The sequence below is a fragment of the Paramacrobiotus metropolitanus genome, unplaced genomic scaffold (assembly GCF_019649055.1).
Source record: "Paramacrobiotus metropolitanus isolate TYO unplaced genomic scaffold, Prichtersi_v1.0 Parri_scaffold0000073, whole genome shotgun sequence".
NCBI classification, from domain to species: domain Eukaryota; kingdom Metazoa; phylum Tardigrada; class Eutardigrada; order Parachela; family Macrobiotidae; genus Paramacrobiotus; species Paramacrobiotus metropolitanus.
In genome coordinates this window covers 431,282-533,576 of record NW_026570293.1, presented here as the reverse complement: position 1 = coordinate 533,576, position 102,295 = coordinate 431,282, and the positions used below count along the sequence as shown (strand labels likewise).

General features: G+C 43.3%; 11 protein-coding genes and 2 long non-coding RNA genes across 19 annotated transcripts; 9 read left to right on the top strand and 4 right to left on the bottom strand.

Annotated features, from left to right (window-relative positions):
• The first annotated feature begins 18,578 nt into the window (after positions 1-18,578).
• Positions 18,579-19,065, top strand: LOC129595057 (uncharacterized). The gene is made up of 3 exons (XR_008691259.1): positions 18,579-18,621; positions 18,878-18,920; positions 18,982-19,065. It is a non-coding gene; the product is annotated as an uncharacterized LOC129595057 (long non-coding RNA).
• Positions 19,066-24,572: 5,507 nt separating this feature from the next.
• On the bottom strand, positions 24,573-26,541 carry LOC129595027 (nuclear hormone receptor FTZ-F1-like). The gene is made up of 5 exons (XM_055491931.1): positions 26,532-26,541; positions 26,008-26,292; positions 25,708-25,943; positions 25,371-25,629; positions 24,573-24,823 (listed from the first exon to the last, which is right to left on the bottom strand). The coding sequence occupies exons 1-5, from the start codon at positions 26,539-26,541 to the stop codon at positions 24,573-24,575; spliced, it is 1,041 nt and encodes a 346-aa protein (XP_055347906.1).
• A 4,479-nt stretch (positions 26,542-31,020) lies between these two features.
• LOC129595051 (uncharacterized) lies at positions 31,021-31,888 on the bottom strand. Its single transcript, XR_008691257.1, has 3 exons — positions 31,868-31,888; positions 31,619-31,763; positions 31,021-31,254 (listed from the first exon to the last, which is right to left on the bottom strand). It is a non-coding gene; the product is annotated as an uncharacterized LOC129595051 (long non-coding RNA).
• Positions 31,889-35,685: 3,797 nt separating this feature from the next.
• LOC129595047 (uncharacterized) lies at positions 35,686-38,118 on the top strand. The gene is made up of 4 exons (XM_055491955.1): positions 35,686-35,918; positions 36,108-36,512; positions 37,094-37,585; positions 37,844-38,118. The coding sequence occupies exons 1-4, from the start codon at positions 35,718-35,720 to the stop codon at positions 37,961-37,963; spliced, it is 1,218 nt and encodes a 405-aa protein (XP_055347930.1). The 5' UTR covers positions 35,686-35,717; the 3' UTR covers positions 37,964-38,118.
• A 5,675-nt stretch (positions 38,119-43,793) lies between these two features.
• Positions 43,794-50,220, top strand: LOC129594964 (uncharacterized). 2 transcript variants are annotated; one of them, XM_055491834.1, is made up of 9 exons: positions 43,794-44,410; positions 44,885-45,199; positions 45,306-45,376; positions 45,442-45,567; positions 45,699-46,106; positions 46,841-47,338; positions 47,612-47,927; positions 48,432-49,256; positions 49,584-50,220. In XM_055491834.1, exons 1-7 carry the CDS (start codon positions 44,143-44,145, stop codon positions 47,888-47,890), a joined length of 1,965 nt encoding a protein of 654 aa, XP_055347809.1. In that variant the 5' UTR covers positions 43,794-44,142; the 3' UTR covers positions 47,891-47,927; positions 48,432-49,256; positions 49,584-50,220. The 2 variants fall into 2 exon arrangements, with proteins under 2 accessions (XP_055347809.1, XP_055347808.1); XM_055491833.1 differs by having other exon boundaries at positions 43,800-44,512.
• On the top strand, positions 48,973-49,941 carry LOC129595026 (uncharacterized). The gene is made up of 2 exons (XM_055491930.1): positions 48,973-49,256; positions 49,584-49,941. The coding sequence occupies exons 1-2, from the start codon at positions 48,973-48,975 to the stop codon at positions 49,939-49,941; spliced, it is 642 nt and encodes a 213-aa protein (XP_055347905.1).
• A 10,989-nt stretch (positions 50,221-61,209) lies between the features above and the next one.
• On the top strand, positions 61,210-63,034 carry LOC129595053 (mucin-5AC-like). The gene is made up of 5 exons (XM_055491960.1): positions 61,210-61,301; positions 61,519-61,738; positions 61,816-61,890; positions 61,953-62,297; positions 62,433-63,034. The coding sequence occupies exons 2-5, from the start codon at positions 61,523-61,525 to the stop codon at positions 62,907-62,909; spliced, it is 1,113 nt and encodes a 370-aa protein (XP_055347935.1). The 5' UTR covers positions 61,210-61,301; positions 61,519-61,522; the 3' UTR covers positions 62,910-63,034.
• A 2,552-nt stretch (positions 63,035-65,586) lies between these two features.
• Positions 65,587-67,079, top strand: LOC129595046 (uncharacterized). The gene is made up of 2 exons (XM_055491954.1): positions 65,587-65,948; positions 66,324-67,079. Exons 1-2 carry the CDS (start codon positions 65,743-65,745, stop codon positions 66,700-66,702), a joined length of 585 nt encoding a protein of 194 aa, XP_055347929.1. The 5' UTR covers positions 65,587-65,742; the 3' UTR covers positions 66,703-67,079.
• Positions 67,080-68,131: 1,052 nt separating this feature from the next.
• On the top strand, positions 68,132-70,885 carry LOC129595025 (uncharacterized). Its single transcript, XM_055491929.1, has 3 exons — positions 68,132-68,588; positions 69,444-70,009; positions 70,873-70,885. Exons 1-3 carry the CDS (start codon positions 68,349-68,351, stop codon positions 70,883-70,885), a joined length of 819 nt encoding a protein of 272 aa, XP_055347904.1. The 5' UTR covers positions 68,132-68,348.
• A 7,883-nt stretch (positions 70,886-78,768) lies between these two features.
• On the bottom strand, positions 78,769-84,156 carry LOC129594975 (uncharacterized). 4 transcript variants are annotated; one of them, XR_008691248.1, is made up of 8 exons: positions 83,767-84,156; positions 83,293-83,472; positions 82,532-82,903; positions 81,930-82,199; positions 81,543-81,698; positions 79,994-81,072; positions 79,641-79,917; positions 79,166-79,304 (listed from the first exon to the last, which is right to left on the bottom strand). XR_008691248.1 is itself a non-coding variant. In XM_055491849.1 (7 exons), exons 1-7 carry the CDS (start codon positions 83,984-83,986, stop codon positions 78,921-78,923), a joined length of 2,661 nt encoding a protein of 886 aa, XP_055347824.1. In that variant the 5' UTR covers positions 83,987-84,156; the 3' UTR covers positions 78,769-78,920. The 4 variants fall into 4 exon arrangements, 3 of the variants coding, with proteins under 3 accessions (XP_055347824.1, XP_055347826.1, XP_055347827.1); XM_055491849.1 differs by lacking the exon at positions 79,641-79,917 and having other exon boundaries at positions 78,769-79,304; XM_055491851.1 differs by lacking the exon at positions 79,641-79,917 and having other exon boundaries at positions 78,769-79,304; positions 80,024-81,072.
• Positions 84,157-84,721: 565 nt separating this feature from the next.
• On the top strand, positions 84,722-88,623 carry LOC129595024 (uncharacterized). The gene is given in 7 exon segments (XM_055491928.1): positions 84,722-84,935; positions 85,230-85,409; positions 85,591-85,662; positions 85,665-85,958; positions 86,108-86,515; positions 86,635-87,683; positions 88,036-88,623. Coding segments are annotated over 7 exon segments (2,625 nt in total). The 3' UTR covers positions 88,444-88,623.
• Positions 88,624-90,259: 1,636 nt separating this feature from the next.
• LOC129594982 (uncharacterized) lies at positions 90,260-92,537 on the bottom strand. The gene is made up of 4 exons (XM_055491867.1): positions 92,107-92,537; positions 91,488-92,002; positions 91,090-91,299; positions 90,260-91,028 (listed from the first exon to the last, which is right to left on the bottom strand). Exons 1-4 carry the CDS (start codon positions 92,399-92,401, stop codon positions 90,438-90,440), a joined length of 1,611 nt encoding a protein of 536 aa, XP_055347842.1. The 5' UTR covers positions 92,402-92,537; the 3' UTR covers positions 90,260-90,437.
• Positions 92,538-92,809: 272 nt separating this feature from the next.
• LOC129594976 (uncharacterized) lies at positions 92,810-99,551 on the top strand. 3 transcript variants are annotated; one of them, XM_055491854.1, is made up of 8 exons: positions 92,810-93,069; positions 94,289-94,366; positions 94,598-94,820; positions 95,035-95,214; positions 95,478-95,849; positions 96,057-96,386; positions 96,882-97,960; positions 98,904-99,551. In XM_055491854.1, exons 3-8 carry the CDS (start codon positions 94,667-94,669, stop codon positions 99,324-99,326), a joined length of 2,538 nt encoding a protein of 845 aa, XP_055347829.1. In that variant the 5' UTR covers positions 92,810-93,069; positions 94,289-94,366; positions 94,598-94,666; the 3' UTR covers positions 99,327-99,551. The 3 variants fall into 3 exon arrangements, with proteins under 3 accessions (XP_055347829.1, XP_055347830.1, XP_055347828.1); XM_055491855.1 differs by lacking the exons at positions 92,810-93,069; positions 94,289-94,366 and having other exon boundaries at positions 94,384-94,805; XM_055491853.1 differs by lacking the exons at positions 92,810-93,069; positions 94,289-94,366 and having other exon boundaries at positions 94,384-94,820.
• The last annotated feature ends 2,744 nt before the right edge of the window (positions 99,552-102,295 follow it).

The following is a 102,295-nucleotide window of genomic DNA, read 5'->3' as shown; positions in this document are numbered from 1 at the left end:
ACACTGATGACATCGGCACCATCATGGTGAGTAACAGGTGTAGCATAGTCTTTGCTGTATTTAACGCTCTAACGGTCTATTTTTCTGATAGCCATATTGTAGTATTACCCAAAGCATCGCAATGTTTGTAGGTACACCTCTGTACAATGGGTCGATACTGTAGTTCCGCCGCTTTTTATCGGCGAACCTTAGTGCTGGAGTTTTAGAGCCATTCCATGGCCATTTATTTCAACTGCCTTCTTTTCTGTCAGTCCAAGCTGCAACTGCATATTAAATTTTATAATTTAAAAATTAAACCTGCTCCCGTTGAGCTAGCGTCCGCTGTTTACGCACGCAAAGTGGAAAACATACGGAAAATGAATTAAAACATACGTAAACGCGAGATAACGTACTAAGGACTTTCGCGGTTGCATTTAATTACGTCGACTCCGTTCAACAAAGCCGGCGTGCGTGCGACGTTCGCTTGATGGAACACATTTGGCGGATTTAAAATAACCAGCAAAACGGTTTCAAAAAATAAGCCGCTCATTTTGCGCATTTCAGTTACTTGAAATACACTGTTCATCTTGCTCGCAGTTACAATGAACAGCGAGTTTATATCGGTATAGTCATGCTGCTGTATAAAAAAAGTTGTTAGGAACTCAATATTTCGAAAAACTTCAACTAAAAATGGAAACATGGATGTACACCTCCTGCATGCGCATAAAGGAACACTAACAATCAGATAAAGAAGATGCCCAAGAAACCAAAGGTGCAGCCGAAATGGAAAAGTCCGATAACAAAGTCGATTCCACTTCATTATTGGGCATTTGTTATTTCAGATTCAGCGCGTCTCGGAGAGGCCATCCAAACCTGAACGGGATTCGCGTGTATTTATAACAGGGACACAGATAGCCAGCAAATTCTTGACTGATTTCAGCAAACGCAACCGTTTGCGTTCTCCGAAATGGGTCATGATTTGGCTGATTCTACGCCGTACACGCCACTACCTAAAGTGTGGAAAAGTGGACCGCCGTTCTGCAACTACATACTATTACATTAAAATGAAAGGGATGAATTCTGTTACAGCATAGACACAAGTGCGGATACTTCCAGTGGAAAGCAGAGGATATAATATGATATGTCTCCGTTCGACCTTTCAAATCATGCTTTATGGTGGCCATAACAAAAATGCTGCCATTCACACTGTACGTTGCAAGGCGTTTTAATCGCTGTACGCTGCAGATATCAGACTGGACTGGCAAATGATCGACCTACACCAGATGACAGAGTTGTAATGCGGATTAATGTCAACGAACGGAAGCGGTTGGGTGCTTTCTGAGCATACCGTGCTGTTGGGGTTACCAATCCAGTGAAAGAACGCATTTAAACAAATATTTAAGTAATTATGGGTAGAGGACGTATTTGATACACATCTAAGGCTGAGGCATATCAACGGTCCTGCCGAAGTCCAGGCACAGGGCTTCCTGAACCACATAGAATTCAACTGCAAAACTTGCAACGCATCACGTAAAGGTGTAACTAATACGATTTCACTGTGTAAATGCATATGCTTAGTGAAAAGCTATAGCTCCCAGACAATTTGCGTCTACAAACGGTCAAAATTTGTGCTTTCACTGGCACAGCTGCACATGCCGGCGCTGCCTTTCCGACACCAAATTGTTGCCAAGCTTATCTGGAATCATAAATATTCGAGGCTCCATAATAATGGTAAAACCGGTCGCTTTGCGCGGTCTTCTGACCTGGGCAACCCTCTTATAACAAGAAGGTCATCCAACTCAGACGCCGTGCATTGACCCTTCCAACCTCCGGTCCGCTTCCCCTTAGATCGCAGGCGTCTGTCGAATATCGTGTGTCGAATGTCGTGTGTCGCAGTCGTGTGTGTGTGTGTGTCCCTGACGTTTCTGACATTAATACTGCAATAATTTGGTTTAAAAATTGTTTGAGTGGTAAATATTATAGCGGTACTGCGCGCAGACTGTTACGCTCCGCGACATCATCTCCCTACGTTTTGGAAAAGAAGCGTATCCACAAACTTTAACGTAAAGCCGATTGATGCATCTTAATTTTTAGACTATTTGGTCCACAATTAATACTACTATCAGCCGTGTGGTGTGAGCCCCAAAAAACAGGCGCACCAAAAGATAGGTTCCGTTGTATCAAATCGTTTTCGGAAAACTGCTGTTGTTTGTGACCACCTACAGTGTTTCTTGAGCTTTCTTCACTATTTGAACGCATACGCAACCCTTCACATCTGGTATTCTTCTCGGTGACTTGCTAAAAATGAAGACACAATGGTCGAACCAGATCGAGTTTAATTTTCGCTTTTTTATTTCAACTGCGTCTTATGTTCTTCGGGAATACTCTGTGATCTGTTTATTTATGCTGCCCGTCGATCTTGAACCCCCGCTTACCCCTCCGTCGATCGCTGGCTATTTAAACTTGAAGACCTCTGACAAACTATGACAAAACCTTAAAGAACGGTAATAAACCTATAATCGCTGACCTATGACAAAACTTAAAAGAACTTCGTCGTGCAACAAAACGCCAATTACATTAAAGCAGGAAAGATGGATTTTCCTACCTGAAAACTAGAAATGCGCTTCAAATGTTTGTGCCAGTGATAATGAAGAGCATCAGACTATCAAGTACGTAATACGTATCAACGTCTTGCCGACTGATACGTAGCGCTGCATTGTGGCAGAGCTGTGTATCAACTGCTATAAAATCTACGCACGGTCCTTGAACGCAATAGGTACATTGCTGCAACATCAGCATTCCAACATGACGAGTTTCAAGTGTTTTCAATTAATAATGCCGCTTCGGCAACCTCCGGCAACGAAGTGCACGGGTTCAGACGGTTTCTGGGCAATCAACGTACAGCTGCAAAATAGCGTTTTATGCACTTGCCGTGAAGTGGCTCTTTATGCTGCCGGTGATTATGTTAGCAATGATTTCGCAACGTAAGTAGGAAAAAGCCGGAACATACGAGTAATACGCCGACTCACTCTATTAGTGAGTCGGCGATGTCCGCCTGGGGAAGCAACCGGGCGCCGTAAAACGCGTTTAATCAAGGGAGCAGACAGAAATTCGTTAGACACACACTGTCTAACTCTGTACTTTTGATTAAAAGCGGTGCCCGTTTTACGGTTTACGGCAGATATCGCCGACTCACTAACATAAATAAAGCGCATCGGAAATTATTTCGATGCCGTTCTTATTCATTTAAGCCGTCATTATTCATTTTTATTCATTTGACTTCTTGCCGTTTTGTCCTTCTGGTTTGTCATATTAGGGATAAAACGTTAAATGCAGTGTAGGATGTATTGAATACTCAATCGTATTGAAGGACGGCGACCGTGTGCTGCACCCTTCCTGGTTGTTGCCGTAAGAACCGCAAGAATCTCATATCCAATAGCATACTGCGACTGATGTTGCACCCGGATCACTGCCTTTTGACTAGATGCCTTTGAGGTTTTTAGGTGGTACTATCTGTGCCGTGCTACCCACGAAAGGTTGTAATAAAGGGACACCGTGCCGCTTTAGACTGGACAGGCTCCACGTGGTAAGACAGATAACGGGCCCAGCCGAAGCTGATTGTACCGTCATTTCATGCGTGAGTTGTGGCCAGCTAAATTGAGTGCTGGCCAAATCGGTTAATAACCGAATCGCGTTTTTCTTCACCAACAGACAACGGCGGCGAAAGCTACTACCAATGAGCAAACACATGCGGTCTTCGATTTGCGACACGAGCAGTGACGAGCACAGACTCATTGTTCGTGTCGCAAATCGAAGACCGCATGTGTTTGCTTAGCTAATATTCAAGTCAATCCCGATGCTGGAAACCAAGTTGATGTGGAAGCTCTTCAATATTGCTCAGCTAATATACAAGTCAATCCCGATGCTGGAAACCATAGATACTAGAAAGTAATCTGCGCACCACGAATACGGACCCTAATACTAATCTCCGCCTCTTTTGCGTGAGTCATAGCCCCATTCGTTTCGTACGATTCCGTAAAATACGGAATTTATGCTTTGAATCGTGTGTCTGTTGCGAAATGTTGCTGTGGAAGATGTAGTGGACCAATTTCCGTTTTGTTTTTGCAGAATGATAGAAAAAAGTATTTCCTACTTTCTGATATGTTTGTCGGGCGATAAAAGCCAAAATAAACAATGAAAATATGAATCCCAGGAGCGCACCGAAACAGGCTGTAAAATCTAATTTGGCCGCGGTATATTGCAATAATACACATAGGTTGCCTTGTGTGCACTGGCTCGTGTCAGTCGTGCGTTTATTTTCAAATTATACGTAATATTTTATTTTAATTTTTAACTTGTTGCTTCGCGAACGTTCATAATGGAAAAAACTCTAGTTAAAAAAACTTATAATCGATTCTACGCGAAAGCTGATTTGGCCTTGTTGGGTGAAGTCCAACATTTTAATCCCTATGCGGCTGAAAACAAGGAGAAAGCTTGGATGGATGTGGTAAAAAGTCTGAACGATGCTGCTCTGTTTTCAAAGTCTCTGGACGTCCGAGCTGTGAAAGAAAGACTTAGCGTGCTCATCACGGCATTCCAGGCGAACGACCTGCAAAAGAAATTCCGAAGTGGAACGGAGGAGGATTACAACAAGATGGAGCAGCTACTCCAGGAAATTTTGACTCTTGTAAAGAGCGCCGATGAAACGCGTCAGCAGAAATCTAAGGCCCATGCTGAGCAAATGGCCATGCGCAAGCGGACAACGACCTTCATGGTTTCTGTAGGAGAGCACGGGCGAAAGAAGGGCGAGCAGGAAGCTCCTGACGACGTCTCCGTTTTATCCGGTAAGAAGCTTAACAAGCAAAATAATTTAAAAAAATTACGTAAATGGATGTTAATGTACGGTATATACAAATGCACCTTTAAGTTCTTCTTGTAGATATCCAGTATTTCTGATTTTTTGAGAAAATATCGCTGATTTAGTTTGTGTTAGATTTCGAAGATTTTCAGTTTTAAATTTTCTATTTTTTCTGACAGTTCCTGTAAGTACGTCACGTCAAACTTGATTGCTGGATTACGTAATTTCGTAGAAATTTTATTACTTTTTGGACATTTACTAGTACTTGCTCGTCTTGATGCACAAAATTTCAAACTACCAGGTTCACCGCCGTACAGGTTGCAAATTAATCCTAAAGCAAAATGTCAGAACTTTAATAAATGTAACATCCAAAAATTATTGAAATGTACTAAATCTCAGTGAAAGAAGTTTAAAAAAACAATTACACATTTACAGTAATTTAGTAATTGAGAAAAAATATGAATTTACCGTTTGGTAGTAGAATAGACTGCCACTTGGTGCAGTGGAGACGTTTATGGCCGCTGTACATGATCTTCTGGTTATATGTTGGTCGGCAAATGGGGCGCGCCGTCCCGTCGATAAAGGCAAAAACATCAGGGAAGACCCCTCCTTTCTGTGAGATAGCCGACGCGTACCCCGCGAGATCTTCTGACAACCAGGGATGATCCAGGCGGGAAAGATGCTTCGACCACAAGCAATCCAGTATTGACAAGACCGCGTAGAAAATTCTCGACATGGAGCCTTGGGAACGGCCAAAAAATTTACGCAGTTCCATCCATCGATTTGGATAACACAGGCGGCGCAACAAAATGCACAAGACCTCCACAGCATTTACACAGTCTCCTTCTGCAGTCCACACCAAATCCGGAATTTTAAGCGCCGTCGCCAACATTGGAAGATCATGCTTCTTAAAGCGGAAAAAATCCCAGCATTCCTTCTCGCTTAAAGCATTCAGGCTAAATGATGCTGCACGCCATTCGTCATGAAAATATGTTTTTCGTCTCCGTCGAAGTATCTTACGTCGCAAAATTAAAAACAGCCGTCGAGAGATATTTTTCCGGAGATACAACTTCATTAACGTAGCCAGTTTCATTTTTAAATAAACTAAAGCGAATCTGAATCATAAATATTTAAATTCACAATGTCAAGCTTTTTTTGGAACTGAAATGCGACAGATAGTTGTGGTGATTTTGACATTTGTGGCAAGTGGTAAAACTGCTTCGAGGGCAGTTACGTTGCTCGCGTTTCGTACTTCCGCCGCTAGCGGCCGAATACTCAAAAGCAGGCCGAATACCAATACAAACACGATTTTAATTTTGATCGGTATTGGGGTCCGTATTCGTGGTCAGCAGATTGCTTTCTACTAACACAAAAACAAGGACACGTGAACGTATGCTACCTGAACGTTGAAACACGAATAAACCGTCTCAAATGGATACAAAATCCAGTAGAATGCTGTGTGCAGCAGACACCGCATCATCAAGAAAATAACCATGATCGAACCCACCAACGTCCAACCAGTGTTCGACCCTCCGGGGTATCAGGGCCATTCAGAGGGCATTATTACCTAAGCGTAAAGCATCCCGGTTAAGGCCGTCCTCCGTCAGGAAGGACCGCGTATCCTCTCTGTTCGAGATCGATAGGTGAGGTGATGCTTCAGAGTAATTATCGGGATTTCTGGGAGTGGCACTTGTGGGCCTTTGGCCACAGAGAATACTACAGTAATTTCTATACCGTTCACGTTGTGCGCTGCCAGCCATTCAATACGAGGCAAGTGTCCCTTAAATTAATAGACGCGTTTTGCCTTACCATAAATTGACAACCTAAACCGCAATGTGCGAACCAGGCAGCCACCATGGGTTGGCAGCATGTAATACAAATGGTGACTGCATTGCTCCCATTGACTTCGACGTTAAACTGAATCGGCATTTGCTCATCTAAACTTTAATCCCAACTACAACCTAACATTCCAAATGATGGAGAAAAAAATCTGGGAATTTTTTGGTACCTATCGAGTAAGTTTTCATGGCAAGCAAAGAAAGTTATGAACATTTGTAGTTTCTCGTAGGCACAGTATAAGATTCGTGCGAGGAGCCGTTGAAGAGGGTCCTATGCTATGTCTACGAAAACCCATAAACGTTCATAACTTTCTTTGCTTGCCATGAACACTTACTTGCTAGGTACCAAAAAATTCCCAGACTTTTTCTCCATCATTTGGAATGTTAGGTTGTAGTTGGGATTAAAGTTTAGATGAGCAAATGCCGATTCAGTTTAACGTCGAAGTCAATGGGAGAAATGCAGTCAGCCGTTTGTATTACACGATGCCAGCCCATGGTGGCTGCCAGGTTCGCACATTGCGGTCTAGGTTGTCAATTTATGGTAAGGCAAAACGCGTCTATTAATTTAAGGGACACTTGCCTCGTAGTCATACGCTGCAAATGGCGTACTGGACCGGCAAATACCCTGCATCCGAATTATTGGCAGTGGAGCACTATGCACTTCCGTTAGCGAAAGGGGTTCGGTCCGTTAAGAGTTATAAAATCAATCGCGTCGAGAATAAAAAACGCGTTCGAATAAATACTTGCCTAGAGGTGCAATAAATACTTACTTACTCATGAGCAGGGACTACACGAGACCCCTATCGATCATGTACTATTTTTTTAAGCCAAATCTGACCACGTACTAATAATCAGCGAATTTTTCTGATCTAGAAACCATTTTTTAAATTTTTTTTCGGAAGAAAAAATTTTTGACTGCCGGTCCCCCAGGTGCCCTACCGATTCTGTGGGCGGCAGCTAATGAGTTCAGGACGAAAAAATTTTTTCTGCGTTCTAAATATTGCTTTTAGGTAAATTGATAGCGCTGAGCTTGAATTTAGTGTTTAAAAAACCATCTAAGGCATGTGGAGGGAGTTTGCACCGATGTTGCATTGATCGCGTAAAATACGGGTGCGTCATGTAGCCAAGAATCTAGAGACTGTATCATCTTCCACAGACCTCAAACCTTTTTTTAAATATCATAATCGAACTCAGCGTTATTAATTTACTAAGAAACTATATTTAGAACGCAGAAAAAAACTTTTCGTCTTTAACTCGGTTGCTGCCGCCCACAGGATCGGTGGGGCACCTGGGGCACCGGCAGTCAAAATTCTTTTCTTCCGAACAAAATTTTAAAAAATGGTTTCTAGATCAGAAAACTTTGCTTACTATTAATACGTGGTCAGATTTGGCTTAAAAAAATAGTACATGGTCGATAGGGGTCTCGTGTAGCCCCTGCTCATCAGTAAGTCAATATTTATTGCACCTCTAGGCATATGATGCTCCTGCTGATGCTGAATCCCAGGCAGAGAGAATCTTTTGCAAACATGGTAGAATTTGGTTGCAAAACTTACAAAGCATTTTGTAGAGGTGTTATGATTTCACTGCGCGATCCTGTTTGAATATTAAATATATATATATATGCTTATGGAATATTATGAAAACTAAAACAAAGATTGTAAATTCTTGCAACTTTGACTTATCAGCAATACAGATAATGAAACACCAGGTAACTAGCAGATCAAAAACAAACCATCGAGCTGATGCTGCTTCTCGACCGTTCCTAATACACAAGCAGCATTACCACGCTGAATTTCAATGCTCAACCGTTGCAACAGAAATATATGTACGTTTGAATATTTGTACGTGGCACCCAGTGCAAAACTATCAATTCCCATCATCCACTGACAAGTTGTGTCGACAATCGACTGAACAACTTCCGCTAGCACTAGTGAGCATTACAGCGGGGCCTCTCGGGTGGCCGATTTATGTCCATGCAGTCTCGAATCCGCAGCAGATTGATGGCTCCATAATAACGATAAAACCAAACCTTTTTCACGAAGAATGAGAAATACATCTTATTACAAGAATCATTGCTGCAAGACCGGCAACAGCTGCAAAACCATGTTTTTAAGCAGCCGGAAATCGGAGCAGCCGGTGTGGGGCATGTTAGCCACCATGTACTCCGTACTTCCTGGCTACTGGTACTTTCTTACTTAGCTAACCAGTGGCATGTATTGTTCTTTTGGACGTTGCCAGCTTATATATTCGTGGCGCTGCTGAGTAGTGCAAGTAAATACAGGAAACGGAAAAAGCAACAAGCCGAACAAAATTCGTACTTCAAAAAATTCGCACCAGAACCCGTATTACGGCATACTCCGTCTCCCACAACACAGGTGGTTAATACAATAAGCGCCAGAGCTGATTTTACAGCTAAATCTGATTTGAGATGGCACGGCCATAAGCGGTAATTTTGGGGGGAAATACCGAATCTACCGTCATACGGAATCGGGCTTAACAACTGATTTCCACGAGGTATACTGCGACTTCACGTCACCCGGCCAAAACCATTTCCCGCCTGTTTATCATGTTGACGGTGTCGGTCTAATTCTTTAGCTCCTGTTGCTCGTTTCCTGAGAATGTCCCGCAGGCGTCGCATGTTCACATGCGATTTCTGGATGTCTTTGTAAATCTCGGAAAAAGATTTGTACCATGTAGACAAAAGGAGCGAACCACTGCCTGACAGCTTCCGCGAAACTCGTGGTTGCTTTGTTTTAATACATGCCAGCAAGCGCTCCTCTGCTCTAATTCATGCTCCTTGGATGGGTTAATGTTGCGCATACATACTCTAGTTAGTGCGATTAAACAGTATTATTGCCTTTTAAAACCACTGACCGACAGCCGAATTTATAATTTTTTAGAATTAATTTATTTTTTGCTTGGAAGCGAAGCTGGTTGCAATACACTTAATCCACAGCTGTGGGCGCGACCACCGCATACAGTCGGTTGAGCTGCCGTAGCAAGGCGGGCAAGAGGTAATAGCCCAGCGTTAAATCTGAACACCAGACGCACCACATTATTGTACGCATGGCTTTAGCAAACGCTCAACAATATGTACGAGTTAGGCAAATTGTGTAAGCAAACACTCCGGCAGCCGGTATTCGGGTATTGGTCGACTCTTGTTGACTAGACCGGGATCGTTTTTCTTCGGTGATGCTTCAAGCTGCAGCGCCAGCTCACAATCACGACTACCTGTAGAAAAACGATTCCAGTCTTCTCCACTTTCCTGCAATGTTATCTAGCTTGGTTAGCCCACATTTTTTCTTCTACCTCTACTTTGGGCCTTCTTTGCGTTCTAAGGATGACCGTCTGTGGAGCAGGTCTCCGTTATCAACTCAGCGAGACTACCCAGAATTGCTATGCGACGGAGCAGAATCGGTGTTGCCTTCCTCACCTCACTAATTGCTTTGTACAGCATCTGTAAGTGAAGGATTGACTGGGGAAATTAGCTAATTTATCTTATCAGAATTTGTTTACGGCTGACAGACTTACACATTTTACGTCGCGGATTGGTTATCAATACGATTACTGATTGTTAACAGTTTGTGCCCATATCCAGTGCTCATAATCGTTAGCATTGGATATCGAACAGTGAAGCGGCTGCTTGCGCTACATGCAGTAAAAAGAGGCTGCTAGGTAGGCAGATAGTTCCCTGTTTTCTAAATGAATTGTCTATTTCAGCCGGTGGACCGCTTTTTGTCGCCTATCCCGGTACACCCATCACTCCGGCGGTGTCCAACACGCTGGCAGTCTTGGCTGCCGTTGCCAGGAATCCGGATTCTTCTCTCGCCGGTGTCCGAAGCATCTGACATCCCGGGATTTGTTGGTGCTGCGCAGCATCTTCGCATTACTGGTCACGTTCTGCCTGGTTCGTTTGATACGCACCATAGAGTACGCCTGGAATAGTCCCAGTGGTCGGCCCTCGATCTTCGATCCGCTGCAAGAAATCGTGGTCATCGTGGATAGCATCATCAGCCAACGCCCCGAAAACCACACGCAAGACGCCAACGATACCCTGACACAAGTGTCAGACCAAGCGAAAACTTTTACCAGCCGGCATTACGAATCGGTAGCAGGGCGATGCCCAGTGTCCCTGCACCATCTCCTCCTGGCCCTGTATGGCGTAAATGCCGCGTTTATCCTGTGGCAGACCTTCGGTGTCGGGCGGTTTTGGGCTCTCTGGAATCGGCATGATGCGGTCTCCGAAAAAATGGCAGTGGAATCGGCATCGGCAAGTGAAAGGTGTGTAATGTGCCTCGATGATTGGGCCAATATAATCGGTAACATTGTGATGCATATCGTGACCAGTGGGCTCATCCTGTTTCTCATTGGTAATGTGCTATACTTGGGCGATATACTGGACAGAATTATGCTGGCACCTGGAAGTAACTACTTAGAGAAGGCGAAGGAGTTGGTTATGCTAATTAAAAATATCAGTACATCAGAGCCTTAATACTGTAGTCTGCAGTGCACGCCGGTTGCCGAACATTTTGCTTCCATAGTTTCGCCGATCCGTGCAGCTACATGGTCATGGTATAATTTTACCTCATGCGATCCTTATACCCAGTTCAATGGCTTATACGATGCTTTACATGTATAAGCAGGTCTTCTTAATGCGAATTATCTATTTTGCCGCGATGTTGAGAGTGTTTGGATCGACAGTAAGGGAGTTCATGCGTTTGTGGGCGGATAAATGCGGGAATAACAGGAGAAGCGTGATCTGTCGCTTTGCACGCGCAGTGATCTAATCTGGTGGCGTTTGAGGAAATACTACGGCTGTTTCAAGTATGACTTTGCCCTTAACCCGAGAGAAGATGGAGATTTTGCTTGATCTTCAGCAATGTTATAATTATTATTTTACGTAGGGGGTGCACGGGTACCGTGCCGTCCCTAATATAAGATATGGAAGACGTAGTCTTCCTATATATTATATTAGTATAGGATCCAGCGTGTAACTGTAAGGTCATTTTGATTTTGCTTGGTAGTGTGTGTTGTAACCTATAAGACGTGATACGGAGTAGAAGAAAAGGTCACGAGATACCCAGAATATAGAAAGCTGTATGAAAGACGTGTTGCTAACGAATGGGAGTGGTAGTTCTGATGTGGGTTGGGATGGACGGGTCAGGTGGGCTGGTGCAGTTTGAGAAAGGGAGATTGAGAAAATCATGCCTGACATGGTAGTGTTGGGGGCGGCATTGCAAAATAGGGAGCCAATGACAAAGTTTGACTACTAGTGAGGCAGGCAGGGTAAACGAGTGAGGTATCATCATATAAAAGGAGATTCCGTGCTAGTTGCTGTTTCAATTGGATTGAAGTGCTGCGGATCGTTCGTTTTGCTTCAGCTTAATTGTGCAGTGGATTACTGTGTAGCTATTTGGGAAGGGTTTTTTTCTATTCTGTGGAGCTATTGCGTGGTGAGTGGCGACAGTAAATTTTGAAAATAAGTAAATGAACTATCAAATTGTGAAAATAATTAGTTAAAAGGTATTAGCATAAGGCAGAGATATATGCATAACATTTGAAAGATATAAGAGGTTAGAATTGTTGTTAGTGTGTTTTACGATTAGAAAAGGTATGGGTAAGCTCGATGAGTTGTTAAAGAAAAAAACAGTTAATAGCCTGGAATGGAAAAATGTTGTGTGTGTAAGGAAACAGAAAAAGACCAAAACTGGTGAAGATAAAAGTTTTCGGAACAGCAAGGAAAGGATAAAATGCATTGAAAATTCAACGAAAAAAAGTGGAGATTCAGGTGTAAGACGGAGTTTAAAAGTGGAAAAGAAGGAAAGTGAAGTGAATAAAATTATTGTTAAAAAACGGGCGGTCAAATCAGTTCGTAAAATATTCATAAAAAAAAGTGTGCGTGGTGATATTGCTGAAATCGGCGGGAAGAAATCAGATGGTTTAGGTAAGGATAGGCGTTCAAATAGGAGTAGGAAAATATCATGTTTTTCTAGAAACGCACGAGAAGCTGACATTCAAGGGTTGAATGAATTGGGTAACTCTGGCAAAATCTTAAAACGAAATAAATTGCAGCAAAAAAAACAACGAATCACAGGGCAGCATGCGACGTACCGTGATAAGCGCAAAATATATATGAAAAATTATCGTGCGAAAAAAAAGGTTTTTGGAAAGAGTTACATTGATGCCACTAGAACTGAATATGTCGCATGTAGTTGCTGTTTTATTTTGGAAAGGGAAAACCGCTGTGGCAGAAGCGACGGCATAGGTCATCCTGAAATTCCCGTAGGGGAAATTCTCTGCCATGATTGCGCGCGATTTAGAATAGACATCGATAAAAAATTTTGTTCGAGAAGTTACCGGCTAAACAATCTTGATCCAGGGAATTCGGTATGTTGTTTGCAGCTGGGATACATGGAACTTCAGTGTATAAGGACTGTATTCCCGTTTACTACCATTATTTTCAATCCCGGTAGGATGGTACATTGTGTTGGACAGTTCTTGCATATAGCTTCCAATGTAGAAACTTGTATGAGTAGCTTGCTCCCGAGGCCGATACATGATTTGTTACTAGCTGTTAATCAAAAAAAGGGGGAAAATGCTGTAACAGCGCGATACTCGGTGAACTACGATTGTGTATATAACGCATTAGAGTTTCTGTTAAAAGAAAATAGATTTTATCGGAATATTGATGTAGTTCCCCGGAATGAACCGGAAATATGTGATTCAGGAGATTTGGTTAAAATTGATGTGTATGATAGCCATGCACTTATAAATTTTGGAGATGTAATTCCAACTGAATATTCGGTTGGCTTGGAAAGAACTCTTCCGTACCAAACCACACCCGTGTTTAAGATAAGTGATTCGTTTGGAGTTGAAGAAAAATGCTACCCAAATTTGTTTGCATATGGTTCTGGTGGAATCGAAGATAATAGACAATATCGGGTTGAGTATGGAAAATATTTTGAGTTGCGTCTGCTAAGCAGTGATGGGAGGTTTCAGAAAGACTGTTCGTATGTTTTCAGGTGTTTAAATATTTATCAGCGATATCTTATGTGTCGTGAAATAAATTATGTTTTAAAAGAAGCTAAAAAGTTTTTAAGGGGAAAAGATTTTTTAAAGGATATTCCAAAATATTTGTATCCAAAAGTTGGATGTGTTTTACGCGGTACACAGGCGTATTATGACAAAGCAAGGTGGCAAATGAAAAATATGTTCAAGTGTAAAGGGCCACCGCAGCTTTTCGTTAGCATTAACTTGCGACACTGTCCCGAATTGCTATGTTTTGCACGTCCGGAAATATATGGATCTGTTAATAATCCAAATACGGATAAAATAGATTCGGCTACAGATGATGAAATCTTGAGAATCATCAATGAAAATTGTGGCATTGCTGCAAAAATGTTTCAGCGGAGAGCTGAAAGTTTTGTAACTTTTCTGCGGTCAAAAACGTCTTCCGCTTTTCCAGATGGCGTATATGCAACGGATGTGTTTACGAAAGTTGAGTTTCAAAGAGCGGGATATCCGCACCTACATTGCTTGGTGTGGCTGAATACAAAATTTAATTACGAGACTGAGTCAGGAAAACACAAAATTGTGCGTTTCCTTGACAGTTTTCTCACGACTGATATTCCAATTGAAGAGAAAGAGAGAGACTTGGTTTTGAAGTTTCAGAAGCATGTTCATACGTTCACGTGCAGGAAGGGCAGGAAGCGTTTTAGGAAATGGGGCGATAAAGATAAAACTGCAGGTCAAAAATGTTCTGAAAGTGATAACAAAAATGAGGATTCTATGGAAAACTTTATATGCAGTGACAACGATGCCGATGAGGTCGCCAAAGATGATAGTGACGGAAAAGTACGTAATACAAAACTTGAGCGAATGCTATGTAGATTTGGATATCCGCACATCAGGTCTGATACCACAAGGTTTTTAACATCAAAAGAGTGGAAAAATAGAGTAAAGGGAGATAAGGAGATTACCCTGCGAAGATTAACAGATGTGTCTTGTGACATTGTTCCGTATAATATTGCATGGCTGAATCTTTTCAAATGCAACATGGATGTGCAAGTGGTATGCGATGTCTGGGCGGCTATGGAATATTTGTTTAGCTATGTCGCAAAGCCTGAACAGAAGGACAAGGAAGTGTTAGCGAAAGTTTTTGAAAATTGTGGAGATAATAGTGAGGAGTCAATAAGGTCAACACTTTTCAAAGCTGCTAATTCAGTATTGTCACATCGTCAGGTCGGTAAAATAGAAGCTGCAATGATATTACTGGGATGTCCTCTGTATTATTCGACAACGTCGTCTGTGTTCGTTGACCTTAAAACAGTTGATGAGAGGTCTGAATTATTGAAAAACGGTGCAGACCTAAACAATGATTTATGTGATGAAGATTTTGTTCCAAGCATGTTGCAAAAATACAAAAAGCGAATGAGTTTGCAGGATGAAGAAGAAATCATTGAATGCCTCGACAAAATGAATTTATTTGACTTTCTACAGTGGTTTGTGGCGGATTCACTGAAAAAATCTGCACTCGAAGAAAACGTAGACGAAGACGATATTGCAGAAGGAAAGGTCGATAAAGTGGTACACTTGATTGTTAACCCTTTGTGGAAAAAGGTAGAAAATGCGTCTCCATTTCTAAACGGAACAAGTCGGAAAAACATTCGGTTAGCGATTGGAAATGGTCAAGCACTGCGCATGAGAACTAAGATAAAAAATGTAGCGTTTCGCTTAAACAATGTTTGCAAAAGAGAGAGATTGTATGGGATTGCTATGTTAACATTGCCTTTTGCAACGGATGAAATCAGTGAAAAGTACAATCTAACAGGTAGCGATGAGGACTTTTTAGACGCTTTTAAGGAAGTCATTCCACAAATAAAGGGGGCTGCTGAACATTTGCCGGAAACCTACAAAAGCATGATATTTACGGAAATTCAACAGGTTTCTGAAATTGAGTACTCCTTGACGCGTAACCATAACGGGAAAACAAATTGTGAAGAAGGCTACGATGGTAATGGAACTGAAAATATTGATGGGAATATGGAAGAGACTTTAAACTTTGTCTTCGAAAATGTTGATAAAAGTTTGTTTACCGCTGAACAGAGATCAGTATATGACAGAGTTGAGCGTTATTTGTATGACCTTTTGCAAGAAAGAAGAGCAAATTGGAACAAAAAGGTAGACACTAACAAGGTGAAACCGTTTTACATCTTCGTGCAGGGGCCAGCTGGTTGTGGAAAAACATACCTGATAAAAGCCCTAACAACATTAGTTAAAAATTTTACTATTGCAGAAAAAGGCATTAATTCAATAGCAAGGTACAAAGGAGGATGCCTGTTAGCTGCACCGACGGGATGTGCAGCACATAATATAGGAGGTTCGACATTGCATGACCTTTTTGGTTTAGAAGTCCAAGATGGCGCTTTTCAGACATATAAAACAGCATCAGGGCAGAAACTTAATAATTTACGAAATAAACTTAGCGGTTCGGTGCTTCTGATTATTGATGAAATCTCAATGGTTGGAAGAAAACTATTTTATCAAATAAACCAACGGCTAAACGAAGTTAAAGATACAATAAACAAGCCTGGAGCCTATTTCGGAGAAATACCTGTGATAGTGTTTGGTGATTTTTTTCAACTGAGACCAGTGCAAGCAAAATTCATATTCGAAAAGTCCGGCGAAATTGTAGATCTGTGGAATTTATTTGAGCCGGTTTTTTTCACAAAAAATATGAGGCAGATTGGTGACGATGAATTCAGGGATGGATTAAACAAACTTCGGGATGGAACCTTAAGCGGGGAGTTCGATCAGTTGTTGAGAAAACGGTGTTTAAATAAAAACATTAACCCAGATGGGTATATGGAATTGGAGAAAGAATACAAAGAAAATTTCAAAGAGGCTGTTCATCTCTTTTATCGCGTTAAATCAACGCAGCAGTTTAACTATAATGCTTTGCAAGATTTGGCGAAACAAATGAACACGCCTGTATTAGAAATTAAGGCAAAAGACGCGGAAGATGTTGAAAGTAAGAGCCAAAAATATAAGAAATCTACAAAAAGAGCTTTATGTCCATCGAAAGATCCAAAAAAAACTGGTGGTTTGAGTGAAATTGTTTATTTAGTTAAGGGTTGCAGAATAATGCTGACGCAAAATGTAGACGTTAATTCTGGACTAGTAAATGGGGCTAGAGGAACCGTGGAAGAGATACTGTGGAATTCTGGTGAGAACAGCGTATGTGAAATTCCAGAGATGGAAGGCTGCAGTTATCCGGAAGCACATGTAGGTTCAACAATTAATGCTAAAATGCCTAAAAGCTTAAAGATACTATTTGATGGAAATAAGGAAGCATCGGTGATTTCACCAGTTACTTGTTGGTTTCGTGACGTTAATAAATCAGCAATGCGCAGAACGCAGTTTCCAGTTGCACTAGCATACGCAATGACAATACATAAGTCTCAAGGTGCTACAATCTTGTGTGGCGCTATCGACTTAAACTTTGGCGTACACCGGCCGCAGGGCGGATTTTACGTCGCGTTATCTCGATTTCCGAATAGAAATGCTTTTATACTGCTAGGTTATGCTCCTGAAGCGTTTGCGTTCTCAAAAGATGCATTAAAAGAAATTCAGCGGTTACAATTATTGGCAAACAACAATGTCCTTAACCGTTAAGACATAAACGAAAAGTGCGTACAAAAACCGATACTACCGGAAATTAACAAAAAAAGTATAAAACTGAGACGAACTGAAAATATGAACCTAAACAAAACAAAATGTCTACTTGAGTTAATGGCATAGACAATGACGTCTCCGAAGAAATTCAAAGGCCCACCACCATCGTTGTCTATCGCCGACGCAGTTACGAACAAGCCAGACAGGTGCGCAAAAGTTTAAAAATAAAATAACAATGCCACCATCATCATATTCCAAGTTTGCTTGCAGATTCGCTTTAAACGTAACCGTTGCTGAGAAAACACCAATTCGGACCAGAAAAGGGCAAGGAAGTGGGCGATTTCAATCGGTTGTCTTGGTTGATGGCACTGGCATTCTTCCGATGTGGATCAATGAGCAGTTTCTGGTATCATATGGCGAGAAATTGTGTGTGGGCGAAAGTTACAGTCTGACACTGGAAAAGGGGTCGATCCAAGGGGGAAAAGCGAGCACGGATGGAAATTGTTATTTCCTGCCGAGTTTGAATCCTGGTTTTGGTATGCTCATCACGAAAGGGTCGGCCAGTGGTAAGGATCATTTTAAAACCTAGGGCAGTGCACAAAATTAGATCAAATTTAAAACCCGCATTCCTCGCAGCGCATCTGAAAACGGTTACGTTGGACAGCATCCGTTCGATTTCTGTCAGCTACCGCCAACCAGTAGCATATGTTGCTGTAACCTGCCAAGCCCGAGTGGTCGATTTAGCGAGTGTCGAAAAGGAAAATTATTGTGGGTACTGCGATGGATTGCTACTGGAAGATCCTGAAAATGGCGCGTTGTTCTGCTCCTCATGTCAAAGGGAACCGGCTGGAAACGCGAAAACGGTCTACAAGCAAACCGAGGTAACGAGAAATTTTCCACTTGCTGCTAGTACCGATAGTCTGTTAAAAGCACTGTGTTAAAATGTGCGTAAATATGTGTAGTGGGTTTTAAAATGCACTATGTATGGTATTCCAAAGGTGACGCTGCATGACGGCAAGGGGGAACTGGTTACGCTGGCCGGAGACAACATTCTTGCAAAGTTTTTCGGCAACGCCGCTGCAAATCCGACAGCTAACTACGACTGGAAAAGCGTGACAAATAACATCCTTAAATGCCAATGGTCGCGAAATCCTGTAATTAAAATTTTGTTAACGTATCATTTGGCAATTGCTGTGATTTTTTAATTCTTGATTTTTTGGTTTATCAAGGAAGGACCCAACATTCGTTGGCATTGGATCCAGATGGCAAAGGGTAAATGCCTCTTTTGGTATTACCAGAATCATACTAACCCAGTTAACAATGTACTATGTACTATTTTAAATGTACTATTTTAGTTTAAATTTTTTTTTTAAATTTAAACTAAAATAGTACATTTAATTTAATCTTGCTAACAATAATTAAATGTGTTATAATAAACTAGGTAATTTACAGCAAACTATACTAGCACTATTATAGCAGTGACAAATGTTCATACAATTGTATATACCTAATCTGCCTGTGTTTACAGCAAAAATCTTTGATGTCGAAGCGGGGGGGATCCGGAAGTACGGGTAATCTAGCTACATTTTAAGTTTTTTGACTACAATCGGTAATTACCCAGCTGTATTGTAGATCGTAAAGGCGAGCAGGCCCGGACGCTACGTAAAGCAAGCCAGTGACTTTGACGGTATCGGCCCACCGACGTTCAAGCTGCCGCATTGGTAAATATCGTTCCTTTGCCAATAATCCGTGTTTGCAAATCGATTTTTTATTTCTATTAGTAATAAAGTATTTTGTTTTAAATAGGCTAATATGGACCAAGAAGTATTGGCTTTATTGCAACATAGACATTCCCAATCCATTCCCATAGACATTCCCATTCCCGATTCCCAAAATGCTATCTTGAATGCGGACTGAAAATTCGATTGAAAGTTTAAGTGGACTGCCATTGAAACGGAAGTGCACCAAAGGCGCCAGCTGTCCATGAAAAAGATGTTTTGTTGTCATTCATCTTCCGTAACGTCCCATTTCGTTCATTGTACATTACGCATAAAACCTTTTCATGGGAGTAGTACCACTTACCGTTTTGTATGACCTGTTTTAGCGCTTGAGTTTTTGAAGATGTCGTTCATAAAACATCAGTATTTACTAGTATTTGTTTTATGGTAACAGCAGCAGGACAGTCCGTTATGCAGTTGTTTTAGCATTCCTTCTTTTAGAATTTTGTTCAGTGTGAAAGCTTCATTAAATCAAGGATTAACTGTGCAATGGTGGAATTAATACTTAAATGAGCGTTAATAAATAAAAAACCGTTAACAAATTTTTGTTCGCTAAATACGTTACATTCATTCCCATTACGACTTGTAACGCAAGGTATCAACCATCTAGGAATTTCGTACACAAATGCAGCATGCCTGTTAATAAACCAAGAAAAATCCAGCACGAAACTTAACATACATTTTATATAGCAAACTTCTGCCCATGATATTTTGCAGCAGCAAGTTCTGCTTGAAAACAGAAGGCGCGTATTTCATTGTACCGTGAATTCGGTTAGTCAGGTAATTTAGTCCAACATAATTTATGGCCATTGCTTCAAGGCTAAATGCGACGGCATCATGGCTCTTTTGACAACCTGTCACCACTGCAATCTGATGTCCAGAAAGCCACACATTTTGCATAACGGAAGACTTTGGAGAGATCTGTTTATGGATAAAATAAACTTTCTTTAAACCGTCATGAAAATCTGAATAATGATACTGTATACAGTAATAATACTCTATATGAAAATTCTCTTTTTTAAATTTACCTTTTTTCCCGCACGTGCTTCATAAACATGTTGTTTTGGGCGATTGTAATACTTTCGGTTGGCAGAGGCCTTCCCAATATAAAATATGTTTTTCAAAAATTGAACAAAAGAGACATTGGTATCTATACTACGTAGGAAAATATAAACATATGCTGACATTAACGTACATTAATCATTGAAAATGCAAATAAGAATCACGTGCATTTTAAAAACCTCTACTGTAAGCGAAAATCAAAATGACCCAGACAAGGAAGAAAAAGTCCCTTTTATTGTCCGACCATCTGAAACTTTAAAGAGCGTACGGTTTAGGGTTACTGGCCTATCAGGTGCCGGGAATTATAATGGCAATAGCACGTGCTGAATCCTTTGTGTCTTATTTAGTAATACCAGTATAGTACTGACAACGGCGGCATCGCTGATCTTATCAAGATGGCTTTAAAAAAAATGGAAATTCCCATAGTTCATTTTTTCATTTTTTGACACATCAAAAATCAGTCCTTTTAATTAGGCATGGATTAACAGAACGCACGTACAACGTAAAAGTCAATACAACCATACACCTTCCTTAAAGGCATGAAGCAGTAAAAAAATAGAGGTCTCAGGCTACAATCTAAAATTATGGCAAAGGCATGTCAGTAGAAAATATAACGACGTATACAAGCTAGATACAGGGATGTAAAGAAACCACGGAATCCACATGAGCGTGCCACGTCGGGAAGCCAAAAACCATGTCTGGAAGCCCTGGGATGGGAAATCCTAAAAGACATTTTATTCGTACAGTATACACCTCATTTATACCTTGGTACTGCACAATTCAAGGTATTAATGCTTGAAATACCAAAAAGTATTCCACTATTGCCCACCCTACCCATTTTAAAATTCAAATGCTGTAAAATTACCTATTCAAAAGCGCAAGGGCATGGCTGTCGTCGGATCCCCATGGCAATTTTAAAAAGGTCAAGGGTCTGCTCCGAGGGCGGTGAACGTATTGTTAGCTCCACATAAGTTGGATAACTCCGGCGGTCTAAGCGGCGGCAATAACATCGTTTGTTCACGATAATCGGTCGCCCAAGAATGTTTGCCGATACAGTCATTTTCCATTTAATCTGAAATGGAAAAATCAGAAAGCAGATTACACGAAACATCAACGTAATTTTCGACATTTTGGTCCCCCTACAAATTGAATACCGCCAAACGAGTACCAGTACGAGATAGACCGAAAATCCAAAGCAACCAACGTTCCAACTTTACTCCAAGTAAACTCATTCTGGATTAAAATCAAACCGAGAGATACATTATTAACAAAGGCTTTTCACCTCCCTGCATGCAGTCTGGATCTGGTTATAGAAATCTAGCGGTGGTTTTCTTGATTTATTGACACGAAGATGGTAATTTGGTAATAGATCTGTCCATAAACGTAGCCACCCGTTATCTTCACAAACTAATGTCGCGACATACCGCCTTAATGATTGTCTTCCCAAGTGTTTAATGGTAGTGCAATCTAACAAGAAAAATATCTATAGAAGAAGCCGAATATATGCATGGACTGTCACTCCCTTTCATACCACAAAAACCGCCTGTTTGCCTGCCCACAGTAAGGATTAATTATCGAAATGAATCCTCATTTATGCGAACAGCTTTGGTGAGAAACAGCTGACTGGTGCCATTATTTTTGGTAATGGTTCCTTCTGTCCCTGCTAGATTGCCTACCACAACCTGTCGGCAGTCGGTTAAAAACCACACGGCACCTTAATCTTTTTATTCATGGTCTGCGTTTGTCAGCAGCTGTTGGACTACGATACCAAATTGACATACACAACTGTGGGTTTGGTCAGAAACAAGCATGTTAAACGTTACTATTAATGCTACTGATGATTATTTTTTGTCGACAATTGTTCTTTTACTACAACCAACCTTTCGCAGTTCCATGTTAACTGTCACAAAAAATACAAAATAAATATTACCATCGCATTTATAACCGAAGCGCATCACACAATTTCAGCAGAAACAATGAATAATAACATGACAAAAAAATAAAATACAAAATAAAACCAAAAGTTTCGAAATTCAGTAAATTTTCAGATTAGAAAAAAACCATTTCTTTCATGTATTTATGCCTGATGTTGTTTTTTGCATCGTTTGACCCTTGAAGACATTTAAAGTCGTACCAACTGAATATAATTCTGTTTCGTCCTTTCTCCTTTTTAGCGATTACTTTATGTATCGTTAGCTTACTGAAAGCAATTTCAAACGTAGAAAGTGTATTCCTGATTTACAGATACGTTGACTATAATCACCAGATAGACGCATGTACAATTAAAGATCCTACGTCGGATCCCTCTTCTGACCGAAGTTTCAAATCTAAGAATCAAAAGTTAATACTAAGAAACACTAACACATAAAATTACTATTATCACATAATAATAACAATTATTATTATTAGTATTATTATTAGAACATTAGTATTATTAGAATTTGATTCTTAGAACTGAACAAACAAATAACCTGGAGTTGGTCTCGTTTGTTCTAATTTTAAAAAGACTTTACTTTTTGATTACAACTTGGCGTGTTAAATTTCTAGTACCACAACACAATTACCAGAAAATACAATAAAACCGCCTTTGTCCCTCAAATAACATTAGATGTCGAGAAAAACCATTAAATAATAATAGCCCACCATGCCCGACCCAACCCAAATACTCAAGTGGCTGCTTACTTCCACATTAGCAAACAATTTGGCGCCATGCTCTAGCTTTGATAAAAATCGGATCTTTGTGAGACTCTTTGTTATCCCCATAAAGATGTTGCGACAATATACTTTGCAGACTGGTGCTATGCGGTATCTTTGGTATTGCGGCATCTTTGATGCTCTTAATGATTTTAATGCATCTTCATGCTCTTAACGTCAATGCCATAAATTACTGTCATTCGCAGGTGTGGACTATTGTCCACACCGAGTCTATCTGTACCACTTCGCTGAGGAGATATGCTGCAAACTCCCAGGAAAAGCCGTATACAGAATTGTATACCCATCGGTATTGACGATGCAGACTCAACCGTGAACAACAAACCATTTTCCACTGGGACTGAGAGCGGAAACACTAGCCCGGCGCTTATCCGGGAAGACGATCAACCAACTCACCATGGACAGGAGGGCCACGCCAGTCAGCGTCTTCGCAACCACAACAATAATGAATTATGCGAGTGCGGTACTACAATCGCCGTACACAGTGCGTACCTTGTTTTACACTCCACAAATTTCTCCAAATCCGGCGGCCATTACCGGCTTCTAGTTTTTGTCAAAACCTAGTCCATGTCTTATCGTTTTACCAGTAATTTTTATAAATATTTACAATGTTTTAATATTTCAGAATTTTCAATACTGGGTTTGAAGGCTTTGTTATCGCATTTTAATTGACTGTGGCATAAGTTAACTGACTTTGAACACACAAGCAAAAGCCATCTTTTAATTAAAATAATTCAATGCGGTTCAGCTGATTGTTGACGGATTATAATGTTATTAGAGTAGCCGTACAGGTAACACAGCCGACATCGGCCACTGATATAAAGAAAGACCAACCATGACGGCACTTTTATGGATTTACCGGATATTTTATGGATTTACCGGATAATTGCTCAACAATCAGCCGAACATTACTTACGTTACTGACAGGATACGTATACCGTAAATCGACAGCATCGCTTTATGAGAAGTTAACCAATAACGTCAATCGCCACCACGCGTTGAACGATATCTAATTACGTAAACAATTGTATTGATTACAAGATCGCCTTATGGAGTGCTTTTTCACATTTTACATTTCCTGGGTCCTTTGCAAACTGGGAAACGAATGCTCAGCTTCGATATCTGCGAGCGACTGGCAGATCGAAGACCAAAGCGACCACTAACTGAAAGCTTCAGCAATAATTTTTGTTTCCTTTCATGGCACCAATTTATGATTTGAGTAGCATTTCGTGGGTCGTGCAGTGAATAATTTGGGCGGCAAGTTGTAACCATCCGGCAGGTGTTTTGTGCTCAACAAATAAATTACCAAGTGAATGGGCCGAAGCTTCAACATATAGTCGGGAACGGTTACGATTAAAGTCCACCACTTCTAGCAACACTTCTTCCGATTCTTAAGGTCCATCTGCATATTATGATGCATGTATCCTGTATAGTGCTCCAAACAACCCCCACTTTATTTACCTTACGTAATTTATTAATTTTGTGCTAAAATCGCATAGAATAACACAAAGCCACGGTATGCATTCGGACGGTAACAGAAAGTAGAAGAGAAAATCAAATAATTATGACAATAATCGACTTGTTAAAAGGCTAACACGGTAAGAACAGAGAACAGCACCCGCCAGTGCAATTAAATAACAAATCGTCATCGGATCAAAACGCCTGTAACAGCTATTGCGCATACACAGTAACACCCAATAAAAACCATCCTGGCGGGCCTGGATAGCCATCCTGGCCGGCCTTGGTGTACAGGTAGTGTTCGCCTTCGTCCGCAAATTTCCGCATATCCGTCACCAGGGACATGAAACGACCGAATCGACCCGTGATTCCCGCCTGCGTTTTCATGGAATCGTTCTTCAGCTCCTCTTGGCACCGTTCGTATGCCCATTTGATGGGACGCTGCTTCACCAACCCAGGAACAACTGAAGAAACAGTGATCTATTAAATTATATATGAACTGATACAAAATAATTCATAATCAATAGTCATCTCTGCACCAGACTAAATCCATGGGTTACAAAAAAGAATTTAGTGCAGCACCTTGCGACAGCCTTAAAAAACGGTTAAAAACTCAACTTCAAAGAAGAGAATATTCTAATTATCGTACAAACTTTCTACCAAAACTTTGTATGAAAACGACTACACTAGCAGAATGACATCGCACATATAGATATAAATTACTAACTACGTATGCATGTTACCTAAAACAAAACTAATTCGATGTTTTACTGATTCATAATAATTTTACTTATGCTCTTAACAATATAGGTATTACTTTTGCTAGCAAACCATCAAAAAATAATTAACTACTTCAGCAATTTCTTGAAAGTATATAGTTTCGAATTACGTCAAATGCACTGTTTCTGGTACGCTTAGAAAGTAATACTAATCGGCTGTCACTAATCTTTTTAGAAAACAGTACTCATTTGCTAATATCCTTTCTGGTCCATCGCAATCCTAAAAACTTACATGGATTCAATAATAAAATCATCTTGATGTTAAGGAAGTCGGCGCGATTTATAGCCAATTCCCGTACTAACTCCACCATCCGCTGAATGGACGCGCAGTTGGCCGGATGTCCCAGCGCCGCAATTTCCGTCATTTTGATCGTCGATCCTCCGGACAGGTGTTGGAACTCGTTCATAACATTTTGTGACAAGTGGTAGATGATGTCGAACATGAGGTACAAATTCCAGCCGAACTGCAGCAGTTTCTTCTGGTCTTCATACTGCCAACAACAACTGCTAGTAAACAACTCTTGTTCCTGGAGAATCTATAAGCAGCGTTCGCAGAGAACCTCACTTACATCCAAGGAATCAAAGAAAGAGGAATCGCGCGCCCACTCCACGAACGAGTACACTTTCTTATCCAGCATATTACAAATGATTTCTAGTGACGCCGCGTTGGGTTTCCGTTTGGTTTCCTCCTCCAGGACTTCCAGTAGCCGATCCTTCCAGTCGTCCACCAGCTGGACTGTACTCTTCATCTGTGCTACCAGGCGCGGAATACGTGCCATCAATGCTGCGAACTTTGAAACATTGTCTGCAAAAAGAACACTATATGAATTACATTGCAGTCGAAACATAACCCCATTTCGAGCGCATACCCTGATCGTTCTGATCACCGGCCGAGGACGTCGTGGGCGATTCCACGCTGTTGGCCACTGTGCGCTTGCGATTGGGTTTGGCGTTGCCGATGGTTTCCTGGGGAATGACGGCGCTGGCCAGATTCTTCTTGTTGGCCCGCTTCCCGCGCCGCACGGGGGGCTCGTCATCGGAATCCTGATTCTCCGACTGACCGGTGTAGCGGAACGATGGATGCGCGCTGCTGCTCGATGGGCATCCAAGAGCGCGATCCTGACGCACAGGTGCAAAAGCTAACGTTGCATCAGCTACAGCTTACGATTCACTGGCTTTAACTCAAGACAATGAACATCCCTGCATCCCCGCCTGTTCCGCACTGCCCAATCCGCAGTATAAAAAACCTTGAAAAAATCGGAACGAACCTTAAGGTAAATTATGTGGACTGCTTCAGCAGATAAATAATTTACTAATTACTAATTTACCAGTTTACGTCACAGAATGACTTCTCTACTGTAGTCAATTAATGATCCGTTCGCCTGTACCGCACCTGACTCCATCGTTTACTTCATCCACCCAAAAATAACCATACTTTACAGGAAACAGAACGGAGCTACCGGAAACACCACTGGTCAACAGTCGTACTTTTACTACTATCGAGCAACGGGAACGCAAATTCCGGTATGCAAACGCAGCATGGTACAACTAAAGCTATTCATGGCAAACTGCAAATGCCGGCAAAACCAGTTCGCCAGTGGACAACGTCTGCTTACACCAGTGGTCTAACGGTCGAAACATCAACAGTAACACTGAAAAATGTTTATTTAAAAGGAATTACCGATCCCCATGAATCATTACTTTTAATTATTCACTGAAAACACCTCCCATATCATCAGCAACTACCATCACTGCATCATGGACGTTTTTGACGACGACGGCGACTTGATGGCACAAGCACTGACTTTCCAGCAGTTTTATTGTAGGGGTTGGACGCAGCAAGTTGATTGTACACCGCAAGAATACGGATCCTCCGTGCGCTTCCGTCATTAAACTCTCCGCTGTACTGCGCACCATACGCCTTCGGGCAAATATTGAACGGGACCAAATCTTCTTCGCATAACTCACGTGGAGGACGTTTGTAAAACACTTTATGCGATGTCAACTTCTGCTTAGTTTCCACTTGAACAGTCAGAAACTGTCCTAACCCACGCTCGGTCAACTCAGCACAAATCTTCCTGAACAGGGGCTCATTTGCTGTTAAAGCGTGATTAGAGTAACCGCTACATTCATTTATGACCCTCAGTGTCGCAAACTTTCCTACGCACAGCATTACCAATTGTTCTTCACTTAACAAGGCAGGTGATGAAGGTCCACATCTGGGTACAACAACGTCTGCTGACCAGAATGCCACAACGAATTCGAAAATATAGTTCAGAAACTCTTTGGCAAGCAACACCACAGATCTGGGCATCCTTCGCACAACATCCATTCGCCGCTGTTGTTCTGCAGCATCTACGCCACACTCAAACCCATGGATGTTTCCACAAATCTTCACTAAGATGTCTTCGTACTTAGTACGCGTTAACACCTGCTCAATCGGTTCTGCTTTAACAAACTCATCCAGTGCTTCATTGTTGAACCATATGTACACCACTCCTTCCGTCGACGTGCGGAACTCATTTAGTTTGTCCATAACGCCTTCTAACAATACTTTCTGCGAACCGCTTTCGAACCTTTTTCTCTCGGAATTCGGCTTGCCATAAAACTCACTTCTGTGGACCATTGCGTCCATCGGGACAATTAACCACCGGTCCTAAAATTTTGCAAAATTATAAAAAAACCAACATGCTATAATTATCGAACTTATCTAACTCTCACGAAAAAAACCTTCAGGGTATATCCTCAAAATAAAAATTATATGCCAAATGATATCTTATATGCCAATAACTCCACTTAAATACATAAGTATACACTGCCGATGTTCGCCACGTGCGTTCTATTATATTTCGCGACGCTGTTCCCGCCATTTACCTATAATTTGACATATCAGCTCTCAAACACTTCCACTATTTAGCAGAAGCCCAACATGCAAACTGTTATGCGATCTTAACAAAACATCCCCATGAATATTAATTTCTCGGTCACCTTGTATCATATATAAATCTTGTTACTCGTACTATTATACATACACATATGCCTTTATGAAAATCATTCGCCTCCAATAAGTTACTTCTATAAACTAGATACCCTAAGAACAGCACGATTGTTAATATGTATAATATACTTATAACAGTAACTACCGTTCTTGCCCACACTCTTCGTCAGTTGGTGCACAATAGTATTGTATCGCATGTAATCAGTTCGACAATTAGTTCGTTCGTATTTCCCTTTACCGTCCTAAATTTTTATTTACATATGGCGGACTATGTCATTAAGCTTGCCGCTTCAACAGTGCAACGCCTTTGTAATATAGCCTCCAAACCGTAAAACGCATACCTGAAGACCACTGCCCGGCGCGCAGGATTGCACGCATCGCCAATACCCAATCTGGTGTAGGGTACCTTGCACAGCAACACAGAGACTCTCAAATAAAAACCCCTTTCCATTGCACGAAAACGCGCTCGATGCACCACCGTTAAACCCATTCGTTATCAATTCCAAATATTGTGCACCATCTCTGCAGTATTTCATCAACAATTCACTGATTTCATCTTTCGCAATCAAACAATTACCGCCACTAGCTGCAACAAATTCTCTGAGACCTAAAAACAAATACCGTCGTAATGCCACCAACTAAATTAACAGGGTTAATTGTATAACTTCTAAAATTAAAACTTCTAAACTATTACTTTCATTTGTAAATTTTTATCATGTGTCTAATGTACAAAATAATATGTAAAGCTGGAAGCCACTGACCAATGCTAAATATATATGTGAGGATGGGTTATATAGATGTTCCGCTACTCAACCGTCCACTATCGTCCACTCGTCAAAATTATTTTATTTGATTTTAAAGCAAAAATTAAATTATTAAACAACCACTTCACTAGCAAATGACATAAGTAATCTAAGAAGACTGAGTAATGAAAAATAAGTAATAAAAAACCAGGAAATATAGAACTGAGTAAGAAAACCTACCATTGTCCATTTTTGTAAGGGGTGCAAATGATACTTCAACTATAAATAGCTGAAATCGAAGTGGACACAATACATTAAATCCAGCAAAACCACTACCACTCACTACGCGTATTCGTTTAACTACTAACAAAAAGTGCGCTTCTACCATGGTCGCAACTCGTAACGATCTAATTTGATGCTCGAGAGTGCAGCAAATTCCTTTCAGCATTCCGGGTAATTTTCAAACTGTCGACCTTTTGGAAATTAAATTCAGATTTGTCAGACCCAGGAGCGGGTCTGACGGCCATGTGATTACGACGCAGGTATCACACGTGATTACGAAGAAAGGTATGATGATTGGTAGGATCAAAGAATGATTATCATTATGACAGCTAATATGAGTATATATACTGAATTCGGAGTCCGATTATGAGTATGATGACCGTTATGAGTATTAGGTATCTACCTAGCCTACCACAATACAGTGCCGCTACCAAAACTCACTTGGGCCAGACGTGGGAGCATCGACATAAATATGATTTCCGGGAGTCCGCCATTTCAGGAATCGAAGGATATCCTGAGAACACATCCTCATTGCACCCGTTTTCGCCATTGTGGGTAGCCCTATTGCAAACGTTTGAAGCGTTGTAGTACGTGAATATTTCTCAGTAGGAATAACACGAATTCGAAGTTTCGATTGAAGTAGGGCAGAAGACGTAGTCAATAGCAGCGCACAACCCGCTAAATACGGAACCCGCTCTTCCGCAAATCGCTTCTTCAACATATCGCAAGTACGTGGAGTGAATAAATCCGGAATACGTTTCTGCAAATAACCCGATAATACCCCATTACTTCAAATAATAATTGCTGCGGCTCAGCATTTCTCTTAAAATTTCCATTGACGCTTTAATAATTTTTTCCACATAGTCTAATATCAAAAACTCATATTAAAACTCACATTTTCCAATGCCTTCATCGCGGTTTTAAAACGCCAGTCCGCAGCCTGACTGTCCATTGCTCGAGAATACACCATTTTCAAAGATAAAGGCTATACAATACTGAAGTACATCAACGCTAATATCACAATACTTTAAAGTACTTATTTAAAACTCAAAACCACTAGCACGTAATTAATAATTGTGCACTTACTCACTCGATTGCATTTCAATAACCTCTTTACACTAACTTTACATACTACGCATTTCATTGTCCCTGCTGGTTGCTAAGATTTACAAACTACTACAAAAATTCGTCGCCGTACAATCTACCACCAATCATTCACCTACCTTTCCCTTCATCCAAACAGTATCTGCCTTTCCACATTTCCTACATACAATATGCACTAAACATATAATACCGAATAACGGGATTCACATTTTTATGCAGTGATTGATTTCATTCTCCTCAACGAATACATCCGTGACCTTTATTTCTGTGGACCAACCACCTTGCAGACCTCCATCGGACCATTCCGTGAATGCCTAATCTGTATACTTACTTTTCCCCCGTTTTCCACCATATCAGTTCGGCCGCTGTAACATGCTGTTTGTATTTTGCAGTGTTGGGATGAATGCACCTGCGCTCACTTCAACCCTTACCCAGATGAACACTGTCCATTTCCGACAATGATTGCGTAAGTTAGCGACATGTTGCCTATCCAGTATCTCCACACTCCACTCTTATTTATTCGACAGTGCATTTTTGCAAATTACGTAAAGCCGAAATCCCTTTCTTCTAGATCTTGCATAATTCTTTAAACAAGTCACAATAAATTACCAAATCATTAACTCGGGTAATTCCACAATCAACAGCTGTTGTAAAAACCATGCACGGGAGATTTTTGTTACAATACGTTTGTGATCCCTTTTGAAATATTTTCAGAAAATTTATGATTTAATTCTGAATTCACGACTGACCGGATGAACACTGTGTGGGTTCTTCTTCCATTGTTGGTACATGTCCTCCACATAAACCGAGCTGGATCCCGAGAGAAAGTTGTCTGCTTTTAAATCAGTGCTGAAGCATCGTCGTGAACCGTCCGCAGCCGAGATGGCGCGCTTCCGGACCGTCATGGCTCCGAAGCGCCCAGCCAGGTTTAGAACCGCACGACCACGAACAGCTGGTGGATACATCTTGATAGCTTACTGACTAAAATCCTAAAATATTGAGAAGTAAGATTGGTTAGGCATGGACCAGATACTGGCGAAATACACTGCCACGAATTCAGCCCCCACAGCAACTGTTTCAGACTAAATATTCAGATTAAACTGTTGAAGTAATTTTACTATTTTAGCCTTATAAATTTTAACGCAGAGTAAGAAGATACTAATCATTAATGCTATTGACCACCTAATTTTTCTATATCCGTAAAGAAACTCGTCTTACGATAAGGAAAACTCTTTATTGGGTGTAAACTGCAGCCAAAAGTTGTTGTCTTTTCGCATTTATGACGAAAACAAGCCTCAGGGCTGTCAGTTTTTGGCTGCGTAAACTTGAATTCCTGCAGATTGACGCACTTACTTTTGCTCTTAAATCCCAGTGTCTGGATCCAGTCGAACAAATTTGAACCTCCTCCCAGATGACAAACGGGAAGACGGAGGTAGGAATTACAAAACCAAGATACCGTGCTTCCACACCAGCCAGCGCCTTCTGCCAGTAATTCTGCCTATTACCATACGCCCAAGTAGAACGTACGTGCGCCTTCTTCAAAAGTCGTTATCTCTCGATGCCGTCACACAGGGTGTCGAAAATTAAAATACGAGTACTTACAGTAACACACGCTCGGAACTCGGAAGTACGAACGAACTATTCTGAATTTTAGCGTCCAGAGATAGTTTTTTATTCTAAAAATAAAAATAAACTCAAAGAGTGCTGTAGTGCATGACTATGGAGTACAGACTAATAAGATGTGCAAAACTAGTTGAGCACATACCTTTAAAATTATTATGGCCGCAATAACGCAATCTAACGGTCGAGGAAAATTGGTACGAATTCGCGCGTGCGTATAATTACATAGTAGAATAGACGAGATCTCAATTTTTTTATGCCCTGCCATACTAATTTTAAAATTTCATAAAAACAAAATGATTTAAAATTCCCCAAACTCTTTGTGCTGCTTTATCCCATTTTTCCCAAATTTTAAACAGGAAGATTTTCATTTTAGGCGTTTTTGGTGCTCATTCGGCTTACAGATGGCGCATCAGCTGTAGTTGTCGCTGACTCTGATTACGCAGAGTCGTACGAGCGACGTAAACGGCATATTGCAACACTGGTGCGCGTCGCAGTGTATCTGATTTTAACGGTGTTGGATTCGTTAACAGTGTAAAGTGTAATAGTTGTTAGAATTTTCTGTTCCGTTGATATCTTAATGCTGCTGCCTGTTAAGTCTTAACAAATTATTGATTTTGTAGTCCGCCAGTATACCTATGAAGCTTATTTGATTAACGTCAGCGTCTGACGGATACCATATGAAGAGGAGATCGGAATTGGCTTGTACGACGACCTTATATTTCGGACTACCGATACAAGTATCATTCCTGACAACCAATTGCAACCGTGACCGCTTTTGCTTCTAATGATCTGCTTTATGGTTGTAGCTACAAGAACGGTTTTGGTCACGCATGACAATACGGGTATACAAAATAAACCTACGGTACCGTAAAAATGTTGCCCGTAATACCATGGCAAGGAGTCTGTCCACTTCAACCCGTTTCCGTAGTAGCGAATCCGACCGCCATGAATTTGATGACAATAAAAGTTTGCCGATTGTATGGGTCGATTTCGAACTTTTAGAACTTTCAGAACTTTTAGAACTTTTAGAACTTTTAGAACTTTTAAAACTTTTAAAACTTTTAAAACTTTTAAAACTTTTAGAACTTTTAGAACTTTTAGAACTTTTAGAACTCTACAAACATTAAAACCACCCCCTACGTAACTATTTCCGCGAGGAAATGCCACGAATGTGTTTTTATATACATACTCATTATTGTGACCGCGTTGGTTTTTCTGCTGTATGTAAACTGCCTGTATACGCTTCACTGTGCATACTGTACAGCACACTTGATGTAGCGGTACAACCATAACGATCAATGGGCAAACTCTAATTCGGATAATTATCATTTTGCTGTTTTCTTACAAAGTTTGCCTTCGGTACCGTAAAGTTAGCTTACAGGTTACCCGGGTATGGGTCTCAAGAGTCATGACGATTGTTCTTGATAATTGTTTCCAAAATTAATATCTAGACATAGATGGAGTACACCCATTATGGCTTCTTACAATTCTTGATTTTCCAATGGGTTCATTTTCAACAGATTCACTGACATGCAGGCAGTATGATAGCATTGAAGACGTACAGCTCGAGTCGGTATACTTCTACAGATGACAGTGGGTCAACGTTCAAGCACTTTTTATCCCATGCCCGATGATTACGACGCCCTTGAAACTAGCCAACAAGGTCAGTTTCTCCATTAGCTTTCTGTCTGTTACTGATTTGCGAGCAGAAAAACCGATCGATCTCAATAAGTAGGTTGCGTTTTGCACGGCCGGACGATTAACGGCAAAGTTAACGACAATTTTGGCGTTCTTAATTTAAGGCTCCGGTGATTCGCATAAGAGGTTGCGTTATGCACTAAACAATTAACAGCGATAGACATTAGCGTGGCGAACTGTTGTGTTTTGACAGTCATTTTTCAATTTTTTGTATCGATACCGAAACGATTTCATGTTGCACCGTAAAAGTAACAGAAAAAAGATTTTTTTGTGGTAGAAAAACATAGATTAACACGTGTATGAACGTTTTCACGCAAACACTAGGCACGTTGCACTATGCACTATGCACTGTTGTGATTTTCGAAAATTCGAGTCGAGTGGGCAACTCAGGATTGAATGCCCAGGCAGAAATTCACTGGATACACTGTCTCGCCTACGCAGTATTCGTGCTCAATGGTCTATGTGGGCCCAGTCGTTCATTACTGAATTTTAACGTCGTTATTAACGAAACGATACCCCCTTCGTTTCGTTAATAACGACGGGTACTGCCGTTTAAACGTTCGTTAATTGTACTCCGTCGTTAATTCTATCGTCAATCGTACCCCTTCGTTGATACCGCAACCTGCTTAATGTGCCGGCGTCCCAGCGGGAGATTTTCTGTGCTTTGGTTAAAAATAGCCGAATATGTGATTATAACGTTAAAGTGCCCGTATGTTGCGGATTTCCATTTCTAACTCAATGTGAATACAGGTCGATCGACCGTTATTTACCGCACTTTTCATGTGTATTTGTTGTGATTTTGTAGCCTGTCGTTGCGCAAAATTAAGATCGGTAGCACGTATACCAGATGCATAGATAGGCTCATCATACGCATAATCGGTAACGCAAGAAAAAAGTACTGTACCTATCTACGCATATCACAGCAGTTTACTTGAGTTCGAATGCTCGTTTAATAATCAGCAAGTATCAAAAGACGAAAAAAAAATTTCCAAAACATTTTCCATATCTGGCACAGCCGCACAGTGCGATCTACACAAAAAAATTAAAAAAAGATATACCAACCAACGTTACAATCCAGCAATTGCATTTGCTTGACAAAGTACCGAGAACGACCGTCTCGTTTTCTTTTCGAATGACTACAATTAAGTAAATTTGTACGTAACAAAATCTGCAATGAGATCCGATCAAACCACAACCAAAAAACTTGATAAATCGGCATTAGGCCGCATACTCATACTAATACTTCACTGCTTCGTTAGTGCCCATATGCAAATCGCGTTGCACTGTGTAAGTACGAGTATATAAAGTATAAACCGATAGTCGATAAATTTTATCGCGCGCCTTTATAACCGTTGGCGGTTGCAGTCCAACTGCCGGTCTCATTAACCCGTCTTTCACTCTCATCTCTTCCAGGATCCGGAAAGTTCGAATGTCACCGGGACAAACCAGCATGGTCACCCAAGATTTAAGATAATTACAGCCATTAAACGTGTACAAGGGTAAAACGGCACTGATATCTGTGATATCCAGTGGAACTGCAAGAAAATATCCTTGATTAAGCGCTGTAGTTCACATACTCGTAGAAAAGTGTTTCAACAAAATAAAGCTACTTTTCTCCTTCGTTTGTCCTGAATCGTGGCCATTATGCAAGCCGCGTTTAGCATTGCACTATATATAATCCCATATTTGCTGACAGAAAAAGTTTAATATATACCAGTGTACATATGTATGCTTATGATGTTACGTACATCGGGTTTTGGTAAATGGGAGACAGACTGTATTGTTTTGGACGGTACATAATGACTGGATGTATTAAAGGCGTGATCACAACACTTCGTGAACACGATCACAATCATCATATGGCCACAGTCATGAAAGTGCCCATATTACATAAGAAGACGTACACTGCTGCAGCTGCGGCGTTTTCTGTGTATGGATTTGGTGCTTCGGCTGGAGAACCGGTTCAAAGATTTCTTTAGGGCAGGTTGCGCCTTGCATGCACGCCTTTCATATTGTTTCAAGAAGGCGAACGGAATTCGAAATTGACTTGAACATCGTAGATTATGTAATTCTTATTGTGTTTGGGAGTGCTTCTATGCTATAGAGCAGCAGCAGTTTTTCTACCAAACAGATGCCAAAAATGATGTCTCGCTCTGTAACGATTTTATGTTTGTGGACGTCCGTTAGTTTCAAATTTATTTCCTGTACTATTGTGGCACCCAATAGCACTAGTGGAATGCGGGAGAAACAGAATGCTCCCATACTTCCAGACCAGTTCAGTCTCACGATGACAACGTTAGCCGAAACGAACAAGACCGTGTACCGCCTTAAAGTAAGTCCTGTTGGTCGGGTTACTTCCTTGTTCGTTATTTGCGGCGCAAAATCGTCATAATTCTCACCGTACTTTGATTGCCACTGCCAAGAACGTTAACCATTAACTTGAAATCCTTTATTTTCGGGTTTATAGAGGATTCAGGTGCAGTAATCGAATTTGCCTGCACGTGCATTTGTTGAATTATAGATGAACTTTGATCTCCCGCACTCCTTGGTCTCGTGCATCACGGACTCATTGGGTGGTGCATACTTCCCGTCGTCCTCCATTCAGAACCGCACCTTCTCTCGTACACTACTCGACTACAACAGCGGCCTGTCGTTCACGATGCCCGTGGGCACGTGGCTTCTTAGCGGTGCTGGTTGTAGCGTCTCAGCTATCGACAATCCTAACCTGGATCCCATTGACTCCGACCGCTCGACAGTTGTCTACCTGAAGAACGCTCGCGCACTTTTTGAATGGAATCAGTCCACTGCGGTGTATGCCGGACAGCGGGACTTCAACGGGATGCCGACAGATGTGTGGGTGTCCCAGCGGAGCAACAATGACATGAAGATGAACATTACCACCACAGTGGAGACGTATTGGCTACATGTGAGTCACATTCGCTTCGTTTAGTGCATACCTGTTGGTGAACGACGCTAGATGACAATTGTCCCAATCGGAACACATTACGCAATATTGCAAATGTTTATGCGCGTTTGATGTATTTCTGTTGCACGCGCACCCTGTTTGAGTTTGTCGATTTTATTACAAAAAATTCAAATCGCGGATCGACCGGCAATTCATTTTCGTAGTATTGAAGTGCCTTCTTGAAGCAGTGCCCATAGCTCGGCATTTCCCTCGTTGTACCCGTTTTGCGGTAGCTTCCCGTTTTTTATCCGATTCTTTTAGCCTGAACAACGTTTCGATACGATAAATACTGCATTTACCTGTATTCGTATAGCAGGGAGCACATTTGATAGCGGCAAAGAATGTAACGTATGTAAGAGGTGTATAGAGCAAGTTCGATTTACACTATGTACAGTACTTGCAGCTTTTGTACGCCACAAGTCTTCAGGATTAGGCAGTTCAGTACTTTATGCTTACTGCGTAGTACATAATTCAAGTAGTTGCTGACACTTTGAGCTGGAATTCGTGTAACTGCCGATAATTGTAAGCCTACATTTTTTTAGGAAGACCGTGCGTCTTCCGGCGATCGTATTCTCGTGGGAGTCGTTAGCTATCGGGCACTCCCGAACGGAACGAATCTGGAGGCCCTCCAGAGTACTGTCAGCGATTTCAACGCCGCACCTTTCTACTGGAAGACTTTTGACGTTGTGGACTGTCTGCAGAACGGCAAAGAGCAGACGATCAGCTTTGGTTTGAAGGTGCAAAATTACGGGGAAGTTGAAATGCGGATGCCGGTTTTTGAGACAGCAATTCGCAACGCATTGTCCAATCTGACGGCGACATCGCCGACGCAGCTAACCGATATTAGGGTTATGCCGGGTGATGCGGAGAACGAACTACGTATCTTCGTGACTGTGTCAGACTGGGTTAACTACACAGCCAGGGGGACCAACAAGATCAAGTATCAGAGTGCCGCTGAAGTGGTTAATGCTTTGAGGAGACTATTTGACGAAAAGGATCTAACGTTTGCTATAACGTTTGCTAGGAGAACGCAGGTTAGTACTTTTCGCTGTAGCAAATACAAATTTTTCATAAATGCTCAATGCAATGAATTTGTCAGCTTATTCTTTGAGGACTGGAAAGTTGTTTCCAAGTTAACTACGCAATAAATTCTCGTAAGTGGCGGTTTAAAAAATGGTGGAAATGATTTCCAAAGATTTTTCAGAGAACCCAAAAAATGGTGGTTAGCCATAAAGCGATTACCGGTTCAGATACAAAACGAGAATTAAATAGTAGTTTTTGCTTCCTTGCAGTCTGCGACTTTCCTGAAAGGCTCGATCAAAAGCAGCCGTGATCCTACCACCGCAACGGATCACCCGACTACCATTCCTCCTACGGAAACGTCCACTGCTGCCCATGAGCAAAATTCTTAGTTCTATCTGCATGTTAGTATTAATATTATTCGTGAGTATGTCGGCCACTGGCAGCCCATATAGCCAAGCTGCTGAATCTTTTTTAGTTTCTGCCAGTATCAATCCCATTCTCATTTTTTTTATCCCTTTGAGTCGTAGCTGTGGGAAAAGCTCGTTCTGTCACTTGCTTTGTACAATGAATGTTGTCTAAGCGGTTCACCATGTGTGGCTACCTGTCCTGACCAGCTTGCCATGAGCGTAGCATGACTAAACACATTGTCGAAAGCTGCCCATTCTATTTGTTTGGTCACTCACTGACTTAGCGGGCTATTTAACTAGAATATAGTGGAATTTCGGTCACTCGCTGGACTAACGGGTTTGTGCACTGAACGATGGCAGTAGTTCGGTGACAACTTCGGTCTATCACTGATTGAACAGACAATCACAGTAGTGATAGTGTAGCGATAGCTGCTCGGCCGGCACTTGTTTAGAAATTGTCCTCGATGACAACGTTAGGTATGTGGTCGTTCTTGTCGTAATAACGGTCTGCTAATTAAATTCATTCTGATATTCTAATTAGTGGAAAATACTTTCATTTTTTAACTTTATTTAGGTGGTTTACGTGGCAACACTGCCTGGTTAAAAATGCCACGATGATAACTATTATTGTAATAATTTAGTTACATTTGGTGAAGGTAGTCAAAAATCCTCCGCTTTGGCTTTCGAAGCGGGAGAGGTTTTGAAAGAAATGAACACTATCTGGCCGGGTTTTCGACTACGGGCTTTCGGAATATAATATTGGTTTTGGTCAATCTTTTGTGGTTTGCCGGCTCTGGTGTATCCCATTCGAGGCAATATAGATCTGAATCTGGATAAGAAGGGATTGCGCTTGTGACGGGGACATAAACTGATGTTTGTTTGCAACAGAAAAACTGTGTGCTAACTGCAAACTTGTATGCTAGGCGCAATTACTGTACAGATTTTACGCTATTAGTCTCGTTGCGCTGGGAATGTAATGCAGAGCGCTACCTATGCACTGTGTGCAGCAGCAGCAAAAGGTATAGAATTAAATACTTCCGTTCCGCGTAATCAGTAGTTACCCTGTGGCAGTATAACACAACCAGGTATAATACTATATTTGTACCAGCAGAATTGCCTTTATTGTAAAGCTTTTTCGGCTTCCGCCTCTGTTGTACCGAGAACAAATGCCGTACTTCCCTCTTAAAGCTGGGAAAAGAGTTGACAATTTTTGGCTGCCTTTGCCTATCCGGTTGCGCAACTAAACGAACGAGGGGAGAAAGAGAACAGAGGGTTGTCTGGTTGTTAAAGTATGATACGTAAAAGTAAAAGCTACCGGCTGTCGAGAAAATCTGAAATTGAGACGTAACTGAAAATTTGAGAGAAAATTTTATGTATGACTGCTAAAACCGTTTCATGGGGCAGAATTCGCGGTAGTCGCTGCTTCCATCGCATTCACAGCCAACGAATAACATATCACAAGAGGTTATAGAAAATCAACATAGCATCGCGGTACACAAGATGACAAGATTAGCAAGCGTCACTCACATGCGGTCCACAAACCCGGAAAATTTGTTCCCCCTGGAGCTGTCGCCTGAACGGAGACTGCTGGATTCCGGTGCCGATCCGCTGGGGTCAACGCTGCCTTGCTCGCTCTTCGCTGGTTCCCTGCTGTATCTTGTTACCTACTTACGTGATCAGGCAGGGAGCATCCGGCCCGAATGGTTCAACTGTTCGAAGCCCGGAGGGAAAAGCAGATCGCCCTGGTTTAATCACCACTTAGCTAAAGTGTCGATGCTGGTAACTGGTAAGTAATTCAGTCCGACTGATAATCGTCCCACAGCTGATCCATGGCGCGTAAACTGAGAAACAATTCGGCAAAAAGCTGTTTGTCAGATTCTAACATGACACCGTATTTCCTGTGCACGTATTTCCCAAGTGGTAAGAAAACTGTCGTGAGCTTCATTCTTTGCGATGTTACACTCACGAACAATAAATATCGATTCAGCAAACCGCCACAATATAATACCAGTGCAGTGCTGTACCCGACAGCTAATTTTGTACCACAGATCCTGATCTACTCTACGCTCACTCTACAGTAAACGTACAAATACACACTGCCCCTTGTTCGGTAAAACTGTAACGTATGGGAGGCAGCGGCTGAACCAGACAGTGGTGCAAGTTGCTCAGGCCGCCAGGCGGTTACAGAAAGTCATTTATTATCGATATCATTCGATATCATTTGATAATACATTAATTATTATCGATATCGTTATGCGTAGTGGCATTACGTACCGGTAACACTTCCGTTAACTGGAATGACCCGGTGCTCCAGAGCAGTCATAAAGCGGTTTAAACGTTCGAAAGAAATATGGTTCAGGTGCTACTACGTACAGACATGCTTGTGTCAATTGAATGTCAGAATCCAGATGCATTTCAAATTTCTGACAGTTGGCAGTTTTATCGCTTGCCAGACCTTGCAATTGCCACCTTTTTTACCCTGCCGAAACAGTGCATTAAAAAGCTGTTTGTCAAATTCTAAAACGACTTAGTATTCCATATGCATGCGTTGCCCAAGTGGTAAAGAACCTGCGCATCACGACGGTCACGGTGGCATTGCCGGGCTATGTCTTTACCGCTCTACTCGCGTCGCGTAGATGTATAGATGAAGTAAATTTGGTATTCATTTGGTGCATTCATTTGTATAATTCGGTGGAGTTTGTTCAGTTGAGCCTACTTAAAACATGCATCAAGGTGAAGTTCAACCTGCCAGAAAATCCACCAGCCGCTTACCGGCAAGACTTACTTTAGAAAAGATTTTGGATAGTTTTCTGATATTGCCTGTTTTTGGAGTAGTGGATGGGTGGACAGAGCTTCGTCTGAAAAGATATTTCCAAATGATCCCAGTATTTCTTGGCGCATTTATTGGTGCAATGATGAGTACGGTAGTGTATTATGACATTGGACCCCAAGCAAGGGATTCGGCTAAGCTGCATGGTCGTGTTAGAAACCAAAGGTTTTGAAAAGGTAGTACTTAGGGAAACAAATTAAAGGAGGTTGGTATGCGGAGCCTCTATCCATTTAAAAAGAAGGCGGATGATGGACGTAGTCACGGACTGATCAGCATATTATTTTTTCAGGCTGATGCTGCGGCCATATCGTTCGCAAATATGTCGGCACCTAATAAATGCACGAAAAACGCGAAGCCGTAGATCTCTTCCGTTGACGGATCCGGTACATTCTCAATGCGGAGGGAGTAATCGTCACTGGGGCTTCTTAAAACATTATACTCTGTACCCGAATCAAGATTGTGACCGGGCGCTGTTGCGTGACCTTCGCTTTCACATGCGCCAGTCCCCTAAATATGCTTCACTCTTGTATGCAGACTATCGGGACGTGCCAGATTTATCGGTTGTGAGCAAAACAGATTAATCAAGATGATTCACGTTTTGCCGGAAATCAGTCAACTACAGTATATACGAGTAATTATACATGTATTAGCATAAACGAATTAGCACTTGTAGAAGTACTACTCATTTTTTTCGTGCTAATCGCCAATGCCACGGTGTCACTTTGAACAGGTATAGTCCAAACCCAGAAGCTTAGAGGTCAACCCACATGGTACCGCCCGTTGACATTGCCCTTTAAAAATGTGATTTTCCGAAATCCGAAAAGTACGCCGCGTATACAGTACATTTATACTTACAGTTTAATGCGGAATGCGACGTTTTGCTACATCGCCAGTGCAACTACATCTGACAAACACGGCAGATCACCTGATGTTGGTACTCTTGATAGCAGTGACAAATTAAGTGACAACACTGACAAGCACCGCAATTCGTATACTTCATATTGTAGCCATAGCAAATTCGATACTTCATTAAACTACGTATGAATTGCACAATTTTCACTGTCTGCACAATTTCACTAGTACATTAATACAGTACCTTGTGGAGAACGCGTAATGTGGATGATAGTGTTACGAGTATACTTGTGGCTATAGTACAACTACTGTCTAGGCAATACGAAGCCTAGTAGGCAATACTCGGAGATGGCACTATCACTAAACCAACTTTACTAGCAACAAAACAGCAGCCAGCCAGTGGCAACTCTTTACAGATGGAAAGTCCAAATGAACAGAGCGCATTTTCTGGCAGCATCGCAGGTGCTGCTTATATACTGAACACTGAGCACAGCCGTTTGCATTAATAAGGGCAGAACAATATGATATTAATCAGAGCGTAAGTTAACAATGGGGTGTGGCTCGGGTGTGACAACAAATAGGTATTAAGGATACAAGGATGTATCAAATGTAACAAGCGCATTGATCCTTATTGTGCGATGACAGCAATAAAGAGCAGCAATTAATAACTTTAGCTGCTCTATTTTTAAACGCTTCGATGGTCATATAATTATGCAGCAAAAATATTGTATAAGCAAACCGACAGATACCGCTAAAATAAAGCCAAAGTGTTCTGTTATTTTTGCTACGATTCTGCAATTTCGCACCGCTACACCCGATAACACAGTTGAATTGCAGTAAGACACTGCTAGTTAGTACGTTTATGATTGCTTGAATACACCGGTCTGTTTTCAAGTGCGGATCGAACTAAAGCGACAATCGTGTGTGGGTTACGTAAATAGTAAACGCAGTCCTGTATTAATTTGACTAGCAAAACACAGGACTGCACGGACTGGCAGACTGAAGGCTACAGCGGAAATTGCGGCGCTTTTCTCAGTTTTTACTTATAAAATTATCTCTGAACTGACAAAAGCAGCCAAAACTAATCAACTCTTTGAAGAGGAAACACATCGTTTGTTATCGTTATCGTTGTTATCGTTATCGTTATATCCAGTTTGACATGGAAATCCAATATTTCCACCAACGACAGACAGCAAATATCATTCGTAGTCAGTCGGCGGCTGAGATATTGGGATCAGGTTTCAACGCGTCGCGAATAATTTCTTTGATAGCGCTACTCTGCAAAGTGTACTCTGTAGACTAAGCTATTAACAATTTGATACAAGCCTGTGTATCACTTTCGGACCTTACTGCCCAAAAAAGCTGTTGCAAAAGCCATCAAGGCCACTAGCAAAGATCTCGAAGCAAGCGTTACCATCGATTTTTATCAGCGAACGTCAGCGTTGGGGCTGTAGACGCTTTCCGAGCTCCATAACCAATCGGAATTTAGCAGCACTGGTGGAGGAGTCTCCACCTTCTGGCGTTGGCGCGTTTGGTAAAGATTAACCCATCAGCGGATTAATATACTACCGGCTCCAAAGCGGACGCAACGCGATCCATGGTCAGCCGGACAGCTGTTCTGGGTCACTAGCCGACTAGGCGCTGCCAGAAAATTTGTTCGTGCGATTTTGGCCGGTGACCGTTAATGTCCCACTTCTGAGCATTGCAACTTCCCCTTGGCGTTTCAGCTCAGTCTCTCCAGAAGTCGCAAATTTTAGATGCGGCCGGCACGAATTAGCATCCTGGCTGCAGCTACATGTGCTGCGCGAACTCTTTTCGGCATGTCACGCTGCAGCTCCATTATGTACTGTACAGTGTGCACTTTTAAAAAATCGAGTGACGGCCGGGTATCCACACACGTTCAGATACGTTCGTATATCAACGTCTTTTTTCTGGGTATGAGTGCGATGTAAGTTGTTACAAAAGGCTTTGAAAAGCGAGACAAGCTGTCTTGTATCGAGTTAAGACTTGTTAATTTGTTATTATTGTGCAGTTTATTGAGCTGTCGCATTGTGTGCAAAAGGCAACTGACTAGGAAGGAAAGAATCGCAGCCACAGAAACAAGATAGAAACATTAGAAGTTGCTGAAAAATCAGAAAAAACCAGAGAATCAAGAATATATACATATACACCATTAAATGTAGCTGCATGATCAGAACATGCACATATCATGTTTGCTACATGATAAATAAATCCATAAAACACACACGCAAGTGCGGCGTTTTCTCTGTGTATATTTGTTGACTCGAAGCACTCGTTTCAAAATTTCCTTAGGGCAGGTCTGGTGTCGCGTACAGGCTTTCGCACCAGTTTTCAAAAAAGCGAACCGGGTTTGTTGGGAATTCATTTTAGCGTGGTAGATCACGATTCTCTCATTGTTCTAATCTTAGGAAGTTGGCAGTGATAGAAAACAGTTTCTCAGCCGTTTCCAGAGCCCAGAATGATTTCGTGGTTGGTGGCAATCTTTGCATGCTTCCAAGGGATTCTCGGTAATTTCGCGACAATGGAGAGTGTCCGCGTATCCTCTGACGTCCCTGCTTTCGATTTTTCGATTTATCCCCTCTGCGACTTCAAGACGCTTACAACCCCTTCGAAGCAGACTCCGGTACCAAAACTAGCGGAAGCGTTTACCATTAAAGTGGAAGGCAAGATCGGAGAGTGGGGATACTTTGATTCGGAAGGCTATTCTGAAAAAGAGGGCCAACGAGGTGCAACATACATCCTCTCTTTGGGCACCAAGACCGCCTATGTGTACGATTTCATAACGGGAAATGCTTTCAGCGTCGTGGGAGAAAACGATGAATATGGTGGTGCGCTAGTCGCTAGTTGTTTACTGATATTTTGTATTTAAGTATTATTTTTGTAATTTGGATACATTTTCTTTGATAATATTAATGTGCCGGTTTTTTTTGTTTTTGTCAGAAAAGGTTTTTAAGCTTCTCCTAAAATGAAACAATTAATCCATTAAACGTTTTTAAAATTGCTATGACACTGCTTTGTGCTCTTCGTAGCTTCTTCGCATTGTAAGATAACCATATTTATATACCTACCGGTAAATACGGAGAACTTTAGCACGTTTAGGATTTTTATGCTGAAGAATATTTTCAGAACGGCGGATCACCAGTAGTCTTTGCTCACGTTTTTCTTACTTTAAAAGTTCGTATATTGCTGTGCTTTTACAGGGCGGCAGTGCACGAAAGAAGATTTATGGAAAACGGGATGCAATACTTATGCCTATTATATTGCGGAGGTGGCCGGATATTCTGTCATCTCCAGTAAATGCAATATAAGTGCCAGTAAGGTCACAGATCAAGGTGTTCAGGATGCCTCCGTTCGAGCTATCCAAGTGCAGATGTGGGAACAGTGCGTGCACGATAATAACCTGAATATAACCTGGAGAAATCGCTATTATTATACCGCTCCCGGTGTCTCTTCTCCGAGCAATCCAAGGAATGCCACACCAATTCGGTTTGAAAGTTTACAAATTGACGGATTTGGTAAATATCCGCCTGTTATTATTAGTTGTTCTTGTAACATTATGAACAAAGTAGTTGATAATTTGCGTACAGTTTACGATAATTATACTTTTTTACGTTTTCCCAGGTGCTGGAAAAATGCAGGTGTATGATTTTATGTACTACTACCCGGATGTGAAGGACAAGTCTGTCTTTTCAGTACGTACAGACAAATTAATCGCTCTAGAATTAATATTAGCGATCTAGCGCACAATTTCCTCTAGCCACCTCCAGGAGTTTATTGCCCGGGTTGGATAAGGGAACAACCAACCGCTCCCATCCTCCCGGACCAGTTCAGCCTCACGATGCTGACGGTGGCCAAAAAGGATAGCGCCGTGTATACCGTGAAAGTAAGCGGCATTTGCTCAGGTTGCTTGCGCTGCGTGTTTGCAGCGCGAAATTATCACAATTCGCCCGCATCATTTTATATTAAGAATATGTACTGAGCTGGATCTTGTGTTTGATGCGTTTGGGGTTGTAGCTCAACCTTGACTCACAGCGCAAGTTGGCTTCGTTCGTTACGGACTCGACCAGCCGAGCTCGCTTGCCGTCGTCTTCCGTTAAAAACCGTACCCTGTACCGGACGACCCATGATTACAACAACGACCTGTCGTTCAGGACGCCCCTGGGCACGTGGCTGTTGGGCGGTGCCGAGTGTAATGTGTCAGCTGTCGGCAGTGTTGGCCTGAATTCGAAGAGGTCCGACAGCTCGGCAGTTGTCCACCTGAAGATTGCCCGCGATATGCTTGAATGGAAGCGTTCCACTGCGCTGTACATGGGGCAACGGTATTTCAACGGGATGCTGGCACAGGTGTGGGTGTCAGCACAGCGGAGCAATAACGACGGCACGAGGAACATCATCACCACTGTGGAGACGTATTGGCTACCTGTGAGTGATTTTCTCTAGCTGGCCGAATGCAAACTGCTAGGTCAGTTACAACTAACATCATACATGTAGCTTGGATTATAAGAATTCCCATGAAATTGTTTCCCCACAAAACCTTACCGTAATCTGTGCTCTGTAATCTGTAGGTCATTCTCTTTGGCTGACATCCGTTTGTCGATAGTCTCTGATCTTCTAATATGTTTCTCCTTTCTCAGTGGACAGCATTAAGCAATTTGATTGATTAGTTAAAGAGGTTGTTGCGCCAGAAAGCAGTGAAGAATATAGTTAACTAGATTTTACGTACACTGGGAAATATCCCAAATTCGTACAATGTTGTTAGAAACAATGCAGCTTGCCTTTGCTTGTTCAAGTTTATAATAAATGAAACTTTAAAGTGTAACAAACGAAAATTGGCCAGTCGTTTCGCTGTTCAAAACGTTTTAAACAAGATCTGCAAACAAGAACTCTTGTAATGCGCAAAAATCGCGAGCTTGCTTGCAGCGTCAAAAAAGCATCGACTTTTTAAGTCGCTTGTCTTGCTGAGGTAAAGAAACCCGTTTTACGAGTACTTCTACAATTACAGATGCTTAATATCGTAATGAAATGTATGTAGTTAACCGTCATAATACCGTCATAGTTAACCGTCATAGTTAGTCATAATACGTTAAGCAATTCTTATACGTTTTGCTGAAATCGTATAAGTGTTGCTGTTGTTACACTGTTTTCATTTAATGCAGGAGAACTGGACGTCTTCTAGTTCTGGTGAGAGCTTGCTCGTGGGAGTCGTCTCCTATCGGACATTCTCTAATGGATCGATCCTCGAAACCCTCCAGAGTACTGTCAGCGATCTAACCACCGCCCCTTTCAATTGGAAGGCATTCGACGTTGCGGACTGTTTACGGAACGGCAAGGAGCAGATGATCGCGTTCGACTTGAAGGTGCAGAATTACACGGAACTGGAATTGAGCATGCCGGCTTTCGAGGCGGGAATTCGCGATGCGCTATCCAGTCTGACCGCCACATCACCGCTGCAGTTCAGCGATATCCGGGTTACACGGGGTGATGCGGAGAACGAACTACGCGTCTGGATGACGGTGTTAGACTGGGTCGACAAGACCATCAGTGGAACCAGCGTGACAATGTACCAGAGCGCCGGGGAAGCGGTTAGCGCTTTGAGGAATCTATTTGACGACAAAGATTTGCCGTTCACAATACCACTTGTCAACAGAACGCAGGTTTGCACACATTTCCATAGCAACTACACACCATTTCTTTATGAATTCCATATAGGTACGCGTAACAATTGCGCCGCCTCCTTTCTTCATTAGTATGAAATACTCTGTATTTTACCCACACCAAAAAATAATGCTGATAACCGATAGATCAAGAAGCCTTGAAAAATTTCCTACAGATTACTTAGAAAGAGCTGTCGCAAAATACTAGCGGATGACCAAGATATCTGCAAATGCTAATTTAGCATTTAAACAGCAGTGTTTGTTTCCTTGCAGTCTGTGACTTTCGTAAAAGGCTCGTTCCAGAGCGGCCGTGAACTTGTGCAGCCGACCACTACACCGATTACCGCACCCACCTCGCCGACCACCATCCGCACCACGGAGACGTTCACCGCAGCCCTGCCAGCCCGTGAGCAAGATTCGTACTTGGTGGTCACCATCAATAAAGTTAACAGATCAGACGCCGGTAATGCATATAACCAAGCAGCCGGGTCTTTCTCGGACGCTGCCAGCAGTAGACCCATGGTCTTTTCTTTTCCGCTCTCGAAGCTTTGAGTCGTGAACTCGATCGCCGCTGTGACTCTATGACTATGTGAGTAAGCTGGTTTTATCTTCTTTATTTTATCGCATGCGGCATTCAGTAATTTGATTGCGTAGGACACATACATTACAAACATTATTTGTCCGTTAAACTGTGCTGCCTTTTTCCAAGGCTCTGAGAAAACAGTTTATTTGCCAGCTACAGATAAGTACAGAAGAACTAAAAACTGAGTTTTGCTACTTCATGACTTGCCTGATGTGATTGAGCGCTTCGGCTGCTGGTTTCCAGCTCCGAATGTTTCAAAACCAGCCTTTGACATCTGATACAAGGATTGGCGCGATTTCACTTAGCACAGAATGCCACAGATTATGCTAAGTCTCCCTTCATTTGCCAGTTACCTTAACTTACCTATAGGCATGAGTTGCTAGTATACAGAGTACGTTCTGCTACTGCATGACTTGCTTGAAGTGATTTATGGTTAAGCACTCGATTACGAGCCTGGATGTCTCAAGTTGGCATCAAGGGTTAAAATTATAATAACAGATACATTGGCAGGCAAAATGCTAAACGAGTCGGAACAAAGAAGGCATTACCATTTGACGAAGAAGTCGTAACTGTTGGAAGACAGCACAAAGCACCGCACTTGCCACACGGACAACATACGTGGAATATGGTAATTAAGTAACTGTTTATAGCACAAGATTAATGACACCCGAAGCAGCGTCACATGTACATCTCCAGCCTCAGGCGACAATTGGAGCCAAGTCAACGTTCCCAGCGAATATAAAGTTGCCATTAACTTTGCCAGTCATACTATGATACCTGGGAATTCTATAGTAATAGCTAGGTTTTTGGCGAAATTCAACGCGTCAAAACGAGCCATTAATTTTAACGGACATGGTAGCACTTGACGGAAGACGGGCGTCGACACCACCGCGCGTCGCGAAAGAGCATATAAAAGCTACAAACATCAGACTTCGCTGATATAGTTATTGGAGACAATACGCTCATACTGTACGTAATACAGTTACAGCTGTAAACAGCTACAGAGGTACTCCGCCCACTTTGTCCTCTGAGAATTAATTACTAGTACAGGATGGGATTTGCAATAGCGATCGCTGTCATCGGCAGCGCGGTGATCTTGCTCAGTGGCACCGCTGATGCGCAGAACCGTACCGCATCCACTGCAAAGCCAGCGGAAGGCGTCATTAACCTGCAGAACCGTACCGGATCTCCATCAAAACGCACCGGTAATCGCCCCGAATCCGTTGGAAACCGTACCGAATCCGTCGTAAACCGTACCGAATCCACCGGAAATCGTACCGAATCCGTCGGAAACCGTACCGAATCCGCCGGGAAGCAAACGGAAACCGAAGACCGGTAAGCACGCATTGAGCTAGTTCGCACTTGCATTTCGTTACAAATACAGTACAGAAGGTATTGTTTCAAGAATAAGTGCAGCCTTTCAATTATTGAATGTGTCATTGCGCTTTAAGAATTTTGCCAATGTTCAGTTTCTATACCGAGTAACCTCCAGGTTAGAAAAGAGGGCGTCGTATTTCCTTGGGTAACTGCTAAATACGAGTCCAACATCATTGGTTCACCTGTTAGTATTTGCCAGATATGATAGAGAACTGATTAATTTTGATAAGAGTCACTTCGTACTTCATGAATTGCGTTTCCAATACGAACTTCAAATCATTTCAGCCTATACCGGCCAGTTATAACACCCATGTTAGCTCAGTGCTCCGCAGCCTTCAAAGTGGGCTGCAAATGTGGTGAAATTCGCGTCCAGTGTGCCTTTTGCGACATGACCTGCAGCAACCGAAATCCCAGATGTCCCGCGGTCTGCACACCCGGATGCGCATGCATGGGAGGATACGTTCGCACCGCTAACGGCTGCGATCCGGTGTCAACTTGCCCGCCGCCGCCGCCCCCGCCACCACCGATCAAGCCGCCGGTCCCAGTCAAGCCGCCCAATATGCCGATGCCCCCCACCACCACCCCTTACTGTGACCGATACTGCATGATGGTTCAACCTGGCTGGCTGACTGGCTGGTTCTGAAAGTTTGAATCTGATCCTGAATGCTAAAAGTCTGAATGTGAATACATAGCCAAATTTTGATTCTTATTGCTGCAAATCTGAGTCTAAATTTCGAAAGACCGAGTCCGAAGCTTTTGTTAGTTTGTTTTATTGCTTTTGTTTGGTTTTCTTGAGTTGTTCTTACGTTATTTCTCATGTTATTTTTTGTCTTTTCTTTGCATTTGCATTTCTGTGAAGTGCTTATTTTCAGGAAGTTGACAAGCACCTTTGTCATTTTTACCACAGAATAATTTTTTTAAATACGTATTTAATGTGTGATTAGAAGCTGTAGGTATGTTAAGCATATTTCCGTACACTTCGTGACAAGTCAAGATTTGCGGGCCGATACCACTATCCAGTTTGCACTTACTTGTCTTTTTTATGACAGCTAAGGATAATCCTAATATGTTTTGGGATTGATGCTTGAAAGATTTTTGAAATCACCGACACCAAACGAAATCTCGAGGCTTACCACAGAAAACTACGGAATTACTTGACTGCGAACTTTTATTCGTACAGCTTAGATTAAGAGTCTGTACAGAGTCTGTACTCTGTACGTAGTATGTCTGCGTCAGCAGCGACGGTTCGCTCAGTAATGTTCACAGTTGTAACTGTCAAGGACAGTTTCCTAGTTCCAAACGCTTCAATTTGTCACCGTTTTCACGAGACAGTTTTCGCAACTTGATCACTACCGTACCATCATGTTGTACACAGTACAGATACTGTATAGCTGGAAATGTTTCTGAACCATTACCCATAACTTTTCTTGATCTTGAGCGAAAACGCAGATGCTGCACGCATCAAACGCCGTAATAAAGATAAACCGAAATATAAAACACGCTACCCACCCAGTAGGACACTCGAAACTGCTCCCATCCACACCTACTTTGGCGCTCGTTTGGATAGTGTCCACGGTCTATCCTGTTGCGGGAACAGCCGAAACATGGAAGGTCACACCTCCTGAGTTTGCAAAGGCAAAGAAGGCAACATCCTGATAGAAAACAACCCGCGTAAATGACAATAAATTATTGAAAAATAAATGCAAACGACACGGCATCGTCTCTTATGTTTTCTGTGTAAGATCCCATTTTCTACCATGAAAAACAATAAAATGTACCTATCTTTTTCAGTTTAGACACTTTCCTCTCTAGAAAGTCTGTTCTCGGTTTCGGAGTAACCTAACGCGGAATGCGAGATAAAAATGTAGACGAAATTAATAATGAAATGGAATCACCGATAAACCTGTTCTCGTTGATAATTTTCTTACCGCAGTGCTGGCTGGGAGCGATATCGTGGGAGGAACGGCCAGTGCGCTATGAGGGCCGATCGATGAACAAGAATACTCTTTCCCGTTAATAAAAACCAAGACATTGCATTGCTGCAGTTGACGTGAAATTATATTAATTGCAATACTATTGTAAATAAGAATTTTACATAATATATATAGTAATAATACAGTAATAGTAATATAGACCTTCCTTGACCCGCAGTTATTTCGATAGTTCTTGAAAACTGTTTACTGTTTTGAAAAAAAATGTGGTGGTCTGGTTGGTCAATAATCGGATGTAATCTACAAAAATTTCCGCGTGAACGTGTGCAAAACGAAAAAAAGGAAAAATAAATGCAAAAAATTCAGCTCTGCAATTCAGTCGTGAGAATTGGTAGCTTGTATCACTCACCAAAGTGTCGCTGGTTACGGTTAGCTGCAGTAAAAAAAGGTGCGCAATTAAACGAGTGCTTTTTTAGCGTTATAAAATTACTGACTACAAATATGCTATCATTAACGTACCGTTAAAGCGCTTGTGGGCGGTCCAACGATCTGGTACAAGCATAAAGCAGTTAGCGTAGTATCACTATCCATCTTCAAAGTGATCGGAGTGGAGAATGTCGGGTGCAGACAGCCGCCACATGCTGCAACAAAACACAATCAGTATCTAGTGGAAACTGGAAAGTAGGTGTTCGTGCTATTGTCGTATCTAAAAGGTCTGGCCGACTATTTAGACCACTTCCCAGCCACGCTTAGCGGTATGAGCACTCTTCTCTCTCAAACTGGTATGGCGAAAACAACTTGGAGGATCGATGGAGGTATGCGTATGAACTCGGGAACCAGGAATCCCTATCAGGAGCCCTGCGAAATACGAACGAATGCCTTACTTCTCACTTCCGGTCTCGGTTCTTACGTGGATTAGATAAAGGCGATGGCCTGTGCGGCGCGAGTATACTGCGGTTTCCCAAAGCTAAGATTAGACTCGAATCCTGAACTTCTAGGTCACCTTTAGAAAATATTGCCCTTTAATCCAATGCACATCGTAATCCTCGACACATGAAAGTCAGAAAAGTAAGAATGTCAGAAATCAAACGACTAATTCCTGACCGCTACCGATATTAGACATCACTCGAGCTTATATAGACTTCTAGTAGTACACAACATACATCGCTAGGAGTTTAACGTACAACCAATCACAGGTAGAGGTGACTAGATAATAACACGGCGCTTTGTATTTACAGGTGAAGGCGGACATCATCGTGGCATCCGGGTGGTGTACCCCTCCTCCCCACGTCACTATTGAATTTATATAGTGACGCACTGACGAGTGATCCAGAAAGATAGAATAGCGACAGTTCGGTATTTGTTACTTTACTTACGGCTAACAGCTACGCCAGTGTCGTCAGTCAGAACGCCGTATGAAGCGCACCTGGGATCCTGCCGTGTCGCTGTGGTCGTCGTCGTGGTTGTTGTGGTGGTGGAAGTAGTCGTCGGAGACGACGTTGTACATGTCGGTGCAGTGGTAAAGCACTCAGGACACGTCGCAGTTGGACAGATCGGGCACGTTGTCGCAGCTGCAGAACAACTCCGCATTAATGAGCAGCAGCTTTACAGCTTAAGCGAGTTTAAGCACGCATAATCGTATACTTTTACTCAACAATTTACTGTAATAAAGTAATCGGTGATACGGTAATTAATAATACAGTGGAGTAATTTTTCGATTTTTCAAAATCACCATCCAAACAATTGTAACCAAACCATGTCATTAAATTTGCTAAAAGCAATTTTGTAGACCGGGACTTTTAAGTATCAACTTACTTGTTGTTGGGTATAATCGGCATTTGTTACCATCCTGATACGCCAGCGAGGGATCACAAACGCATTTCCGGTGAACATTACAGATGGAGGCCGAGTCGGCACAGCGGTGCCCAATCCCGGCACAGTGACAGTTGAGGGCGGCCTTGGCGGTGGGTCCAGCGCAGGCCATCTCAAAGGCCACGTCGGATGGGCTGCCGACATCCACCAACTTGCGCGTCAGTGCTGGCGTGTCCGCTTGAGCGCTGGGCGCAGCGGTCGGCGGAGGGGGCGCGGAAGGCAGTCTAATACTTTGCCCGAAGAAGTGAAAAATACCAAGCGGGACAACTTGCTGGCCAGCCATCTCCCGATACGGCCAAGCTAAGCTGCTCCAAGCCAGAAAGATTGCAGTAATTCTCAACATTTCTACACACGGTACGGCCAACGCTGGAATCCAACGGTTAATCAGCGCGGAATCGCTTCGTCTTCGTTTCTACGGCGAATAATCATATTATTATATGAGAGTCTTCTGTCATAAGCAGTTAACAATGGCAGTTACTTTCATTTCAATAGTACTGTTACGCAGGGCCTGAGTCTCAGGTCACTACGATGGTGTCGTCCAGGGCCCCTACTTTCTGCAGTAATCTGACGTTGTAATTTCGCAGCTGTGAAGATTGCTTTTGTTCCTAACTATAACAATTTTTCCAATGAAGCTCAAGTTATGAGCTGACATGTCAACCAAACGTGCAGGTCGCTTGTCGCCCTAGTTTATGCTACGAACTTGATTATACAGTTTCTTAGGTTTCATATATACAGCCTATAATTACACCAGCAACCGAGTGTTGCGTCGACAAACTGTTTTTAGGCCAATATAATTATTGTATCTGTACATTACAGACAGTACTGTACTTGTATTGTTGTGTGCACACTGCACAGTCAGGGAAACTGCCGCTTTCGTGAAGTCAGGAGTACTGTTATGTATCGTTTCTGCGCGCAACCCTCGGGTGTCAAGATAATTATAGGCTGAGAATATGAAACCTAAGAAACCTCACAATAATTATGTTGGCAAGCATAAACTCGGTCAACATGCACGTTTGGTGGTTGATGTGTTATGTCATAACTTGTCTTTCATTGGAAAAAGAGGGTATAATCGACCGGAGCGCAGCGAAGGTCCTCTAATTCAGACGAAATTAAAAAGTGTCTGTCTGTCTGTTTGTTACGGAAGTAAGAAATGACGTCATACAAGGAAGTAAAAACAGTAATATAAGGAAGTAACAGGATGGTGCAAGGAAGTAATCATAAAATGAGGAAGTTCGCGCTGGAATACTATACTGCAGTACAGCACTCTGATAAACAGGAGTTGAAAGTCATTGTACGGTACTCCAACCATTTCCCTGTACTGCTGCCGTCGCCCACCTGGAGCGGGACGTTACGGCAGTATGTATGGTTAAGTCTGGTGCGGTACCTAAGCGTTATGTTCAGCCACAACGTCACGCTCGTCGGGTCTTGGCAGAAGCCAAAGGGAAACGGTTGGAGTAGGGTTTTCTCTTACCTGTATTACCTATGGTACCAGAATGCTTACAAAAACATACATTGAACGAACAGAAAATGTGTTGCAGTTTACCGAGAATAGAAGTTCTTTTTCATGTAAACGATGTCATGTGAACGATGTTTTCATGTGAACGATGTACGGCAGTACATAAGGCTACATCCGGCGCGGTACACCATAAGCACCATATTTAGCCAAAACGTAAAACTCCAGCCTGCTCACGGCAGCAGTATAGTAGTTCGAGTGGCCTGCTTTTCCCAAGGGGAATGGTTCGAGTAGCCTGCTTTTCCCCCATACATTTGGTACCATGTACCAGGTTACTTTTGCTCACAACGCTCTAGCACTCAAAGGTACGTGCAGCTTCTACAGAAGTAGCAATGCGAAAGTTTCTTGGGTAATTTCACCAAAAACGTACACTGCAGCCGTAGGTTCATTGCACCGGTGGGTTCTTCGTCGATGATTAAGCGGCTCTCATGACAGCTTTAAAAAAAACACACATGCGTGGTCCTGCGGTCGGGCCAAGTATTGCCACACGACTTTCCGAAACGTCGTTGCCGTTGGATAAAACGTTTCATGGGAGGGTATCCCACTTAATAATGCTGACTGAAATAAAATCACACAGCAGACTTTTTCGGAAAAGTATTTATCTTCCACATGGGGTTGAAATATTCATTTAAGAGCAAAAGCGTGGTAGTACGTAAATTCAACGGTTAGATGCTGACCTAGTGCGAAACAGGCTTGTAAGTCTTACTCGTACCCGAAAATTTTTTTTTGAGAATTAATAAATGACAATCATAAAAAATCTACAATCCCGCAGCGCAACACCATGTTTAGCCACAACGTGAGTTTTACGTTGTGGCTAAACATCGTGCTTATGTACCGCGCCAGATTTAGCCATATGCAGTGCGGTAACGTCACACTCCAGGTGGGTGACGGAAGCCATTATAGGGAACACTTGCCTGGGCCTCTGAAAGCCCCTTTTATGATCTTGGGGCCATGTAGTTGCTTGATTTTTGATTTGCGATGTTTCGTACACAATGCAAATGAAACATTTTCGAAGATACTAAGCAGCTAACAGATACAAGTATTCAAAACTTCATAGGCTTGGGAAACATGCCTTGCTAAGCGCTGTGTTCCGGTCTTACAATGAACCCACTTGTGCATTTTCCTAGTTAGGAACAAAAGCAACCTTCATAACCGCAATTATAGCACCTGATTACGATTGTCAAAATTAGGTGCTGGAAACGACGCCATCGTTGAGGTTTTAATAAAAACACCAATGCACGCTGTGGCCTTAATAATAACACCGAGAGCGCCTGCCATTGTTAACTGCCATAATTGAAACATAAACTGAACATATTGAATATATTGAACATATTGACACGAAACATTGAATTGAACTTTCGTAATACGCCGTAGAGACGAAGCGATTCCGCATTGATTAACCGTATCATTCCAATGTTGGCTGTGCTGTGCGTAAAATGTCAAGAATTATTGCGATCTATCTGGCGTTAAGCTGCTCAGCTTGGCCTTATCAGGAGACAACTGGCCAGCAAGTCCTCCCGCTCGGTATCATTAACATTCTCGGACAAACTATCAGACTGCCACCCACGTCCCCTTCGCTGACCGCCGCCTCCAGCGCCCTAGCGGACACGCCAGCAATGACGCGCAAGCTGGTGGATGTGGGCAGTCCAGCCGACGTGGCCTTCGAGATGGCTTGCGCTGGACCCACCGCCAAGGCCGCCCTCAACTGTCACTGTGCCGGGATTGGGCACCGCTGCGCCGACTCGGCCTCCATCTGTAACGTTCACAGGAAATGCGTTTGTGATCCCTCGCTAGCGTATCAGGATGGTAACAAATGTCGACTGTATCCAACAACAAGTAAGTTGATCGCCAACTACTTAAAGGTCACGGTATAGAGTGTTCGCATCATAATGAAGAGATGGATTTTGACACTTCACTGGTTAATAATACTGTGTCAAGTCCACTTCGACAAATGCGGGAGCGGCCGCTATTCTGGCGGAAGAAAAGAAGTCAAGAACGTACTTGTATTTGAACGGCAGATACATTTTCGCCCCGATAGCTTTCGAAACAATGGGGTCGTGGGGACCATCGGCTATCGCCCTTATCAAGGAGCTAGGAAAGCGCCTGTGGGACCACACAGGAGAAAAACGCTCGCATGAATTCCTCCGACAGCGACTTTCTCTGGAGATACAACGGGGCAATGCGGCGTCAGTCATGGGTACGTACAATGGGGGAAGCGGAAAAGTTAAATGAACTCTGGATGTTATAAAGTGTAGCTTTTTCGCTTGCTCTCAATGTTTTTTTTACTGGCTCTTCTGTGTTTCGGTTTTCATCAATAAAGAGGCTAGTACGACATAATACTGTTCTTTTCTGCAGCTGCAGCGACAACATGCCCTAGTTGCTCAAGTACCACGTGTCCAGCGTGTACCACACGACACCGGCATGTCCAACGCCGTCTCCGACCACCACGGTGACGACGACTACAACGGCACCGCTGAACACTGGATGCGCCACATACGGCGTTCTTGTTGACTTCGATGGCAAAGCTGTAGCCCGTAAGTGCAGCTGCAGTATATAGCTGCCCATGTTTAATCTTTGTCCATCGTGACTTCGTCAGTCAAATGTGCAAGCCCGGTGAAAAATTCCTTGTGTAAAGGTATTGGTTATAAACTTAGAGCAGGGCCTGGCCACTTTTCGCAAAGTCTTACTAGGCTGTTTCACTGTGTAAACAAAAGTGTAGCAAGCCCGGGCATCCCTGCATAATACAGATTACCCGAAACGCGCAGATGTGTGAAATGCAGCACATCATACCGAAAGGGAACAGGCACAAGAATACAGTGAACTTCTGTTGGCCTCTGTTCTAGCAGACTTTGTTGCCTGTAAGTAGTTTTTACTTTTTTCGATTAGTAGCACTTTGCTTTTACTTTTACCGATTAGTAGTTAATTTTTACTTTTACCGATTAGCCTTTGTTTAAATACAGTCTTCAGTAAATACGAGTATAAAACTAAATAAACAGCCGCTTTTTATTCCCGTTTTACACAAAAAGACTGAACAAATAAAAAAAATCACAAACACACAAACACACACAAACACCCCGCCAACTTCACCGAACAACTTACCAACTCCATTATTCTTTGCATGGGATCCACAAAAACCTCGTAGTGCCGCAATATTAGAACACGATTCTACAGAGCAAACTAAACACCAACGCTTCCCATTAAAGATTTTTCGTCGACCGGTATCACGATCTTTAATAATGCGCCGATCCATTTTAACAAAACTTATTGTGTATTTACACAATAACCGCAACAACCGCTTGCAGCTTGATGAAAACGGAGATCACATGTTTTAATAAATAATTGCTACTCGTATTTAAAGTTATTCATTCGGCGTAGCTGAAAGAAATCCAATGTTATTCCCGAAGGTAAACTTTCACTTTCTGAGAGACAGCAGTGTATCAGGCGAGTAAGTGCTCATGCAGGAATAAGGAAGTCGCCACACAGTTCTGCTGCGCTCGTTGCAGAACTTAGTTGGAATCTGGCTGTTTTGTTTCAACTAAACAGACCGAACAATGCTCTTTTGTAAGGCGCGCCTTTGTGTTCGAGAGGCACACATTATGCAGGCCCGGGCTTGCTACATGTTTTTATGGCTTTCTTTGCTAGGAGCCTAGTTGAAGGAGCAGGGGCAGTTCTGCCTCCGCTGAGACGACTTGAGCGTAAGCTTTAAAGACTTTGCTTATAGTACGTAGTAAGCGCGATGTTGACGGTCAGCAAGGGGGCCGCTAGCTATACACTGAAGTAATCACATTATATTCATATATACTATTAATTAGTACTAACTTAATACTATCGTTATACAGTATAATGTATTTTCTTACATCAGTATTCGACGTGAACTAGCCATGCCAAGTACATGTGGCTAGTTTAGCGCATTCCATCATTCTACATGTTTCTCTGTACCTTTACGAAAGAAATTAGTCACCTGGAAGGCTGGAATGTAATTGTGTACAGCACCAGCAGCCAGAAACGATTGCATCCACACTGTAATGTCGGTCTGTCTATGCTTTTGTAGCATGTGGCGGCTGTATTTATCCGACGTTCTCCACTCCGGCAACTTTAAAGATGGATTCCGATAGTACCCCTACAAACTTTTGCCTGTTCCAGATCATTGGCCTGCCCAACGGCGCTTTAACGGTAGCACTCTATTGACATTACATTCGACTCTGTAGTCCATTTCTATTTTTTTTTACTTTGCGATTGCTTTATTCGGCTGGTTGTTTCGAAAGCGGCTCGGTTTACATGTTCAGCAATGCATTAATCAGGTGACAGACAGAACATTCTGTGCAAAGTACGGTAATTCATTCACAATGAACGTATTTATTATTACAATTAACAGTGGATTTCAGATCAACACAGATATGGAAACAATCACTCATTAAGCATCAATCGACACAGGCGGCCTAATTACAGAGAAACTTTGATCTAAATTTGCTCCCATCGGCGCTGTCCCCAAGATCGATGCTGCATTTCCTCGTTGAATTTCTATGCTGATCCGCTGGCGAAGATATTCCGTAGCTCGTTTTTCGCCGGTTTCCTGTCGTATCATCTGTCCAAATTCCGTTATCGTGCGGGCAGCATCCGGTCCGGGCGGTCCAAGCGTCTCGAAGCACAGAGCACGAAATATGTAGTCCTGACCGATGTTACGATATTTCTCAATCCTGCCCTGCTCGGCCTGCGCAGCTGCTGCTCCTGCTTGTCCGGATGTCGCTAAATGGCCATGGTGTTGACGCACGTAGCGTCCCATGCCAACATGCGTCCTCTCTCCCATGGTGTCAAGGTGACGCCGTCTGGACGCTTGCTGTCTGTTGGGAAAATACCGAGAGGTTCCAATTCATTTTCGAAGCCGGCCGATGCGAGGCTGCGCTTCACAATGGCATTAAGGCATTTATGTGTAGGAATTCGTCCGCAACTTTTCTTTCAGCTTAGGCCGTGGTAGCCACGCGCATCCATTTCTATTAAAAATCACTGATTCTCTTTGCTCACTTTTTTTCTTGCAGCTTACCGTGACCAGCAACACTTTGGTGAGTGAAAAACTGGTTCTTGGGCATTATTTATCACTAAAAAACGATGGATATTCTGCATAAAAAGTTTTGAGTCCTTTTACACATCAGACTGCATACAAAACAAGACGATTTTCTAAATAATATTAATATTAATTCTAGATAATTTTAATATTATGAGCTATACGAGGCAAATAATTCCGCTTCAACACTTGCAGCAGTGTTTCTCCGATATTTACATTAACGGGAAGTTGTACACCTGTACATCTAACGGCTTCAGTGACAAACCCCCGGTTCCATCCACGATAACGCTCGAAGCCAGCAGCGCGGTAAGCAAATTATTTATTTGCTTACTGTCCCCTAGAAACAGCTCACTGTTCATAACAGCAGTATACTTCATTCGTTATTGTATCTGTGCTATAATTCCTGTTAACCTCCATTAATTACTGCATAGTGGCTGTGGAAAAGGAAAAGCTCGGTGTCCTGTTGTGGCATTCAGCATTGCGAACACATGATGTTAAAAAAAATACCATCAGTCATCAGAAAACTACGTTACCATGTTTGCTAATATTATTACGATAGACTCGTAAGATGACGACTGTTTTCACAACTGCAAACCGAGCTGTAGGAGTCTTTCCTAATTTGGCTCATGTCTGGACTGCGTCTCAGGAGTGAGGGTTATCCTGTGGCGGGAGCCGCCGAAACACTAAAGGTCACACCTCGATCTGCAAATCCGTAAATGACAGCACCCTGCAAGAAAAGATTTTTTGACGCATACAATGTCCTTGCATGGCATCTGCATGGCATCTGCATGGCATCTGCATGGCATCTGCTTGCATGGCATCTGCAGTGTCTTCTGCATGGCATTTCGCTAAGTGTATAACCGTACTGCCGTGCTGCCGAGTGCCGAGGAATAAAATACCTGTATTTTTCTCGTATTTTGCTCACTTTGAGTATGAAGACTCAGAGCTTTTCCCTACTTACTGAATTTTTTAAGTGGCCGCCTGATTGTAAAGGGGCCAGAGATACTTACTTAGCGGGTATTGAGCCTTGTTGGCCAGCCCATCACAAACAGGTGGTAAATCATAGAAACTCAGGATTTATAAATACTACTTTATTATGGACGATGGTCAGAGGAGCAGAAAGAAGTTCAAAACCGTAAAATTGTACTTAGGTATGCAAATTTTTAACAGAGAGCAGAGAGAACCACAATACAGCTGTGCAGACACATTCCTCATTTTAGTACCGCATTCCTATCTATGACCGTAACGGTCTCTAATTAAATGCTCTCTGGTCAGAGAGAAGAAACCGGTCAAGGGAATACAGTACTGTATGCCAGCGCATATAACTATGCCAGCGATTAATTAGACGGCGTAGAGCAATGCAGAGTACAGTAATTGAGTACCATACTTCGTAGAAGGCCAACACTGTAACAGGATGCAGTTGCTACGGCAGTATGCAGAGCTGGCACATGCATTCATTACAGTCCGCTGTAACTTGCGAAGAACTTAGGTTATCATAAAGTAAAATCTTCGACTGATCATCCTCTTGTAACTATCATCTGCCAGTATCTGTTTAATATCACTCTTCTGCCCGCTTTATTGAGTTATCGTCCACTTATCGATGAGCAACGTCCCAGTAACAACACGTAAGTGCAGCACCCGCACAAGTACATGCGCATTTATTTGTTACTATAAGTCTTTAACTGTACCTAAACGTAATTTGAATTAAATTGTGATCTACAGCTGTATAAGGTTTCTCACGACCCAAAGCAACATAACGAACCATTTTTACAGACAATTTACGTTTGTAAGACACAGTTCAAAACTCGGTTTACTGGCATAAATAACGCGTTTAATTTATAGGATAATGTCCAGCAGACGCACCACGCGCTCCCGCACGGCGTCAACGACTGCACCAGCCGCATCTGCCACACCAGCAACGGCAGCTTCGTCTTCCCGCAGCCCTGTCCGTATGTCCGCATCATCTCCCCGTAGCGCCCAACATTCCTCTTCTCCTGCAGCAAAATCCGCTTCTCGCACTACCACGAGCAGCGCAAGCAATCCCGCGAACAGCAACGTTCAGGTACCCAATTGTTAGCGGGGTTTTAGACCTTTACGGATGTTATTGATTACTGTTTGCTCAGTATCATGCATTGTCAGGCGGGCTTATCGGGAGCATATGTGCCATGGAGCAACCGCGATCTAACAGAGCTTGCCAGTTTGTCTGAAGAACAAGTAAGCACATGAATTATATGTACGGAACGTATATCTGATACAGATCGTGATTTCGTATGTAGTTCGAGGCTGCTCTTGCCAGGGAGAAGGAATACAGGAGGGAGGAATTTAGAAAGGCCAAAGCGGCGCTGGCTGCTCTTCCACAAACCATCGGCAATAACGCCGCCCTTCGGGTGACTTTGTCAGCTGGTTCGGCTACAGACCATGCGGTTGAGCGAGGCCAGAGCGGAAGCCGTGCCGGATTGCACGCATCATCGCGCGCCGCGTCTGTCCACCCGGTGGCACTGGAGCCAACACCCGCTGGAGGCTCTCGCGCTAGCTTGCTATTCGGGTCGGCAGCACGGGCCGCTAGTCCGGAAATTCCCGAACCATCTGATTCTGGGAACTTCGGGTTCCATACAAATGAAGTCAGTCGATATCCTTAAACCTTTAACTACATCTGACGCCGCAGTGGTTTACCATGACGCCGCTAATATATTACTGACGCCACATTACAATTTTGACGCCACACGTAGTTTTGACGCTTTTGCCGGCTGCTTTAGGCTTCGAAAGGGCAAACGCGGATCAAGAGGCCTCAGACGTCTGGCCCTGGATCGGAGCCTGAACCAAAGAAAGCCCGCTGCAAGAAGCAGACCATTGTCATGTACGATGACACCTCCTATTTTTGCATCGATGAAGCGACTCGTTTGGTCCGTGATGGGCGAATGCTGATTTCTGGCTACTGTGACGGTTGGGTTCTGATGGACGAGTGCGAAATAGACGATGGGGACTTGCATACTATTCGGGAAGCACCGGAAGGCCACGAGGAACGAGTGTTACCGATGCAGCGCAGCCACGGCTATAAAAATAAAATGTCCACTGCCTTTAAGAAGAAAACGAACCATGTTGAAAAATATGGAGGATATGCATGCGGTTACTGCTGGGAAGTGGCGGTAGATAAGACGGCTGTTAACATCTTTTCGCACAACGCAAAATCAAGGCTCGCCAGATGTGCATTAGGCATGTCATCGGCGATATGATTCGGAACCCTTGCTTCTATTTCTGGATTGACGAGCATAATGCTGCTCGCGATGGAACGGAACCACAGCGGAAGTACATTAAGTTCGCGCCAGGGAGGGAAATCGTGGCTCATAACGGCACTCATTACGGCACAATTTTTTATGAATAAACTTCTTCTGTTTAATTCACTTTTAACTATGTTGTTTCTGTTTTTCGGAATAATACAGAATGTATTTATGCGAATAGCGGCATGTGTTATAATTTTATGAAGGATATTTCTTAACTGTTTTTAGTATTAGGTATTCTTTTTTGCAGCATCCCGTAATATCGACTTTAAAATGTGTTGTATTATAATTATGATAACAATATGGTATGGTACTAGTATATACTATGACGCCATATACAAACTTATGACGCCATATATAAACTTGTGCCGTCAATGTAATGTTATCATTACGCTTATACAAATGTACCGCTAATATCGGCACAATTTTACGCCGTGCTAGGCAGGTTCAATATTGCCGCGTGTTTTACGCACATTGGCACATACATATTACAAGCAAATCTAATCACAAGTGTATGCCAACCAGATCTCATTAAAATATGATTTTCTTTAACTTTACAAGTGGATATAAGCACTTGAATTAGCTAGGTAGCTTGTATTATCAAGCTAGCTAATTCAAGTACTTATATCCACTTGTAAAGTTAAAGAAAAGCATATTTCCTGCCCAAGGTTTATACACGAATAAAATGAAAGATACAAGCGCGTTTCATCAGAGCTAATGACAAAAAACATCTTGCCTTTGCATAGACGACTCCAGTATAACAATTTCAACAGTTTTGTTCTTGTAGCGGTTCGTTTTCAGCGCCGGTGCGGTGACCTTGCACACCATAGGAACCCGAGACCCGCCGTAACAGGTAGTTTAGTTATACTTCCGCTTCTTATCAGTGAAGAATTCTTCTTATCACTTCTGCAACGGCGCCCGCGCAGGTACAATTTCTAAGACGTGGTTATAATATGCTCAATTTTATACGTTCGTTCGCCAAAACGTACAGTAGTTTGGAAAAATCCTGTTTCCGGCTGCAAGGATTTCTGAACTTTAGAAAATAAAACACGATACATTTTCTAAAGAATCACAAATGCAGTAAAATGCATTGAACCTAAATCCATTCAAAAACGGCAAACCTACGCCGTTCATAGACGTGAATTAAGGAAAGGTGTTGCTATGCAAAGGTAGGATTGGCTAAGCCTTAGTTACCGTGAGTTTGTATAAATTATTCATTTCCAGAGAAGATCTGGGACATGGCTGTAAATATATACACAAAATCACGAATCCGTTCCCGAATCTGATGGAGTCGTCAACCGTAAATGAAGACCGAACATACGTGTCTTAATTAATGGAGACTCCGCCTTCCATGGAACTTGATGGAAGCAAGTGCAACTTGATGGAAGCAAGTACAATTCGGCTTCGACCCGACACGTCCACGTAGAAGATTTCGGATCAGTGGCACTGACATAATCGGCCAGATTTTAGATACTTCCACATGATGGATGCGCGTACCGGACATCAGAGGCGCGGTATTCTCTGCGGTAGTCTCTGAGAAAACTTGATAATGTTTTATTAATCTCGTGCACAAGCTTACAAGAAAACAATACTTATCACATAATTTTTGAAAAGTTCTGTCATGCGAAAGACCGCAGAGAATATCGTGTGTCTGGTGTCCGGTATCTACCCAACACAACCCAAACCAACACTAGCTAGCTAGTTTACTAGCTTTGGCACGGATTTCGCGCTTCCGAAATCCAGAAGCGCGATAATAATATCAAAGATCTATTTCTGGTGAAACAAAACAAGACTCCCTCTTGATAGTGCCAAAAATAGAAGCTGAATTGAATTATTGCAGTGGATGAAGTAATACTACAGTCTACAGACTACTCAGTATTAGAAACCCATGGGCGTGATTTTTCGGAATCCTGTCGGTCTTGCAGCGAAATCAGCTGTTTGATGAGCGTTATTTGGCTTATGCTTTTCCTCTCCCGAATGGTTCAGATCCGGCAAATGGCATTTGTTAATCGAACTGATGGTACACGTACTGCGATGAATACGAAGTACAGATTATAACAAATCTCCATTTACAGTATTTGCCGGTTAAACGTAGGAGTAAGGAAAACTGTGTTCAGCTACTGCAGCTTACTTGCTTGACGTGATTTATGGCTCATTGTCAGCAATCGATTACGAGCCTGGATGTATCAATTTGTCAAGTTGGTTACAATTATAAGAACGGATACATATGTCGGCAAAATTCTAAACGAGTCAAAACAAAGAAGTCAATAACATCTGACGAAAAAGTCGTAACTGTTGGAAGACAGCACAATGCACCCCACTTGTGACACGAACACATCACGTGGAAATATGATAATTAAGTAGCTGTTTGTAACATAAACTTAATGACACTCGGAAATTTGAACAGGTTCATACATACATCGGCATCCTTAGGCGACGATTTGAGCCTATGTAACGTTGAAAGCGAATAGGAAAAAAGGCAGTTGACTGTCGTTAAATTACCATTAATTTGTCAGTCATATTTTGGCACCTGGGAATTCTTCTGCAGCAGTTAAGTTTTGGGCAAAACTCGAGTCGATAATTTACCAGACATGGCAGCACTTGGCGGTAGACGGGCGTTGACAGCGTCGCAGACCGAGCAAAAGCGTATAAAAGCTACAAACATGAGACTTGGCTGATTTATTTGAGACAGCAAGCTCGCAGTCAACATATTGCATTTGCTGTTATAAACAGTTACTTCGCCAATTTTCTCATTGGACAAAAGAATCACGCGCATAAGCCGCTGCCAATGGAATCCACAGTAGCGATCGCTGTCATCGGCAGCGCGGTGATCTTACTTGGTGGCATCGCTAACGCGCAGAACCGTACCGCTTCCGTTGCGAAGCCAGCGGAAGGCATCATCGGCGAGCTGAACCGTACCGCATCCGCCAATAATCGCACCGAATCAGTCGGAAACCGCACCCAAACCGCCGGGATGCCAACGACAGGCCGGGCGTAAGTACGTTTTGCATTTTGCTAGTCCTGCCGTTCCAGCAGTATTTCGTTAAGAATAAAGTAAAGCTTCAGCAAGCTAAGGTGGCTATTCAATTAACAAACGTTTAATTAAGAAAACTACGTAGTCAATTATCCCTGCACTTTAAGGATTTCACAGTGACAACACACTAAGATGTTTCATTGTGTGTCACACCACAAGTCAAGAGTAAAGTGGCGGCATTCCTTACGACGGCCGCTAAAATATAACTTCAATGTATTCACAAGTTAGTCACTTATTTTGTCAGACACCATCGAGGAGAAATTCAACAACAAACTAGCAGTTACTTCATACTTCGTTCACTGCGTTTCCCAGTACGAACTCCTTAATCTTTTCAGCGCGACGCAGACGCTTTCCCAGTTATTCAACAGCATGGTACCCCCGTTCTCTCAGCCTTTCTGTCCCGAATGGGAGGAATCCCTCCGTGTGGGCTGCCCTTGCGGTGAAACACGCGGCAAATGTGCCTTATGCGACCCGACCTGCAGCAACCGCAATCCCAAATGTCCCGCCTCCTGCAAACCCGGATGCGTGTGCCTGCCAGGAAAAGTTCGCACCGCCACCAATGGCTGCCAGCCGGTGTCAATTTGCCCGCCGCCGCCAACACCGAAACCGCCGGTCACAGTCCGGCCGCCCACTCTGAAGCCCACCACCACCCCCTACTGTGACCGATACTGCATGATGGTCCAACCTGGGGCCCCTTGGACATTTTGGAAATAGAACCTTAAAGTTTTTTGCTTGCACTCACGTTTCCCGCGTAGATTACAACTTCGCGAGTTCTGAGCCTTTCGAAATTAACAAAGAGAGAAGGGATTTAAAAGAACAGAATTGTTTATGTTCAGGAAGTAAACCAGTTCCTTTGTCGTTTTTACCCCAAATTCGTGTTTTCTTCAAAAACATTTTATGTGTAAGGTCTCAGTTTTGATCAGAAATACATCTGACCTTTAAAGTGGACATTTCGTTTTAAGCTTGAAAGAATTTTCGGGGGTTTGAGTTCATTTTCCCTAAAAATTCTTTTCTTTGTTTAACCCTGGCGTAGCGCGGAATAATAGTAATACGTGATGAGTCATGACATGTATGGGAAATTGAAAATGAAAAAAATCAGCGGAAGACTGGTTCTCGCTGACAAATTCCTTTCCGCGCTGCTGGCTGGGAGCGATCTATCGTGGGTTGAAGAGATGCAGTGGGCCATGCGCATGCGGGTCGATAAATGAACAAAACTTCGAAATCCAACGATGCAACGCGGCATCTATCATGAGAACGGCACTGATCAACACAGATTATCTGTATTACAAAATTTCGGTTGCGACTTTGGTACAGAGTAAACTTCTTTTTTGCATTATGAAGAATAAAGAAGCTTCAAACGTTACACTGAAACCTGAACTGTCGGGCACATTAGCTACAATTGCACAAGTTTTCAGTTTGATTACATATTACCGAACCTATGTGTAACGGAAGAAGATTTTCACGAATTTCTATAAATGCATATGACACATCCGGTGCGGCATGTGTTCTCATCGGGTATGTTGCACCGGAAATATACTCTGTCGACAGACGGCCATTGAGTGGCAATGTCGCTTACTGGAAGTTCGCCCCTTCCAGTACTGTGAACGTTGTACCGCGCGCTGCTTGATGTTATTCGAACATATTATGAAGCATACCGGTCCTTGTTGCAGGCAAAGGCTCACGACTACGAGTAGATGTACTGTAAATGTTGCACTATCAAACACGAGAAAATTGTAAAGGTGATCATGCCTAATGAGTAAATTTAGTAATACAAAATACTTTAACAAGCTAATTAAGCAATATTTGTGTACTAAGTGTCCAGTATCTCCTTGCAAGGAGGATCAAGCTTCCATGCTATCTGGGCGAACTGAGGTCAGTGAGATTTCAGAGCAACGGCAATGGTCTAGAATGCATTCTTTACTGGTAGAGCGCGGCGCTGCCCAGATATGCTGTACACAGTGTACAGTGCAAAATTGTACGAGTACATGTACCGTATTATCGATCGAGAGGAACTGCATAAAGCTAAGCGTGAAAACGGAGCATCCAGCTAGGGCAGTTAACTTTAGGGAATATTGTATTTCCTATGCAAATTTAAACACGTTGATTTCGCACGATGTATCTTGTCAGATTCTAAAATATTTTCAACCGCACTCATTATTGACAATTACTGTTGTAGAATTTACATATCTGCGATTGCATGTATTTTTACACATCTATGTACTGTTATAACGTAAATGATGGCACTGGGCACTTTGCTTTTTAATTGAATCGTAGTCATATTATACGTGCATTTTGGACAAACCTTCTTAAGTATTTTCCGTTGGATTTTTCTCGAAAGCCAGTTTATAGTTTTTCCCGCTATGGACGCCACTATCCGCATAACCGATGTTGAGAAAAGGACAAATCCCAAGAAGACCATACTGTCGTGGGTTCGCAACACATCTGGGCGCCTCTGCGCCGTTTTCCAAGAATGGAATTGTGTTATTCTTCTGAGTTTTGTCGCATTCCTGTTGGCTACTCTGTCAGTTTTAAGATTCTACGTACTAATTCCCTTTTTTAAAAAGTATTATATGTCATCGCCAGGATGGAATGGCGAACTGGTAAGCGTTGCTTTTGAGTTTGACTGTTCATTGTTCAAGTTCGAAACCACAAACATATGTGAAAGTATACATTGCATTTAGATAAGCAAGCTTTTTGCTCTTACAAGTGCAAATTAAGGATAACCCAATTTGTTTAGTCAGGACAGCAGTTTATTCGTAAAATAATAGTTCGACGTTTTTCACATTCCGGACATTTTGGCAATGCCGTATGAATTCGCGTACCGGACACCAGATTATTATGTTATTCTCTTCGTTGTTGCACATAGGAAAACTTGGTAATTTTTATTAATCTCGTCTACAAGCTGGAATAAAAACACTAATCATCACTTAATCAAGTTTTGAAAAGTTTTGATCTTGTGAAGCCACATAATAATAATGGAAGTTTATTGTCCTTTGCACGGAGCATTAGCCCCCTCTAGGCTACAGACAACAGTCGTGAAACGACATTGGAGTACAACAATCGCAAGTACAAGATCGCAAAACAAAACACAAAGCATTCTTCAGCAAAACACAAACACATCAACCAAACGGATACTACTGATCAGATGCAGTAACATTAAGAGACATAGAGATGGAAATAAACATTATTTTTTTTCGGTTGCGATAAGTTGACGCTATATTACTGTGGAAAAAAGGGAGGGAGACGATCGCGCTGGGGTCGATGCATAAAACCAAAACCCACGTACAGCTAAATTAATTGAAATTTTCAAAAAGTATTTCCAAAAGAAATCGTGGGAAAAAGGACTTCCGCGTCTTCGGTTTCCGGTACGCGCACCGAGATTGTGAAAATGTCCAGAGAACGAAAAACGTCGAAGTATGGCAAATTATCTTTATGCTGTACGACTTTGTTTTCAGCCGCATTCGGCAGTGGACTGGTGTGTCCTGGTGTTGTTATTTGCGATACCTGGAATTATTGCTTTACTAACCTATACAGCCTGGCCTCTGGGGAGTTCCATTGCAATGATCAAGTGCGCCGTTCAAACCCAGCGCTGGCTACGTGCCGCATCTTCGGGCCACGACCTTTCGCCATCAGACATGGGCCACGTAACCAAGTGCTATCACGCGACGTCGAAATTCTTTGGACGTTTCCGAGCCACCATGGTAGTTGTATACACGATGTTTCCCGCGGTGCACTTGTTCTTCGTAGGGTATTTGAATACAATTTTCTATTATGACGATGGTTCGGAGTCTGCGCGGAAGTGCGACATCACGCCATCCCTGCACTATCTGATACCCGCCATCTGGATCGAACCACTGCACGTTCTGTTGACAAACTGCGGTCTATATTTGTCATATACCTGGCAGAAGGGGATATTGCATTCCTGGTACATTCAATGGACTGCCGCCAATAATACGACACCGGACATACAGGGTCCGTTATCCGGTTTCAAGGCTTATGAAGCTAAACTAAAGCTGCTCGAGTCAGTAGCCACTCAACGTGCAATGCGTTTTAAATTAAGAAGACCAAATTAATTGTGCCCTGCTATCCCATTCCATGATGACTGGAGAAACTGCACGCCTGCGGAAGCTTACATTCATCGAGCGCTCAAGACGAACTCCACACTTCAGTCTGCTCTCGATCATGCAGTATATAGTATATACTCTACAATACTACGTGCTTCATTTAACACTGAGCCGCCGAATGTGGAAGGTACAATTTGTTTTGGCACATAACGCGAGAAATTTGTGTTCGTCTGATCCGTATGGAAGGATACGTGTTCAGCTACAAGTACTGCATGACTTGCTTGACGTGATTTATGATTAAGCAATGTAAAGTTCTTTATTGGGCAAAAGGCCATCAACATAACAAAATATGCATTCGCGTAATACTACGTAAAATGATTTGAATTTAAACGTTAAAGAATTAAGCAATCGATTAAGAGCCTGGATGTGTCAAGTGGGCATCAATGGGTTACAATTATAAGAACAAATCCATATGCCGGCAAAATTGTGAACGAGTCAAAACAAAGAAGCTAATAGCACTTGACGGAAAATTCGTAACGGTTGGAAGACAGCATAATGTCGCACCACACTTGCGACACGGACAAACCACGTGGAAATATGGTAATTAAGGCTGAATTCACGCATACACCTATCTATCTTAATTGCTTAGCGGGATTTGAGTTCAACCGGGGACAACCGCCTAATTGCATTAGGTCCCAAATTTGCGTTCACGCAGCACATCTATGCTAACGTTAATTACCTAGCTCTTAATTGGTAGATAGCAATGTGCGGCCTGAACAGTGCTTTCCTATCAAAAGGTACCTTTTCGTTTGTTCCGTAGATACAATGGTTAAGACAAATAGGAACCACTCGAGGTTCCTATTTGTCCCGGATATACACGCATTTGTGATTGAAATGCTTTCACCACCATTGTGCAATAACCTACAAAATGTTTGATCCAGGATACCACTGATCTGGCCTTTAGTTACCATTTCAGACATCAGCCGTACTTTAAAGTTAACAATCTACTATCACTTTTTTAATGGTACCGTGCGTTTGCTGCATAAGCAAACCTGCAATAAGTGCAGTGTCCTAATTAATATAATTATAATGCACGCGATAATACTTTGTTCTACATGTCACATGTGTGCTTACAAAATCTCAGTTCTACCGCTTGCAAAAACAATACATTTTCACTGGGAGAAAAATTTAATTTAAGAAAGAATATCGCTACTGGTAAGTTTGCCCCTGCAGTTATAAACATATCGCTTAATATGACCAGCCGCTTGGTGACGATGGAAATTTGAACTGTGCTAACACCCTGAAAAATTAGAAACAAGCTTTTGTACTTTAAAGTAAAAAAACTCCTTCAAATTTTTTTATTGCCTTATTATGTGTTACACTTTTACTGATTTATACAGCGATCATAATACGTGTACAGAGTACAGACCGTGCCTTCTAACAATTTTTTTTTAAAACGAGTATTACAAAATAATTGTATTAAAGCTGTGATTACACTATGCGGAGAGTTAACGTATTATCAGCTGTGTAGTAGGCACCCGCCCGCTGTATCGGCAACTGGCAACCGCCCGCGGTAGCAGTAGGCGGCGTTATACGCATCCGCCCGCTGTGACGGTAGCGAATAGCCGCTCCAGGCGGTTGAGCGCTGCATTATGGTGAGCCGATATTAGGCGTATGGCAAGCCGAATAACTAATGAACCAACTGGATAGACTTTTGTCGGGTAAATAGAAATACGAGTACTCTTACTGTAATAATATCTGGTGTCTTGTGTGATGCGCCATTTTTTAAACCTGGAAAACTGATTTCAGCTTTTGCCCACTTTTGAAGCGCTGACTTGAAAATACATTCAATAATTTTTATTGTAAGCCAGGTAGCAAACAAATGGCACCCAAAGAACCGAAATACTGGAAATGCAACTTTTATTATACAGTATGCTAGTTCGATTAAATTTATGAAGCACACGGAACCGTAAGTGTTAAGTATTATACGTATTTTGTCCTACAGTCTACTAAATAATCGATCTTCGTAACAGTAACAATGTAAAAATAATTACCATTCTGTGATTTTATTCGATTTTAGTTCGGCGTTTTGTTTATGTACTCGTATTTTGAACTATACTTATAAGTACAGATAGGCAGCGTGTGTTCACGCAAACTCGACTGACTATCGCAGGCGCCTAAACAATAACTTTTATTGCACCTATTCAAAGGTGTCTGTGTGAACGCAATCCTGCTCCCTATTTAGGTATCTATTTAGTAAAGCGCGCCGCGTTCACGCATACTGCTAAAAAATCGGCCGTTTTGGGCGGCGCTTCCATAGAAAATGGATAGATAGAAGTCAGCGTGAATTCGGCCTAAGTAAGTAACAGCTTATAACACAAAATCAATGACACCTGGAAGTTCGGAGCAGCTGCGTATGTACATCGGCATCCTCAGGCGACAATTTCAGCCTACTTGCGGTTGTAAGCGAATAGGAAAATAGGCAGCTGACTGTCGTTAAGTTACCATTAATTTTATCAGTTCATAGTTTGGCACCTGGGAATTCTTCTGCAGCACTTAAGTTTCAGGCAAATCCGATTCGATAATTTACCAGACATGGCAGCACTTCACGGAAGACGGGCTTTGACAGCGTCGCAGACTGAGCAAGAGCGTATAAAAGCTACAAACATGCAACTTCGCTGATTTATTTGAGACAGCAAGCTCGCATCCAACATAGTGCATTTGCTGTTTTTAACTGTTAATTTCCGACTTTTTCTCTGACAAAAAAATCACGCGTATAAGCCGCTGCAGTGGAATCCACGATAACGATCGCTGTCATCGGCAGTGCGGCGATCTTGCTCGCGGTTAGTGGCATCGCTAGCGCGCAGAGCCGTACCGCGTCCGTCGCGAAGCCAGCGGAAGGCATCATTAACGAGAAGAACCTTACCGAGTCCGTCGGTAATCGCACAGAATCCGTCGGAAACCGTACCGAAACCCGGTAAGCATGCATTCTGCTCGTCCATCCAGCATTGCGCTCAAATGATATGATGCTTCAAGGAGCAAGTGCAGCCATTTAGTTAAGAAACGCGTCCCAGCAGTTTACGGATATCACACCTTTGAGTTGTGCATATATCCACAAGTCAAAAGTCGAGGGGTGGCACTCCCTTCGAAAACTGCTAAAATATGAGCTAAATTTGCTCCCGTGTTGGTTTGGTAGTTTGGAAGACATCATGGAGGAGTAAATTATCAAAAACTAGCAGTAACTTTATGCTTCATGCACTGCGTTTCTAATACGAACTTCTAAATCTTTTCAGCATGGCTATGGGACTTATCCAGATTATGATGGCAGAGCAGCAGTCTCGGTGTCTCCCATCCACCCGTGTGGGCTGCCCTTGCGGTGAAACACGCGCGTGTGCATTATGCGAACCAACCTGCGACAACCCGAAGCCCAGATGTTCCACTTCCTGCACACCCGTATGCGTGTGCCCGCCAGGATATGTTCGCGCCGGATTTTTGCGCGTCTGCCAGCCAAATTCAGTTTGCCCGGGCCGATAGATGTAGAAGGCTTCGTAATCCAACGAGGCAACGCAGCGTTTCTCATGGTAACGACACTGGCCGGCATAAATTATCTGTATCACAAAATTTCGGTTGCGTCTTGGTACAACGTGAATATATTTTGCTCTGCAATATGAAGAATAAAAGAAGCGTAGCTGAAATTCAAGAGTTACACAGTAACGTGAAATGTCGGGAGCATTAGCTACAAGCACAATTGTTCAATTTAATTACGCATTTTTAACGCGCAATTAAATTATAAACGCGGCGTTTATAACTTAATGCACTGAATCCATATTTTCAGGAATTTCTATAAATGCATAAGTATGACAGATGTTACGATCGGTTGCCGGTAAACCGAAAGGTATAAGAAAAGATGCAAGTTGTACATACAGCGTGTGATAATACGCCACAAGCATACAACCCTACAGTATTTGAATAATATAATTGCAACACTTATGCACACATCTTCGTTTGAAACTGCGACCGCTTATATATGTTGTCGCCTTCGCAGTACTGCCGGAAGTTCGACAAATATGCGCCTGTTATTGTGAGTTTCCTGAATTTACAGAACGCATGTTCTTTTTAATGTCTCATAATCATAATGGTTTAAATTTTTTCGACGTTCGTGAACTACGCCGGGTTTTGGTTAACTCAAAAATCATTTTTGCGGTTTTTCATAAGTGTTGTGCCTTGAGATTCTCTACATACAAGATTTATGTGCTGATTGTGCCGTCGCAAACGTTTGAAGGATTTGAAAGAATTTCAACAGCGCGGAGTACACCGTCGCAGATCTTGAACTGGCGGACGGCCATTCTAATAGTAAGCATTTTTCCTGTAAAACAACTATAGTTGCATATGCCTGGAGCAAGAATTACATACCCGGCGTTTGTGGATCTAGGGTGGACACGACGAAATCTATTTCCTGCATGACCACGCGGGCCAACCGCACCGGTCCAAAAGCCGGTGCGGCACTTGGATAGATCATAGAGCATTCTTGGTACGGCGCACCCGAGCCACTGAGTGGCTATGTCGCTTCATGGAATTTCGTCTGTTCCAATGTTGTAAAGGTTTTATTGCTGATTGATGCTGTTCGAATTTATTGTGTAGCATAAACTTCAATCTCCCTGTACGTAATCTGCTAAGCAATATTTGTAAGGACGGTTCAGTGTTCTAGAGAGCTAGAAGAATTATTTTACTTGTTCTAAACTGGTTACTTAAGTTCAAATGTAATATAGCATTTAGCGTGTACATATTGCACCGGACATAAAGGGCCGGACATATATTATTTTGCATTTCTGGTATCGCAAAATGCAAATGGACAGCCTCCCATAATACGACACCGGACATAAAGGGGCCGTTATCCAGTTTCAGGGCTTATGAAGCTAAGATAAAGCTGCTGGAATCAGTTGCCACTCAATGTACAGTGCGCTCAGAATCAAGACCTATTTAATTGTATCTTGCTATCCCAATCCACAAAGACTGGAAAAACAGCTTACGTAGCTGCGGATTGAAGTTACATTCATCGAGCGCACAATATTAAGAAAACCTACTTAATTGTATCCTGCTGTTCCAATCCACGAAGACTGAAGACACAGCATGGCTGCGGATCGAAGCTTACATTCATCGAGCGCTAAAACTCGAGGCTTCAGTGTGCTCACTGTGCAATATGAATACTGCTTCCGATCAGTCTACACTTATGGCACGATTCCTACTCGTTGAATATTTCCGGGCTTGTGTTTTGACTTGTATGATTGTGTCCCCAGTATCCTTATGTCCTTCATGTACAACTTTATGTACAAATATAGATATGTCATAGTACGCTGTAAAAATACTACTTTTAATCACTGCCGTACCCATTCCATCACTGCTGCATCTTTTATGTACCCCGAATGTGTTCACTAGAAAAGTATAGGGATACTTGAAAGAGGCAAAGGTCAGAACGCCACAGAATTTTCTGCCGACAGAATCTTTGAACAAGAAGCTGAATAAACTGTTGGATAAAATGTACCGTTCTGGTTGCATGTGCTAAACTTACGTTCTCCGTCGTGTTTTAAAGCCGCTTTATTATCCGCCTGTTTTCTCTAAATTCTTGGGCCCGACAGGAATTGTTGAATGTTCAGCCATGTTTAAAATCCCATGCAGATTGTTTTCTGCTAATGTTGTTTTGCTGAACGTAATTTATGGTAAAGCAAACGATTAAGAGCCTGGATGAGTCAAGCTGGCATCAAAGACGTGCATAATATAAGAACAGACATGTTTGCAGGCAAAATTCTAAACGAGTCAGAACGAAGTCGGCAATAACGTTTGGCGGAAAAGTTCCAAGTGCTGGAAGACAGCATAACGCACCGCACTTGCGATCAGGGCAAACTACGTGAAAGTACGGTAATTAAGTCTGTTTATCACATAAAATTAATGACACCGGGAAAAGCTTCGTACGTCCATTTGTGCCCTCAGGCGACAACTGGAGCCTAATCCACGTTCTAAGTGAACAGAAAAAAGGCACTTGATTGTCGTCAAACTACCATTTATGTTGTCAGTCATATTTGGGCACCTGGGAATTTTTCCAGAACAGTTAAGTTTCAGGCGAAATTCGAGTCGATAATCTTAACGCACACGGTAGCATTTAACGGAAGGCGGGCAGCGACAGCTGAGCAAGAGCGTATAAAAACTGAAACAACAAGGCACAAGCATCAGACTTTGCTAATTTATTTGAAACGGCACGCTCGCACTCCGCTACATCGACATTTGCTCTTATATACTATATAATCATCCTTTGACAAAAGAATCCCGAGAATAAGCGCACTGCCAATGGAATTCCCAATAGCGATCGCTGTCATCGGCAGCGCGGCCATTCTGCTTAGTGGCATCGTTAACGCGCAGAACCGTACCGCCATTAATTTTCTTACATCTAAAAATTAATAAGACTCAGAAATGTTGCAGCATGTATGAATTATGTAAGTACATCATGACGGTACATGTAATGGCGAAAGCGCCGACGCGACGACACGTAATTAGTGTCACCATAGTTCAAGATTTTCAAATACAGAAAAACATTTGCTTTAATTTTTAACCCGTGGGGTATATGAACTGAACACCATTTCCTTTAACCTCGGTGAACAACGAGTACTGTGCCGTTGGGCGTTCGTTAACGTGTCTTATCAGATACTAATTAAGGAGGAGAAATTTAACAGCAGTTACTACTTACTCGATGTCCCATGTTTCTCAGAATGACTACTGACGTCGTAGCTATATCTTTCCAGCTTCCCAGTTTCTTCGATTATTATGAAAGGACCCTTATACATTTACATGTACGGATGGTTCAACCCATGCCCCGATTCCGGGAACTGTCCTTGCGGTGAAATACCCGTCCATTGCGGCTTATGCGACCCGACCTGCAGTGACCGTAATCCCAAATGACCCCAATACTGCACACCAGGATGCGCGTGTCCGCCAGGATATGTTCGCATTGCCAACAACTGCCAGCATGTATGAATGCCAACAACTGCCAGCTGGTGTCAAGATGCCCGCCGCCGTCGCCGCCAACGACGATGACGAAAAAGCTGCCGGTCACCGTGAAGCCTACGCAAAAGCCCGCTTTGCACCATATGGTGAACTCATGGGGCCAGCCGCTTGGCCCTTGGGACCGAGAATAACGGCTGTACACACCAGCACATGAACTTCAGAGCTTTTCGAATTGCCGGTTGTTTTCACTTATGTTGATCACTAGAAGCTGTAGCGCTTGGTGTGTCCACTTAGCGAATTTCAGTTTTCACTTTTTCGTACAGCTTTTTATTACGACGATGATTTGGAGTCCTCGGTGCCCTGCGACTTTACGCCATCTCTACAGTATCTGATTCCCACCGTCTGGATCGAACCACTGCACGTTCTGGTGACATGGGGCGGTCTGTGTTTGTCCCATTACTGGCACATGGAGATACTGCATTCCTGGTACGTACAGCCAATGGACTGCCGCCAATAACACGACACCGGACATTCCGGGGCCGTTAACCAACTTCAAGGCTTATAAAGCTAAGCTAAAGCTGCTGGAATCAGTACACAGCCGCTCAGCACACAAAGCGCTCTAAATTAAGAAGACCAAATTAACTTCACTTTGGCAGTGTGTACAGTAGTAATGTTGACCTACCCCTATGTATGAAGCTGTGCAGTTTTTTATTCATTTAATAAATAATTCATCCGTTCATTTAACACTGAACCGATGTATGTGACAAGCTTAGTACAATTAATTTTGGCAATGCGAGAAGTGTATTTTAGCACTGAATGCAACTGATCGTGTAATTTGCACGATTTGCAGTGCTTTACTGGTACCTGTATTTTTGACGTTTTGTCTTCCGATAGTGTGCATGAAATCTGAAATCATTAATCCGAAAACCCAACTGGGAGTATTCCCTCCTATTTAAGAAGTGAAACTAGCTACAGTTTATCAAAAATGTACCTTAATTAGGTATTTACGAGGGGCTAATGTAATAATTATATGGTACCGGCATGTCTAGCACTGCGATAATACGACACTCGAAGCGAATAAAATTATTATTTTGTACAAGTATGTAATTTTTGAAAATGGTAGCAGAGGAATATGTAACGGGTAAGAGCGTTTATGACCTTCTCGGTTTACGGGAGCTGAAAAAACTGAATATTGTAATGCATAATACTGTACTTCAGTAATTTATAGTGTACCGGTAAGGAATTTAAAGTGTACGGGAAATGCGTGAGTTCCGTTCCTTGCGATACTACATAAAGTCATTAAAGTGCATGATATCTGTACTTCCGTGACTATTTCCGAACGGAGCTCAGCATCGGAAACCGAGAGCAATTTTTCTGGTTGGAACCTTGATCTTCCGCATCCTCCAGGCGTGGTGTCTTTATCAATCTTGTCGATCACTGTCACTCACAAAATTCAAGCTCGTTTTCACATTTTCGAGGTGTTATTGTGACTATGCGCATTGTACTACCTGAAATAATACATCCGGAAATATAATTTCCACAACCATTTACTGATTGGTACGTAGCTGGTAGACCGGCAAAAATATTTGTAGTTCCATTAGTACCCGCAATACATACTTATGCGAACCGAGAGTAAATTATTTTCAGCGGAAGCCAACCTGTTCAGTCAGCTTAGACTCGTCACTCAGCTATAATGCAAGTTTATTCATTTGATGTGCATTCATACTCTAATACTTCACAAGTGAATCACAACCACGACGAGTATGCTGTTGCCAAAATAAGGAAGTCACAATCCAAGATGTACAAAGTAATCCAGAGAGAGTCTATTAATTTCATGGCACACATTCTACGATTCGCGAACAAAAAAAGCACTCAATTCACTTTCTTCGCCCTTCGTTTCCGCGGTGCACCGCTGTGCACCTGGTCCCGATGGCACTGCAGTCTGGCATTGGTCGGGAAGGTCTTCCCGCACAGCGGACACGGATGCTGGCGCGCCGTGACCCCGTGAGAGACCATGTGGGAGCGCAGGGCGTCGCGATTCAGCTTGATGACGCCGCAGACGCTGCACACGCACACCGCTTTGGGGTTGTGCAGACGGCGGTGGTGGCGGGTGAGGACGGTGTAGCTGTCATAGGTCTTGGGGCAGTGCGGACAGAGGAAACCCTCCGGCAGCTGGTGCTGCGCCACGTGCTCACCCAGCTGGATATAGTTGGGGAACACTTGGGCGCAGAACAGGCAGTGCTTGGTGCGGTGTTGCTGCAACGCAAAACAGGATTCAGGAAAGTTTAACCTTTTCGGAATCTAATTTTAACCATAACTTCTCCACAGGATACTGCGCGCACAAACGGTTTTCACACCAACGTTTACAAATTATTCGGCTACAGAAATGCAATAAAACGATTGAAAATAGTGTTTGACAACACGCAAAAATGAAAGTTTTCGTATATGTTCCCGAATATGGCACCATGCAGCGGGTCACGTCTCTTTTAACTTCTGCTGCATGTCAATGCAGGAAAAACTTTGATGCATTTCTTTGACATTAGTCCATGGGGTTCGTGAGGAAATTAGCAATTTCAACTTACGCATACTTACGCATCAACCTTTTTCATTTAACGCAAATAATTCGCAGATCCAGAACAAGCGGATTTTTCGGAACTAGAAAAGACTTACGAAAATTAAAAAAGATCAAAACAAAATTCTGGCTGAATAGGAAGGAGCTTAGAATGTAAAAACAAATTTTTTTGTCTTTGACTACAGTGCCACCACCCAAGGCAGTTATGGTTGGGACTTGGGGGCGGCATCCAGACTTCTGTTTTGGCCTTTTCAATTTTGACATTTCCTAGATCCGAGAAATCCGCTGATTATGAATCTGTAATCGATTTGCGTAAAGATAAAAAACGTTGATACGTAAACTGAAAATGCTAATATCCTATTGTTATCCTTACAAACCAATGTCCAGATGTCCTACTACCAACCAGCATTTCATGACTCCACAACTGCTTCTGTGTGACAAACTCTTTCTGACACGTTCCACACGCAAATTTCGCTGTCGGATCCTCTGACTTCTCGGGATGCGTTGTCCTGACGTGCCGGTCAAAGAAATTCACACTGACATACAGCCCACAATGCGGGCACTGCCGCCGCGGGCGGTAGGCCTTCCGGTGCTTTTCCACATGGGCGATCAGCGCGGTCATCGATCCGCACTCCTCCTGACACCCCGGACACGTGGTGCCGCCGCCCTCCTCCACAGCGGCAGCGTCATGGCCCCGCGTGTGCAACGCCAACAACTCCGCCGACTCGAAGGAAAACATACACCCCGTGCACGCATAGACCCCCTCCGTCGCCGGCTTCGTCCGCAATCTGACCTTATTGGACACCTTGACCGAACGCCGGACTGTTTTCGCGCCGCTGTTCCTCAGTTCCACTAGCTTCTCCAACACTGTCACATACTCCTTCAAGGAATCCTGGGCGGTGGTCGGATTGTACTGTTTCATTAGCTTCGGCAGGTGATCAATACGCCGTTTGACGCGGATTTCTAACTTCCGTGCTTCGTGTTTGAGCTTAGCCGGGGATAGTGGCTTGGTCGTGTATGACTGCAGCGCCGCCACGAAGGCTTTCATTCGCGGGGCGAGCAGATCGTACTGGAAGGGATTGAATTTCACAACGGCTTCCAGTTGGGCAACAGCGCCCTCGCGCCTCCAGTCCATCACTTTGCCTTTCCGCAAGTCTGTGAGGGTCTTCACAAGCACCAAATAGCGCTGCATCTCCGGTTCGGCAGTATCGCTGAAATGCTCCACCGCTTCTGGCGCCGTGAGTAAGCAGTCGCGGATGAAGGATTTGAGAGAGCTACGGGTGTTACCCGCGCTTGTTTCGTTGAGCAGGTCCACGACGGCGTCCAGGGCGGCGTGGCGCTGCTTCCCTGGACCGTACTGATACGGATTCACCTGGATTATAGCCTCTAAGCGCGCCACCGCTTCGGGATTGCAGGTTTCGGGACGAAAGCGGGGCGGACGTTTACGCTTTTCTGCAACAATGTAACACGATGATAATAAAAGAATTAGTGATAAAAATGCTATGCCCGGCGACGCTTAGTGCTCTTATTATTAATATTCTGGCGGGAATTTTGGACATTCCGAATTCTGGATGTTTTCGCAGTATGGGTTGGCGTACGGGACAACGGAGTATTCTCTGTGGAGTTCCGCATTAGAAACTTGATATATTTTTAATTAATCTCGATTCTCGTGTACAAGTTGATAGGAACACCAATATATCTGTACACATGATCAATTTTCGATGTTTCTGTCATGTGCAACAACGCGGAGGTGGGTGTGTTACATATCGTGTCTCCGGTGTACGGTATGCGAATCCCTACTTTATTGCGAAAATGTCCGGATTGCGATAAACGTCGAATTACCGAAATTAACACAAATATATACGAAAAAACCGAAGGCAGCAACGCCTTGCTGGTCTTTTAAAGTTACATTAATGACTCACTTCGTCGCACTGTGTGGGACACCGCGTTAGTATCCGCTTCGTCGCCTTCACCAGCATCCAGCAGTGCCGTCGGCATGCTATCACCGCTCGTCTCTGCCACTGGACTGGCTTGTGACGCATCCCCACCCACAGATGACCTTTCCAGTTCTTCTTCGTCTGTATACATACAGTCAGACAAATCAATTATTCCGTTCATTTTTTTTCTCCTACAACAATTCTCTACGACTATTCCACTTATGTTTTTCAAAAAGATAAATTACAAAGCGTGCAGAAGATGTCGATATCGTATACTTCAATTTCAAAATTATGTAATGATAAAACTAAATTAAACCTACCCACATAATAATGCAGTTAACCGACAAATCAAAAACAGTAAATAATTTTTACCGCTATCGTTCACGGCCTCCTCAGCATCACTAGCCAATGTCGGCTGGTTTGCCGTGCTCATATTGCCGGCGTCGTCGTTCTCTCTTTCCTCTTCCTGCAGCGTACAACTGCTCGGTACCACTGGCAGACAGGGAAAACCGTCTGTCATCATGATATCACTGTCTAACGGAAACGATTCCGGCAAACCGGACTTCCCTCCGAGACCTTCACAATACGATTCCAGTTGTGCTGTGTTGGTGAAATTCCTATCACGGGCCGTTTCACGGCGAACTAAACATAACAAAAAATAATTAATTCCATACTTCGACGTTTTTCGCATTCTAGATATTTTCCCGATATGGATTTGCGTGCCGGACCCCCGAAACAATGGTATTCCGTCGGTCCACATTAGAAAACTTGATAATTTTTTATCAGTCTCAGCACAGCACACAAGCTTGTATAAAAAAATGCTAATGCTAATTTTAGGTAAGTTGATTAAAAGTTTTTGTTATGTGGAACAACACAGAGAATACCGAGAAGCCGAAGTACCGAGAGCAAACGACACACATCAAATTTATGAGTACATGAAATGAAAAATTTAATTCGTTGGCTGTAACACGTACCCGGCTGAACATTGCTGATCTCCCGCAGACAACCGGTGACGCTCATGGCTTTGGCGTAACTGGCGGAATACCGAATCTTGAGCTCTTCTCCGGCCATAATGTCCCTTGTCGTAGCAAAGTACACTTGCCCATCCACAGTGTACGCGGTGAGATTGTGCTCGGCAGAGTTGAAGGCCAGCTGGACGAAGAGCATCCAGTTGCAGCCGTTCAGAGATTCCGTGTGGAAGTACTGCATACCGTGCAGCGCCGAGCCGTCAGGAATGCCGAAAAACGGCGGTCGCCGCTTCGCGTGCGGACACATTACGCCGCGCATCGGCCCGAAGACCGTCCGCGCGGGAAGGTTGCTCTGTGTGCGGACACCGCAAGGTAAAGCTGCAACACCATCACAACTTACACGCAGAACGCAAAAAAGGACAGAAAACCAAAATATCTAAACAAGGAAATATCTAAATAATTATCTGTATAAATAAAATATCAATCAACTTAAGCAAGTAAAAGAGGAAAAAAATAGTAATATTAAATGAAAATACTAAATAATTTAGAAAACAAATAAATCATAATAATAAATAATAGTGATCAGTAATCTCAGAAAAATAATAATAAATCTCGACTAAAATAACACAGATAAATCCAAAATAAAGGGATACACAGGTAAAAATTGAAGAAAAATGCAATTAAGTAATTTACAAACCTAATTCCTGATTAGTCCGCAGTCTTAGCACCCCCGCGGTCTTAGTACTCAGTAGTCAGTACTGTCTTACCATCAGGCGTCGCGCGAAGGAAGGAAAGCGACGAAGGGAGCGTGGCCAGCGCCAAGGGAAGGACTTCGGTGTCGGGCACAGAATGCGAATGCAACGGACACGGCTCCTCCAGCACATCGCGCAGGCAGTGCACGCAGCCACCGTTCGACGGGCTGTTTTCGTTATTTACAGAGTGGTGCCCTAAAACAATCATCAAAAATTAAATTTAGTAACTCACATCTAGCCTGTAGGTACCTGATACATCACACCTGCGACGAAAACTACTCGCATCAGGAAAATGGAAATTATAACTCGAAATTAATAATAAATTCAACAGCTCAAAATTAATTTCTAAACGCCAGAACAACACGTACAGAGTAGACCAGTGTTTACAGTGTAAATTTTACACTCTACAGCAAATTCGAGCGGGCAGAAGGAATGAACGGATTTCCCAATGATGGATCTAGAATTAGATGCTATTCATGCTAAGCATACCTCTTTTCCGTTTTCTGCCGACACCCAGTGATGCTGTCGCTGCTGGCTCGGAGTATTTGGCTGCAGACGTGCTGGAAGCCTGCTGAGCGTCAACAGCAGCGCCGACGGCGGGAGATGCAGAACGTGGTGGCAAATGCGGATCGACGTTGGGTTCCATCGTATTCGCAGCAGGCATCAGCAGCAGATAGAAAGAGCTGTTCGCCAATTCGCTCTTCTCCATGGCTGATAATTGAGAGCTTGAAAACTGACAGGTTCACATCAGCGCACCTGATCTGAAGGCGAACTTCAATGCAAAATTAATTCTGCAATTTAAGTAATTCAATTTTGAGATAAACAAATTACAAAGACATCGAAAAACTGCCAAAAGTCAAGACTCAAGAGTAGTATCACTGTTTTTCCAGTGGCGAAATTTTGAAAATGGTAACTGACAGCCCATGGGCGGTCACCAATGAGTCAATGCCGGCCCGGAATTTTACTGGCTCGGTTAAATTGGGAAAAGTCTGCATTCTGCAAAATGCCATGCTCCCGCTTTTTCACGGAGAGCGGTAGAGGGAAACCTCCGGCTCGGGATGGGAACGGGCGGGAAAACACAGGCCCGGGGTGGCTCGCCTGCTTCCCAAGTTTCTGTTGTATGCAGATGCAGTAACTGTTCATACGTACTTCTAACATTAAACAGCATGAGTAGAAGCTGCAGGACAGTCGGTAACAGGCTACGCTGTCAGTAGTCAACAGCGGCAGCCACCCATCAGCTGGCAGGTACAATCATTTCGCTGGCCCGTTTCCGGTGCAGCTTTCATGGCCTGCAATGCGATCAGTTTCTGTTTCTGGAGTTTCAGTAAAAATAATTTTCTGCTAACTTTGTTGTTGTTGTACATACCGTATCGTAAGGGTTTGAAATTTTGATTGTTTCGAGTGATTTGCATGTCGTGTACTGGCGTGAATTGCCGGTTTAGCCATGGAGGATAGCGAAGTGGCGGACAGCTCCTTCTATCAGCTGTTAACTCCTGCAGCCGATGCGATGGAATTCAACGCGTCGCTGCAGGCTTCGTGCAAACGGGATGCATCTCCCGCAGTCCACTCTCCAGCCCAGCGCGTCTCCAGGACGTCTGCGGTCAAATCCCGGCGGTCCACATCATCAACGTCGGGTTTGGGCAAGAAACGTGAAAGAGGTACAGTGTCTGTGTTTTCAGTATCAGTCGCAGCGCATCAATGTATCATGCATGTTATTGATTTTTGTAATTTTATAATTTATTGCCATTATAAATAGATAATATTATTCTGATGTACGACTAAGTATGACTATATGAATACGACAATTACGAAGTAAGTACTTCTACGTTTTTCGCATGTACAATAATAGTAATTATTATTATCTAGTACCTGCGAGTGCCCCTACAGCCTGCACTACCTTGGTTATTAAGTACTTATTAGCCTTGATTTATTTTTTTGAAGGATTATTTTAGTTTGTCGACCAATAAATAACGGGAATAAGCCGTCAAGCAATGCATGCATGCACTGCCTGCGCGATGTGCTGGATGAACCGTGTCCGTTGCATTCGCATTCTGTACCCGACACCGAGGTGCTACCCTTGGCGCTGGCCACGCTTCCCGCGTCGCTTTCCTTCATTCGCGCACAGGCTGATGGTAAGATCGTAAGAGATCTGAAAGGCTTTATTTAAGTTCCGATTGGCTTTGCCATTCCTATCCAGTTATTTCAAATATTTACTTTATTTTTCTCGATATTTTTGTTATTAACCGTGCGCTTTTTCGTTTTTTTTTTGTCACATTTTGGGATGTTTGTATTAAATTGCAATGGCATTTGCAGCTGCACCTTGTGGTATCCGCGCAGAGAGTAACTTTCCCTCCCGCACGGTCTTCGGACCGATGCATGGCGTGCTGTGCCCCACGCCAAGCTGCAGCCGCCCCTCTTCGGCATCCCGGACCGTCCCACGCTGCACGGTATCCTGCGTTTCCACGCGGAATCCCCTCATGGCTGCAACTGGATGCACTTCGTCCGACTGGCCATCCACACCGCCGAATGCAATATCACTGCCTACAACGTCGACGGGCAGGTGTACTTCGCCACAAAGAGGGACATTGTGGCGGGGGAAGAGCTGACCGTCTGGTATTCGGTCAATTACGCCAAAGCAATGAGAATCTCGGGTTGCTTACGGGAGAGCGGTAATAATACCGGTACGTGTCACAGCCAACGAAAATATTTAACTTATTTTTATGCATCTATCATATTTGTTTCGATTTTTATTTTTTCGTGATAATTTCAACATATTTTATAGGAGCCTAGCTGTTTGTGATTTCGCGATATGATGTTTTTCCGCTTTCAGTTCGCTGTCGTAAGAACAAGGGCGACAAAATTCTGTCGAGATCGTACCGCGATGATCTCGTAGTTGCGCATGGTTTGCCCGACTCGTGTCAGCTCTACGAAAATATCGCGTCCGTCGCACTCGATCTGCTCCAATCGGCCAGCAGGGATCTATCGCTTCACGAACGGATAGGAAACGAAAACGATGGTACAGCCACTAGCACGGACGTGACAGAACACGACGAAACAGTCGCGGCGAGTGTATGGGACAAAGATGAAGCGGAACTGTCGCCTACAGCGTCTCTTGACGGGGAGATGGTCCAGCTGGAAAAAACGGCGGAGACCCGGGGATGCGATATGCCGACGGAGCTCGACGACGGCGATGACTGTGCAGCGGATAGTGACGCGGTTCCCGATGAAATACCACAGAGTGAGTTGATTTGATGAAGCTGTCTTATGTTTTCCAATGTTTTCTATATTTTCTAATGTTTTCTTACGCTTTCGTCCGTGAAAAACGTAAGTTTTGATGTGTACCTTACTTTGCTTCAGGAAAGCGCAAACGTATCGGCCGCTTCCGCCACGACAACCCCGAAGCGGTGGCCCGTCTGGAAGCCGTCATCCAGGTGAATCCATATCAATTCACGCCGGGGAAAAAACGCAGCGACGCTTGGGACACCGTCCTGCGCCTCCTCGGCGAGGAATGCACGGGAACCGCCCGTAGCAATCTGAAAGCTTTCGTTGATCGCTGCTTGAACATGACAGCGGAAGCCGCGCACCAATTCAGCGACGCCGCCGGACCGGTGTTCCAGCGCTACATGGCACTGCTGAACACCCTCACCAGTTTGCGGCGAAACAGAGTGACCGACTCACGGGCTCAGTGCCGTCGACAGGACGCAAGCGGGCAGTTGAATGCCGTCGTGGAAATCAATCCGTATCAGTACGATACCGTCGACTCCAGGGAGAAGGCCTTCGTTTCCGCCGTGCAGCGGTATTCCAAGACGACGCTGTCAGTGACAAAATTGAAATACGAAGGACGGGCGTTGGAAAAGCGCGTTAAAAGACGTCTCGAGCAGCTACCACAGCTTCTGGAACAGTACGATCCGGCTAACGCCCCTGCGTCGTTGAAGGAATATGTGGAAGTGTTGCAAAAAATCGCCGGTTTAATGGACAACGGGGATAGGTCGGTGCGGCGTTCGGCTCCGGTGTCCTGTTTCGTAAAACGGAGGAGACCGGTGTCGGAGGGGGTGCACGCGTGCACGGCGTGTATGTTTTCCTTCGAGTCGGCGGCGTTGTTGGCGTTGCACACGCGGGGCCATGACGCCGCCGCCGTGGAGGAGGGCGGGGACACCACGTGTCCGGGGTGTCAGGAGGAGTGCGGATCGATGACGGCGGTGATTGCCCATGTGGAGAATCACCGCAAGGCTTACCGCCCGCGACAGCCGTGCTCGGATTGTGGGCTGTATGTGGATGTGAAGTTCTTGGAGCAGCATGTGAGGATCAAGCATCCCGAGAAGTCCGCGGATCCGGCTGGGAAATTCACCTGCGGAGTGTGTCAGAAAGAGTTTGGCGCGGAGAAACAGTTGGCTGCCCACAAACTGGTTAGTACCGTAAAAGAAATCACGTAATAAAAGGTTGTTTCGGTACAAGTTTGTGTAGTAAAGGAGAATTTTCAGTTTAAAGTCGTATAAAATATACTTCGACGTTGTTCGCATTTGCGGACATTTTCACGATATCGATAAGCGTCCCGGACCCCGGAAACATGGTACTGGGCGTGTTGTTCGATAAGGGAAACGTTTCAAAATTTGATTACATGACAATCATTATTTTTTTTTACCAGCCTGTACACGAGATTATTATAAAGTTACCAAATTTTTTAATGGGTAGCAACGCAGACGTTATAGTGCCTTTGGTTTAATTAGAGAATTTATTCTTACATCTTTGGCATTGCAGCAACACCGGTCCAAGAGCTGCCTGTACTGCGCCCAGTTGTGCCCTTCCTGGGTGGAACTGGGTCAGCACGCGATGCAGCACAAACAGGCGGAGGGTTTTCCGTGCCCGCACTGCCCGAAAATCTTCGCCACGTACCTCATCCTGAGCCGGCATTGCCGCGGCCAGCACGACGCCAAAGCGGTGTGTGTGTGCAGTATCTGTGGCGTCGTGAAGCGGAACCATGGCGCCTTGCGGCAGCACACGCTCCAGCACCATTCCGGTACGGTTCCGCTTATATATCCGTGTGAGCTGTGCGGGAAGGGCTTCCAGACCAAATGGAATCTGGGACGTCATCGCCACCAGAAACACAGCAGCGGTTTGCGGGAAAATTCGAGAAGCCGGGCAGCCGTCGACGACCGGAGGCCGTAAATTTGCGATGTACTTCGAGGCGTTTGAATGCATAGTGAGGGTGGTGGTTTATCATTTTCAGCATTCGAATAACTTCCGTTCCAGGTTTTTTGGGTTCTTCGTTCACGACGCATTGTGATTTGTTTTGTATTAAGCCGTTACAGGAGGATTTGTTTTGTTCTATGAAAATAATTGAATGAATTTGCCAACAAGCGAGGGACACGTAGTACAGTAGTACCAGTACTGTATGTACTATACTTGATTTTTATTCGGCAATCCGTCAAAATAACAGCAAGTGCTAGCGTGGATACTTATTTAAAGTAGACAGATTCATCGCTGATACTGTATTTAAGCATCCAAAACAGCCAAAAGCTGTATCCTCGCTAAATTTTCGGAAAAACCAGACTGGTCGGTGTGGTCGTTCAGTGACCTTTACATACTTGTTGTATCCGGCTAACCAAAGGAATGATGAGACCGGGAAACACATCCCCGCCTTATGCAACTTCAGTTACTTACTAGGCTGTTTCTTGGCGCTGTCCACCGAATGATAACGAACGTGGAGTTGTATCCACCAAAGAAAAAGCCATTTTAAGGCTTTAATTTTCTGGTGGTTAAAACTCCAAAAATTGAAAAGGCGCAATCTCCTTCGCCGCATCCAAGTGCCGTGATAAGATTCGGACCAAGATTTACGGAGACCCAATGACAGTGAATGACTACGAGTATATTTTTACGGTTGACGACTATATTTTTACGGTAGTCGCAGCCGCTCGTCACGGGCATAATGGAAAGAGTACAGTACATACGTGAGAAGGAGTAGTATTACTCCGGTGAATCAAAATTTTGATTCACCGTAGTAGCGCTATGCCTTCTCACGTTGTTAGACTCGTAACCGTGCACTGCGCGATAACTGGATGTTAACGTTTTTAATGATTAACGGATAACAGACTGAACTCCAGATTCGATGTAAAGTAATGATATTGTGTAAAGCATTAACAAGCGATTAAATATGACCGACAGAAATCACGTATCCTTCGCGTACAGATCCAACGAACATTCTCGTACTGATCACAATAATGTAGCCACATTCCTTACGTGCACCATTGTAACAGTTCTAGAAGAAAACGGACCTTATATAAACACAAAATGGCGTCGGTTACGTCATAAACTGGAGTTGGGAGCTGGACTTTCTAGTTACAATTCCCGGTTGTACATTGTACTTGCAGCTCCCAACTGCAGCATATGATTCAGCACAACTGCAGCATATGATTACTGCATATGTACACTGTATAGAAGTACACTACCTAATTTACTCACTTACTGATATTCACACACACAAGTTGTTTACATTCTTTTACCGCATGGAGCGGCACTAGCACATTAGCTCAGCTGGCTCGTCAGCGATAGCCAGCCAGTGTATCACTGATACACATGCTGTGCAAACCTCAAGGAGGCTCGCAGCCCAGATGCAGCTACCTGTGCAGCCGTGTTGCACGCGTGCAAGTGGTTGTTTACATTCTTTTACCGCATGCAGCGGCACTGGCACATTAGCGCAGCTAGCTCGTCAGCTATGGTGCTACACACCATGCGCGTCTCTTAATTATTGAAAACACTTGTAGTAATGCTGTGCACTTGTAATATACATAATTATTTGCCAACTTACCGAGTAGTTTAATTGCTTATCTGGATTGTGCACGACTTGGATATAACTGTGAAACTCGACATGTGCCCAGTGTACTGTACGAGGACCATTGGGTGCTGTGAACATACCCTTCACGTTTAGGCTGCGATGAACACCCGGGAACTGACTTTACAGAAAATTTTATTTTGGTAAAAATGTTATTCTAAACTGTTTTTACCGTCTATTTCGACAAATTACGGTTCAGAAAAAAATTATTGGATCTTCAAACCACATTTTAGAAGATCATAGTGCTTCACAATTTCAAGTCACAGAACAAAATACCTATTATTAGCCCGAACGAGTACAACACAAAAATTTGCACATAATACGTTTTCAGTTAAATTTTGCGTTTTTTGAAAGTCCGTTTGGTAACTTTTGTTGGCGTATTCGTAAGATTGCCCAACACAGCACGGCCATTAGATTTCTGTGGAACTTTCTGGCGTTTTTGCTGATGTTCGGCACGCGCTTTCTGAAACTCTGAGCTCGTGATAATCGCTCCGCTATCCATCCGCAAACGTTGGTCAGTGGGTCTTTTTTCCTTTCGAGGGTGGAGCTCTGTCAGACGGTCGAAAAATCCTTGGGCAATGTTACCAGGCGCCACAGTTGGCTTAAACCCTTCCATCTTATCAACAAGGATTTCTGCGATTTCTTCAGCCGTAGAATTAGGCGCATGAAATTTCACGCGAACAAACTGTTTGAGTTCCATCAATTCGTTTGCATAAACTTCGCGAAAGGTTAACAGTTCAGGTTGGTCCTGCTGTAATGTTTCGGGGTTTACATCATTGGTGGGCTCATCCACAGCGCGACACACGTTCTCTGGATTATATGGAAAAATCCCCGATGCTTTGAAACCGGAAATTATATTTGACGGCATGTTGAAATCGTTCCATTTTGCCATCAAGTGTTTCGCAAAATTCTGCTTGGATATCTGTATTTTAAATGGAAATTATACTCACGGGCACATTACCACTAAATGTTAAAGTTTTTACCGCTTCGTCCAATAAGAGTGGCTGCAGTCGCAAGTAATCCCGCCAGTACTTCTTAACTGGCCCGAAAACTTTAATGTCCATGGGCTGCAGTTTATCAGTCTGTCCAGAGGGAAAAATCACTACGGTAATATCTTTTTCCGACATCAAACACTCGTGAATGAATTCATCGTTCAGCATATGGGAACTATGGCCATCCAAGAAGATAACGTTCTACAAATGATAATTTTAATACTTATTTATTTATCTGCACTGTGCCATTGGCTACGCAGAAATTAAAAATAATCAATTTAACTATTATGGGTCTTATAATAATAATACTAAATAACGTCATTATTATTAGTTGTATAATAATGTTTATGCTTGTGAGTTCTTTTATTACCGTGATGTTTCTGAATTACCTTTTCCGCTGTCATGGCAGGAATGACTACGCGTCGAAGGTAATTAACAAATGTCTCCGTGTCCATAATCCCTGAATTGTTAACCCCGACATAACAGCGATCATCGGTTCCGTCCAGTCGAGAAGCCATCATCACCTTGCCATCGAACAGAATTAACGGTCTCATAATCTCTCCCGCAGCGTTTCCGCCAGCCAGAACAGTAACCAGCTCTCTGTCGTTACCATCAAAATAAGAGAGTACATCTTTTGTCCCTTTTCTTGCATAAACCGAAGTAACTCGCTCTGCCACTTGAAATGCAGACTCATCAAAATTCCAGACACCGCGAGGGTCCTCCAGGTATCCGCTCATGTGCAGCTCGCTCAGCTTCTTAAGCCATCCTTGGCGGTTTTTTACGGTCCATTCACGTGATTTTTTCCGGTTTGCACTGTGAGAAATGCGCTGTTTAATTTCTGGGTGACGCTTTAAAAAGCCATAGTGCCAATCCTCCGTAAAACGTTGTTTCTCGACGGCAAAACCTACAAACGTGTGATGCGTGAACAAGAGCCAAATAACGGAATTTTTTTTCTTTACGATACTGCAATTTTATCGGCGCCAAAAGCATTATTTTAAAGCGTTTTACCTTTTTCTCTCAACAGTGGAGGAATAATCCGTTTTAACATCGGTTTATTTAGAGGCACTCCAAGCCTTGCACAGCGCAGCATGGTGTCCGCAATGAAGTTCTCCTCAGGATCAGTAAATATCCGCTGCCATTGCCCATTCTGTTGAGGCACAATTCCTTTCAGTCGTCTTCCTAGTGTCGTGCGATTAACTCTGTAGACCTTTGCGGCAGAAGCCTGCGATAAAATTCCCTCCTGACATGACTTGACTGCTGCATCCATAGCAGCATTATGACAAGCTCTAGAGACTAGATCCATAGCTGATATTTTTGGACAGTTGGATTTAGTACACGTAACAAATCAGATTTATTAGAAAAAAAGTAAAACAAACATCATTACAACAAATCAAAAATAGAACATAACAAGAAATAAACAAATATGTACTCGTACTGGATGTTGTGCGTTTTAAACTTGGATTTAATTTTAAAATTCAGACCGTGATGCCAGTAGTGTTGCGAGCTGCAGACTAGTCGGATGTTCATCGCAGCCTAATCGTGAAGGGTATGTTCACAGCACCCAATGGTCCTCGTATGGATACTACTGTACACTGCACAGTTATATTGGTTCACTTTCACTGTTTGATTCAACAAGTTGTTTACATTCTTTTACACTATGGAGGAGCACTTTAACGCATCAGGCTCGTCAAAGCCTTTCAACGTACAGTGAATAAAATATAATTGCTTTTTAGTGGTCATTACTATTTCCTCTATTCTCAGCTTATTTATTCATAAATAATCATAAAAACTAACCGCTACGATGGAATATTATTTTCTTTATCACTGTACATTATGACCATACTGTGTAACCAATTTTGACAGTTATTTGCAGTCTTATGGTCTATTGCGTGCATGCTTATGCGTGCGTGCAGATCAACTGGAAAAAGTCCGCCAGGGTCGCCGCAAATTTTTTTTCCACTGGAGCTAAAGGTGCATTTCTATTAACAATTACTCCGCTAGCTGCAGAAATTATGAATTTCTTGTACACGAAGTAAGTGAAGCTGATGTTTTTAGTTCATATTGTGTTGTAACACATGGTATATTTTTTATGTGTACATAGTTTCGGGGATGCTATACCTTAACAAAGAAAGCCAGGAGACAGTTGAACCTCGAAAGCCTGAAGGAAATGCTATTAGAAAGCCTGGCACCGCTAGACCAGCCAAATGATATAACCGTGAACTATCCGTTTAACATTACGCGGAATAAGCGTAAATTGGAGGTTTCCGCAAAAGAAATAAATAAACGGTTTCGACTTACATATTACAAGCGTCGAATTGTCGACACGGAATTTAACACTCGACCATGGGGTGACATTTCCGTTGATTAAATCTTCAACTGTCAGTGCTGAACAGTTGTTGGTACCGGTTTTCATATTATGACTTACTCCGAAAAAGGCCTCGAGCAATATTATTAAAATTAACATTAGAACAATGCATGTTCCCATAACTGCTTCACAAAAGTTCTTTTTACACACTAGGCGTGCCATTTTGATAGTATATTTTCTTGCTTATGTATGATGATTTATTATGATTTCGTGCCTTTAATACTTACTTTAAACTGAAAACACAATCCAGACAACCGATCATATAATACAACCAAAAATTAAAATTTTGTGCACTGATAATATCATCGAATTGTGTGCGGATGTTAGTACTGCATATGTAGCGAATATATACAGTGTACAGTTGTGATGACTCATGTATGGGAGTTGGGAGCTGTAGTTATAAAGTGCAACCGGGAATTGTAACTAGAAAGTCCAGCTCCCAACTCCAGTTTATGACGTAAGCCGTCGCCATTTTGTGTTTATATAAGGTCCGTTTTCTTCTAGTTCTCATCGGTTCTCACTCAGAAACATGTAAAATTGTAAACATGACAACGCATAAGCAGCTGTGAATTAGGTAAACTAGGAATGGTGAGAATCAGTGATCCACGCGACTGGCGTCATTCTGTTGCGTCGTCTGGCTGGCATGCGCCATCACACACGCGCACATCCGGCTAACCGGCAGCATGCAGGTGGCTTGCAACGGCTGGCAACGTTGTTTACCACGAATAGCAGTTTCGATTTCTTTCTTTAAAGTTTTAAACTTGTAACATTTGAATTATCCAGCGTAAATTTTTTTCTATGAATATCAGCTTCGGGCTTTTGCAGTTGCTGAACGAAACATGAACATTTGGAAAAAGTTGAAGAAGACGACTGTTACGACAACAGCAAACATCCAGCATTCGTGTAAGGTGTAACCGCCCGCGGGCAGTCTGTTACAGTGGTCCAGCTGAACCACTTCCTGTGCAGTTTGTCAAGCCTTACAGCCTTTACAGTGTTTGTCAGTGTGTACGAGCGTAAGCGAAATAAAAATTTTAGCATTTCTAAGATTGTAATTTGTACGTAATCATAATTTCTTATTTGAAATTGATTTTGACATGATAAATAATCAGTTTGAGCTTCGTGTCTTTGCTGGAGTTAAACTGCCAGACGGAGAAGAGCGAAGTGGCGAGTGGCTCTTTCTATGAGTTGCCTGCTGCGATCCCGATGGAACCCAACGCTTCCCTCCATGTTTCATCACGTTCTGCATCTCCCGCAGCCCGCGCTCCTGCTGCAGTCCAACGGGTCTCCAGCAAGGCGGCGGCCAAATCTCTGCTGCCCACATCATCTTCGCTGAGTTTGGGAGGTAAACCCCAAAGAAGTACGAGCACGCCAGATGGCTCGCATGGGAGGTTGTGGCTAAATTCCTAAATGGATTTCCTAAATTTCTATGAATTATATTCACTTTGGTGGTCATGTTTATCTTCCTCATCTTTTTTCTACTGCCATTAAAATAGACGCTGAAGCGTGAATTTTTAGGAGCGCTTTTCTCCGTAAGTTGTTAGTCGAATTGTAAGCCTTGGGGACTGTTTTAGGGCGACCATCAGTAAATAAAGAAAATACTCCTTCGCACGGTGGCTGCGGGCACTGCTCGCGGAATGTGCTGGATGAGCCGTGTCCGTTGCATTCACATTCTGTGCCCGACGCGGAGGTGATACCCTTGGCGCTGGCCACGCTCCCTTCGTCCTTCTCCTTCATCCGCACACCAGAAGACGGTAAGACAACGGACAATGAATCCCACAGAATATTCTTAATCAATCCTGGAAGAGATGTATTTTATTTTTTTTGTATTCTCTCGATTCTCGTTTATTTATATTGTTCCATAAGTACTAAGTCTAATCTTCATTTAGTGATGATTGGTGTGTGTATTGCAAAATTTTCGACTTTTCTGATTTCATGTCTCTTATCAAGCCTCCTTGTTTTATCTGCCGTCAATGATGTTCTGGCTGTGCGTCAACTGCGATCGTATTACATACAGAGTTACCTTGCGGAGTCCGCGCGCAGTGTAGTTTTCCCGCCCGCACGGTCTTCGGACCGATGCGCGGCGTCCTGTGTCCGCACGCCAAGCTGCAACAGTCTTCCTTCGGCATTCCGGACCGTCCCACGCTGCAGGGCATCCTGCGCTTCCACGCGGACTCCCCTCACGGCTGCAACTGGATGCAATTCGTCCGACTGGCCATCCACACCGCTGAATGCAATCTCACCGCCTACAACGTCGACGGACAGGTGTACTTCGCGACAAAAAGGGACATTGCAGCGGGGGAAGAACTGAAAGTCTGGTATTCGTTTAATTACGCCAGGGCCTTGGGAATCTCGGGACGTCTGCAGGAGATTAGTAATAAGAAGCCTGGTGAGTGATAGTGATTGATTGGTTGATTTATTTTCGAGTAGCCCAGCCCGTAAACGTTCAGCCCTCTCCCCATATCCCCAGGAAATCTTTCAGTGAACTTCACCCTATGTGCTACGAGTAGTTGTAATATTTCGATTTATTTGGTGATTTAGTGGCTGTTTGTCTTCCGTTGCTGCAATTGTTTTTTTATTGTCGTGGATTTCGTAGTTCGCCATCGTAAAAACATGAAGATAGCGCGGCCAACAGCGTATGTTGATGATCTGGTCCCCGCGTCCGGTTTGCCTGATTCCTTTCCGTCGGACGAACATATTACGCCAGCCGACGCTGTTGATCGTTTACCGGCACGTGAAGATTTGACGTCACACGCGGAGGCAATAAACGAAGAAGACAGCGACGATACGGACAGCGAAAGAGACGCTGGTGATTCGGAAGAGGAAACCGCCTCAGAAGAAGAAGATGGGGAAGCGGAAATGCCATCGGCAGTGGATGCTGGCGATGGAGGGAATGATCCCGCAGTTTCCACAGCGATACCCCGCAGTAAGGTTTTGGCACCCTGTAGAATAAAAAAATAGAGTACTGTCTACGGTTCAGAAAATTTCATTAGTTAAATTAATAAATACGTGTGCAGAAGAAACCCATACAGCGGTTACAAATTGGCAGCATCGGATTCGAAAAAAAAGCGCTTGTGTGCGTATTATGCGTTACAGCGAAGCATGTCCTTTTTGTCGCACAGTGTAATTCTGGTCCGCTCGTTGTTTGGTGAGAAAGTAAATACTGAAATGTATTGTCAATTATAGGAAGCGTATAAAGCGTTGATTAGCCTGTGCGTTGATTTGCGCTGGTAGACAGTAATTTAAATGATTTAAATGCATCATTGGAAAAAAACAGCCAAAATCTTTGGAAATCGGCGTTAATTCGCACGAGTCGTTTATTCTCCCTTTACCCCGTGTGAAAATTAAGCCAACTGTTGATTCATCCTGTTCTTATAATCTGTTTCACGGTGCGTGTAACGGTTTCGTTATTTTACTGCAGAAAAGCGCAAACGTCCCTTCCGCTTCCGTCACGATAACCCGGAAGCGGTGAAACGCCTGGAAGCGGTGGTCCAGGTCAACCCGTACCAGTACGCTCCCGGCAACCACCGCAACGCCGCCTTCGACAGCGTCGTGCGTCTCCTGGGCCCGGAGGCCGTGGGCAATACCCGCGGCGCTCTGAAAACCTTCGTGCATTTTTGTTTGGCGCAAGCAGCGGACGCACAACTGCGTTTCAACGACGCCGCCGGACCGGTGTTCCAGCGCTACATGGAACTCCTAAACACCCTCACTGACATGAAGAAAAACAGGGTCACCGACGTCAGATTGGGGAAATTGGGAAGCCGGCGACAAGAAGCGATTGAAGAGTTGAAAGCCGTGGTTGAAGTGAATCCGTACCAGTATAAAATGTACAACGCGCGGTATAAAGCGTTCGATCAAGCGGTGCAGAATCTGCAGATTGGTACGAAGGATGCATCACCGATGAAGTCAGGAGGTCGCCGAAAGACGGAGGGACGGAAATTAGAGGTCCGCGTCAACAGCCGTCTCGAGCAGCTCCCGAAACTCCTGGAGCAGTGTGATCCGACAACCGGCGCGGACTCGTTGATGGAGTACTTGGAGGTCTTGCAGAAGGTCGCTGAATTGAAGGACAACGGTGCCAGGTTCGTGCAGCGTGCGTTCCGGATGTCTAATTCCGTCGCGCAGCGGACGAAGCCGGCGACGGAGGGGCTGCATGTGTGCACGGCGTGTATGTTCTCCTTCGAGTCGGCGGCGTTGTTGGCGTTGCACACGCGGGGCCATGACGCCGCCGCCGTGGAAGAGGGCGGCGCCACCGCGTGTCCGGGGTGTCAGGAGGAGTGCGGAACGATGGCCGCGCTGATCGCCCATGTGGAGAAGCACCGCAAGACCTACCGCCCGCGGGAGAAGTGCGCCTATTGTGAGCTGTATGTCAGCGTGAAGTTTATGGGGCAGCATTTGCGGAACGTGCATCCCGAGAAGTCCGCGGATCCGGTTGGGAAGTTTACGTGCGGAGAGTGTCAAAAGGAGTATGCGTCGCAGAAACAGCTGACTGCCCATGAAATGGTTGGTAAAACAAATGGGAAAAATAATATGCGAAAAAACTTTCGCAACAGTGGAATTTTAGAAAAAGGAGAATTTTTTGTTTTAAATGCATAGAAATCATGGTTTTATTTATTCTTTAAAAAAAACAAGATAATAAGGCAATAATAATCTACCACTAGAAGACCCAAGCGAAGCCCGACGATAATTTGATCGTTCAAACTGTAAGAGGAGAATCCTCTTTACCCACAGCAGCTGCCCTACCTGGTTGGCTCAAGCTCAAGCACAAATATCTTGATCTTCGCCAACAGCGGCGATGGCACAGTGGCTGTGCTACGTGGATCTCACTCGGTAGCCAGCGGTTCGATTCCGCTCCATCGCCATTTTTCGGAATTTCCTCCACAGACAGGACTTCATCTGACTACCCTCCCTCGCTGAGATCACCACGGACAGCCGACTTATGGTTGCCTCTGTGATGAAACGTCGCAGTCAAATTTATTACAATTCAAAAAATTACATTTTCAAATATGTTTTAGTTTTGTATTACAATACAAAATAATCCAAATAAAATTTACGAAATAAAATTAATCATATTAATTTTACAAAAATTTGTACGTGACCGACAAAAATCCCGTTTTCGTGAACATAGAAGACCTTCGCTTCGGTCGACTATGAAGACCGGTCTGAGCCGAAAAAGATTTAGGGACAATCTTTTTTCTAATTCTAGAAATAAACTTAAAAAAATTCTGATGCCTTTAATAAGTATCGTTATGGAAGTACAAACTGAGTACTAGAAAAAACGAGTTTTATAACAAAAACACTTCTTCGATGCTATCCTGCTCGGGGATTGTACCCATAACACATATCGCGTTTCCCCGTTGCATTTGGATAGATAACCGCTGTCTAAAAAACTCTTTCGCCGTCTAAAATCTAAAAAAATTCTTGAATTCATTTCGATGCTTTGCAGCATCACCGCGCCAAGCGCTGCCTGTACTGCGCCCAACTCTTCCCCTCCTGGCCGCAGTTGGGGTATCACGCAGTGATGCACCGACAGGACGAGGGCTTCCTGTGTCCGCACTGTCCCAAGACCTTCGACACCTACCTGAGCCTCAGCCGGCACAACCGCCGCTTGCACAACGCCAAGGCGGTGTGCGCCTGCAGTGTCTGCGGCGATGTTAAGCGCAACCGCTACGCCCTCGGCATGCACATGCTCAAACACGGGATCGGCACAGTCCACCAGCATCCCTGTCCGCTGTGCGGGAAGAGCTTCCACTCCAGATGGAAACTGGAGCGCCATCGCAACCAGGTGCACAGCGGCGGCCGGAGTGGAAAGCCGCGGAACCGTGAAGATACGGATGAGAAGCCGCGGAAGCGTGCTGCTAAGACGTGAAATGAGTGTTTTCCTGTTTAAGGCATTCTCACAATGTTCCTGTCTGAATGTTTTGTACACTTTCAGGGGCTGATATTTGGATGTTATAGTTGCATTTGTAAGGATGATTGCGCGCTTCTTGATATATAAATTTGATTTCAAAGGTGGTTTGTGCTCTTTCTTACGCCACGCCGTCCTACAATGTAACTTGATGCCGATTTTAATGAGACACTACTGAGAGGAGAGAAGCGGCTTACGTACAGCGATAAAGTCTTTCAAAGGATTTTAACGTATTGCGCCGTGGTGCAGTGGTACTGCCTATGCGGATCTATTGACGTAGCCGGGGTTCGATTCCCCCATCGGGCCATCGGCGCCTTTTTCAGCCGTATCTCGGTTTCCAGTGGATAGCGCCCTGGTTTTACTACATTTGCCTTCCATGGCTTATTGAGAAACATATTAGTATTTTATTTCAAACTTGTACAAGGCGTTGCCATTTACACTTAAACTCAAATAATCAGTAGCTGGAAGCCTGGGACCCTGGAACAAATAAAATAACCCTTGCAGCACTTTTGAACAACCAGTAGTTCTCAGAACAGAAGCAGCATTTCCGCGCTGAATCTCAACACTTATACGCTGCCACAAAAATTCGATGGCGCGCGTTTTTCCTGTTTAACCTTTTATGTGTCAACCAACTGCACTGATGAACTGACGCGTACTAGCGCCGCAAGGTCCCATGATCTCCAAGGCCGGAGGCTGGATGTACGAAATAACGATCAGTCAGTTCCTCGTAATTGCGTCTCTTTCATTTTTCCGCGTAAAAATATCTGTTCGAATTCTAAGCCTGTCCACGAGTCTATTAGTTCTTGAGCCGTCAAATGTTTTCCGGATTTTCGGTGACGCCACGTCCGGATCACGGAACCGGGATACGCCAATTTGAATAACGGAACCGCCAACGTACGTTTAACCTTGGACGATTCCTCCAAGGTTGAACGTACGTTGGCGTAAACCGGTTTCGCCATCCGGACGGTGTCCGACGGCGATGCTGTGGCGTTTGTGGTTTGTATACAAAGCGCTCGTGAATTTCGGGAGTTACGGGTTGGATTGTCCGCAATAGTTGCATCATCCCAGACGGGTGCGCGCGGTCTGGATGGAAGTTGTACCCCCTTCGGGAGCGCGGTTTGTAACAATCTGGGAGTCCCAGACTGGGACCAATTCGTGATTCTCGCCGAGACTGAAGACTGGCAGTGTGTCATTTTGACGTCACTAACAAACAGGGATTTTACAGTGCACCAACAGGAGAACTACGCATGCGCTCTGTTTCTGGTCGTGTGCTAAAATTCAAAGCGGTAGAGTAGTCCCGTGGTCATAGAGCTGCCACTCATTTAAGAATACTGTAAGCATTTTTATCACACATTTTTTCATCGTTTGCAGAGGATGGTTTTCTGTGAATTTTCATGTATCTGTCCAGTTAACAAACAGTGTAGTTTGCAAACGCACGCGGTTTAAAAAGTGCCGGGATAAGCACTTGTTTCTATGTAACTACGATCAGTACGATGACTTCCCGTCGCACCTGAGTTGCACGGCTCCCAACCGCCGCAGGGCGCCATCCGGGCGAGAATCGTCAATCCCAAACACACGGTTATGGTTCGATAATATGCCGAAGAAACACTACAACGGCATAAAAATCGTTAAAGTCGTAATAAATGTCAAGGACACTGTGAAAACTCGTTAATTTTAAGTATTTCGCACGTTAATTAAATTTTTTAACTACTTCTATTCTGTTTATTGATGAGCGAATACAGAATAATCCAACAGCCACAAAAGAAACATTACAGTACGAATTTAACAAACAGCGGAAACAGGCGGCCGAATTACAGAGAACATTTGATCTAAATTAGCCGTGGCTGGTGCCGTTCCCAGGATGGATGCCGCGTTTCCCCGTTGGACTTCGATGCTGAACCTCTGGCGCAGATATTCCGTTGCACGTACCTCGCCTGTTTCCTGACGAATCATCTTGCCCACTTCAGTGATTAGCGGGGATGCTCCCGGTCCGAGTGGTCCCAATGTCTCAACGCCCACCGCACGGAACAGGTAGTCCTGCGTGATGTTCTGGTGCTTCCCAATTTTCTTCCGTTCGGCCTGAGCCGCTGCTGCGCCGGCTTGCGTGGATGTTGCTGCGATATGTCATAAGGCCGCCTCACGGAACAGGTAGTCCTGCGTGATGTTCTGGTACTTCCCAATTTTCTTCCCTTTCAGCCTGTGCCGCTGCTGCGCCGGCTTGCGTGGATGTTGCTGCGATATGTGGTAGGGCCGTCGTACACACACATGTCACATCCCATGTTAACATCTTGCCTCGTTCCCATGGCATTAAGGTGACTCCGTCTGGGCGTTTGCCGTTGGTTCGCGATATACCCAAAGGCTCGATCAAGGTCAGTTTCAATGGTGGCCTCGTGCGTCCACCCATTCACTGCAAATGTCGGTGTTCCAAGACGCAGGCCAATAACGATTCTTAATGCGGAGTCGTTCAGGAGATTTCCCAGTGATGCAGCTGGTGGTGCATCCGGCCATTATTATTATTATTATTATTATTACATCAAGAGCAGACAACCCGATAAACGGGACTTCAACGTCTGGTCGGTACAAAAGTAAACAACATCAGCATATTACGACAGATCAACCATTCGGAGAGCAAACTTGAAAAAACCCACACCATCAACACTGAGTATCTGCATATTAACTTTTTGTATGCGCTCAAAAATGTCCTTTAAACGCATAGCCAACGTGCCTTCTCCGATCTTCTTCTTCGCTGAGGCTTCGATTCTCTTTGGCTTACGAAGATTATACCGCGCTGTGATATCCGTGAAGTCAATCATTTCGACCATGTACTGCGGAGGACGGTACGCTTCATGGTTGTAGATCTTATACAACCATACTGCTTCGGACTGCTTCCAACGGTCGTACACCGGCAGGATGCGCATTTTCTGGTACAG

What these genes read in the sequence shown, in the direction of transcription:
- LOC129595053 (XM_055491960.1), top strand. Translation starts at nt 61,523, where the DNA reads ATGTCCAGCAGACGCACCACGCGCTCCCGCACGGCGTCAACGACTGCA. An exon ending in CCGCGAACAGCAACGTTCAG is followed by an intron (nt 61,739 to 61,815) that starts GTACCCAATTGT and finishes ATGCATTGTCAG; the next exon opens with GCGGGCTTATCGGGAGCATA. An exon ending in TCGGGTTCCATACAAATGAA is followed by an intron (nt 62,298 to 62,432) that starts GTCAGTCGATAT and finishes CGGCTGCTTTAG; the next exon opens with GCTTCGAAAGGGCAAACGCG.
- LOC129595047 (XM_055491955.1), top strand. Translation starts at nt 35,718, where the DNA reads ATGCCAAAAATGATGTCTCGCTCTGTAACGATTTTATGTTTGTGGACG. An exon ending in AGACCGTGTACCGCCTTAAA is followed by an intron (nt 35,919 to 36,107) that starts GTAAGTCCTGTT and finishes GTTGAATTATAG; the next exon opens with ATGAACTTTGATCTCCCGCA. An exon ending in TGGAGACGTATTGGCTACAT is followed by an intron (nt 36,513 to 37,093) that starts GTGAGTCACATT and finishes ACATTTTTTTAG; the next exon opens with GAAGACCGTGCGTCTTCCGG.
- LOC129595027 (XM_055491931.1), bottom strand. An exon ending in CGGTGATCAGAACGATCAGG is followed by an intron (nt 25,944 to 26,007) that starts GTATGCGCTCGA and finishes TTCTTTTTGCAG; the next exon opens with ACAATGTTTCAAAGTTCGCA. An exon ending in CTTTCTTTGATTCCTTGGAT is followed by an intron (nt 25,630 to 25,707) that starts GTAAGTGAGGTT and finishes TGTTGTTGGCAG; the next exon opens with TATGAAGACCAGAAGAAACT.
- LOC129594976 (XM_055491854.1), top strand. Translation starts at nt 94,667, where the DNA reads ATGGAACCCAACGCTTCCCTCCATGTTTCATCACGTTCTGCATCTCCC. An exon ending in TTCCACAGCGATACCCCGCA is followed by an intron (nt 96,387 to 96,881) that starts GTAAGGTTTTGG and finishes ATTTTACTGCAG; the next exon opens with AAAAGCGCAAACGTCCCTTC. An exon ending in AGCTGACTGCCCATGAAATG is followed by an intron (nt 97,961 to 98,903) that starts GTTGGTAAAACA and finishes GATGCTTTGCAG; the next exon opens with CATCACCGCGCCAAGCGCTG.
- LOC129595025 (XM_055491929.1), top strand. Translation starts at nt 68,349, where the DNA reads ATGGACGCCACTATCCGCATAACCGATGTTGAGAAAAGGACAAATCCC. An exon ending in CAGGATGGAATGGCGAACTG is followed by an intron (nt 68,589 to 69,443) that starts GTAAGCGTTGCT and finishes CTTTGTTTTCAG; the next exon opens with CCGCATTCGGCAGTGGACTG.
- LOC129594964 (XM_055491833.1), top strand. Translation starts at nt 44,143, where the DNA reads ATGATTTCGTGGTTGGTGGCAATCTTTGCATGCTTCCAAGGGATTCTC. An exon ending in AGAAAACGATGAATATGGTG is followed by an intron (nt 44,513 to 44,884) that starts GTGCGCTAGTCG and finishes GTGCTTTTACAG; the next exon opens with GGCGGCAGTGCACGAAAGAA. An exon ending in TGGAGACGTATTGGCTACCT is followed by an intron (nt 46,107 to 46,840) that starts GTGAGTGATTTT and finishes CATTTAATGCAG; the next exon opens with GAGAACTGGACGTCTTCTAG.
- LOC129595046 (XM_055491954.1), top strand. Translation starts at nt 65,743, where the DNA reads ATGGAATCCACAGTAGCGATCGCTGTCATCGGCAGCGCGGTGATCTTA. An exon ending in ATGCCAACGACAGGCCGGGC is followed by an intron (nt 65,949 to 66,323) that starts GTAAGTACGTTT and finishes TAATCTTTTCAG; the next exon opens with CGCGACGCAGACGCTTTCCC.
- LOC129594975 (XM_055491849.1), bottom strand. Translation starts at nt 83,986, where the DNA reads ATGGAGAAGAGCGAATTGGCGAACAGCTCTTTCTATCTGCTGCTGATG. An exon ending in CGGCAGAAAACGGAAAAGAG is followed by an intron (nt 83,473 to 83,766) that starts GTATGCTTAGCA and finishes TGATTGTTTTAG; the next exon opens with GGCACCACTCTGTAAATAAC. An exon ending in GATCAGCAATGTTCAGCCGG is followed by an intron (nt 82,200 to 82,531) that starts GTACGTGTTACA and finishes TGTTATGTTTAG; the next exon opens with TTCGCCGTGAAACGGCCCGT.
- LOC129594982 (XM_055491867.1), bottom strand. Translation starts at nt 92,401, where the DNA reads ATGGATCTAGTCTCTAGAGCTTGTCATAATGCTGCTATGGATGCAGCA. An exon ending in TCCACTGTTGAGAGAAAAAG is followed by an intron (nt 92,003 to 92,106) that starts GTAAAACGCTTT and finishes ACACGTTTGTAG; the next exon opens with GTTTTGCCGTCGAGAAACAA. An exon ending in CTGCCATGACAGCGGAAAAG is followed by an intron (nt 91,300 to 91,487) that starts GTAATTCAGAAA and finishes TATCATTTGTAG; the next exon opens with AACGTTATCTTCTTGGATGG.
- LOC129595026 (XM_055491930.1), top strand. Translation starts at nt 48,973, where the DNA reads ATGGGATTTGCAATAGCGATCGCTGTCATCGGCAGCGCGGTGATCTTG. An exon ending in CAAACGGAAACCGAAGACCG is followed by an intron (nt 49,257 to 49,583) that starts GTAAGCACGCAT and finishes AAATCATTTCAG; the next exon opens with CCTATACCGGCCAGTTATAA.